Below are 144,179 nucleotides of genomic sequence, written 5' to 3' on the forward strand. Positions count from 1 at the left end.
TTGCCCCTGGTTGGGTATAAATTTCGGTGTCAGTGTCACGCGTTCATCTTGCTCTTGTTGCGTCACGCCTGCTGAATCCAAACACTGCTCTGCCAGTTCCATCCGCTGAAAAAGGCTTCAGCCACCAAGTCAGATTTTATTATTTATTACATGTGTTTTCAGTGTACATGCCTATCTGTATGCATGTTCCCATGTGTGTGAGGGGGTACACTTGTGGAGGCCAAAGGTCCACATCGAGTGTTATCTTCCATTGGTTCTGTCCTCCATCTTTTTGTTTTTTGAATCAAGATTTCTCATAAATTCAGCTAGACTGCTACCCAGGGGCTCCTCCTGTCTCTGTCTCCCCAGTTCTGGAATTGCAGGTGAATACCACCACACCTACAATTTTCGTGGACACAGGAAATTTGAACTCAGGTGCTCATGGTTGCACAGGAAGCACTTTGTAGACTGACCCATCTCCCTGGCCCCTCAACCATTATCTCTTCAAATATTGTACCTTCTCCATTGTCTTTCCCTGGGGCTTGAACTCAGCCCCTGCACATGAGAGGCAAGAGCTCCATGGACTATGCTCCATCCTCAATCCCTCCAACATCCTCATGATCATCCTGGGTACTCTGATTACATGTGTAATCACTTGTCCCATTTTTCTCTCTATTCTCACTTCTTTTTTCATATTGTGTTTACTCTGTCACTCAATGTTGTATGTAATTTTACATTGTTTCTCCACTTTTATTTTTTAACATTTATTTATTTTCAAGCAGGGAGAAATAGAGAGAAGAGAAACAGAGTGAATGGGTATGCCAGGACCTCAAGCTGCTGCACATAAACTCCAGATGCATGCGCCAGTTTGTGCATGTGGCTTCATGTGGGTGCTGGGAAATCAAACCCAGGTAATTAGGCTTTGCAGGCATTGCTTTAACTGCTGAGCCATCTCTCTAGCCCCACTTAGTTTTATTTGTTCTGATCCATGGCTCAAATATGTTCATCTCCTTAAAGTTTTCTATTCATTTCCAGATGTCTTTTTTCTAGAATCTCTTCTTTGCTCTTTTTGATATCTACACTATTTTTTTGTGTGATGGACACCATTTCTTATGTTTTCAGCACCTGTTTTCTTTATATTCATAAACTCATTTTAAATTAACACAATATATCCATCTCTTAGTGGCCTGCAGTAAGATATTTATCTTCTGTCTTATAGCTAATACACAGCACACTTAAAAACACAGTAGATTCTGGGTACAATGGTGCATACCTTTAATCCCAGCATAAAGGAAGTAGAGAATAAGGAGTTTAAGGTCATACTCAACTACATTGTGAATTAGAGACTAGCCAGGTATACATGAGACCATGTCTCAAAAACACAAAGCAGCAGTGAACCCTGAAAGCTTCACAACTGGCCACTTAGGCAAGATGCACTCACTGTGCAATAGTGGCATTTCTGTTATGGAATAACCAACTGCACTCTACTTGGATTTGAGGTCCGCACCGTGGGAGGTTCATGCCCAATACAGAAAGGATACTGAAAACCTAGTCAAAAGCCTAAGCCTGGGAAGGAAGTAAGCCTGAATGGAAAGTCGTTACTGTTGTTTTGCTATATGGATATATTATACCCACTAAATACTTCTTCTAAATACTCATCTACCAGTGCTGATCTCACATTTGGCAAGAGAAGCTTGTCTTTTCAGAGGACAGTGACTGTGGAGTGTTCAGCACTTAATGAGGCATTTCTATCATACCCTCTGATGGTTCAGGGGCTATTGTGGAAGATGTGGTAGAAAGAGTGTAAGGGCCAAGGGATGTGGAGAAGTGCTTTGGAATGCTGTGTTGCAAACATAAAGTGGCTATTATATCCATGACCTCTGAGTGGCTCTCCATACCTGCATAAGACCTGCATAATACTGGCCCACTAATAGAATGCCCTGGATGATGGAGAAGAGAAAAGCACACATCAATATAGAAAGGGAAATAGTAAGCAATAAGATGGGTTCAGTGGACAGGGAGTAGAGGATGGGGGATGATGAACAAAGAAAGGAGGAAGGAAGGGATTATGTAACTTTTTAATAAAGTTTTTTTAATTTTAATATACAAAAACAAAGTAAGCCCACAGTGAAGGTCCCCAGGGGATGACGTAAGAACACAGAGCAAAGGTACAGAAAGTCTTGCTTGCTTTCCTTCTGTGCATTTGCTCTTGTTTGGTGTTTGAGTTTCTATATTTATATTATCTCCAAGCCAGTTGCACTCTGCATTTAAAGACTCACGTTCTCTATTCCACGTGATCTTCTCTCTGGGTATCTATTTAGCCTTGTGTATTCCCAGTACTAGAAGTCTGGGAATAACTTTCCGAGTTTAATTAAAAATTCTACTTTATTGGTCGCAATTCACATTTATATGCTTTTAACATCTCCACTTCCTCCTTTCTTGATGTTGATCTTGGTGTTATTTGAGTGCTTTTAAAATTAAATGCTCAGTTGCTCTAATTGCATTCTTTTCAATTTAATAATGAAAGCTTTGATTTGACTTTAGGTAAAGGGTAACCTTTCCCTATTGGTTTTGATAAATATTTTTCTTATTTTTGCTATTTTCTAAAAAGCATATAATTAAAATTTTTATTTCTTCTTTCAATGAGCCCTTGTTTAATAGAATGCTATTTAATTTCCAAATGCTTTCCTCACTTTGTTTTGATTATTTTTTGTGATTAATTTCTATTTTTAATGCAGTATTGCCAGAGAATATGGCCTCTATGATCTCTGCCATATAATTAAATTTTGTAAACATCACACAAATGCTTACAAAAGTGTATTTTCGGTTAGATGTTAATGTGATTATATACGTATTTTATTAACCTTCCTCTACTACATATCATATCATCTGCTTTATTTTCTACTTCCTATTTTTCAACCTAAGAAGAAAAGTGTACTGAAGTGTTTCATAACAAGCATTTCTATATATTTCTTATTTCATGTCTAAGAGGTTTTATTCATATTTTTTTTCTTTTCAATTTTTTCTATTAACAACTTCCATGATTGTAAACAACATCCCATGGTAATGTCCTCCCTCCCCCTACATTCCCCTTTGAAACTCCATTCTCCATCATATCCCCTCCCCCTCTCAATCAGTCTGTTTTTTATTTTGATGTCATGATCTTTTCCTCCTCTTATGATGGTCTTGTGTAGGTAGTGTCAGGCAATGTGAGGTCATGGATATCCAGGCCATTTTGTTTCTGGGGGGAGCGCCTTGTAAGGAGTCCTACCCTTCCTTTGGCTCTTACATTCATATTTTTGTCTTGCATCTAGACCTTTAAGATATGTGATACTTTTAGTTGGGAGTTAAGACCTTTTCAATGAGAAAGGATCTCTTTGCATTTTCACTGTGTGTGTGTGTGTGTGTGTGTGTGTGTGTGTGTGTGTCCACATGAAATCCCAAGCAGGGAACTGCAAGGGGTGGGATCAGCAGTGGCTCTTCTGCCATTCTTTTTAAAATATTTTATTTATTTATTTATTTGCAAGAGAAAGGGGCAGATAAAGATGATAGAAAGAGAAAAAAAATGGCATACCAGGGCCTCCAACCACAGCAAACAAACTTCAGACAGATGTACAACCTTGTGCATCTAGCTTACATTGGTACTAGAGAATTGAATCCGTGTCCTTGGGCTTTTTAGGCAAGTGCCTGAACCCTAAAACAACCTCTCCAGCCCTCTTCCACTCTGGTCATTTGCACTGGAGTCTCACTGATCCAAGAGCTTGCTGGTTTTGTTTGTTTATTCATTCCAACAATTCTCAGGTCCTCTGCTCCCTTATGGGCCTCAGCTTATAAGTGTGTGTGGCTGTAATCAGCTGAATATAAGGGTCCTGAGGATCGAACACCCATGTTCTCTCAGGCCTCCTCAGGCTCTCGTGCTTGTACAGAAAGTATTTTTAACCACAAACCACCCTTCAGTCCTAGAAAGATCTTTTTGAATTCACTACCTTGAATTCACTCTTTTTTTGATATGATTATACATCTTGAAGCACTTTATTTAAATTTACTCAAATCTGACTCTTTTCTGAAAATGCTGTTTATATGATGTGCCACGGAGTTGTGTGATTATTGCCACAGTCAATATTAGTGCCATTATAAAGAAACTCTGTGCCCATCAGCCATCCCTCCTAGGATCCTGCATCACTGTCTACTCCCAGCCCTAGAAATGACATCTATCTTTGCACATTTGCTTATTGCAAACATTTCCCATAAGTTGAATCAGACCATATGTGGTATTTCGTGACTGGCTTCTTTCCCTTTTTGTGATATTTTCAAGATCTATCCTAGTTGTAGTAGAATGTATCAGCCTGTCATTCTTCTGTGCTGAAGAATAGTCTGTTATATGGTCATATCACATTTTATTTACCCATTCACTAGCAATGGGCATTTGAGTTTTTATGAAGAATGATACAGCAAACATTTGAGGGCAAACTTTTTTTCTGAGCAATAATTTCATTTCTCCTGTGCATATTTTAACTCTACTTTCAGTCCTTCAGGGGAACTGCCACGCTGTTTTGAAAAGAAGTGCCAGCTTGTGCAATCCTATCAGCAATGTGTGAAAGTTCTGAGCTTTTGTATCCCTGCCTTTGCCAGTTCCTAATCTATTCTTTTGAGTCCAACCGTCTTAATAGAGGTGAAGGCCCTGTTCAATTGTGGCTTTGGTTTTCAATTCCCTGATGGATAATGATGGAGATCTCTCTTCAAGAACCTTGTGATCATTTGTATAAACTCTCTAGAGAAATGTCTATCAGATCCTTTGCCCAATTTTTAATTGGATTGTTTGTTTATTCCTGAGTTCTGAGCATTCTTTATACATTGCAGATATAAATACACAACCATGTGCAATGGGCAAATATTTCCTCCTATCCCATGGGTGGTCAGTTTATTTTTCTTATGATACCTTTTATAGCGCATACATGCTCCATCTAGTTTAAGTCCATTTTTTTTCCTTTTGTTGCTTGCATTTTGGTCAGCTGCCTAACGAAAAAGTAGCAAGATTCATGTCTGCTTTTTCTCAGAGTCTTGTATGTTTATTTCATGAATTTTAGGTTTTTGATTTATTTCAAATCATTTTTACATATTTTTTGAGGCTTAGACCCAACTTTATAGACTCAATTCTCTTTTTGTTCTTATTTATGCGTGGTTATATCTGTATGGTATGTATGCATATATGTATGTACATTCGTGTGTGTGTGTGTGTGTGTGTGTGTGTGTGTGCGCATGTGTGCTCCAAGGCCAGAGGTCAATGACAAAGGTCTTTCTCAGTCACCTTGTTTTATCAGACAGGGCCTATGGCTGAACCTGGAACTTACCAATTTGGCTACACTAGCTACTCAGAGAGCCCGAGAGGTTCCCTGTATTCTCTCTGCCTGTGCTGAGGTGTCAGGTGGGCACATCACCATTTAGCATTTTGCATGAGCTTGTGCAATAAGCACTCTACCCACTGAGCAATATTCCCAGACCCTCTTTTTATTATTCATTGTTATTTTTGTCAATGCACTGCAGATGTCTCTGTTACATAGCAGAGACAAAAAAACATATCAGAGATTGCATTCATCATCTAATTACATTACTGATCAATTGATATGCTTAATTTATGTTGTTATTAATGCCACTTCAATATTTCCTTTGCATTATCTCCATTACTGTGTTGTCAGTCCTTTCTTATAAAAAATTATTATATTTATAGTCTACATACCTCCAAAGAGAGACATCTACAGAAAATTGCGGTTGAATTCCCTCTCTGCAATAAGAGTAATGATCATACATTGTTTCTGCTATATCACACCTCCCCAGTTTGAGTCATAGTTAATGGTAATATTCTTATCACAAAGTATTATTTAAATTAGTATGAATGTGTTTCATATAAATTATATATGCATATACATATAAACTTTAATCAGTACTATATGAAATCTCTCTCAAAATAAAACCAAAACATTTCTCTTAAAAGATGACCCCCATTGAAATTTTAGTTGACCTAGAAATTTTGGCTGACCTAGAATTCACTATGTAGTCTCAGGGTGGCCTCAAACTCATGGCAATCCTTCTCCCTCTGCCTCCCATGTGCTGGGATTAAAGGCATGTGCCACCATGCCAGGCTGAACTTTTAGTTCTTAATATTGCTGTCTTTCATCGCTTAAAAAAAATTTTTTTGGTTTATTTTTATTTATTTATTTGAGAGCAACAGACAGAGAAAGAGGCAGAGAGAGAGAGAGAGAGAATGGGCGCGCCAGGGCTTCCAGCCACTGCAGACGAATTCCAGATGCGTGTGCCCCCTTGTGCACCTGGCTAACGTGGGTACTGGAGAATCAAGCCTCGAACTGGGGTCCTTTGGCTTCACAGGCAAGCGCTTAACCACTAAGCCATCTCTCCAGCCCTTTCATCACTTTTTGTCTCTAAGTGACATCCCTTCTTTTCCCTTTTTCTGTTTTGCTTTTTCTCTCACACACTCCCTTACTCATTGCTTATTCCATGACAGACCCATAGGAATCCCTGCTGCCTTTGCAACATGTCCCACCACCACATTTCTACCTGAGAGGTTTTGTTTGTTTGTTTGCTCTGTCTGCTCAACTGCCTCAGATGCTCTCTGCCCATTCTATGGCTGTTGCCTCTTTCATTACTGCTGAGACACCATTTCCTCAAATGAAGCCAATTATGGTCACCTTATTTAGTACTTTCCCTTCCCATTGCCTTCTCCTTTCTCAGCTCCATTTCCCAGCTCCTCATGCCCTTATTGTTTTTTTTTTTTTTTTTTTAAATTGGCTGTGGTTGTTTTTCTTTTCTTTTTATAAGTGAAGAGTGTAGAAAGATTTTAAGAGGGTTGGTTGTGAAGAAAACCTGATGATTTTATCCTGTACTTTTAGGATTTATTCTAGAAATCTCACGTGCTCATATGCATGCATGTCAACAGCAGGGCAAGTATATATTTTATTCATCTCAATCCATGCTGGCTGATGATTTCAGGGGTGGGCTTGCTAGTCCACAGCCATGCCTCACTGTTCAGGAAGCTCCCATCACATGTGCCTAAGAGGACAGAAAATTAAAAAGAGAACTGACTTCAGAGCTGGGACCAGGGCCAGAACTGTCTTGTGATCTAGTCACATACTTGTTGCTATTTCTAATAAGCATTTTTACTTGTCATTTCAAAATATTTATTTATTTTTAACTTTTTATTTTAGCATAAAAATGACCTTTTTTTTTTTTAATCTCCCTTATTGATTTAGAGTTTCTCTACAGACTTCTCTTTGGATAGGAGGGATGAACGTTCTGATCAGTTCTCAGGCTTTCAGTGGGGCCTGTGTTTACAGCCTGTTGCTTTCACAAGTGTTTCATCGCACATGAGGGCCTCCCTTACGGGAGACAGGCAGACTAGGGAGAATGCTCTTCCCACAGGGCTGCAGGATGAAGCCTTGGTGAGGTCTCTGAAGAAAGCCACTGCCGTAGACAGGAATCTAGCGTTTCATGCACGGCACTCCCTCGCCTCCTCTCCAGAGCCAGCTACTCTTCCCAATGAGATTCTTGGAGGCAAATTCCACGAAAATTTCAGGATCCTCAGGACTCCGAAATCCAAGGCTTTGCTCCCAGGCTAGCTAGTCCACACTCACCCATCTGGCCATGTCAGTGTCCAGTCAAGGCTCCAAAGGCTTCTGTTCCCGATAACCACATCCTCCCGGGCCCCTGGACTTGCTAGTCTCTTCACATTGATTGCTTCACTTAGTGTTTGAGTTCTAATGGGTCTAAGAAAAGTTGATATGTAATGTGTCTAACGTCTTTGTTGTTGTTACAAAGATGGGTATGACCAACTCCCAAGAGCATTACACTTTGGAGCTGAAGCTGGAAGTCCATCTGACATTTTAACAAGGTGATATTTTACCGACTCAGATTTATCCTCATGCAACCTGCTCCTCTCCCTCCCATTCTACCACATACAGTAGAATGTTTGTCTCCCAAGAGCAGCTATGTCTGTTTCACGTGTGTGTCTTCTTTTCCCTCCTGTGTCACATGCAGTAGGATGCGCATCCTGTAAGAGCAGTTATCTGCTTCATGTCTCTGACCTCTCTCCCTCCCCTCATGCCTCTTACAGCAGAATGTGCATCTCACAAGAGCAGCTGTCTGCCTGGGTCACTGATAAAGTCCCAGGGTCTAGTGACACACAGCCATGTATCAGGGGTCCCATAGACATATGCCGCCATGTAGTTAACTGAATGTCACTGTCTTCTCTCTGAGAAAGAAAAGACCTTAGTGTCCAACCCTGCTCTGCCCCTTCAACTGTCTTACGAATACTCTGCCATGCATACTCACCACATTGATTTCATCACACTGCTTAGCACACTGCTGTCACAAGCATGCTCTTCCTCTCCTTCTTGTTGGTTACCATTTATTTAAACATTGACTTTCCTTGAATCACTTAACATGAGTTTTATGTCTCTTTGGATCCTTTCCCTCCATTTTTTTTTTCTTTTCAATGAGTATTTTCACAATACATTTTAAAGGTGAACACTCTTATGCCTTAAGCATCCAAACATACATTTTTATATTAGCTTTATGTTAGTTGAATAGAATGTAGATATAATTTAAACTTTACATCATCTAAGTTTTTGTCATGCACGTTCCTATGATATCATCTTATGTTCACATAGTTGTGAATGTGTGTTGTCTGCTAGCCTCTGGTACTAAAGTTACATGTCTGATATAAGTAACAGCAGCAAACACATGTCAGGATTTCCTCTGTGTGAGGAAGTGTTCTAAGTTCAGTGGGTACTAATTTGTTCATTGACCATAGATCTCTATGATGGTGAGTGTTACACTTGTTAGTTATTTTAATAAAAATGCAGTCACGGAGAACATAGGTGACTTGTCCAATGACAGGTTGCCGATAATTGATCCAGTTGACTGTACTTGTCCCAGACAAGCAGAGGTCAGAGGCTGACCACTGGATCTTCTGTGTTAAAAGCCTGTGTTTGCTCATTAGCACTTGACCTGCTCCTTCTGTCTGTAAGCACTTGCATTTTGCATCTTTTCCTCCATGTGTTTCAGTCTTCCTAAACATAATCTCATCAGGGGCATTTCTCTATCCTGTTTAATAGCCTATAAGCTTTATAAACTTTTCCAATATGTGTTATTCTCTTTTTTTAAAACCTTTGGAGTACTTTTAAATGTTTTGATGGCTAGTTTATATGTTAAAATAATGTTCAATAAGGTGCCCAGACATGCTATCCAGCATTACTTTAGGTGAGATTGTGAGATTCTTTTTGGGGCGAGATTAACATTTACATAGGTGTACTCAGTAAAACAGTTTCCTGATATGAGCCCCATTCATCAGTTGATGCTGTCTAGATCAGTCTGCGTAACACACTCATAATTTCTCTAAATATTTCCACTTCTGTGCTTCTTTCCATGTTTTGTCTGGCTGGTGTTCTAACTAATTCCTGTATCTGCATTGGCACCTTTTTCACAATTTGGGGGAAGTTTTCTTCTATGATTTTGTTGAAGACGCCTACTATGTCTTTGGAGTGAAATTTTTGTCCTTCTACTATGCCCTGAATTCTTATGTTTGATCTTTTCATAGTGTCCTGAATATCTTGAAATTTCCACTCATACTTTTCTATAAGTTTGTCTTTCTCTTTGTTGGACTGTATTAGATCTGCCACCTGGTCTTCTAGCTTAGATATTCTGTCCTCTCCTTCATCCATTCTACTGGTGAGATTTTCTACAGAGTTTTTTTTCTTTTTTATTTCATTAACTGTGTTCTTTAGTAATTCTAACAGTTTTTTTTTTATTATTTCTATTTACTTATTTATCTCTATTATTGACCTCTTTATTTCATTAAATTGGTGTCCTGTGTATTCTTTGCTTCCCTTGATTTCTTCTTTGAGTTCTTTGAACATATTTATAATCATTCTTTTGAAATCTTTCTCAGGCATTTCCTCTAATTCGTTCTCACTGGAGATCATTTCTGATGCATTAATACTTTTTGGTGGATTTATATTGTCTTCATTTTTGGTATTTTTTGTGTTACAATTTATATATTTTTGCATGTTGGATTATTTAATGATTGAATTTTCCAGTCAGCTGGGTATTGAGATGTATCAATCAATCTGATGTTATATATCTTCAGGGTAGGAGCTTAAGGTGCTAGATGTGGCTCTGAAGACTCTCAAAGTAACTATAAAAGTGACTCAGAATATCTACAAAAGTGGGTGTGCCTGCTGTGAGAATATTCAAGTAGGCTACGAGGAATGAAATATAGGCAGATTCTAAAATTTAACTAAACAATGTACACTGTCAATGAAAAACAGAACAGAGTATTTATCCAAGAGTAGGTATTATGACAACCAGATCCTCTGTCTGTCCCTTAGGCTGTGTGGTGCCTCACCCACTCCCTTGATCGTGACAACAAGGCGGTTAAGATTTCTGGTCTGTAGAGGGTTCCAAGTCAGCTTGTGACCAGGTGAGACCCTTCCCTAATGTATAACAGAAGAGTAAACAAAGCCACTATAATTCAAGAAGCAACAAACAACAAGCCCAAAATACAGCTTATTTAAGAATGGGAAATTTGGCCATCCATCTGATTTAATATATAATTTATCCTGATATGGAAGGTGCAATTATCACTTCTGGTTCAGGCATCTATATCAGGTTTATTAGGCGGGTACTGACCTGGTGTAATCCCAGTAACCTTTGGGGATGATTTTGGTCTCAGCTGTGCTCTTGATTGGGTCCCTCTGTCAGTTCAAGTAGGCGTGGCCGGGTCCCTGGACCACTGCTCTGTTTGCTGGAGCTGGGCACTGGTGGTGGGGAGGGGAGGGAGCCAATGCTGTTCAGTTTGCCTGCTGTTCCACGTGTTCTTCTACATTGTGATCTGCTCCTCTGTGGTTCACTGCCGTTCTCCCTTCGTGTTTCTTGAGTTTGTGGAGAGCTCCGGTGTGAGTGGAAAATCCCCTCGCCTGGCCTTTCCTGCAGCTCAAGCTGAGCCTGCCATGGTCTCGCAAGTGGACCTGCCCCACTGGAGCTGCTTCTGGCAGCCTGTGTGGGCTCTGATGCTCTGGATCTCTCCTACTTCTCCGCTGCTGTTTCAATTTCCTATATACCTCACCTTTTAGTAAAAGTGTGTATTTTGCTGTGGTTTTTTTTTTGGCTTTTTCCCCCCAGGCTGCTTTGGCATGGTACCTATACCGCCATCTTAACTGGAAGTCCTCCACTTCTGTGCTTCTTTATAAATCTCATTTTAATACTTCAATTATCCTTCACACATTAGTCCTTAGTTATTATATTAATGCTGTGTATCAAGTTCACCTCAAAATGGAGTGTTTCTCACTCAAGTGTCCACAGATGGGACAGGGCAGCTCTGCTTGAGGCTTAAATGAGAAAGGGATATGGTCGCTCTAGCGTGGTAGTGTTCTGAAGGACCAAAATGTGAACTCAAACAGGCCCAATGTAAACCTTGTTCAAGTCTTATTCGATAACTTCCCACTAGGCAAAGTCAAGTCAAGGGACAGGAAAGTGGCCTCTACTTTAGCCACCTTGATGCCCGGGGCAAGGCTGTGTGTGTCACTACCACAGGGAAGGAGAGCATAGGATGCTGTTTCCACCTGTTATGGCCAGTCTTCCTATTGACACATGTAATGTCTTCCCCACACCCGAGATTTCCTGAAGTGCCATCCAATTGACTCCAAGTACAAGGAATTGTGTTCTCTGTTGTTGGGATACAAAGATTACCCAGAAATAACCCTGCTTGATCATATCTTCTGAGCACAGAATCAGTTCAAATATTGTACAGGGAGCCAGAAATATTAGTCTTATTCTAAGCCCAACTTGGGGCAGGAGGATGGGATGTGGCTTCAATTTGAGTTATTACTTGAAAATTTGCACCTCTTTCTATGGGAGAGCCAGAACCTGCCCCCAGAGTTTACCTCATTCATTTTAAAATGCAGAAAGGAGCTAATTAAGAATAATGCTGCAAGCTGGAAGGTTGGAGGAGAGAGGCCAGGGCCGACCTAGCGTGAAGGAAGAATTTGGAAAGTGGGGCCAGCAAGCTGTGGTTCAGAAAGCCCTCCAGGTGTTTAGATGCATGCCAATGTGTGAGCAATGCTATTTGACCTCAGTGGTTCTCAATCCTGGTTGCACTTTCAAATCACCTAGGGAGCATTTCAAAGTATTTTCCAGGAACCTATGAGAAAATATTTGAATAAAGCCTGACATTGCTTGCCTTGCAGATGTTAAATCTCTCTGTTTTCCAAGCAGGCAACCAGTCTTATTGGTACATATCTCCAAGCACCCGAGAGTCCTTAGTGCTTTTAAGTCTATCTGGCAGGGATGGCACATGGGAGGGTGTTTTGTTTTAGTAACAAGTGATCTTGTTCCTAGCTCGAGTTCACTCTCCCAATGTCATGTGACCTTGAACAATATCCCCTAGCTGTTATAATTCTTCCACAAGAGTTGTCTACTTTCTCGGAAGTTGGAATAAAGTGTGAATGGATATAAGAAAAGGCTTTGCTCATTAAAAAGGTTTAGGTCTGAGTACACAGTTATTCTGTTTCATGCAGTGAACTTGACAAGTCAGCAGCTTCCATTCATGCCCAGGAGACTCAGTATGGATCATTACAGTCCCCCAAAGGAGCTGTCTTTGTGTTCCTCTCATTTGAAAGGAGTGTCAGAATAGCTCTTTCCACCCTTTCAAGATTCACCTTTCCCCTTATTACAGAATCCTCACAGGGCTCTTAATTACACCACCTCCCTTCATCCTCGCTAGCACCCTTGGCTGGTTATTTCTGCTCAGAGCTCAAGTCATGGAGTGATTCTGTGGACTCTTTAGGCTGTGTGGCCTCATGTGGAACTATTTGCTTTTCTTATCATAGAAGCAAGTATCAAGGAGGGATGGGATGTGGCATTCTCCAGAACTCTTCTGTCCCTCCTGTGACAGCAGGGACTTCCCACTGGCCCAGGGCTCAGAGTGTTTCAGGACAAGGTGAGTCCAGAGCTGTTAGCTGACTAGCAAAGTCAGCTCATGAATGGGCAGCTGGGAATGGGGTTCAAACATAAAGGAGGTCTAAAATCTTCACTTAATTTCTACTTCCAGACTTAGGTTTTGCTGTAGAGACTGGGGTAGACACATCCTCCTGCTGGAGGACCCTGACAGGGGAAGATCTAGGGTCCACAGCTCTCACTCCTGTGGGATGGGATGTTACTGCTCCTCACAGTACAAACCTCTAATGCCGTACCATGGTGACAGATGGCAAGTGCTTGACAATCAGCATCTGATTACAGAAGTGAGCTGATTACATGTTTTCTTTTTGAAAAAAAAAAACAATTTTTATTAATTTATTTGTAAACAGAGATAGAGAGAGAAGAGAGACAGACTGAGAAGATGGGTATGCTAGGGCCTCCAGCCACTGCAAATGAACTCCAGATGTATGTGCCTCTTTGCATCTGGTTTTACGTGCGTACTAGGGAATCAAAACTAGGTTGTTAGGCTTTGCAGGCCAGCACCTTATCCACTGAGCCATCTCTCCAGCCTGATCACCATCTTTTCATTCTGCATTAAGAGGAAAGTAAGATGGTGACAAAATACGTCAAGTCGTATCTGAGGGCCTCAATTCCAAAAGCTTGTCAGAAAGCGTAGCAAATTTCTTTATCTCTTTCCCTCCCTCTGCACTCTGGGAAATTGGTTCCAGTACCAAAACCTGAGGACGCAAAAAGTCACCAATGTGAAGTGGTGCTGCCCTTGACATAACATATTCATAGTAATGAGTTTCCAGAGTGGTAATTTTACCGAAGAGGGTGAACCCACCCTGAGGGTGGGTGCCATCATCCCAGGGGCTAGAGTTCCAGGATAAATAAAAGTGGGAAAGGGAAAGGTCAGCTGCATACCAGCATCCTGCTTTCTGACTGCAGGTGTATTGTTTCCACCACCTCATTTTCCACCATGACAGACTTCACCCCTCAAACCATGAACTAAAATAAATGTTTCCTCTCTCAAGAGTATTATCTAAAAATATTTTATTTATTCATGTATTTATGAAAGAGAGAGAGAGTTAGAGAGAGAAAGAATGAGCATACCAGGGCCTTTTGGCACTGCAAATAAACTCCAAGCACATGGCAAGTCATATCTGAGGGACTCAATTCCAAAAGATTGTCAGAAAACATAGCAAATCTCTCTCTCTTCTTCGGGCTCCTGGCTTTGTATGGGTACAGGGAAATTGAACTTGAACCTGGGCCAGTAGGCTTTGTATGCAAGTGCCTCTAACTTCTGAGCCATTTCCCCAGCCTCTTTAAATTTTTTTTTAATTTTAGTTTTCATTGGGTATTTTGTCACAGTAATTACAGAAGTGACTAATCCCTATTGCCATAACATGGGTAGTTGTCCCACCAAGATGTAGTCACTGCTGGAAGCTGAACACAGAAGATTAAAAGCCAGACTTACTGCAAGGGGTCTGTGCTGTCGACAGATCCACAAAATGGGAGCACTGAGACACTCAGCTCCACCAGGCATGGAGGATTGGGCATTTCCAGGAGTCTCTTTGCCAGTGGTCTTCTGTCTCTGTTCCCGTCCATCCAGTGCATGCCACTTCCTCCACATGACACGGGCAGTGCCATGACGGATTCTGAAGCCAGCTCTCACAGTTTGACATTCAGGTTCTCATTGTTTAATCTCAGGACCAATCAACTGGAAATAGACAAAAGATCAGAGATGTGGCATCAAGGTAGGGTGCCAATTTGTTAATCCACCTTGTCCTGAACTTGCTGGAGTCAGATATGTAAAATTTGTAAGGAGGCAACAGGATCCATTTGAATGCCATGATGGGCATCACAGTGAAGACATCTGGGGATAAGGGGTTCTTTCCCATTGGAAGAGAGTCCATGGGAGATGACATGACTCATGTCAATTTTACGCTCCCACAGACTCCTTCAAAAGCACTCATGTGTTTGGGGCAGGGATTAACAAGACCCTTTCCAGCTACTTGTAACTGGCATGTAAAGGTGAAGAAATGCCCCACCCCCCCCCACCTTGCTGGAAGACTCAGAGGCAGCTCACAGAAGGGCTTGTAATGGGCTTGTCCTTCTTTGAAGTCACATCTGAGTAGATTGTGAGGTACAGACAACCACCCATCCTTCAGATCAGAGGTTTGATTATGGAGGTATGATTACATAAGGGCGATATGAAATAAATCAGCTTCTAGGATCTGAATGCCATATTTGTAATCTTTTAGCTGCATATCCTAGAGTAAGGTCATTTACTATTCTGAGTTAAGGTTTACTTCTTGTAAACTGTAGGGGAATAATGTCTACCTTATGGATATACTAAAAAAAAAAACCCTGCATTTTGGAATTGAGAAGAGCAAGCATTTAATATCATCAGACTTCATCCCACAAGTTAGTGGGAGACAAGTGCATGAAAAAGAACTTCTGGTACTAGGGCCATTCACCCTTTCCAATATGGGACTGTTGAGGTCAGGTTCACATTGCTGGTAGAAATCACCCAACCAAGAGCAGCTTGTGGGGAAAAGAGGTTTATTTTGGTTTATAGACTTGAGAGGAAGCTCCACAATGGCAGGGGAAAATGATGGCATGAGCAGAGGGTGGACATAACCCTGACTCATATAAGGCAGACAATAGGAACAGGAGAGTGTGCCAAACACTGGCATGGGGAAACTGGCTATAACACCCATAAGCCCATCCCCAACCATACACTGCCTCCAGGAGGCGTTAATTCCCAAATCTCCATCAGCTGGGAACATAGCATTCAAAACGCCTAAGTTTATGGGGGAACACCTGAGTCAAACCACCACATTCCTCCCCTGTCTCCCATAAACTGGTATTCAGACATGATATAAAATACAATGCATTCAGTCCAACTTAAAAGTCCCCATAGTTTTTATCAATCCCAATGATGTTCAAACATCCCCATAATCCAAAATCTTTTAACTGAGCCATAATACCAAAAAAAAAAAAAAGCCCAAAACCCACAACGGCACCAAATAAACATTCACATTGCAAAAGATGGCATTGGACATAGCAAAGGAACGTTCAGCCAATTCAAGATTTAAAACAACCAGGGCAAACATCAAACACTGTAGCTTCAAGTCCAACAACTCTGGCCAGTGACAAATCTCCAAGTCCAATAATTCTACACAGCAACAAGTCTCTGGCAATTCCAAATCCACCCCTCCAGCTAGGATACTCACAGTCCTGGAGAACTTCATCAGAGGCTGACAGCTTTCCTTAGCAGCCATCTCGTGGTCCTGGCATCTCCACTGGGTCTCCGCTGTAATCCATGTTTCATCCTCACATCTCCATGGGGTCTCCATGCAGGCATCCAGCAAACCTGCTTCATACTACCCATGGCCATTTCTAAAACACAAGACCATATTGCAAACTCAATGACCAGCTCTTTCCTGCAGTTCTTATACTCTACAATACCAGGTAGGGTGCCAACTTGTTAATCCAGGGGGGAATAAAGCAAACTTTGAAGAACAGGACACTCCTTGAGCACTCAGGTGTCTTCAGAAGAGTCTACATTCCTCCTGTTGTCCCAGTGAAGGTCAGCTGGCCCAATCTCAAAGGTTGTAATCTCTCAGACAATTTGCAGGTGAATTGGCATCAGTTTACCCAAAGATTTTTCTTTCTGTGCCATATCTCTCTGCTCACACCAGTTCATTTCTACACAAAGCAACCCTGCACAACTTCTCAGGACACAGGCATAACAGCAAGCATCCCACACAAACTGCTAGCCCAGTCCAGGCAAAGCTCTTTCTCATCCTCATAAGCCAAACCTCATAGTCCATCGTTCTTACTGCATTCAGGCCTTTCAACTCGTATTGGAATAGTCCATCAGCACTGCAAGTCAGCTCTTAGGCCAAGGTTTCAAATCCTCCCACATTCCTCTTGAAAATCAGCTCCAAAAGGCTAAAGCCACATAATCAGGTGTCTAGCAGCAATCCCACTCTTCAGTACCACTTTACCATTGCAGTCAGGTTCACATTGCTTGTAGAAATCATCCAACCAAGAGCAGCTTGTGGGAAAAAGTTTTATTTTGGCTTATAGACTTGAGAGGAAGCTCCATGATGGCAGAGGAAAACGATGGCATAAGCAGAGGGTAGACATCACCCCCTGGCCCATATTAGGTGGAAAATAGGAACAGGAGAGTGTGCCAAACACTGGCAAGGGGAAACTGGCTATAACATTCATAAGCCCCCTGCCAACAATACACTGCCTCCAGGAGGCATTCATTCCCAAATCTCCATCAGCTACGAACCTAGCATTCAGAACACCTGAGTTTATGGGGGACACCTGAATCAAACCACCACAAGGATATTAACTCTTTGCACTATCTTTCTTATTTACTTATTTGTTTATTGATTTACTTATTTATGGCATGTATGCATGTGATATGTGAATATGTGTACTTGTGGCATATGCAGCTATATGTTCCACGTGTGCATATGTGTGGAGGCCAGGGATGCACATCAGGTGTCTCTATCACCCTCCCCACTTATTTCCCTGGCACCATCCCTCTCTGAATCTGAAGCTCGTCATGTTTTGGTTTAGACTGACTGACCAGCAAACCCCAGAGATCCGCCTGTTCCTGCCTGACTCTGCTCTGGAGTCACACATGAGCTTGGATGTGCCTGAATTTTTACATGGGTGTTGGGGGGACCTGAAATCAGGTCCTTGTGCTCAAACAGACACTGAGCCATCTTCCCACCCCCCTCTCATGCTTTGGAAGTCACCTGCATTGTGCTGATCCGGCGTGTTCTTGCACGCAGTGACGACGACTGACCTCCCAGAAGGCAGCTACCCGGAAAGACACAAAGGACCCCGCCTTGGTCCTCTCTCCTCTTCTCTCGCTTTAGACTCGTCATATAGGTTGAAAATGGAAACACTGACTTTTTAAAGCTGCCTAGCTCATTCTAGGCTGGTGTCTTTAACATCTTTACCCAGTGGCTCAGGACTGAGTGAGAACGCCTGGCATGCAGGGTTCCCGCCTCTCTGGATTAAGGGTAATCGCTGTGTAAAAACGACCTGCACTCTGACAACATCTGTGTATCAGAGACGTTTCCATGAAGGCTGTTTCAGCATCACACCAACGGTCTGCTGAAAGATGGGCCAACCGTTACCACAAACAGACGCCAAATGGTGAAAGGAGCGTGGAGTGCATAGGATGTATACGTTCACTTACCCTCATCAGCATTGTTATCACAACAAAACGAAGACAAACGCATAGAAATAACACCAAGAGAAACCTTTCTGAGGCCTCAAGGGGTGTCAGGTCATTAGAGAAGTTTCTCTAGAGGAACAGAACTGATAGATTGAATGTATGTTATAAAGGAGACTAGTTAGAATTGGCTTACGGAATATGGACTAGGCAGTCCAAAAATGACTTTCTCCAGGCTAGAGGGTCAGTAGCTGCTCAGTCCGCCAGGATGGATGTCTCAGCAGTCACAGTCTGGCACTGGGAGCCTGGAGGGTTCCTGGAGAGCTGCTGGTCTTCAGTCCATGTTGGAAGGCTGAAGATGTTGTGTTCTAATATCCACAAAGGCTGAAATCAACAAGGTATTGCAGCTCACCAGCAAGGAACATGGGCAGCCAGGCAATAAACACCACCTTCCCCTCTTCTATGTAGGCTGCCGCCAGACTGTGCTGCACACTCTGGGGGAGGGGTTCCTCATAGATCAGCCCAAGTCACATAGCTTGCTTGATTCCTAATCCAATCTAGTTACAGTAGAGATCAATATTTTATTTTATTTATTAGAGAGAGAAAGAGAATGGATGCACCAGGGCCTCTAGCCCTGCAAACGAACTCCAGATACATGTGCCACCTTGTACATCTGGCTTATGTGGGTCTTGGGGAATTGAACTTGCATTCTTGGCTTTATAATCAAGTGCATTTACTGCTAAACCATTTCTCCAGCCCTAAAAAGATTTTGCTTATTTATTTGTGACAGAGATGGAGAGAAAGTCATGCCAGGACCTTGTGCCACTGAGAATTCCAGAGATGTATGCCACTTTGTATATCTGGCTCAGTGTGGGTACTGGAGATTTAACCATGGTTTTCTGGCTTTGCAAGCAAGCGCCTTTAACTGCTAAGCTAGCTTTACAGCCCACAAACAATGATCTTTGGAACAAAATCTCTTAAAAACACAAGTATCTTGGCTAGTCATTTGTAAGAAAAGCCTTTTCAGTGTCTTTGGATTATGTTTTTCCGAGACTGCTTCTCAGGTCACCTTTAGTGGGCTCATGTCTAAGCAGGTCAGCTGATAGGGACATCTCTAAGACCCTGGCCTAACCCTTTATAAGTTCAGCAGAATCACCTGAACAATGAGCTCTGTAAGAATCATGAGTTAGAAAAATCATTAGTCAGACCACAGCTGGAATAGACGTAGACAGTGATGGGAAAGTAAACAGGGAGACACGTCTTCATTCCTATCCTCCAAATCCTCTGACCCTGCTGCCCAAAATAGAAGGCTGCTCTGCCTCTGTTTTCTTTGGAATGAAAGATAAGAGCCAAACATCCTGAGAGTGTGTGCAGCCATCTTAGAAGAACTATTACAAGAAGAAAATGCAGACTAAAAATATCATTAATTCTAATTAGGTAATAGAAAATCTATAGTAATTTAATATTAGCCTTGTGGGAAGGTCATCTCTCCCGAAATGGGAAATAGCATTTACCCTTTGGCACAGCCTGTAAGAGGGAAGTATTGACCAGGACCACCAGAAAGCCATCTTCTACATTCTCAGCAAGGGAGCGGGGGTGAAGATAAATAAAACTAGAACGTATTCCTCTTCACTTTTGTTCACATTTCTCCTGGGCAATGCAGGGCGAGGTGGGAAAGGTGCTAGCTTGAACGTTCCTAGAAGCGACTCTACTTCCCAGCATCCTTTACCCCTCTGTTACTTGGCAAACAGTTCACAGACTCTCCAAATCTCAGTGTCCTCATCAGTGCAATGATACTAACATCTTCTCTGAAAGGAAAACAGAAACAAAATTGACAGAGACACAAAAGCTACATGGTTGGGGAGGGAGAAATAGTATTTCATTCTGTTGCACATTTATGGAAGCTTGAATTGGATTTTGTTATTTGAAGTCTTGTGAAAAGAACATTATGATGCTAATATGCTTGTGCCTTCTCCGATTGGGCACCTACCGTTTAAGTGGTAGGATAGTAACATGATTTGACTTCAAGAGATAATTCTGTGTTTGCCCTTGGGCTCAGAGCGGCTCTGTTGAAAAAGTGTTTGCTGTGAAAGCATGAGGACCTGAGTTCTATCCCTGGCGTCCACAATAGTGCACGTCTTCCATCCCAGCTACGGGGTGGTAGAGCTGGGAGGCTCCATCAGGCTCACTGGCTAAGTAGTCTAGCCAAATAGGTGAGCTCCAGGTTCCATAAGTGAAACAATTTCAGAACTTAAGGGGGAGATCAATTGAGAAAGACACTTGATGTTGGCCTCTGGCCTCCACAAGTGTACACACACACACACACACACACACACACACACACACACCACTTGTGCACAAGTATTTTTTGTCTCTGCCTCACTGTCTCTGGGGAAGAGTTCTCTGTCTGAGACACACTCTGGACTATCACCATGGAAAGTGTAATTCTCTGAGAGTATTTAGGAAGGAAAATTATATCCACTTCTTTGTGCAGCTGGGCACCTTGGAGATTTCATGTTTTGCACTGTGGGCTGCACAGTGCTCATCACTGACTTGCTCTTCTTGGGATCCCCACCCTCTTTCTCTTTCTCTCTCTCACTCTCACTTTTCAACTCTCATCCAACTTTTCTCTTTTCACTTTCTCTTGTGTGTGAGTTGATAAAGCCAGGTCAGGGAAGGCTTCTGCTTGGGACAAATCCCACCCCGAGGGAGCCAGACAGGCACAGAGTGAGAGACCCAGAGAGTGGAGCCCTTGCCCAGGCCACTCAGACCGTGCTTGAGTCTGGGGCAGGAGAACCACCGATGAGCTAAACTTAGGAACTCAGTAGAGACCTGGAGGCTTCAGCAAGGAGATTTCCTGAATTCTCACCCTGCGAGAAACAGCTGCCAGGCACATCAGGCTCTGTCTGTCTTTGAAATGTCTGGGTGGGCAAAGAGCCAAGTAAAACCTGGTTGACACCAAAACCAAATGTGTTGCAGGTTCTTAAGCCTGGAAATAACTGGTGGTGGGGAGGCCGGAAATCAAGAAAATGTTTGAACTCAGAAAGTAGAACAACCCAGTCCTGCTTTTGGCATTTGCTCTCTCTACTTCTGCACTGCTTGTGTGAAGATGTGACTATGACTGTCTGCCCCTGTCATGTATTGCTGCCATGATGGAAACTTCCCCTCAAAACTGGAAGCCAAAGCTAACCTTTTCCTTCTTTAAGGGGCTTGTAGTTGGGCATTTTGTCCCAGGATTGAGAAAGTAACTGATACACAGTTAATATACGCAGACATTTTAGAATGACACCTGACACACAACATGTTCAGGAGTGGCTGGTGGCTCTTCCTGTCCTTATTCCTTACACACAACCTTGCAGTTCATGACTCTTCCATGCTCAGGTCTCCATGAAGCATCTCTTTAAGTACGTGCCTGAATTCAAAATTACTTCTTCTTTGCCTTTGGATCAGCCAAGAAGATCCTGTGGCCTTAAACAGAGTTCCCCAGAGGCTATGTTTGAGATTGGAAATTTTAAAAATTCTGGGGAAAAATCTATTTTGAAAAATCTACCAGTTAAAGAAAAGGTGTAAGAGTGAGGCAAAATATCCCCTTCAGTGACCTAAGAGAAACCTCTGGGAGTTTTCTGATCAATTTCCACACTGTCGCATGGTAACTCCAGGTTCATTTTGGACAGTAATGGCTGAAAAGCCTCTCTCACTCTTTCTCTCTCTCTCTCTGTCTTTCTTCCTTCCTTTCTTATTTTTGTTACCTGCCAGTTCTGACTGATTGTGAGGGGACTAAAATGGAATGGGTTTTGAAACATGACTGGCATGAGCCCAGCTGTAAATTCGACAATAATACACTTGTTAAACTGAGGGAGAGGTGCGAGCTGGCAGCCTCGAAGAGATTTCATTTTCACTCTTGTCTGCTGCCAGGAGCATCGCTCACCTGTCTTCTTGCTTGACCTCCCGGTGGGATCCAGTGCAAGTGGCAGTCACTCTCTCTGCTTTTGTCAAGACAGACACCGACTTAGCTTCCTGTTCTGGCGCTGACTCGGGCGAGAGCATCATGCTGAGGAGTGGGAATTTTCTGTCATTTTGGATATTGGAGACGTTGCGAGTGAGGACTGATTTCACTGACGTTTGGAGTCTGACCTGGGTTTGAACATTGGTCCCTGAGCGAGAACCATAGCTTCTCTTGCTTCTGCTTCTCATCTCTGTAATGTATCCCCAGTGCGCTGCACAGTGTAATGACTGGAACAACGGAAGCATTTAGATATCCACGCATTACTTGGAACTGAGGATGGCTTCTGTCGTAGCCTGTGCAAAACACTCACCTTTTTGCTACAGACACCCTTGCAGACTTGGTACAAATTCTAAGAAGGCACAGCCTTTGGTGGGTACCAACTATGCAGGCCACCCTAGAGATTGGAGAGATACCCCAACTAGCTATTAACACCCATGCTTTTTGGTGGCCAGGTGCCAATGTGCAGTACACAACTTCAACACTTGTGCAAGTGACCTTGAAGATTGGTATCTGCTTTGGTGCCTTGATTGGGCACACCGACTCAGAAAAACAGATTCAAATCCAGACTCATGTGATATTGGAGAGCTTTTAGGATGTGACCTACAGGTTAATTTTTCAATCACATCCTCCACTTTTTCCCTTTTGCAGTAATCTTTACTCAACAGAGAGAACTTTCATTACCATGAAGTTGCATTGTGATCTGGCCTTTGCATGTGTGTGCCCATTTTATTATATTTGTTTTGTCTTTCTGGGGCTACCAAGTCTTAGGTAGTCCAGGTTGGCCTCCTACTCACCATTAGCTGAGGATGACCCTGAATTCCTGACCTTGCTGCCTGAGATTACGGGTGTGGGCCGCCACAGCCCGCTCTGCATGTTTTCTTCAGTGCGGTGCTTGGTTGACCATCAGGGGTCAGTAGGGTAGTTCTTGACCACACATCCAGATTGCATGTACACCTTTCTAGACCCTGGTGCTTTTCACCTGTGATGTACTGATTAATCTCTTTGTGCCTCAGTTTCTCATCTGATTAATGGGGATAAACTGGTACCTATCTCATAGGGTTCTTTTAACACTTGAATTGTTGTACCATGCTTGACACTAAGAACAGTGCCGGGCACAGGGTGAGGGCTCAGCTATCATTAGCTGTTATTTACTATCTTCATCCATTGCTGCCTCATGAGATACCGTTTCTTTTCATTCGTTTTTTAAATTTTTGTTTGTTTATTTATTTATTTGAGAGCAACAGACAGAGCAAGAAAGAGGCAGAGAGGGAGAGAGAGAGAATGGGCACGCCAGGGCCTCCGGCCACTGCAAACAAACTCCAGATGCGTGCACCAACTTGTGCATCTGGCTAACTTGGGACCTGGGGAACTGAGCCTCGAACCGGGGTCCTTAGGCTTCACAGGCAAGCGCTTAACCACTAAGTCATCTCTCCAGCCCTCTTTTCATTCTTTATGAAACCTTCACACCTAGGTGAGCTCACCCAGACGTGTGCTCAACACTCGCTGTGCTCATGTGGGGAGCCTTCACAGAACCATCACCTCATTCAGTTATGGGGCTGTGTGTGTGTGTGTGTGTGTGTGTGTGTGTGTGTGTGTGTGTGTTTGTGTGTGTGCATGTGCATGTGGAGGCCAGAGGTCAGTGTTGGTGTCTTCCTCAGTTTCTTTCCACCTTAGTTGTTTTTTTTCTTTTTCTTCTCTTTCTTCTCCTTCTTCTTCTTCCTTTCCTCCTCCTGCTCCTTCTTCTTTTGGACAGTGCCTTACATATCCTATAGCTTACTGATTCACTTAGCGGAGCTAGCCAGCAAACCCTAGGGACCCTCCTGTCTCCATCAATCAACTCTGGGATTATAGGTATGTGTTGCCGCATGAAGCTTTATACGTGGATGCTGGGGATGCGAACTCAGGTTCTCATACTTGTGTCGCAAGGACTTTACTGAGTTGTCTCCTCAGACCCCATTGTATCACCTTGTGAGTGTCATGCCCTGCCCTATGCCCATAAAGATTGTTAGTCCATTTCAGCTTCATTAGCTGTATATGACAGAATCCCAGCATGCTCGCTGAAGGTTCGGAAACTTGCCGTGTGGATAAGAACATAGACGACTGGAGTGATGGACACAAATGCCAACAAATTCTTTTTCTTTCTCATGTTTGCTCTTGTCTTAAGGTCGCTGTCCCTTCCCTCACTGATTTGCTTTTTCCTGAGATAGGGACCGTTATCTTGAATAACTATGCAGATGTGAAATATGTCCTTATTCAAGATCAGACATAAAATTCTCAGGGAAGCATTTGTATTGGCCCAGCTTGAGCCAGTTTAAAAGTTATTATTTATTTATTTTAGAAGTAGAGACAGGGAGAATGGGTGCTCCAGGGCCTCTTGCCACTTTAAACAAACTCCAAATACACGGACCACTTTGTGCATCTGTCTTTACATGAGTACTGGGTAATTGAACCTAGTCCATTAGGCTTTGCAAGCAAGCACCTTTAACTGCTGAGCTATCTCTCTAGCCCCAGGTTTTTGGTTTTTTGCAAGGTAGGATCTCACTCTAGCCCTAGCTAACCTGGAATTCATTATGTACTCTCAGGGTGGCCTCAAACTCATGGTGATGCTCCTACCTGTGCGTCCTAGGTGCTAGGATTAAAGGCATATGCCACCACACCAGGCTTAGCCAAGTTTTAATTCATTAACCTGTCATCATGATTGTAGAAAGAAGGTTAACAACAGGTCACATTAGAATTATGTGATGTGCAGCTTTCATGATTGGAGAGGTGGTGGCCCCCATCTGAGTGGAGAATGCAGGATGATTGAGCTGGCATGGGTATCATGGCACAAGGAGCTCAATTTTGGATGCTCTGAGTTGGAAATGTAAGTAGCACAGCCAGGTGGGTGAGTCTCAGGGCAGTGGAACATGTGAACTCCAACCTCAGAGGAGAGCTCAGAACTAGAGGTAGAAATTTATGATTCAAGGGGATATTTTTTAAAAAAGTAGTCTTCAAATATCCAAGGACGAATTTTATTTCTAAGTACTATGTAGCAGTAAAGTTGTACCCAGTCAATATTCCTACTGCTTCCTCCACAGAAAATTAGTTAAATTGTAAAATTTAACATCTTAGACCAATGAGATTAGTGTAAACAGGAAGGAATAGATGAAAGAAAACTCCAGAGAGAGCAGTGACTTTATTGGGTGGGCCAGCAGCTACCAGACATTTATCCCCAGAGGGTCCTGCATTCTGGACGCAGGGGGAGAATCGGGCCTGCCACACTCAGATCGGCCTTCCTAGGCAAAGGAGAAGTCAGCAGATGGGGGAAGCTATGCAAGGCCTGAGCAATCACTTTGAAGCAAGCAATGCCTCAAAAGAAATCTCAGTTGTTCCTGTGGAGTAAACTATTAGAAATCTAAGAAACAGTCCTGATAATAGTTAACACAAACGTCTTGCTGGGATTCAACTAAAGTCTTACAACACAGAGAAGGCACTGTCTTTAAAAATATATATGTTTATTTATGTGGGGTGGGGACAGCACACACATGCATGCGTGTTATGCCAGGGTCTCTTGCTTCAACTAACAAATTCCATTCGTCATTATGTGAAAGGCTGGGGAATTGAACCCAGGTCAGCAGGCTTTGCAAGTAAGCACCTTTAACTGCCATCTCCCCAGCAACAAAGCACAATTTTTACTGTTTATAGCTCAGAAGAGAGGAAGGTAAATGAAAAGAGTATCCAGCTAAAGAAATTACTAGGGCTGGAGGAATGGCTTAGTGGTTAAAGCGTTTGCCTACAAAGCCAAAGTACCCTGGTTCTATTTCCCAGAACCCACATAAGTCAGGTGCACAAGGTGGAGCATGCTTCTGGAGTTTTCAGTGCTAGAGGCTCTGGCTTGCCCATTCTCTCTCTCTCTCTCTCTCTCTCTCTCTCTCTCTCTCTCTCTCTCTCACTCGCTTGCTCACACTCTCTACGACTCTCTCAAGTAAACTAAACTTAAAAAAATAAAAAAAGAAATTACTAAAAGATCATGCAAAAAGCCAAAGGAAGTAGAGTTAAGCATTTTAATTATTTATTTATGTTTGTTTATTTATTTATTCAGAGAGAGAGAGAGACAGAGAATGGATACACTAGGATCTCTAGCCACTGCAAATGAACTCCAGACATGTGTGCCAACTTGTGCATCTGGCTTTCCATGGGTACTGAGGAGTCAAACCCCAGCCCTTAGCTTTTGCAGGCAAGGCACCTTAACCATTGAGCATTCTCTCCAGCCCAAGGAGTGGAGTTAGATGGAAGAAAGGACATAATAAAGAACTGTACAGGAAGGGATGAGGTAGTAAGTAAATATACAATAAAGATGAAAAGTATTTTTTTAATATAACCAAATCTCTAAACATATGATGATTGTCAATTTCTGACAAGGTTACCCTGTTTCTCTCCCAAAGAAAAGGAGGGAAAAATAAATAATATCATAACAAAAGAGAGCCATACCTTAAAACTAAGCTTTCTTAGAAGAAAGTATCAGGGCTGGAGAGATGGCTTAGCGGTTAAGCACTTGCCTGTGAAGCCTAAGGACCCCGGTTCAAGGCTCGGTTCCCCAGGTCCCACGTTAGCCAGATGCACAAGGGGGCGCACACATCTGGAGTTCGTTTGCAGAGGCTGGAAGCCCTGGTGCGCCCATTCCCTCTCTCTCCCTCTATCTGTCTTTCTCTCTGTGTCTGTCGCTCTCAAATAAATAAATTTAAAAAAAAAAAAAAAGAATGAAAGTATCAGGGCTGAAGAGATTGCTCAGCAGTTAAGGTGTTTGCCAGAAAAACCTAAAGACTTAGGTTCATTTCCCAAGTACCCATGTAACACTAGCTGCATAGTGGTGCACACAGCTGGAGTTCATTTGTAGCATCTGGAGGCCCTAGTCCATTCTCTCTGTCTGTCTCTCTATCTCTCTCTGCTTGCAAATAAATAAATAAAACGTTAAAAAAAGAAAGTGTCGTAAATAACTTCTGTAAATATATTTTAAAACTTTAGTGAAAATTCACAAATTCCCAGAAAACTATATGCTACAAACAATTGGGTGATAAGAAGAAGAAAAATAATTCTATTACCATGCTAAACCAAAAAGTATGAGTTAAAATATACCCAGAGCTCAGATCACCTTTCAGGTGAATTCTATAAAATACTAAGACACCAATTATTTTGTTTTTCAAAAGAGCTTTTAGGGGAACATTGATGCAGGCTGAGACTGGATTTATTCTCTTTGTCTATCTTTCCTAGTAATCGTTACAAACTCTGTACACAAATGATATATATTAACCAATAACTTGGGAACCTGAAAGGTGATCAGTCACAGGGCACTTGACGTGGAAGCTGTACACTTAAGGTGATACTGAGGTAATATTTGTATATTGTATGTCTGATCAATGACAAATGCATAATAGAGAGAGGGAGAGATATTGGTGGAGAGAAAACTTGTAATGCTCAGTAATAAGAAAACAGTCACCCAACTAGTAAATAAGCAAAATACCTAAGGAGACAAGTTGCCAAAGGAGATACACAGATTTCAGTGCCAGAAACCCAACTCCAGTGGCCAGTCAGTGAGGAACTACCAGTGACCTGCTCCTGAAACTCGGATGCGAAGGTAAGAAAATCAAATATGCATTTAGAAAAATAGATTTTACGTTTGAAGTAAATATGTTCAGTAAAATAAAATTGTGAAAGTTTTCACCATGCATTTTTAGGCTGTTCATGACCTAGACACAAACACTGTGCATAGACAACAACACTATTATATTTCAGAGTACCCTAATGCCTGAATAAATTTACCTTCTAAATCTATCAATACAGAAAATAGGAATATGACAGGACCACATTTATTCTCTGTAACAATTACCAGTTAATTCAACATCAGAAATTGTGGGAGCCTAAGGATGTAGTTTAGTTGGGAGAGATCTACCTAGCATGCATAAAGCCTAGATCTGATTCCCAGCACCATATAAAACTGGGCATGGTGGTACACACCTGTAATGCCAACACTCAGGAGGTGAAGGCAGGAGGAAAGAAGTTCAACTACGTGGCAATTTTAAGGCCAGTCTTTTTGGCTTCATAAGACTTTGACACCAGGGCTGGAGAGATGACTTAGCGGTTAAGGCACTTGCCTGCAAAGCCAAATGATCCAGGTTCAATTCCCTAGGACCCACGTAAGCCAGATGCACAAGGTAGTGCATATGTCTGGAGTTTGTTTGCAGTGGCTGGATGTCCTGGTGAGCCCACTCTTTTTTCTTTCTTTCTTTCTTTCTCTCTCTCTTTCTTTCTTTCTTTCTTCCTTTCTCTCTTTCTTTCTTCCTTTGTCTCTCTCTCTCTCTTTCTCCCTCAAGTAAAAATATTTTTATAAAAGTAATTTGTCTCAAAAAACAAGATAAATTTTATTATTAAAAGTGATACAATCAAAATAAGTAAGAAAGTATTAATAAATAATGATAGCTTAACCTCAACATATGCAAGATTGAATTTATCAGCATTCAAGGTGGGGATAATGTTCACTTATGCTATAATTAAAGCTCACCAGACTTGGAATGGAAATTATATTTCCACATATACATAAGATCCCTGTGGCAAATATCATACTCCATCATAAAATATTTAATATGTTTCCTTTACAGTCAGGAAAAGATGAGAACAATAGCTGCCCCTGGATATTTTCTGCATTTTATTGGGCATTTCTAGCCAGCAAAATTAAATAATAAGAAGAAATAAAAGATAATGTATTGAAAATCAAGAATCAAAATGTCATTATTTGAAGATGAGATTTTTCTACACCTAAAATTTTCAAGGATCTCCAGAAATTTATTCTCAGGCTTGAGTGGATAGTAAATTGGCCAGATGAAAGATCAATGTGGAAAAAAAAATTCAATTATATTTCCATACCTGAGGAAGTATCAAGGGAAAAATGCAAAAGTCTTACCAAAAATTAAAATCATCAAGCTGCATCTGATAAATTGTTAAGAAATTTATGGTGAGAAGAAGTATAACATGTTCTATGAAAGTCATTAAGAGAACTCCAAATGCTAGGAGAGAAACAACTGCAAAAGGCAGGAAACCTCAATGTCTCAAACATGTCAATACCTTCCAAATTGATACCTAACCCCGCCAAAATGCCAATCAATCTCCCCAGATGAATTGTCATAGACCCTATCATCTGGGCTCTATTCATCATAAAGGGGAGCCAAAGGCCAGTGGATAGCCAAGGCATGGTCACCTCCTCTCACCAGATAGGAAGGCTCACCCTAAAACTCTGGGAATTAAAGCCGGGCGTGGTGGTGCACACCTTTCATCCCAGCACTCGGGAGGCAGAGGTAGGAGGATCGCCATGAGTTCTACACAGTAAATTCCAGGTCAGCCTGGGCTAGAATGAGACCCTACCTCCAAAAACCAAAACCCAAACCAAACCAAAACAAACCAACCAAACAAACAAAAACTCTGGGAATGAGTAATCTGTGGTATTGGTACAAAGGAGATACATACTTCAGGAGAACATAATAAGGTGTCTCTTACACTTGCCCTTATTTATATGTAGTCATATGATGGAGTAGCTATTTCTTTTTTATTACGAAGTTTATTTTTACTTCTTTATTTGAGAGAAATGAGGAGAGGGAGAGAGAGCATGAGCAATACCAGGGCCTCCAGCCCCTGTGAACAAACTCCAGATGCACATGCCACTTTGTACATCTGGGTTATGTGGGTTCTGGGGAGTCAAACCTGGGTCCTTTGGTTTTAAGGCAAGCTCATTAACTGCTAAGCCATCTCTCCAGCCCTGAAGTGGATATCTCTAATCAATGGAAATAATAACCAGTTATAAAATATATGTTCACAATTGGCAAACCAATAAAGAAAAATGGTAATAGATATTGAGCACACATCACACGCAAAATAATTTCCAGATGAATCTAAGTTTTAAATGTGAATGGAGAGCTTAAGAATGGTTAGAAGGTAATGTCATAGAGTGCTTTTTCTGACTTTCAAGTAGGGTGGGCTTCTTCTAGCAAGATAAGGAGTGTACAAATCAGGAAGGAAGAATTTCATCATTTTGACTGCATCGAATTTAAAATTTTCTGTTTGTCCAAAGAGATCACAAAAATAAGCCACAAAAATCATGCTTTTGGCAGAACAGGAAAGATGATGGGCCAATGAACACATGATAAATTTATCAACTTCTTTAATGAGTAGGGAAATGTCTAATAGAGACTTGATACCAAAGTTTTAAAGCCAAAGATAAGAAATAATAGGTATTATCATGACATTAAAATGGAAGAGACAATGGGGGGGTTTGCAGAAGGAGAAGGGGGAGGAGAAAACAAAAGAAAGTATGAAAAATACCATAGTGAAGCTTAATTATCTATACGTCTGTATGCTCAGAATATAAACCATACACAAATACACACACACACACACACACACACACAATAGGACTTTTAAATGAATTTCCCACTTTAATTAAGCAACCTTGTACTACTTAGTAAAGTTACCCAAGAGCCTACCCTCGTGTCAAGAGCCTCACAACTTGGTGTGCATTCCTGTAGAATGACAGCTACCGGCATCAGTGTGAATAAATCTCAAAAACACATGGTTGAAGGGAAAAGGGAGATGCAGAAGAATATTTAGTCTGAAGTCATTTATCCAGCTTGCAAAAACTAAATAATACATAGTTTAAGAACATATGCATTGCTCATCACATGCCCAAGACCCACAATCAAATGGATTTGGTGGGGGAGGGAGCATGATGAAACGTGCCAATGTTTATGGCTTTTTTTTTTTTTTTTTTAGAAAAATTCTACTTTTCAATCAGAGGCATTACTTCCCTTAGGTTTGTTTCATTTTCATTTCCTTTTCAATTTAGCATACATCGGTTCTTTACTTAACCCATACTGTTATATGTTTGCTTTACTTTTATTCCTGAAACTTTAAGTACGCACGTCAACATCTCCGACACATTTCCCAGTGACAAGAGCTTTTGGTTCACATGGATGGGGGATGGGATTATATGCATGTGCCCTTGCAGCACCCCATGCCGTGGGGTGCTCTTGTCTGCAGAACCAGCAGCATAATGCCCAATGTCCCACTCCATCACTCTTTCACCCATTCCTGTTTGATCTGGAGTCACTTACTAGTTCCAGCATTGGACCTTTTCTCCCATAAGCTCTGGTGATTCGGTCTCCATGCCCCTGAGAGACTGGGATTACAGATGCACATGGCCAGCTGTTTATGCAGGTCCTAAGCATGGGACTCAAGCAGTATCTCAGGCCTCCTCAGTCCATGTTTGCACCTGAAGTGGATTTAACCCCGACACATCCCTCCAGATAAATCATTAGGGTTTGAAGGTAGTTGATGGGGAGATTGTTCGTGACTGACAGCTGAGGTGTGAGGTTCCTCCTGAGAGTATGAAAATATCCCAAGGTTTATTGCAGTTATGTTTGTACAACATGCGAACATGCCATTGAACTGTAGACTTTCAATGGATCATGTATGTCATGTGAACTATATATCAATAATGCTGCTTTTCACAAAAGAATTAGTCTAGTTGGAAAATAGATAAACATACATAATGGAAGAATTTTGAGTGAAAAGTGAAAGCTTGGCTTTCAGGTAATGCAAAATCAAAACAAACTTTCCTTTTTAAAATAAAATTAGGTGATGTCTTCCTATGCAGCCCAGAGTGGCCTTGAACTTTCCAAACAAAACCCTCCTGCTTCAGATTGCCTAGTAATGGATTATAGGCACGCACTGCCATACCCAGCAGAAGCAGTGGGTTTGGTGTGTGTGTGTGCATGCATGTGCACATTATATATGTGTGTTTACATGTGTATAAGTATGTGCACACATGTTACCACAGTGCATGTATGGAGGCCAGAGGACAACTTTTGGGTCAGTCCTCGCCCTCCACCTCATTTGAGGCAGGCTCTGTCATTGTTAACTACTCAATCTGGGAAGCTGGCTGGCCCATGAGCTTCCAGGAAATTCTCCTGTCTCCCACTATTATCTCACGGCAGCATTACTCGAATTACAGGTGCCTGCCACAGTTTCTGGCTTTTCAATGTGGTATGGGGATCCCTACTCAGGTACTTGTGCTTGCATGGCAAATTCTTGATCTACAGAAGCTCCTCACCAGTTAGAAAGCTAGTAATTTTTTATTTAAAGGGAGAAAGAGAGAGAGAGAGAGAGAGAAAGAGAAAGAGAACATGGGCATGCCAGGGCCTGCAGTCACTGCAAACAAACTCCAGTTACATTGCTGCTTTGTGCATCTGTGCTTTACATGGGTACAGTGGCATCAAACCCAGGTTGTTAGGCTTTGCTAGCAATAACCTTAACTACATTTCTCCACCCCTGAAAACCGTTTTATATAATGGATGAATATATTTCTTGAGGAGAAATTAGGATTAGCAAGTTTTATAATAAAAAAGCAAGATTTGAACACAGTTCTTTCTATCCAAAGTCCCGGGCACTTTCTGCTTTATAGGATTTCATTATCATTATTACAAGTTTAAAGGGCAAAATGACCTCCAAGTCAGTGCTAAGCTCTCTACCAATGATAAACATGATCCTCTGTCTAGGACAAAACTTCAAAAACTTAAGATCCTGGTAGTGGTATCACTCTTTTCTGAGAATATGAACTCTAACCCTGATGGAGCCCATTCACACTTCAGTGGGATAGGTCTCTTTTGGCTGTCATGATGGGGTGGGCTTGAGGCTGGGTAAAGAGAGTTGCCAAGCACCATCAAAACAGATTACTTCCATCTTGATTTTCACCATGATAAACTGAGATTAGCACAGTCCAGAGCTAATCAATGCATTATAATTCTCTGGCTACCAGAACTGGTTCAGAGGTGGCCCATTCATCACAAAATTCAAGATGCCTTTTGATTATTATAAAATGACATTTATTTTAAAGTATTTCTCCCACTGGACACATACTGTCTTTTGGGCTGGCTCCGCTAAGTGTTCCAGGTTTTCCTAGGCAAATGCTTCAGTCCCTAGCATCTTCAAGACTTTAGCATCTTCACTGTAACTTCATTTCTGAATTTCCCTGGATGCTCAGAGCCTCTCGTCAGGGTCTTCCCTGCAACATATCACTTGGCCTCATCAAGTTCTTTTTCTGGTCTCAATGACTTTATCACTGACATATCTTGCATGCCTGCAAGGCCAGTTCAACATGGATGATGCCAAGTTCTGGTGTGAGAGCAAGATGTTGTTTGTCCCCTTTTACCATTGCTGAATTGTGATCTCTTAGTGACTTGTGAGTTACATCTTGGAAAACACTTCTCTAGGCAATCCTGTAGGAGCAGGACTCTCAGAAAAGAACTTGTGACACTCTCTTTTCATATAAAAGTAGTTGGGCTGGAGAGATGGCTTAGCAGTTAAGCACTTGCCTGTGAAGCCTAAGGACCCCTGTTCGAGGCTCAATTCCCCAGCACTCACATTAGCCAGATGCACAATGGGGTGCATACATCTGGAGTTCGTTTGCAGTGGCTGTGAGGCCCTGGCGTGTCCATTCTCTCTCTCTGTCTCTCTCTCTCTTTTTCTCTCTCTTTGCCTCTTTCTCCCTCTGTCTGTTGCTCTCAAATACATAAACAAAATTTAAAAAAAGAAAGTCATTCTAATAGTTTTTTAGTATTACATTATATGTACCACCTTGTCTGTCACTTTAAACACTCTCATGTTCTCTTTTGAAAAATCAAACTGAATGATTTTTATCTTTTCTTAAACATACTTCTGTTCCACTTTCAGCTTTGGTTACAGCCATACATAACATAAATAATAACCTTCTCATGGCTGGAAGGTTCTGCTATGTGGTAGTTTAGATGCCAAATGTCCCCCATAGACTTATGTGTTTGAGTTCTTGGTCCCCATTGGGCAGGGTTGTTTGGGAAGGTGGTATGGCCTTGAGGAGATGCAGCCTTGCTGGAGGAAGTTTGCCGCTAGGGGCTGGCCTTGAGCTTTCTTAGTACAGCCTTGTTTGGCATTTTCTCCCTCTTACTTCTACTCTGCTGATATGAAGACATGATGCCTGGTATCTGCTCCTGCCATGCTTTCCCTGTGATGATAGATACTTCCCCCTCAAAACTGTGAACCAAAGTAAACCCTTTCCTTCCTGAAGCTGTTCTGACCATGTGTTTTTTCTCAGCAACAAGAAAGTAACTGATACATGCCATCTTGAACTTTCCTCCATCACATAAAGGAGTCTATTACTTTTGAACTTAGCCTTCCTCAAATTTTTAGGACATGGATAGAATGTCACCAGACTGCATGGCAGCCCAGCATGTGGCCCAGTTGTCAGTAGAACCCTGGTTTGCTTCTGGGTCCTAATGAGCACCCTTTACTCTCCATAATTCAGCAACATTCTGTTCTGTTCCTCCCAAATTCCTCAGAATAGCCATTGTACCCTGTTTACAGGGCTCTGGGCTTCTCTTTCCCACATTTCCAAACTCTTCCTCATTTTACCCACACACCAGTGCTCCAGTCCTAACAAGCCACATGGTCAGGTCTATCACAGCAATGCACTATACAAAAAACACACTAATTGGTACAAGTTTCTGTTGACCTGACAAAAAAACTCACCAGAAAGCCTTAGTGGGCAAGAGGCTCACTTTGGCATGCAGTTTCAGTCCATCGCAGACAGTTCGGAACACACGGGGGCTTAAGCAGCTACGTCCAAGGTAGTAGAAGCTCGTAGCATAGCTTGATGGCATCTTATTGATTCCATCCTGACTTTGAATGGAAATTCAAAGTCCTGTCTCATATTTTTATTAATGAATTGCAGGTGCTTCCATTTTTTTTTTCACTGCATTCCATTTTATTCACCCGACTCTGGTGTTGGCTTCCGTTGCAGTTACCTTCTTGTAGCTGGGACAAAATGTCCAATTCAAAGTAGCTGATGGACAAAAAATTATTATTATTTTTTTTTTTTGGCTTGCAGCCTTTAGGGGAGGTTTCATGATGGCAGGGGAAAGCATGTCACAAGCCAAAGCTAAACATCACTACTGTTACAGCAGGTTTAAAAAAAAAAAAAAAAGATAGCAGCAAGAAAGTGAGCTGGCCTGGCAAGCTAGGAGCTAATAAATATCAAAGTTTACCCCCAGCAACTCACCTCCTCCAAGAAGTCCCCACCTCTCACCTTCAGCTGGAGACCAACCCCTCAAAACTCCCAAGTTTACAGGGGCATATGACTGCAATTAGCGCAGCTTCCTCGCTTGGTGGAATCTGCCCCACGAATGTGTGGTATCTTAGGTCCATGCGTGATGAATCTATGCAGGAAACTCTGCCTACTACACGCATAGGCGCTCACACCCAAGGCGGCTCATCCGAGCAGCATTTGTGTGGGCTGGCTCTGCTGAAGCACATACGTGTGGGAAGGTGGTTGGGCAGAGTTGATATCTCAGGCACAGAGCTTCAAACTGCATGTCTGCCAGCTTCATTCCAAAGCGTGCCATCAGATAGGAGGAATTCATTCTATAGCACAGTAGGGTAAGTATAGGGCTATAATGATTTATTATATATTTCAAAATAGCTGGAAGGACCTGAACGTTCTCAGCACACAGAAATCATAAATGCTTCACGAGGTGGAAATGCTAATTACCCTGATTAGACCATTATAGATTGTATGAATGTACTAAATTATCATACTATGCCCCATAAATATATACAAATATTATGTGTTGATTAAAATATTGGGGAAAATAGATTTTTAATCTAAACACCACCAGGGCCTTGGTTCACCACCCACCTAACACAGCGTGTGAAGCTCCTCTCCCCTCCTCCCTCCTTTCTCTGTGCTTTTACTCTTGAGACATCTTTCCCATCTCCCCCTTGCCAGGATCAAAGGAATTTCTCTGTCCTTTTATGCTCTTATGTTTCATCTTCCCAGCACAGCTTATTTTTCTTTTGTTGCCAGATCCCCTGCTAATACCCATGCTCTCAGAGTTCCACCATCTACTCCAAGAAATTTAGTAAGCTATTTTTTTAAAGGATCATTTTCTCCATAAAGAAAAATCTGGTGCCACCTACTAGGGTCAGTGAGGAATACCCACTCCCTCCCTATCCAAGCCTTCTTCTTTCCAGGGACTCTTTGGATCCAGTGGCTCTGACTTAGACTTGATCCCAAATGACCCCAGGGTTCCTTGTTTCTGTCCCTGAGCTGGGCTGAATGTCCAAGCTCATTTTCCTGCTGCAGCAAGCCCTGAAGGCTTGTGCCTTTAGAAAGTAGAGCTATGCTGTTTGGGTGCCTCTGGAATGTCAGGGATCAGAGATCCTGTAGGTCCTCAGCATGGCGCATCCGGCTGGGGCAGAGGAGAACTTGGCTGATGTAAACTAGGCTGCATCATTTTGCTTTCCCCATCCTAACGCAGCCAGGCAACCCTGGAAAGCACGAAGTCCTTGGCAGTCATTTGTGTTTCCCTTCCCGTGTTTGTGCCTTTTGCCCCATGGCCAGCCCCTTACCATAGATGCTTTCATTGGATGCTGAGAGTTTGTGAGAAGAAACAGTGGTATTTTTTTTTTTTTATTTTTGCACATGCTTGGCAACTACATTTCCAGTTTTCTATGATTCCCCACCTCCTCTGAAAGGCATCGGTTAGTCTTCCAAAGTGTACTTACTTCTTACCAAAAGCCTGTAGCCACTCTCTTTCCATTTCTGGGACAAAAATACTCAACCAGAAGCAGCTTATGGTAAGAAAGGAGTTATTCTGGCTTTCAGTTTTGAGGGAAAGTTTCACTGTGGTCAGGAATCTTCAGCAGAAGTAGGAGACAACTGGCTGGGTATGACACCTCCACAGCATCAGAGAAGAAGGAGAGAGAGTAAGCTCTCTAGCACTGACAGTAGGGTGGGGAAGGGCTGAGCTATAAAATCCTAAGCTCAAACCCAGCAAGGCTCCACCAGATGGGGACCAAGTACTGGCCTTAATCACAAACACATGAAGCTATGGGGGATATTTTGCATTGAAACCACCACAAATCATGACATTGATTTAACATCTGATGTAAAGGACAATATACTACATATCCTTGGAGAGGTCAGCTGTGAGTTTAACACCGATTGAAGATTTTCAGTGTATGGACTGATTCACATATTAATGAAATTCTACTCAAGTCTCTGGTGTACCATGCTAAGCACTCATAATTTAGCAATAAACAAGGCAGATTATTAGATTTTGAAGTCTTGAGGAAAATGCAGATATTGAACAAATATATCCAAGTGGCAAGAATCCCATAACAGAAAGCCATAATGTAACAATAATGGGCAACTATAGTGTTCTGATGATACATCAGGGATTGTTCAGTGTAAGTTATAGATCAGAATATTTAATTCTCACATGACTATCTCAGTTTAATATTGGAAAGAGACACTGAAGTGCAGGGAGGTGAAGTAACTTGCCCACAGTCCATGGCTCTGGGTAAAAATCCACACCAGTGGATTCTAGCATCCTCAACTACTCCACTAGTATGAAGGTTGGGGAAATTTCTGGTGTGTAGGCTAGAGTGACTTAGTAAAGAGGCTAGGGAAGCAGAGAGTGTGAGAGTCTCTGAGACCAGATACCTCTAAGGAAGTCGTGGAATTGGAGAGGGGGTACCCATCTTCCTGCTTTTCCTGACACTGCCTTTGAGGACCTTGAAGAATCTGATGCCAGTGTTTTTTTTAGAGTAGTGGGGACTTTATGTTATATTTGATAAGAAGGCTAACACTCCATCCAGCCCCGGGCTTGAAAGCACGGGTAAAACCCTTCTGTGGAAGAGAGTTCTGGGTCCCCACACACTTGAGTTAGTAAGGTGAGGCTTGGTACCAAGGGAGTCTGTTCAAGATGGTATAATTACAGAGATGACAGATCAAGTCTTCTTTTTGAAAGAGCCATCCCCAGAGATTTTCCAAGCCTGTGACTTGAAGTATGCAGAACCTCTTGTTCTTTCCACTTCAGTGGATATTTGATAGTTTTGCAGGCCTGTGGGAGGAAGCTCGAGTGTTCTGAGGTGCAGAGAGAGGAAAAGAGGTCTCTGATTTGTTTATTTCTGAATTGGAGGAAAAATTATGTTTAGCCAAAGAGAGATGAGCAGAACAAGAAACTCTATCAATCTCCCCCGCCTCCTTTCTTCTACTCTCACCCTAATTCCTCTGTTTTCTTCGTTATCCAACTTGTGCTTTGGAGACTAAAGAATGCATACGCTTGTTTCTCAGACTCTGAGCACCTGCATCATGCAGTTTGGGGCTGGGGAAATCTCATTGAATAAAACTCTTACTATGTAAACATGAATACCCGAGTTTTAATCCCCAGTACCCACCTAAATGCCAGGTGGGTGTGGTAGCCCACTCTGTAATTCCAATTCTCAATTAGCAAAGAGAGGGTTTCCCTGGAAAATCTGGGAGCTAGACTAACTGAATTAGGAAGCTCTGTGTTCACGCAAGAGGCCCTTGCTCAGTACACAGAGAATGTTGTAGTTGCCTCCTCATTGCTGGGAGAGAACACTTGACCAAAAGCAGTTTATGGGAGGAAAGAGTTTATTTCAGGGAAATCTCATCACTGCAGAAAAAGCACGGCAGAGCAGAGGCTGGCTCACGTATAGTCACACACCTGGGCGGAAGTAGTCTAAGTGCTGGGCTTGGAGCTGGGCTTACAAACGTGAAGCCCCATCCTACCGTGACACACCTCTTCCAGTACAACTCCACTTCACAACGGCTGCACCAGCTGGGAATCGAGTATGAGGCTTAATCACAAATGCGCAGGGTGAGTGGGGACATATCTTACTGAAACCACCACAGAGAGTAATTGAGTAAGTCAGAAAGACATGTAACGTTGACCTCTGGCCTCCACATACACATACACAGACACACATGTGCATGTGCACCCACACACACACGTACATGCATACACACAGAGAGACACAGCATATACACATATATGTTTAATAACGGCACAAAGGAAAAAAAAAAAAAACTTCCAGGCTGGAGAGATGGCTCAGTTGTTAAGGTGCTTACCTACAAAACCTAATGACCCAGGTTCAATTACCCAGTACCCACATAAATCAGACATGGAAAGCGGCGCGTGTGACTGGAGTTTGTTTGTAGTGGCTAGAGGCCCTGGTGCACCCCATTCACTTTCTATCTTCTCTCTCTCTCTTTGGTTGCAAATAAACTGAAGTAAACGTTGCTATGCATCTATATAACATTGCTAGGCACAAGATGCTGTATCATTCAGCTTCCCTGTGTTCTGCTTATTCTTCTCTCCGTGCAAACACTTGCGCATCTGTCCCTGCTTTCAGCTGCACTTCGCTTGTGGAGGTCCTCAGTCAAAGCCTGGCTGGGTACAGCTTTTAAACTGTTTGACTTTTTTTTTTTCCTACCTCAATTTGGAAAATGGGAAAAATAAATATGACCGCCAAGGATCTGGGGGAGAATTAAATGACAGTGTTCAGTACCTGATGGCCACAATTAATGGCATAGTTATTATGACTAAGTGCTGGGTCGAAAATCATGAATTGAACACATAGTCATTAAGCAACTACTTTTGGCCAGTGGTGTGCGGGGCTAGATTTCTTAAAGATGAGAAAAGATTATCTCTACCCTTTAGCAACCCCTGTATAATGAGAGACATAAATTACCATGTGGCAAGGTATCAAGAGAAGGAAGTACTGAGGAAAACATGCTCGAAATGAGGAGATGCTATAAGCTAAGGGAGGAGCACAAGAATTAGATGGGACATTCGGGAAGGTCACTGTTGCAGTCACCTTTTCATTGCTGGGATGTGGGGAAAACAGCCAGAAGCAGCTTGTGGGAGGAAAGGGTTTATTTCCAACTTACAGTTTTGAGGGAAATCTTCATCCTGATGGAGGAAGCTGCCTCATCCCATCACACAGCCACAGCGGAGTGAGAACAGCCAAAGCTGGACTCTGAACACACAGTGGGCTGTACTCAAGATCCTCCCTCAGGGACACGCCTCCTCTGGCAGAGCTCTGCCTACTGGAGACTACGCAGGAATCTTAACCAAAAATACCCGAGGTAGGGCTGGAGAGATGGCTTAGCGGTTAAGTGCTTGCCTGTGAAGCCTAAGGACCCCAGTTCGAGGCTCGGTTCCCCAGGTCCCACGTTAGCCAGATACACAAGGGGGGCGCACGCATCTGGAGTTCGTTTGCAGAGGCTGGAAGCCCTGGCGCGCCCATTCTCTCTCTCTCCCTCTATCTGTCTTTCTCTCCATGTCTGTTGCTCTCAAATAAATAAAAATTTAAAAAAAAATACCTGAGGTAGGCTGGAGAGATGGCTTAGTAGTTAAGGCGCTTGCCTGCATCTCCTGAATTTGAGCCCCTATTACCCACATAAAGCCAGATGCACAGAGTGGTGCATATATCTAGAGTTTGTTTGCAATGGCTAGAGGTCCTGGCATGCGCTCTCTCTATCTTTCTCCTCTCTCTCTCTCTGATTGCAAATAAATAAAAAATACAATGTCCTTATCTTGTTTTTAAAAAGTACCTTAGGCTTTGGGGGTCATTTACTTTCAAACCACTAGTCATAGTTCTTTATGGAAGGGTGTAAAACTTCCTGGGTGGAATGAGGTAAACATTCAGAGGATGGTGCATGTATACTGACAAATCAGAACTAGTCTGGTGCATGGGTCTAACCTTTTAGGATGGCTTGTTTTCTCTTCATGGTACAGAAAAGGACAGACAAGGTGGAAAGAAGGAAGATCGGCAAATCCTAAAAGGAAGCAGACTGAATCCTGCCCAAGGCTTTGCTTGACATTTGCCTCAGTTACTTTTGTCGCTGTGATCAAGGCATATGATAAAGACAGCTTAAAAAAGGAAAGAGTTTGTCTGGAGAGATGGCTTAGCAGTTGAGGTGCTTGCCTACAAAGCTGAAGGATCCAGGTTTGATTCCCCAGAACCCATGTAAAGCCAGATGCACAATGTGGCACATGTGTCTGGAGTTTATTTGCACCAGTTGGAGACCCTGGCATGCCTATTTTCTCTCCCCCCACCCTGTCAAACAAATAAATGAAAAAAAATATTTTAAAATGAAAGAGTTATTTTTTGACTCAGTCCCAGAGGGTATGGGACATGATGGAGCAGGTCCCATCATGGCAGAAAGAGAGGAGGGACTAGTGACCCTCAGCCGGCTTTCTCCTTTCCCTTATATTCCATCCAGACCCCCAACCTGTGGGGTGGTCTCACCCACATTCTATCCATCCCTCCTCAGTTAATCCTCTCTGGAAACACTTCATCAAAACATCCGGAAGTATGCCTCACCCGGCTCCTGGGAAATTCCAAACCAAGTCAATTTGACAATGGAGATTAACCATCACAGTGTTTTAGTCCATTTGCTGTTGCTGTAACCAAACACCTAAGATTAAGAGATTTAATACAAAGAATAGAGGTTTGTTTTAGTTCATATTCTGGAGACAGGAAAGTCTGAGATATGGAGGAGACATCTTGTAAGGGTCTTACAACATGACAAAAGTCAAGCACCAAAGGAAAAAAAAAAAGGTCTATTTTCTCTGCTAGTCTAACTTTTTCCCAAGAGAAAAGCATTAATCCTTCCTCTCTCATGACCCAAACATGTTCCACGAAGCTCCACCCACCAACACTATCTCATGGAAGAACTCCAGTTGCAGTACATGAACCTTTACAGTACATCCACACCATAGCATCTGGCTTCTTATCAGGAGATTATGTCACCCAGAGGCAGAGCCTTAGCGCCTTAGCTGCTGTGAAGATAGAGCAGGACCATCTTCAGCAGCACCAGTTCTAGGCTTGGATTAAAAAAAAAAAAACAAAAAACTGAAGAATTGTTTTGGGCCAAGGTCATGATGGATCATGACCCAGGCAGGCTGACCTCAGGAGGTTTTGGCTTCTGTGTGTGTGTGTTTGTGTGCATACAGAAGAACATGGGGGTAGGTAAGAGAAGTCTTTCATGGTACCCTTTAGGAATCATTTTATATGCTTGGAGCCATGTGTGCATTTGTCTCTTCACATAGTAGGTCAAGGGTTAAACTTCAAAACAGTACACATGGATGGGGTCATTCATTTCATTTGTAGATCATTAATAGATGAAGGCTGAGCTAGATAAAATGCACATACTCTTCTCTTTCTCTTCGTATACCTTTGGTGTGATGATACTGTCAAGATGTAACGATACCCCATAGTGCAATGGACGCTGTGATTGAGGTATGAAAAAGCAGACTGGATGACTCATTTGGCCACTAAAAGAGCAGGAATTTGGAATTAATTCAAAGGCGAGGAGGTAAAAAATTGATTGAGGCCTTAAGGAAAATTTGCTTTCCAAATTTGATCTTTCGGGCAGTAGAAACATCAGTCATGAGAATATGACAGTGTAAGGAGTAAAACACACACGGAAAAACTCAAAACACTCCTGCAATGATGGAACCAGCAATGTTTTGAAAGAAACAGAGAGGTAAGATGGCAGAGTCAGTCAATCTGGGAGACCCTGTGGCCTAGTCTAAGAAACTTTATAATTACTCATGGAAGGGCTGTAATTGAGAATGCAAAGACAGCAGTTGAGGTCCTGGTTCTGGAAAAGACCCCATTGGAGTAGGAAACAGGAACATGGATGTTATGTAAGGGAATAATGGGGCCAGAGTGATCCACACTCCATGGGCTTTTGGACCAAATCATTCAATATCTGGGAATATATTTAGTAGTACTAATCTTTATATATCCTATGCCACATACTCAGTTTTGGTTAAGCCACTGCCTCCTCTGCTTCATCTCCCTATCCCTCTGACCCCCAGCATTGCCCCATTAACTTCCACATCTGAAGACCTGCTACCTTCCCTATCCTACCACTCCTTTTTTACCCCTCTGTGGCTTCCTTTCTAGTTTGCTGGTATCTACACACCCGCTCTCCCATAATGACAGGCATATATAAATGTTCTAAGTTAAGAGATACATATGAGAGTGAGCATGCAATTTTAGTCTATCTGAACCTGGGTTACCCCATTTAATACAGCATTTTAAAAGCTCCATTCATTTTCTAGAAAATTCCATGACCTCCTTTTACTTTGAATACAATTCTATTGTTTATATGTACCACATTTTAACTGTCCATTCCACAATGTTTAGATCTAAAATAAAACATAATGAGAGCTATGGAAAATGGCTTAATTGACAAAGACCTGATTTTAGTATTCAGAGCTTATTTATTTATACATATATATATGCTGGACCTGGTGGTGCATTCTTGAAATCCAAACATGAAGATGCAAAGACAGGTGGATCCCTGGGGTTCACTGGCTAGCCAGGGTAGCCTAATTGGTGAGGTCTGGGCCTATAAGAGACCCTGTCTCGAAAAAAAAAGAAAGAAAAAGGATGGACTATGTTCCTGAGGAATGCGCATATGCACCTGATGCGCACCAATGTATATTGAGCAAATGAGCTTAGTCCTGTGACTCCCAATGAGTCTCCTGTTTGCCTTTAAGTTAAGATGTGAAGAGCATCAGAATTTGAGTGGACTGCAGGAGAAAGAGAAAGCCAGCTAGATTCCAAAATGCTCCTGGCTCTGTCCAGGGAGGACAGGCAAGTGCAGAAGAGGCAGTGGCTTAGGAGCCCTTTGACCACTGGACTAGTTTGCAGCCAGCGTCCTGAACATTATCCAGTCAGGTAAGCAGCCGTCTGCCTTCAGAAGGACAGAGCCAAGGCAAGAAAGGGGTGGTCAGCACAGAGGGAGGTTAAGCAATACAGTTTTCCCCTACAAAAGAAGCAATCAGAAGACATTGGTTTAGGGCTTAACAAAGACCTTTGTTCCCAAGGAGGCATTATAGCAAGAAGAATGTAAACAAGTATCTTCCAGTCAAGGTCCAGTTAAGAGCAAAGAGCAGCCAGCACCTAACTTTAGTAACTAGAGTGAAGCAAGCCCTCTCCTTCCTCCCTCTACTCAGCATCTCTCAGTGCCTCTGACTGGAGGAATACATGAGCCATTCTGATAAGGCCTAGTGTCAGTATTGGAGGCAGAGTAAAAAATGATAGGTTTGGAGCTAGGCACAGCGGTTCCACCCCTGGCTTCCAGACTGGGTCATGTGTACAAATATCTCCACAGGGCAAAGCCCAGGGGTTCTCTCCTTGATATGCGTTATCATGGAGCCTAATGGGAAGATTTACCAAAACATACTCCCTAGATGTGGTTCTCCTGAAGTGAAAGGCTTGGTACTGGTGGATCCCTGAGACAGGTTCAGCTGGTGTGAAATTATGAGACTAAATCACACTGAGCAATGTGAGGTGAGTCCTTTCCCAGTTCCCATATTTCTGGCCATGGTAAGCAGGAGGCTCAGTGTGGAGTCAGCATTGCTTTAGCAACATTGCCGTGCTTGCTGGAATACATCTTAATCAAGAGAGGGCAAGCCTTGGGCTCAGACCTTGCAGCAGGCAGCCCTTTTAAGGTCAATGGAGAGGTCTGTCTGTGTGCTTTTATGTATCACTTCTGGATTGTGGAATGTGGTTCTGGTTATTCATTTCTAGAGATTCCTGGGATAAGCAAATTTACTTAAAATGTGAGCAGATTTAAACCTACATAGTAAGTAAATAATAGTAGAGTATATAGATATGGCTAAAATGAGGAGAAATAATTATAAATATAAATTATAGAAATAATTTATACTGGGGCTGGAGAGATTGCTCAGCAGTTGAAGTGTTTGCCTACAAAGCCAAATGATCAGGTTTTGATTCCCCAGTACCCATATAAAGCCAGATACCCAAAGTAGCACAGGCATCTGGAGTTTGTTTTGAGTGGCTAGAGGCCCTGGTATGCCCATTCTCCTCTCTCTATCTTTCTCTCTCTCTCTTTCCCTCTCCCTCTCCCAAACACAAATTTTGCTTGCAAATAAATAAGTAATATATTTTAAAATGTTTTTAAAGAATAAATAATTTCTACTTAGAAAACTGCCCTAAGGCAATCTAGAGACAGTTATTGATTGTATATTACAAATGGATCCCATTAAAGAGTGGGCAGTGGTGAATTGTGAGCATTGGAAAGTAGTTTGGGAAGGAATTTTGAGTAGCTGATCTCTTGCCACAGCCCAGGGAGCGTGACTGATCTGGACCGCTGGAACACACCTGGCCATTTGCCAACTCTCTTCTCCCAGAACAAAAGCATCCCTGGACAAATGGGCACAATCTTGTGGGAGATCTGACACAGAGATTTGATTTTGCACTCGGATCTTACATATTTTCAAAAGTAAATCAGTTCTCCAAGTCAGGTACTTTGGTTTTCTTAGAGCCAACCTTTTAGTGAAGAAATAATAAGTGTATTTTCTATTACCTTCACAGTCCTGTTATCCCATTAAAATAGAAACCTACAAAAGCCAGCACTGGTTGTCCTGGTCACTGTTATATTTCAAGCATCTGGGATGGTATGTGGCACAAATCAGGACACTGAATATGAATAGGAATGAATCAGTGAAAGCATTTAAGCATTTTTAAAGTTTGTAAATCTGGGACTGCTTCTGAATCCAAGTGGACCTCCTCTGGACATTGCGGAGAGACAGGTAACCAACTCTTTCTTACATATTTTTTGCCACTCCTCATTGCATCAGAACTGTACTGATTTAAGAAATACACTTTGAAAATCAGGTCTCGACCATAGTTAAAACATCTCTACGAGGTGCTTAATTAAAGGGAATTAGATTTAGTCTCATGTTGGAGTTTAAGACTGAAATTCTAGGACATTAAATGACAACCAAAAGACAGGGCACGCAGGGCCAAAGCGTGGGTCTTCATTATAAAGCTGAGATTACATCCCGGGTACAGAGTTCATGGCGACTCTGGAGACTGTAGGCGCCATTCTCTCACTCTCCAATTACCAGCGCATTTCATTCATGTCAGCTCAGAGAACAATCAGTCAAGCTGGATGTTTGGGTCAAACACATGAACAACTTTTTGGCTGAATAGGATTTTCTTTTCATTTGTTTAGCTGATGTTTGTGACACTTTAATTTCCACATTTTTTTTTTTTTTTTTTTGCTCATGAGAGCCATTAATTCAATGGTTTTTAAAGGCGGTGGACGCCCTTGAAGTGAGACAATGTCAGGAGCGCTTCCTTCCCACCAGCAAGCCTGTATTTGAGAATTGTCTTTTTCCCTCCAGGTTAAATGTTACCTGGCTACATGAACTCCCCAGTAATTGTGATGTCTTTAAATGTGTCTCCTTAATCCTGCCAGAAAACTTTAAAATAAGACATGACCTATGGGCTAGAGTGATAGCTCAGGGGTTAAGAGCACTTCCTGTGAAAGTATGAGGATCCATGCCAGCCCAGCAGATGACTCAAGTTGGAGCCCTGAAACCCACATAAACATCTGGGTGTGCCTGGCCCATCTGTAATCCTAGTCCCCCGGGTAGCAGAGACTGAAGAACCTATGGGGCTCGTGGGGACAAATAAATCAATAAGCTCTTAGATCAGCCAGAGACTCCAGGCAAGTAAGAATGTGTAGGAGGTGTGGAGAGATTGTTTGGCAGTTAAGGCGCTTGCCTGCAAAGCCATAGAAACCACATTCGACTTCCTAGAACCCACATAAGCCAGATGCGCAAGGTGGCACATGCATCTAAAGCTAGTTTGTAGAGGCTGGAGGCACTGGCATGTCCATTCTCTCCCTCTCTCTCCCTCTGTCTCTCTTAAATAAATAAATGGGTGGAAGAATGATAGATGAGGATACCCAACAGTTCTCTTTGACTACTTCAGGTGAGCTCACTCTGTTGCTGGAAAGGGCACAGGGTGGCACATGGGCACAGACATGTGCAGACACCACACCACACACATGCAAAAATAAGAAGTAACTTTGGGAGAATCTTAGGATCATTAAGTTTAAATGATATCTAGTCCAATTTCCTATCTCACCACTTAAAAATGGCCATTTACAGGGGCTGCTGAATGTGTCTCAGTATTTCTAACAATGGCAGAGGGTGGCACGGTTGAAAAGCTTGGCACTCTGTGGAGAAATCTGTCCTATTGCTTATAAATCTTTAATGTTGGAAAGTTCTTTCTTTTTTTAAGGTAGGGTCTCACTCTAGCTCAGGCTGACCTGGAATTCACTATGTAGTCTCAGGGTGACCTCAAACTCATGGTGATCCTCCTACCTCTGCCTCCCGAGTGCTGGGATTAAAGGCGTGCACCCCCACATCCAGCGGAAAGTTCTTTTAATATGGAATAGAAATATTCATTCCTGTGTTCCTGTGATTTCTATTCACTGAAAACCATATTGACAATGTTAGAGAAAGGAGAGCTCCACTCTTTGAATGTGTGTACATGCTCTATATACTTTTATATGTGTGATATGTGCACGTGTGTGGGCAGATATGTGCACCTTGTGCACACGTGTGCAGAGTCAGACAAGAGGAGAATACTAGGTGTCTTCTTCTAATTACTCTTCCGTGTTGTTTACTTGAGACAGCCTCTCACTAAACCTGAAGCTGTCATGCTTTTTCCATCAGATTGGACGACCAAAACAAGCCCAAGTAATTCAGCCTCCTGTCCCGGCAACAATGGGGCTCCAGGAATATGTGCCCACACCCAGATTTTTATGTGGATGCTAAGGGTTGAATTTGGGCCTTCTCAGGCTCTCTCATGTTCTGATGCTTGCACAGCAAATGCTCACCTCCGCAGCCCCAGCATCAACCTTCTTTGATCATTTACTAGGTAGGTGTGACTCACTGAGGCTATAATCTTAACTTCAATCTCTCACTCCTCCATGAGGTAATTATTATGAGTCCAGTTTCACAAATGGAAAAATTGAGGTTAAGACAACACAAAGCATTTTTCATCTAGTTGAAGAAGTGACTAGGTTCACAATGGCTCTCGTCTTGAATGCCCCTGTTGTGAACTTGCAGTTGCCTTAACTGTAGTTGCCAGGGCCTCAGAAATACTGTTACCAGACTTCAACATTCCCTTCTTGTGCAAACTCTTCTTTTTTTTTTCCCAAAAATTCTCTTTTATATATTTATTTTTTGCAGTATTCAAGAGAGTATTCTTTTTAACCTTTTTTTTTTTTTAAAAAAATATATATATTTATTTACTTGAGAGAGTGAGAGAGAGAAAGAAGCACATAGAGAGAGAGTGAGAGAGGAAGAATGGGCATGCCAGGGCCTCTAGCCACCGCAAATGAACCCCAGACACATGCGTCCCCTTGTGCATCTGGCTTACGTGGGCCCTGGGGAATCAAACCTGAGTTCTTAGGCTTCACAGGCAAATGATTTAACTGCTAAGCCATCTCTCCAACCCTCAAGAGACTATTCTAACTGTTGAATTCTCATTATTACTATTATTAACAACATACTTCATATGGATACAACACGTGTTGGTACCTTCTTTTCCCTCATCCATGTCCTCACTCTGTTGGGAACACTCCTCAGTGGGGTTACAAATCAATTCTTTTTTTTTATTTTTAAGATTATTTATTTATTTACTTGACAGAGAAGTAGAGGGAGAGAGAGAATGAATGGGCATGCCAGGACCTCCAGCCACTGCAAACAAACTCCAGACGCATGCACCCCCTTGTGCATACAAATCAATTCTTGTTGGACTTCTCTGTGCTTCTTGGTGATTGAGGCTTGGCGGGTGGAGATTAGTTATCCTCTTCCTGCCTTACTCTGAGAAAACACCTGTCAGAATCTCCAAGAGGCTTAAAGCCACTCTGAATGTATCAAAAACCCATGCAAGGGCTGGAGAGATGGCTTAGCAGTTAAGCGCTTGCCTGTGAAGCCTAAGGACCCTGATTCGAGGCTGGATTCTCCAGGACCCATGTTAGCCAGATGCACAAGGGGGTGCATGCATGTGGAGCTCGTTTGCAGTGGCTGGAGGCCCTGGTGCACCCATTCTCTCTCTCTCTCTCTTTTTCTCTCTTTGCCACTTTCTCTCTGTCTGTTGCTCTCAAATAAATAAATAAAAATAAAAACAAAAAAATATTTAAAAATACATGCAATGTCTTCTGGCATTTTTCTACCTTTTCATTAAGCACATCTGATCATTGAAACTCCATGTTTTTTTGGTTTCTGTCTTTTTAAATTTTTTTCAATTTATTTTTATTGACAACTTCCAAAATTATAGACAATGACCCATGGTATTTCCCTACCTCCCCCTACATTCCTTTGAAACTCTATCCTCCATCATGCCCCTTCACTCTCTCAATGATGTCATGATCTTTTCCTCCTATTATGATGATCTTGTGTAGGTAGTGTGAGGCCATTGATATCCAGGCCATTTTGTGTCTGGAGGAACACATCGTAAGAAGTCCTACCCTTCCTTTGGTTCTTACATTCTTTCTGCCACCTCTTCTGCAATGAATGAACTCTGAGCCTTGGAAGTTGTGATAGAGATATTGCTGTGCTGAGCACTCCTCTGTCACTTCTTTTCAGCACCATGGTGCCTTCTAAGTCAACACAAAGTCACCACCATCTGAAAACAGAAGTGTCTCTAACCAAAAGTGAGTAGCATTAATAAGTAAGTGTGAACATTAAGAGAAGTACTTACTAGGAAGTTTGGTGAGCACAGTATATACATTGAGCCAGACATGAGTAGCTGTTACACCCCTAGGGCTCATGACTACCATGGAGTGTGCCTCCAGCCCAAATAGAGAGCAGTTTTTGTTGGTTTTTTTTTTTTGGTTTTTTTTTTTTTCCCCCACAACAGACATGCTTTTGCACCTGTTGGCTCATTTGGCCTAGTTGGCCAAATTTAAGGCTCACAGTGTCCACTGTTGAGTATCTCCACTGGTGATTTCTCCCATTCAGTTGCATGTGTTCTAGCTTTTTCCAGCTTTCTATCAGCTGGTCTACATGGACGGGGTTTTCAGCTCAGCTCCAGCAGGACTTCTCAATGACCTTGCAGCCCAAGTATGTGGACTCTTCAGTAACAGGGTCTTACCATCTATTCCTGTGGGAAACCAAGACTGTTGGCAATTGCTGTGAGGTTTTGGGGGTATCAGGGACCTCTCTGGCCATCAACTTACTGGGAGGTATCCTATCCCTAGCACTGAAAGTTTCTAGTAACAATCTATGGCTTCTGGGTGTTTCATTGTCCAGAAAAGTAGGTTTTCATATGACTTATTTATATCCTCTTAGATGTTGATTAGCCCTCCCTCTACCTTTCCTTTACTCAGTCTCTTCCTCTGGCCTTATTTAGGCCTTTCCACCCCTATTAATGTTTTCTTATACTTATATAAGAAATGCCAAGTCTATAGTGCCATCCTACAAAGATCCCCTTCCCTTTCTATTCCCTTTATGTCCCCTTTCTAGCTTATTGGTCTCTGTTACTGAGTTTTATTTCAGCTCACATAGAAGTCTAATCATTTGTGGCTAGGATCCACATATGAGAGAGAACATGTGACATTTGGATTTCTGGACCTGGGTTACCTCACTAAGTATAATCCTTTCCAGATCCATCCATTTTCCTGCAAATTTCATAATTTCATTTTTTGTTGCAACTGAATAGAACTCTATTGTCATAATAAATGTGCCACATGTTCATTATCCACTCATCAGTTGAGGGACATCTAGGCTTGTTACATTTCCTAGCTATTGTGAATAAAGCAGCAATAAACATGGTTGAGCAAGTATCTCTAAGGCAGTGAAACGAGTCCCTAGGATATATGCCTAGGAGTGCTATAGCTGGGTCTATGGTAAATCTAGTTTTAGCTGTCTCAGGAACCTCCACACTGATTTCCACAATGACTAGACCAGATTGCACTCCTACCAACAGTATAGAAGATTTCCTCTTTTTCAGCATCCTCGCCGGCATTTATTATCATTTTGTTTCCATGATGTTAGCCAATCTGACAAGAGTGAGATGGAATCTCAAAGTAGATTTAATTGGCATTTCCCTGATGGCTAGGGACACAGATAATTTTTTGTAAATTTTTATTTATTTGAGAGCGACAGACACAGAGAGAAAGACAGATAGAGGGAGAGAGAGAGAATGGGCGCGCCAGGGCTTCCAGCCTCTGCAAACGAACTCCAGATGCGTGCGCCCCCTTGTGCATCTGGCTAACGTGGGACCTGGGGAACCGAGCCTCAAACCGGGGTCTTTAGGCTTCACAGGCAAGCGCTTAACCACTAAGCCATATCTCCAGCCCCACAGATAATTTTTTTAGATGTTTATATGCCATCTGTATTTCTTCTTTTGAGAACTCTCTATTTAGTTCCTTTGGTGGTTTGATTCAGGTGTCCCCCATAAACTTAGGTGTTCTGAATGCTAGGTTCCCAGCTGATGGAGATTTGGGAATTAATGCCTCCTGGAGGGAGTGTATTGTTGGGGGCGGGCTTATGGGCTTTATAGCCAGTTTCCCCTTGCCAGTGTTTGGTACACCCTCCTGTTGCTGTGTCTTACCTTATGTTAGCCAGGGGGTGATGTCCACCCTTTGCTCATGCCATCGTTTTCCCCTGCCATCGTGGAACTTCCCCTCGAGCCTGTAAGCCAAAATAAACCTCTTTTTCCCAAAAGCTGCTCTTGGTTCGGTGATTTCTACCAGCAATGTGAACCGGACTGCAACAGTAAAGTGGTACCGAGGAGTAGGATTGCTGCTAGACACCTGACTGTGTGGCTTCAGCCTTTTGGAGCTGATTTTCAAGAGGAATGTGGGAGGATTTGAAACCTTGGCCTAAGAGATGCCTTGCAGTGCTGTAAGTACAGCTTGGTGGACTATTATGGTCTGAGCTGCAAGACCTGAATGCAATAAGCACTATGGACTGTGAGGATTGGCTTATGAGGGTAAGAAAGAGCTTTGCTTGAACTGGGCTAGCAGTTTGTGTGAGAAGCTTGCTCTTATGCCCATGTCCTGAGAAGTTGTGCAGGGTTGCTTTGCGTAGAAATGAACTGGTATGTGCAGAGGGATATGGCACAGAAAGAAAAATCTTTGGGTGAATTGTTGCCTGTTCAGCTGCAACTGAGAGATTACAACTTTTGAGACTGGGCTAGCTGACCTGCACTGGGGCAACAAGAAGAATTAGACTTTTTTAAAGGGGTCTGGGTGCTCAAGGAGTGTCCTGTTCTTCAAAGTCTGCTTTATTCCCCCCTGGATTAACAAATTGGCACCCTACCTGGTATCGTGGAGTATAAGAAATGCTGGAAAGAGGGTCATTGAGTTTGCAACACCGTCTTGTGTTTTGGAAATGGCCATGGGCAGTGTGAAGCAGGTTTGCTGGTTGCCTGCATAGAGACCCCATGGGGCCATGAGGATGAACCATGGCTTGCAGTGGAGACCCAGTGGAGATGCCGGGACCATGAGATGGCTGATAAGGGAAGCTGCCAGACCGATGAAGTTTTCCATGACTGTGAGTAGCCTAGCTGGGGGGGTGGAATTGGAATTCCAGAGACTTGTTGCTGGTTAGAATTATCGGACTGGGAGATTTGTCACTGGCTAGAGTTGTTGGACTTGAAGCTACAAATGTTTGCCCTGGTTGTTTTAAATCTTGTATTGGTTGAATGTTTTTATGCTATGCCCAATGCCATCTACTGCAGTGTGAATATTTATTCTGTGCCATTATGGGTTTTTTGAGGTTATTTTTCTGGTATTATGGCTCAGTTAAAAGGTCTTGGATGATGGGGATGTATGAACATCATTGGGATTGATAACAAACTATGGGGACTTTTAAAGTCAGACTGAATGCATTATATTTTACATCATGTATGATGATCAGTTTATGGGGGCCAGGGGCGGAATGTGGTGGTTTGATTCAGGTGTCCCCCATAAACTTAGGTGTTCTGAATGCTAGGTTCCCAGCTGATGGAGATTTGGGAATTAATGCCTCCTGGAGGGAGTGTATTGTTGGGGGTGGGCTTATGGGCTTTATAGCCAGTTTCCCCATGCCAATGTTTGGCACACCCTCCTGTTGCTGTGTCTTACCTTATGTTAGCCAGGGGGTGATGTCCACCCTCTGCTCATGCCATCGTTTTCCCCTGCCATCGTGGAACTTCCCCTCGAGACTGTAAGCCAAAATAAACCTCTTTTTCCTAGGAGCTGCTCTTGGTTGGGTGATTTCTACCAGCAATGCGAACCGGACTGCAACAGTTCCATAGTCCATTTTTAAATTGGGTTGTTTGATTTCTTATTATTTAGTTTTTTTTTGAGTTCTTTGTATATCCTAGATATTAATTCTCTGTCAGATGTATAGCTGCCAAAGATTTTTCTCCCATTCTGTAGGTGTCTTTTTGCTCTATTCACAGTGTTGTTTGTTGTAATTTCATGAGATTCCAGTGGTTGATCAGTGGTTTTATTTCCTGAGCAACTGGGTCTATATTAAGAAAGTAATTGCCAATACCAATATGTTGAATGGTTTCTCCTACTTTGTCCTCTAGCAGTTTCAGATTTTCAGGTCTAATATTAAGGTCTTTGATCCATTTGAATAGAGATTATTGTGTATAGAGAGATATAAGGATCTATTTTCATCCTTCTATAGATACATATCCAGTTTTCCAAGCATATTTGCTAAAAAGGCTGTCTTTTCTCCAGTGAGTATTTTTTGGAATTTTTGTCAAAGATCAGGTGGCTGTAGCTACCTGGACTTAGATCTGGAACCTCTATTCTGATGTCTGATTTTGTGCCAGTACCATGCTGTTTTTGTTACTATTGCTTTGTAATATAGGTTAAAATCAGGTATGGTGATACCACTAACCTCATTTTTGTTGCTCAAAATTGTTTTAGATATTCGAGGGATTTTTGGCTTCCAAATGAATTTTAGAATTTTTTTCTATTTCTATGATAAATGCCATAGGAATTTTGATAGGGATTGCATTAAATGCATAGATTACTTTTGGTAAAATTGCCATTTTCACAATATTAATTCTTTCAATCCAAGGACAAGTGATGTCTTTCCATTTTACTAGTGTCTTCTGCAATTTCTTGCTTTTGTATTTTAAAGTTTCATTATAGAGGTCCTTCACTTCCTTGGTTAGGTTTATTCCAAGGTACTTGATCTTTTTTTTTTTTTTTTTTTTTTTTGATGCAGTTGTGAATGGGAGTGATTCTCTGCTTTCATCCTCTGTGTGTTTGTTGCTAGCATATAGGAAGGCTACTGATTTCTGTGTGTTTATTTTGTATCCTGCTGCATTGCTATAAGTGTTTATCGGCTCTAACAGTTTGCTGGTAGAATCCTTAGGGTCCTTTATGTATAGCATCATGTCATCTGCAAATAACAATAACTTGATGAAACTTCATGTTTTATCAATAAAAAACCAGCTGCCTAGATGGGAAGTTTTCAAAACAAAAATAATGTCTATAGATGGATGTTACTGAAGGTGAGAATATGCCAGGGGAGAGTTTGAGTGTATCTGAAGGGCAGCTAAATTAATTCAAAGTCAACTTCAAACTAGAGACTTTTCAGGTCAGATAGAAACACACTTTGGGACTATAAAAGCAACTTGTAACAGGATCCAAAGTCTGTAACCAAGGTGAATCATCCCAGCCAGTGCAGCCTCAGTACCACTTACCTCATGAAAGGATGTGGAACAGACATGCCAACTGCTTGTCATCTTGGAAGAAAATACTTTTCACAATTTTCAAAATCAGTTTTAACAAGTTCATGTCTGGATATATCACAACGAAACCATTAATTGAGTTTTTTTTAAATTTATTTATTTGAAAGCAACAGACACAGAGAGAAAGACAGACAGAGGGAGAGAGAGAGAATGGGCGTGCCAGGGCTTCCAGCCTCTGCAAGCGAACTCCAGATGCGTGCGCCCCCTTGTGCATCTGGCTAACGTGGGACCTGGGGAACCGAGCCTCGAACCGGGGTCCTTAGGCTTCACAGGCAAGTGCTTAACCACTAAGCCATCTCTCCAGCCCCATTAATTGAGTTTTGAAGACAAATTTAACATCAGTTCTTATTTTAGATTTTTTTTTAAAAAAAAAAACCTCTATAAACTATTTGACAAAAAAGTTCCTTATAGGTTCTAACTTGTTAGGCTTCTACTGTTTCTTAGTATAGAGAGAAAGGTTGCTGTGAATGGATACAGAATGGAGAGGACAGGAAGTTATCACGCCTCTTGTGCATGACACAGGCATGATTGGGTTGTTTTCATGGTGACCTTTGGACTTTCTTATTATGGTTTTCATGTTCTAGATAAGGAAACTGAGGATCATGGAGCTTTGTGACATGACTAAAAAGTTAGAATGATACTGAAGTTCAAAACCCACAATTGAATTTTAATAAGTAGTTGGAATCTTCTTGATTAACATTCCAGAAACCCCAATAGCATCTACAGAAATAATCTGTGTCTAAAATAGAGCTTTTAAGGCTATAATTTAATTGCTAAGATATTACCACAATAACTTATGTTACACAACTTTGTCCCTGAGTAATGTTCAAAATAATCTATCTACACATAACGCCTACAAATCTATGAAATTGTTTTATCGAGGTACACTCTGAGGGAGGCAATTATGATTTAGAGATGAGGAAGCTGAGGCAGGAAATGCTTACAGCCATTCTTTAAGTCCTGCACCTGGTCAGTAGAGAGAGCAGGATTCATCTCCAAGCAGTCTTGTTCCATGATCTTAACTACTCATCTCTACTGTCATTACGGTGGGTGAAAGATCTTGTGTGAGTGGAACCAAGCTGTGTGCATTGGGCCTAAAACATACGTATCTATTGATGAAGAGTGGGGAGCACTCTGTGCCATGAAAACTGCAGGCAACTAGTAATAAACCATCAAGGAGCCCTGAATAACCTTAATGGTGAAGATGACCTCAACATACTCTTAGGTGACAACTTCCTGGCAGACAGTTTCATGGGTAACCTCCGTCAAAGCAGAGGTGGACTCCCCTTGCCCATTTCTATCCTCTGCCTATTGCTGAGCCCAAGTTCCTCATGCCCACAGCCTTTGTTGTGTGGTTTCTACACTTTTCCATTTCCTCGTCAGCTTACATGACTTAGCTCCTACGTGCCACTCTAGCAAACTTGGGTTCCTTGAATAAGCAGCTGCCTGTGTGTGTGTGTGTGTGTGTGTGTGTGTGTGTGTGTGTGTGTGTGTGCAGGTGCATGTACACATAAGTTCAGGAGCATGTCAGATGACAACCTTGGCTATGACCCTCAGGCATACCACCTACTTCCTTAGAAGCAGAATCTGTCCTTGGCCCAGAACTCACTAATTAGGCAAGACTAGGTAGCCAGCAATCTCTAAGAACTTGCTGGTCTCAGCCTCTCGGGTGCTGATAGCATAGGTATGGGCCATCACATAGCATTTGCATAGGTATAGATTAGTGAATTCAGCTTCTGGTGTTTGCAAGGGAAGCACTTGGCCTACTGGGCCATCTCCCCAGCCCCGCTCGATTTCTTGAATGGGCAATGTGGTCTGTGCTGCTGTAGCTTTGTGGGTGCTGTTCCCTGTCTGGGGTGATCTTTCTGACTACCTCTACCTAACAAATTGTACTCCCCCCCCCACCATGACTCAGGTCAAACAGTCATCAATTCTCAAGTCTCTGATTCCTCCATCAAGTGGGGTTAGCCAGTCTCTGGTGTCCCTGAGGGTCTCACAGCTTGGACTGTTGCACTGATTCCTTGTTTCACATGCATTTGGTTGCACACTTATCTCTGCTTATTTGTTAGCTCCCAAAGTGAAGAGGCAACTATTGTTCAGGTCTTGCTTTATCTGATACACAATGAAACGAAATATTGAACAAACAGCCAAGTAAGGATAAGATTGTATATTATCACCACTTAACAGAAGATTTATTAAAAAAAAAAAATTGGCACCAAGATTACATTTCAGCTTCTTGTCACCTGGGCAGGTTAAGGCATTCCCTTGAATTATATCACCTCTAGGTACTGAGACAAAACTGCCAAGCCAATTCTGCTGGGCCTAAACTCTAGAAAAAAAGTGATTCTGGCACGGGCCTGGTGTGCCCAAGCAGCCAGCCAGCCTCCTGGTTGGACATTTCTTTTCTATAAATATGAAGGGGCTCTTCCCAGAGGGGCAACAGAGCACTAACTGTCATGTGTAATAGCACTAAATTGCAATTCTTAGATGCTTTTAGAGGAGAGTATTGCTGCCAGTAAATAGATTTGGAATCAATAAGCATTTATTGAGCAGCTGGGTTACGTGCTGAGTCCTCCTCATATACATTCTCTGATTCATATTAGCCTGATATGATCTGATTTCATCCAACCTGATTTTCACAACAACCAGTGAAGCATGGACAATTATGTTCATTTCTGAGTCAAAGAATATGAGGCTTAGAATCCTGCAGAGATGTCTTCACTGTGATCAAAGAAGTGGACAAGCCAGTGTTGTAGTCAAGACACTCCAACTCCAAGCCCAGGCAGTGTTCTTTCTGCTATCAAAGGACAAAGGGTTTAGGCAATAAAAGAGAAAATTTTACCAATTTATCATGGTTAAGATGAGGTGATCTCCCCCCCAGCATCAGAATGTATTATTTTTTAAAATCAAAAAGTAGTCATCATAGTTAAGACAAGACATAAGAGGCTAGAGAGATTGCTCAGTGGTTAAAGACACTTGTTTGCAAAACTTGATGGCCTGGGTTTGATTCCCCAGTACCCACATGAAGTCAGATTCAAAACAAGGCATGTGTGTCTGTAGTTTGTATGCAGTGACAAAAGGCCGTGTCATGCCCATTCCCTCCCTCCCTCCCTCTCTCTCTCTCTCTCTCTCTCTCTCTCTCTCTCTCTCTCTCTCTCTCTCCCTCTCTCTCTCTCTCAAGTAAGTAGACAAAATATTTTTTTAAGCTAGACATGGTGCCTGCCTTTAAGGTCAGAACTTGGGAGGTGGAGGTAGGTGGATTTCCTTAAGTTCAAGGCCACCCTGAGACAACATAGTGAATTCCAGGTCATCCTGGGATAGAGCAAGACCCAACCTCAAAAAAAGAAACAAACAAAAAATTAGAGATATAAAGTTAAGTGTCTGCATAGAGGACATGCATGGGGCCTGGCCCCATTCCACTTCTCCCAGTGATCCCTCATAATCTGAAAATCTGGACTTTATTCCCTCCACTATTAGAAGAGAACATTATTTTTCTCTCTTATTTTTATCTTTTTAAAATTTTATTTATTTATTTTTAAGAAGAGAGAGAGAGAGAATGGGCACACTAGGGCCTGTAGCCATTGCAAACTATCTCCAGACGCATGTGCCCCTTGTGCATCTTGCTTAAGTGGGTCCTGTGAAATCAAACCTGGGTCCTTTGGCTTAGGAGGCAAATACCTTAGCCACTAAACCATCTTTCCATCCCTCTCCTATTTTTATTGCAAAGACGGGAGACCATTTTTCCTTCCCTCCTCCTCTGGGGAGGAATAGATTTTGACTCTTTGCATAGAAAGCCAGCTTGTTGAATCCTTTCTGTCCCTTCTTTCAGTCCTGTCTATTGGTTCATGCTTTAAGCTGACTTAGACACATTCTATTCTGAAAACCAAGAGAACATTTGGAGGAAAGCAGTGAGGCCACTTCAAAGGAGAGGGGAAAGGTACAAACCCATGTGGCTATATATCCAAGCCTTTGTTTTTTTTTTTTTTTTTGACTTTCTAGTTGACTTTTGTTTTTGTTTCTGTTGTTTATGTCTACAGATTGGATAGGTAAAGATGCTACTAACGGACTCTCCTAAACAGACCACATCCAACTGCATTCACCTATGACTTCCGTATAGATTCTGTTCAGTCTCTCTCATGTGTTAACTCAACAGAATTTCATAGTAATAACCATGTACTAGCATCTTGAGAAGTCTCTGTCCTGTGTCCTTCCTATCTTGGTCATTCTTCTCTTGACATCTTTGATCTCGTCTACCTCCTTGCCATCCCTTTAAATCTTCGCTTCTTGGTTTCACAGACAACTCTGTTTCCAGTCTGTAAGTTATCCTTGAGCAGTCTACACATGCTCCAGAGCTTTGACCCCACTTCTAGTCTGATGAAGCTTCCCTTCCATCTCTTCAGGCTTGGAGACTTGTGAATGAACGTAGATACTTCTGAGGACAACTCATACTGATGATCCCATGAACACCACTACAATTTTTTTTCACCCTGAAATTCAGATCTATTCGTTTTTTTATTTTTATTTTTCTATTAGTTTTCTATTCTCCAAGTACAGGCAGTTTGGTACCATTATTAGACTCATCCATGACCTACCCCCTCCCCATTGGCTCCTCCTTGTTGAGGTATATGGGTCGTGCATTGTGGAGTTGGCCCACAGTTATTGGTACGATAAATGTCTCTGTATATCATGACCCAACATGTGGCTCTGACATTCTTTACGCCCCCTCTTCTGCAAAATTTCCCCGAGCCATGTTGGGTTCATTTTTGGTCTGCTTCAGTGATGAGGTGTTGGGGTCCTCTGGTGCTCTGGCTCTCTGATTTGGTAGGCGTTGATTTTTCTCTGTGTTGGTCTCCTTCCCCCTTGTGCTGGTATCCGGTTCATCAGGAAAACAGCACCCTTGCTTGTTTCGCCAATTTTCCTTAGTTTCAGCCGAGGCCCTTTTGAGGTATGTTAGGGTGGCTCTCTCCTTAGGATCTGCATCTATCTGAAAAAGAGAAGCAGATTCTCCAATGGAGAGTAAGTTAGCACCAAGACAAATGAGATAGCCCTTACTTTTTTTATAGAGAGTTTAATAGGTGTAGGCCCTCTTGTAGCCCACGATTGATGGTAGCTTGATATTGAAGAGTGGGTTTATGTTTGGATATGGTTCTGACTTGTTTCCCAGCTCCAGCTATGGGTCTCGTACCACTGAAGGGATCAGTTAGCTGAATCAAGAGCAGTTGGTTCCCCACCATGGCTGTGTGCCACTATTGCACTTGTGTGGGCATCACACCAGGTTATTTGCTGCTAAGTAGGTTGGAGCATGAGTTGCTTGGACAGATATTGATCGTTTCCCCCAGTCGCCCATGTAGCACCTTCTGGCACTAGACACGCTGACTGTCTGGGGACTGACTCTCTCCTGGCTTCCAGCCATGCTGTTCCATTTTACGTGTCAGCTGCATGTGGCGTCTTCAGCAATAGGGTCTTACCACTAACCTTTGGTGGGTCATCAAGTACCCTGACAGAAATCTGTCATTCTTTTAGAAAACCTTGTAGGTTTCTCTGATCAAAAGCTCATTGTGGGTGATAGCCCCATGCTGGTATTGGGAGTTACAGGTCAGTGTCCCCTAAGAAAATGAGGAAAAAAGGTAACTAATATATGGGAGTTAGAGAGGAGAGAGAAAGAGAGGGAGAGGGAGAGGGAGGGAGGAAGATATAGAGGATTTAGGTTAGACTTGATCCTACCCTCTCCAGTGTCTTGTGGTTCAGGTGTTTCCTGTAAGGGGCTGGTGAAGGTTCAGCCACTTGGTCTGCCTTTTAGGAAGTAGAATTTTATGGTACCATTGCCGTTTGGGTCTAGATTAGTGTTTCCCACCCCTTCGATGTCCTCCTCTCCCTCCCCATCCCTCCTAGTGTCTAGTCCATGAGATGCTTGCTGGGTGTGTAAGGTATCTCAGGTAGATTCAGGTTAGGCAGCACCACAATTTTAAGCAGGTTTCAAACTAAACCAAACACCTCCTCTGCTAAACGAGCCTTGTCTACCTCATTCAATAGCACTCTGACCCAAGGATCTGAAGATAAGTGGGGCTTATTCTTATTTCTGTCTTTTTCCTCCAGTAGGCATTAAATTCAGCGACCCATTTGGCCCGTTTAACCTTACAAATATATCTTAATTGATTTCTTTTATCCCTATAGTGATCTGTCTTTATTCAAAACTTTATCATCTTGCATCTGAATTATTGCCCTATCTTTCCATCCCCTATGCCCAGGCTCATATTTAATAGATTGTTCATGTGAACACTATAAGATCTTTCTGAAATAAGAATAACACAACGGTATGCCATTTAAGACCCTCTGGCTCCCTAACACCAGAATAAGGTTCAGATCTTAGCACAACCAACCGTCCTTGACATGTAGCCTGATAATCACATTCCAAACATACACTTCTCCCTTTTTAACTCTCCACAAATTATGCTAGTTCACTTATTTCTTTCCTAAAAAAAATGGCCTTTCAATATTGCCAACCACTTTTGGAGTGCCCCCCCCCCGGACTGGGCAGTACCCAACTCTTCTCTTCCTCCAAGGCTTCCTCAGTCACAGCACTTGTCACACTGTACTGTGCTGACTCCTGGGGTTGACAAGAACAATGTTACCTTCACAGCTCCCGACCCTAGCATAGGGCCTGGATGTAGAAGGCATGTCGAATCTCAATAGAGCAGCTTTGAGCAATATGAGGTACTTGCAGCATAAGACTGAAGTGGTTCAGGCTAGGTCTGGTGACAAGGCCAGCTGTCCCAAGTACTTGGGAAGCTGAGGCAGCAGGGCCACAACTTCAAGGCCACCTGGGAGATTTCTGATTCCTTCAACATGAAAAGTGAAACAAAAGGGGACTATGAACATATGTCAGTGATAGAGCACTTGTCTAGCATATGCAATCCAGGTCCTAGGCTCAAGGCTTAGACACACACACACGCACACACACACACACACACACACAAATTCTTTTAATTGAACCAGTGAATTAATTGGCCAAACGTTGAGCCTCTTTTTATTCAGTATTGGCACACAACCCATCAGATAAAACTAAACCCAAGATTCTGATATAAAAGTCTCTCTTTCTCTCTCTCTCTCTCTCTCTCTTTCTCTCTCTCTCTCCTTCCTAGCTGAAAGAGTGTCTTGGCAGATTCAGAATGTCCAGGGCTCCTTAAGACTTGAGTAATGAAACATTCATAATAGGCTCTGGCTGTCTGGATGATCTTCATGCTATTGGTTTCTTTAGTGCTTGATTGAGTTTTCCCCAAATGGATTGAGGTGGAGCCTTATGGACCAGAACGGTGGAGGAAGATGTAGAGAAGCAGATGGCTGGTTGGGTTGAGGAGGATTTGCCAAGTCTTTCAGGAGTCCAATTCTCCTGGAACCAATGAATAGCCCCCAACTTCCCCTTCTCTGTAACTGACAACCCACAGAGTTCTGTCTTACTAATCTTCCCACCTCAGGCCTTGATGCTTCCCTGTAGGCTCCTAGAGCAGATCTCTCCTCCTGGCTGCTGGCATTTTGCCCTTTCTGTTGGTCCTAACAACCTGGCATTTTCCTTTACGCTTGCACATAATTCTGTGAATGTTGAAGTACTTCTGTATACTACAGTACTCTGAATTCTCCCTGTAGTCCTGTGAGTCAGTCCTAGATCATATGTCTGGTTACCAAGAGATGCCCAATGTTGAGTTCAGAACTCATTATTCCAAAGACTGTCTGGCATTTGCTGTGAATTTAAGAAAGTATCTCACTCTCATGTCTCAGTCACTTATGAACAGTGGAGAATAATGAACACCAGCATTTACTATTCCTGTGTTATTAGATGCTTCTGTGTTGTTGTAGGGACTTTTACCTTATAAAGTAATTTCCAGGCAGTTTTTCCATCAGGCCCTAGAAAGGATAAATGTGGACACTTGTTCCTTTCCTATCAACAACACCCAACATACCTTCTTTCCCTGGGTCCTTCTTTTCATAAAAGCATTGTATTCTTGCCAAAGGAATGTTTATGGAAATGAACATATGGCCAATTCCAGACCAATCAGAATTCTCCATGGGGCTTTCTGCTATAATTTTCTGAAAAACAAATTCTCTTTGGAAATAAATTGTGAATCTAGGGTTTATGTGAGATGACAGAGTTTCTGCCATCTTTTCTCTCACATGGGAAGACCATCTTTGGGATCTATAGAGAGCAAATCACCCCAGCATATGACCTTGCCTGGCTTTTGCACTTTTGTTAAGTTTGAATTTACGTGAGTCAATAAATTATTTTTTTTTCCCCTTAGATGAAGTTGGGTTTCTTATGTTTTCCTCCAAAGTATCTTAATTTGTATTTAACAGAAATGTAATTGAAGTATGTAAATCTTAAAAGCTTTCATAGTTTTAAACTGATATAAATAATGTTAAAGAAAACATTTTTCCAAGTAAGAAAACACAGTCATATATATTATGAAAACCAGCTTAGGCCAGTGAGCTTTGACAAATATATTATCCGTAACCTTTTTAAATTCAAGTCAGTGACCTTGAAACTGAGTAGCTCTCATCCAGTCCCTCTATCCTCCTTGGCCCATGATCAACATTGATTCATTTCTCTAGTGTGTCCTTTCTCAAGCTGATTCCTTTTCTGATTGGTTCCAGATTGGGCTCTGCACTGATTTTGGCAGCAAGGTCCTTGGTGTTTGTAACTGGTCCTTCCTGGACTTTCAAGAACCTGTTGATCACTTTAGGTCAGATGAGCTACTCATATTTCTTTGATATCTCTGCTGTCTCAAGATCTGTTTCTCAAGGACTATACAGGGATAGAAGTGGAAGAGCTTTGAGGCAATTTGTGTCAGGGATGTCTATGGCCTGATAAGAATAAGTTTGAAACTATGTTGGACACACTCAGTTCCAATTCAGGTTCAGGGATATTCATATGCAGATGACTGACCTGAAATTCTTTTGGAAAACAAACATTTAGGTTTAAGTATTTTTTTTAAAAAATGGTTCAGGAGCATTCCTCCAAAGTCTTTGTTTTACTTGATAGTTTAGAAACATTATGGTACCCCTTCCATTATACCAAGTTGGGGATACCATCCAAAAATGTACCCTGACAGTTGATCTGTTTGTAGCTTTAGCATTGAATTGCTTGCCACAACTCACTGGTTATCCTTGGACCTCCTTATGATAATCCCGTGTTGTCAAGACAGCTGTCACTCTGCCACCAGCGACTGTCTCATCCATTAGTTTCTCATTCTATTCATCGTTCATCCTAAGGGAGCACAAATGCATCTGATGCACAGAAACTGAATGTGACGACTGAGCTGAAATCCTTGACTGTGGCTTTGTGGCTTATCTTCAACCTGCTGGCCACGTTCAGTCCAGTGCTTCACATTCCAGGATCTGCTGCCTTCCTCATTCTCAGGAAAGCTCTGCAGCTTCTTCTGCAATAGGAATCTGATTATGGAGTTGAGCCTGGAGTTAGAGTTATGGCTCTGGTCTTGTTTGCTATGTCCCTGACCAGTCGATTCCAGTCTCAGCACCCGGATCTGCCCACGTTCCTGTGAGCCCTGTTCCTACTTCCATCTACCAGTCTATATCTGACTCTTCCTAGGAGGGAAAATTCATGAATATTGACCTGAAGAACAGCAACAGTGGCAAGGATAAATCAAAGTTGATATTTCCTTCCATAAAATACAATGAGATCTTGCTGTCTCTATATAGAAAGAGACAGCAAAAGATCCAAGTTCTCACACTATAGCTGGCCTCAAACTCACTATGTACCCCAACCTAGCTGTGAACCTATATTGAACCCCCTCCTCAGCCTGTCAGAGGGGTTACCAGCATAAGTCGTCACATCCAGTGCATTCCTTGATCATACATAAGGGAACTCACAGAGCACAGCTGCAAGCTCCGTGATTTCATTGTCTTCTGTGCATTGTCCTGTCCCAGACAGTGCAGATACAAATAGAAAGACTGTAGGGGTAGAGAGATGGCTTAGCAGTTTAAGACACTTACCTGCGAAGTCTAAGGACCCATCTTTGACTCTACAGATCCCATGTAAGCCGAACACACAAGGTGATACAAGTGTGCAAGGTCACACCTGCACACAGGGTGGCACACGTGCCTAGAGTTCCATTGCAGTGGCTGGAGGCCCTGGCATGACAATTCTCTCTCTCTCTATCTCTCAGTCTGGCTCTCTCATGTGGAAAAAAAAAAGGCCAGTCTGATTGGCTTGCCTAAATAAGTAAATAAAAGACAGTAGATACCAGGTGGCCTAACAGAGACATAGGAGTTGAAGAATAAACCTGTTGGTTGGGCTGGAGCTCATGGAACTAGAAATGGAGAACTGTGAGCTTCATATTGAGAAAGCATTAGGGAAGAATGAGGAAGAGTTGGTAAATCAAAGGAGACAAGGAGTCTGGGAGAATGCAGCCCAATCCTCACAGGTGTTTATGAAGGAAGACTAAACTGAGTGTTTCAGTGTTTGGGGGGAAGGTTTCAAAAAGTTTATCTAAAGAAAACCTGTGTGCTGACTAATAATAACTTAAACTTCAATAAAAATAAAAAAAACAAGTTCAGGCTTATTCATGATATACAGATACAAACAAAAAGAAAGTTTTAGGGTCATGTAAGTTTAGATTCTGAGTGGAGAACAGCTAGAGGTAAATTGGATCTTCTAAAGCCCAGGCTGGCCTCAAGGGCGCCATGTAGGGGAGGATAGCCTTGAATTTCAGACTTTCCTGCATCTACCTCCCAATTACTGGGGTTGCTGGGTGCAGTACCACACCCACTTTATGTGCTCCTGGGGATCAAACCCAGGGTTTTAGGCATGCTAGGCAAGCTCACTACCACTTGAGCCACATTCTCCGCCCCTTCCCTGAGGTTCTTCTCACCTTAACTGTCGCAGGATGTCTCGACTTGCCCGTCTTCCACAGCCAGCCTTGCTGCTACCCCATCAGCAGCAAGCATTCTCAGACATGGGTAAAAGTACAGGCTGGAGTGTGACAAACCTGGGTTTAAATTTTACTTCATTCGAGGAGACTGGTGACTTTGAACCTGTCACTCAGCCTCTGTCATTGCAAAGCGCTTCAGGCCTGCCTCTGGCATGCATGAGGATAAGGCTTCTCTTCCCTCATCAAGGCCATCCCTCTCTTCCCTACTGAGCTTCCTGCAGGGTGTTAATGCAGAGAAAACATCCAATCATCTGCTCATAGGGTATGGATTGGTTAGAGCTAAAGACATGATTTGGGCCAAGTTTGTGAGGAGATACAGTTACTTTTTCTTAAAAGCTCAGCCTCCTGCTTAGACGCCTACTTGTGCTTTCTGCTCAGATGTCAGTGGGGCCTGGACTGTCTTTTTCATATAGACATGCAGTGGGTTCCTAACACCCATGATGCCAGGAGGAGGTGGGAGAGCAGAATGGTGGAAGTGGGGGTGGGAAGTATTGTGTGCACATTGAGTCTGACCTCATGCTGAAGCTACTTAAAGCCCTTTACACATGGTGAATCAGTAATGAGAATGCTGTTCTTTTTTTAAATTTTTTTTAATGTTTATTTATTTATTTGAAAGTGACAGACAGAGAAAGAGACAGAGAGAGAGAGAGAGAGAGAGAGAGAGAGAGAGAGAGAGAGAATGGGCGTGCCAGGGCCTCCAGCCACTGCAAACGAACTCCAGACATGTGCGCCCTCTTGTGCATCTGGCTAACGTGGGTCCTGGGGAATCGAGCCTCAAACCAGGCCCTTAGGCTTCACAAGCAAGCGCTTAACCACTAAGCCATCTCTCCAGCCAGAGAATGCTGTTCTAAGGTGCACTTTACTATTATGTATCTTGTTATTATACTTTGCATTTTATTCCTCTCTCACATCTTTTTTTCCTTCTTAATGGATCAGAAGGTGTCTGGCATTCTCATTTTAGATTATAAAGACACAATTTTAATTTTATCATACCTAAGAGGTCTTTTCTGATTGCTGCAACAATTTTAACTGCCTCTTTATAAGTTGTACATACTATACAGATGCAGGATTGTGCTACCTAACGATGCTTTCTAAATTTGGTTTTATGTCTATTCATCCTGTTCCATGGTGAGTTCTGCTGAACTGGCGGGATTGATCACAAGGGAAATGTTTTCCATCAGACAAGGAAACATCATCATCTATGTGCATTCAATAGACTAGATGGAGATACACCAGTGGACACAGAAAGAAGTTTTTTGATGAAATGTCAGAAAGCAGAAAAAAAATAACTACTGTAAGCTTCCACACTTGTGATCACAGAAGTGAGATCAGTACATATCTGGGATTTTCCAGAATGAAATGATAAATCCATGGGCTGGGCATCACCTCATGATACCAATATTGAAATAAGGAGCTCATACATATGTTAATGAAATAAACTATATCTTGAGGCACACATCCAGAGTTCTTATGGCACTCCACCTCGGAAACAGGTATAAGGAGAATTCAGTAAAGATTTGTGCAACGAAGAAGCTCAGGAGGAAAGGAGCTTGAGTCACGTGTAAAGTGAATGACACAGAACCCGTATTTTCAGGATCTTCTTGTTCAAAGTGCTGACTCTAGTTGTGACTAGTATTAATAATGAAATATATCTTTGATCATCTTCATTTCCCAGGTGTACTATCCAGCAGCTTGATGAGGGGCGGAACATGGGCTTGGTAGATCGTCGTCTCTTCACTGTCAATATGAACTGCTGGACCAGAGTCACTGTTGTGGCTTGGAATTTGCTTTCTCTCCCAGCTTCCTGCTTCTAGCCAGGAGTATCCAGACCTCTCAGAAGAAACAGGGGATAAGACAAAATTTTTAGTCAACACATCTGTCTAACTTCGCTCGAAGGTTAGAATGCAAACTTAGTAAAAACCAAAAAATAGGAGACATAAAGGGAAGAGAAAGGAAGGGTGGAGGGTACTTAATAGGTTGATATTGTATATATGTAAGTACAATGATTGAGATGGGGAGGCAATATGATGGAGAATGGAATTTCAAAGGGGATAGTGTGGGGGGGGGAGGGAATTACCATGGGATTTTTTTTTATAATCATGGAAAATGCTAATAAAAATTAAAAAAAAATTTAAAAAAACGAAAAATATGACTAAATGGATGATCATACTATCAGAAAGGCTAAAGCCCCAAATTGAGGCCTAACTAAGAAAAGTATCTACTTTTTACAGAACTATGCTTTCTACTTGTCAGAAACACAGCGAGGTGTTTGATGCCTTCCAACTTGTTTATCCTCATTGAAGAGTACGAGGAGTGATTTGTACAAGATGACACTATGATTTCCATTTCAGGGAGGAGAAAACTTGGGGTCTGAGAAGTTATGCTACTTGTTCACAACCAGAAAAATAGCTGTGGTAGTATGAACATTCAACTTCAAAAATTTGTGTGCTTTCAGCATCATTTTATATCAGTGTTTAAGGATTATATTATCACAGTAATAACACCACATGGGATCATACGAGCTCAGGGCTAAGGCTTAACGTGACAGTAAGCAGAAATCCACACGCAGCTCCCATTCTGGTTTGAATCTGTCTTACCTACCACATGGAAAGCTGACCAGAAACCATCAGCCAAGAGCAAGCCAATCCCAAGACCCCTTGAACTCTACATAGAAAGTTGAGATTTCTTTCCTCCAATATGTGTGCAAACATGAGCAAAAATAACAATGGGAAGAAAACTGGCCATCGTGGTATTAAGCCATGGTATTCTTAGTGGGTAAAAGGGTGGGTCTTGAGATCTAGAAGGTATGGATTCAAGGAATGCCCCAGCTGTTTCCCCTCACTGTGGGCTTGGATGGGTAAATTCACTTCTCTGAGCTCATGTCTCTGTTTAGTGGACACAGAAATATATACCTGACCATCTGCTGCACAGATTCAGCTCTGAAAAATACACATAGAATATAGTAATAGGTACTACAGACCCTAATACACATTCAATTCAGGTCATTTTTATTATGTTATATTCAACACATGGATATGTTGATATCCGTGGCAGATCAAGAAAGGAAATGCTTATAAAATGTTAATTAAGATTCAAAATGGCAAAGTATACAATGATCAAAACTTTTATTTAAAAAAAATCTACATAGTAAAAGATTAGAGGGCCAGATGTGGCATATGTCTCTAATCCAACACTCAGGGTGCCAAAGTTGAGTTTAAGGCCAGCCTGAGTTACATGGTAAGATCCTGTCTAACAGAAAGATCTAGAGAAAAATGCATGAAAATTATTAAAGTGACTGCTTTACAGTGTTTCTCTTTATTCTTCTGTATTTTTTGCATCTTCTGTGATGGAGAAAAAAATATTTTATCAATGGACATTTTAATTTTGTGTCATTTGCTTTGCTCCACACTTCATTTTACCCTGCTGCTTGATCCCTGGTAACCTGACATAAATAAAAAGTTTGAAAAAGTTTTTGGTCAGCAGGGTGACAGTTTGAATGTCAGCAAATTTGCCCTGCAAATAGTTCACTGAGTTTTACAAGTTACAAAGGTCACCTGTAAGGGAAGTGGATGTGGAAGACTGAATGTGAAGCCTCAAGACAGCATTTCCCAACAGCCCTAGAAGGCCAGCAAATGTAAATTCATCTCTGTGCTTAATCCCCTGTGATTGAACTGAGATCTCCCCAGACTTTGATGGGGCTGGCCCAGTGCCACATCCTTCTCCTCACATGGCTGCATTGAGGCAGCTGAGCCTCCGAAGCAGGAGCAGTCCTGCTTTATCAGCACCCGTGGCTGGAGCAGCCATTAATTAAACAGAGATTAGTTTAAGTACAGTAGTTAGTTAATTGCAAGTTTGACACAGAGCTCCCCGTGCCACAGCATGCCACTGAGAAGCTCGGCCAGAACAGCGGGACGCTTTCCAGGCACATTGCACATGCATCAAGTGGAAATTAATATACAGCAACAGCTTGGGGGATGAGAACAGTCCCTCCTGGTTTTGGAGTCCCAGTTTAGCTGGGCTTACATCCAAAAATGGCTCCTGTGACGAGTTTGGGTTGTTTGCACAGGAAGGCTTGGTAGAGATGGAAATGCCAGACATGAACTCTGAAGACTGAGTAACAGAGAAATGATTTAGAAGACCTTTTGAGATCATGTGGGTCAGTGGGAGATTCAGATGTAGAAGTATTTGGGAAATGAAAAATTGTTATTAATGGGAAAATTTAATTTTATATCATTCATAGGTAGGTCAGGGAGATCAGTGTATATAATACGGCAGTAGTTGAGAGGCACAAGAGAATGCAAAAGAACCAAGTAGACATAAAAGACTAAGGAGAGTAAAGGAGAAGTGCAGTCAGCTACATAGTGAGGGAGGAGCTAGGTCTCTGCAGGAAGGGGAGAACAGAGAAATGCAGACTTCACAGGGGACACGGGAGTCCACCTAAGGATGAGCATATAATTCATTCACCCATTGTTTTGCTCACTGTTCTACCATTAAAAATTAAGCATCCACCTCATGCCTCATATCTTATGGGCACAAAAGAGAAATAGGCAGGTTAAAACCTAGGCTACCAGGCTGGAGGAATGGCTTAGCAGTTAAGCGCTTGCCAGTGAAGCCTAAGGACCCCAGTTCGAGGCTTGACTCCCCAGGACCCACGTTAGCCAGATGCACAAGGGGGCGCACGCATCTGGAGTTCATTTGCAGTGGTTGGAGGCCCTGGCGTGCCCATTCTCTCTTTCTCTCTCTCCCCCTCTCCCTCTCTGTCTGTCTCTCTCAAATTAAAAAAAAAAAAAATTTAAAAATAACCTAGGCTTCAACTGAAAAACAATTCACATGTATATTATAAGGGAAATCCTCTTATTTTTTTCAGAATCAAGAAGCCTAGAATTAACTGAAAGAAAGGTCCCGATTATAATAAAACATACATGTCATCTGAAAGAAACAAGACTATTTCAATACATTGTGATGGAACGATTGCAAGAGCCTGTGTAAGTGGGTGCGGTGGTTTGATTCAGAGGCTCCAGCTCCCACAACACCCCTTAACTCATGCCTTCTGAGTGTTGGGTCCCCAGCTATTGGCAGTTTGGGGATCAGAGCCTCCTGGAGGAAGGGTGTCATTGGGGTTGGGCTTATGGGTGTTATAACCAGCTTCCCCTTGTCAGTGTTTGGCACATTCTCCTGTTGCTCTCGTCCACCTGATGTCAGCCAGAAGGCGATGTCCATGCTCTGCTCATGCCAGATTTTCCCCTGCCATCATGAAGTTTCCCTCTGAGTCTGTAAGAGAAAAGAAAGCCTTTCCTCGCATCAGCTGCTTTTGATGGCGGGGGGCGGGGGGGCGGGTGTGCCAGTAAGGAGGAACTAACTACAACAGTTGGTATGGAGACAAGAAGAAAAGAGGGAGTAACTATGTAGTACTTAATAGAGGCTTCAATTCTGTAAACCAGTAGTCCCCTGCTCTTCAGATCATGTGCACAGCCAGTTACTCAGATCTCGACTGTGAGTACTCACTTGTTCATTTATTTGACAGAACATCGCTGAACGTTTGTCACATGCACATTGTTCCCCATGTCCACAGACCAGATTAGAGTCCCGTAGACATTATGTAGAGTCTCTGACAACGCTTTCACATACTCAAAGTACACACATGTACGGGGGAGCATTTCTGGGACATCTCTCTTGTTCTGTCAGTCAGTGTGTTTGCTTTTATGCTAGTACCATGTTGTTTTAGTACAATAGCTTCAGAACGTATTCCAATATGATGGAATGGGATTCCTCCAGCTTCCTTCTCTTCATTTAGATTCAAAGTCTACGTAAAGTCTTTTCTGATCCCTTGTAAATTCTAGGATTTTTTTTTTCCTTTGATCATAAAATCTTTGGAATTTAGGTAAGGATTGCATTGAATCTGTAGATCACTTTGGGTAGTATGGAAATTTCCACATTAATGTTAATCCTTCCCAATCCATGAACATGAGATAGATTTTCACTTGTTTGTGTGTCTGTAATTTCTTTCTTCATGTTTTATAATTTTCAACATATGGATTCTTTAACTCCTTACTTAAATGTATTCACACATATTTTTCATATTAAAGATATTTTTTGAAATACAGTCTGTTCACACAAGATATTTTTATTACATTATATCCAAAACTTAAAGACATATATGAGAAGATATGTTAGGCACATTACTCACCAATGTATGGTTTTTAAAGAAAAAACTTCTTTTCTAAATTTCTGGCCTTTACTGCCTCTTGTGCCTACTTACGTACAGATCTGAAAGTTTAAAGCTACAATCTGCATATGAGAAGGACTCAGGGAATATCCTGGGAGATGAAATGAAGATTATTAACTTATTATTCAATATGGTGTAGTCTAAGAATGTTATTGCTTTTTCTATTAATTTTATAATCTATAACTCTACCGAATTTATTAGCTCTAATAGTTTCAATAACATCTGTATATTTCAAAATTGCTAAAAGAATATATTCTTACCATTCTCATGGCAAACAAAAGAGTGGGTGATGCAATGGATATGTTAATTAGGTTAGCTAAATTTTTCTACAATGCACACATAGATAAAAACCACATTGTATTACATATAAAGTATGTAATAATTATGTGTAAACTAAAAATAAATACAAAATGAGTAAGTGTACATGCATATGACACACACATACACATATACGAACATGATAAAAAAATGACTTCAAAGACCTTCCTTTTGTGGATTACAAATATAATTGTTGAGACTTTGCTACTCCAATATAGGTTAGAAACTGCTTCACATTTCAATTCCTCCTGAGCAAATCACCTTTACCTGTTTTTAATCCATCTGACCTGTGTTCCTCACTGATGTTTGATTTGATCACCTGTGATGGAAGGAACTTTGTGTATCTTTGTGAGGGCTTTGGGACTTTTTTTAAAGATTAAGAAACTGCCATGATTACCAAATCCCTATTTAAACCATGTTTTATTCTGAGGGCATTGCATTTTCAGACACTGCTAATCTCCACAGCAACCTCCATGAGGAAGGTTATACATCTCAGGTGGGAAAGCTGAGACACAGTCAGATTAAGTTATTGCCCAAGTGGCTTACTACACAACTGTCCCTGCCGGAGCCAGCTTCTGAGCTAGTCAAGTTTGGCAAACCCTTAGCTAATAAACCTTGCATCATGTACCTCAGAGTTTATAGCAAGTGTGTGAAGTAAACATTCCTAACACCCCAGGGATAGAAGCACTCTTATCAAACATTTCACAGATAAAGAAATTAAGGACTTCAGGGAGCTAACTGGTTTTGTGAAGGCCATATAGCAGGTGAATGGTTGATTAGCTCTCAGGTAACTCATCCCAAAGTCTATGCACATAGGTCTCAGGCCATCTAGTTTCCAACACCTGAGGAAGACACTTCCTTTTAACTGACAAACTGCCATGATGTTTGGAGTTGGATTATAAGATAACTGCTTCATTATCATCAGTTAGTATTTGCATAAAATTATCTCACTGAATCACCCAGACAACCTTCCTGAAGAGCTATGCATATCAGCAGGCCTGGTGGCTCACTTCCATAATCCCACCACTTGGAGACTGAGGCAGGAAGATTGCTGTGAGTTAAAGGCCATTGTGGGGATTCCACAGTGAGTTTCAGGGCAGCCTTGGATATAGAATGAGACCATGTATCAGAAACGGAGAAAGAGAAAGAGTTTTCTCAGATTTAGATGGGTTTCCCTAACCCAAAATCCCATTGTTCTGTGGAGCTTCTAGAAACATGCCTGGGCTTGCTCCTCTCCTTCGCCTCCAGGAAAGAGGACACAGCTATTCCTGTTACATACACACAGCTGTTTCTTGAGCTGCCTGGGCTCGCAGAGATGTGCTCATCAATAACAGTCACAGTCCAGGTGACAGTGTCCCTCCTCTTCTGCTTGCCAGAAACAACTTCACAGAAGGAAGGCATTGCTTCCTGGAGGAGGACTTATGGCTTCAACTTTATCAATCTGGTTCCAAGACACAGTACCCTCACTCAGCTCCCTCTTCCCCCAGTGCCCTCACCCAGCTCCCTCTTCCCCCATTTGTCTTTCCTAGGCTCAGAGAAGCTTGTAAATCAACAAAGGTTATGATTAAGCTCAAGGAGCCAGTCCTTCCCCATTTTCTCTCTCTCTTTCTCTCTCTCCCCTCTCTCCTAAATAGGGGTTTGCTCAGCACAGTGAGTAATAGTCAGAGATATGCACTCCATAAAAAGACTGCTTGGTTCAAATACTATATTTCAAATTTTCCATGTGATGTTGTGCTTCCATGGTCTTCAAAAATTATTTTGAGGATAAAATGATTACCAATAAATGATTTAAAACTACATTTGTGGAATATAAATGTTCAATCAGTGTTAGACATTGATATCACTGTCATCACCACTACCATCATCATCATCACTGATACTACTATGTTTTTCTCCTCAGAAGGTCTACTTCTCAAGAGGATTATCCTTCAGCTAGAGGCCAAGGACATTGTCTTTCAAGATTACCTTGAGCCTACTGGTGAGCCTTACTTCTGTCAGGCATCTCTCCCCTCCAAACTATCATTTACATTTAGTATGGCTTATTTTATTTTTTAACTACATGCAGAAAATTTCCCAGGAAGTCACACAATTATCTCACGTTCTTCCAATGGAAGAGACATTATTTTTACTTTTTAGTTAAGAAAATTGCATATTGGGCTAGAGAGATGGCTTAGCAGTTAAGGTGTTTGCCTGCAAAGCCAAAGGACCCAGGTTTGATTCCCCAGGACCCACATAAGCCAGATGCACAAGGTGACCCATGCATCAGGAGTTTGTTTGCTGGAAGCCCTGGTGGGTCCATTCTCTATCTCTCTGCCTATGTGTCTATCTGTCTCTCTCCCCTCCCCCCCCGCCTCACTTTGCTGCTTTCCCTCTCTCAAATAAATAAATAAAAATAAAATATTAAAAAAGAATATTGCTTAGTGTACAACCTGAGCCTGATGTCCTTAGAAGATGTGAGCATTTTAATGGTAACTGAGGTTAATTTTCAGAGACACCACAAGTGAAGCACTCAGCATAGTGCATGGGACATGCTAAATATTTGCTAAGTAATAGTAGTTTGATAATTATTGTAGAGGGAGTAATTACTTTGTGTGTCAAAACCATTCTGACTTAAGCAGAAATGGGTTCAAAACTCATGTCTTCTGTATTTTCATATGAATAACAGCCATGCATAGAGGAAGAAAACGGGAGGCTCCTCATAAAACTTGCTAAAGCTCCTCTCTCTCTCTCTCTCTCTCTCTCTCTCTCTCTCTCTCTCTCTCAGAAGGAGCATTAAATAGTCTGCAGTTGGCATTTTCCATCTGGGTACATAAGAATTTTCTTGAGTTTGTTGACTCCATCTTAAAAGTCTTAGACAATAGCTCCTCTCCAATAGGCCTCCCATGATAACTCCATTACACCAAACACGTTGCAGTTGGTCTATTGTTGGAATAGTCCTATCAAGCATGTGTGCCACTAGAAAACTTGAAAATAGATAAGCATTACTGGCTTCGGCAAAAGTGCATATTCCTGAGGATGGCCTCAGGGTACAGAATTGTAAGAACTTCCCAGCCAGACCCTCTGTTGATGTTTTCATCTGCTTCTCTGTGGGTAATCCGAGGATCCAGCATAAGCAAAGATGCGTGAGTCCTGCTCACCTTCAGTTAGTCGTTCAAGAAACACGTACAGAATACGTAATCCATGGCCAGTGCAAAGAGAAGCAATGAAGCTAGAAACATGGACTAGGCAGTCTTCTGTACCCTCGAGGAACTAGGGTCTGAGTGGGGTTAGTATATAACAGAGCTTGAAGCACCATGTCCTGAGCAATTAAAGGCATCTGAGGAGCACCGTTTGGAAAATGCCATTCACAGAAGGTTTGGCTATTTCTCGTGTGACACTCTGACGAGCAGTCCTAAGCTTTGTGAAGCAGGTCTGGATGTACATCAAGAAGGTTCGTGTCTGACACGGTACCCTCTATGAGGTTCACATTGTTCCCTCATCTACTCCAGTTGCCTGTGCAGTAGAAGCTCCTTCTGCTGACTCCCTTTCAGCTTCTGTTTGGGAATGGGGCAAGGAGACACATTTAAATCATGGGAGATGGAGAAGAAAACACACCTTTGGAAACACACACACTTCAAGTAACATCAGAGATGCTCTGTGTTTGGAGAGCTGTAATTTTTTTTTTAAACCAGGTGATGTAAGGTTAAAGACAAAACAAACTACACCTACGCTGTATTTCCATGGGGCATACTTACCATTCTCTTACAATATGTGTGTGATTGTTGAACAACAAGCAAGAAGACTGTGGTTAGTGCGAGCCAAGTCTCTCACCGTGAGAGAGAACAAGTTTCAGATGAGGAAAAGGCTCAAATGAGGTTAGTGGAATTGGAGTTATCAGTATGAATTCTGCTTTTAAAAATGACACAAATTGATGCAGGAATAAAAGCCATGCACATGTACATATGTATACATCTCCTAGCTCCAGCCACGGAAATAACCAGTGATGTCACCCAAATGGCAGTGAGCATTTACTTTCCAAATGAACTTTTTAAATAAAAAGAACAAGGACTCCTTGGAAAAAGTGGCTTATTTTAGGGATTGAGCATTTTTAAAAAATGAGCCTGAAATTTCTTTTGGGGGGAGCAAGGATGCCATAACTTAAGAACATTTTTTTTTGAAAAGGATAGGCATGTTGAAAATATATTTGAGCTAAATGTTTGCACTTCCTAATGGCCAGAGTTAGGACGATTTAAGCAATGAAATAATTAATGATGGTATTGGTTCATTACTTATAAAGTAAAATTAATGTCTCTGAGTCCATAGAAAGTACAAATCAATACTTAAATAAATAAAGGGGGGAGATAGAATAATTCTTTCTACCAAAGTATTCAATTAATAAAAGAGAAGATATAAGAAAAATATAATACTTTAAGCAAACACTACAGTAATAATTATGGCAAACAAGATCTATTGACCAGTGCCAAAAGTATCGGGTGAAAGTGTGAGAAGAAGCGGTACATTGCTTGTTCTCACACCACCTCATCATAGCTATTAATTACATGCAAATAAAACCATTAGCTGTATAATGTCACACACAGAAGATGCCACTTTAACCAAGGTATCAAGATTAATTTCCCAACAAGATATTTTGGTATCAGTATCTCTTGTAGAAGGCATCAAGAAGTATCAAAATAATTATGAGAAAACACTAGAAAAATCCCATCTGAGGGATAGTCCATTAAAAAACTGGTAAATAATAATCAAAAAAGTCATGGCAATGTACTGAGAGCAGATTTTAAGTATTCTGACCATGAGAATAGGTGTTGAGGTGGTAAGTATGTTAGTGAGCATGGTTTAGGCATTCCACAGAAGGTGCATACTGCCAAAGATCATGCTGTACCCATAACTATATGAACCTTAATCTAACAAAAAATTAAGAAAGGAATAGAAAGACATATATCATCCTCTTGCATGCACACATGCTCATTACAACAGTCATATCTAACAGACCTAAAATACTACAGAAACTGTGACTGTTGGTCATTGTATATAGTCAATATTGTGGGAATTTTTAGTAAACTGTCATGAAACATAAAAGTAAGTGAACTGGTCATATTAAAAAGTAAGAGTAACAAAGGGCAAAAGCCTGAGAAAGATTTCCAGATTCAGGGAGATCAGGAAAACAGCAGATAATGAGAAATGTGATTCCTAGTTACACTCTGGAAAGGATATTAAGGGGAAAATGGTCAGAATTGAATAGTTTTACTGTTAATTTCCTGATTTTGATCATTGAGTTAGTGTTGAGTTATTAATATTAGAGCTAACCACTTTGTTCTACTTTTTATAAGGTTTCCATAAGTTTTTTTGAGGAGATGGATATATTTAAGCTGATTCAAACATTGCCCAGTGTGTATATACCAGAACATCACATGACACACTGAAATATGAACAAATTTTATGTTGCATGTATCTTTTTGAAAATTAATTTAATAATTTAAGTATTGAGAAAGGAAAAATACAAATATTTAATCCGGTTACTTCCTCCACTGCACCCAGAATAGAATAGTAATTTAATCCACTATCACTATATTCTTGATGAATTCACTTCCCTTCTTGTACCCATTTTTCTATTGCTTTCTCACTTTGGCTTTTTGTACAGCATGAGCTATTCAGTGATGGGGTGAAATGCTGCTCAGAGAATGAAAGGCTAGGGAGGAATTGGTAGATGTGGGCAATAAGAGGCCACAGTAGTGTCTCTCAGGTGCTTTGCAAGTCTTGCTGGAGCCTAGAAAGGAAGAGCCCGTTCAGGGATCTTGCAGTCGCAAGCATAGCTTTGCCTTCCCAGGTAGGGGGCAGCAGACAACGAAGAATGATGCTCACCAACCAAGGGCTTGTAAACTGGGCAGCTGAGCAAGTCAAGTGCGCTGTCCGTGGTCCTGAAACATCACCAGTTGATATTAGTTACACTCTATGGTTGTTGGTTGTAATTTAATACAGCCCTCAGAGTAACCAGAAAATGTGTGTGTGTGTGTGTGTGTGTGTGTGTGTGTGTGTGTGTGTGTAAAGCCATGTTTCAAATAGCTGCGGTAACATAGACCAGGGATAGTCAGCCCTCTCTCCACACGGGTTTCACGTGTCATTCCAAGTGTACCTATATCACAGCTTCCCAGGGCTTGTTATAAATACAATTTCTAAACCCTGCCTAACCATACCTATTAAATTAGAATCTTAAGGCAAAGGCTGAGAAATAGAGTGGGAGACTGTAAAAATATATGCATTTTAAAAAAATTTTATCTTGGTGATTCATATTCACCCTGAAGTTTCCAAAGTAATTTTATTTCCAATCCAAAGTGGAGTAGATAGCAATGTGTTTGGAGCAGGCAAGAGAACTTATTATTTATGTTTATTTATATCTCTTTCCTTAAGATCTCTACTTTCCATTATAATATGTTCTATATGTGCATGAAAGGTGTCAATAGAAAGGTCCAAAAAATGCAAAATATTTTACTATATGATTATACATTAGTTTGATAACATGAATTTTATTCATAAATAATTGTTCATATACTTATTCACATGTCTGTCATTTCATGCCACAGAACCCATGAGCACTCACTATGCTCCAGGTACTTACTAGCCCTTCTTCAGCTGTCTTGAATAAGACAAAATGCGAGCCCCATGACTCTTTTTTTTAGTTTGCTCACAAAGGTGCAGGAGAGAAGCTTGGGAGAAGGCTGAGCCAGGAAAGCACTTGCCTTGCAAACCTGAGAAGTTCAGATCCCCTCATTCACCTAAAGTCCTGTGTGGTAGGGCACGCCTGTCATCCCAGTGCCCAGGGGGTGGAGAAAGGCAGATCCCTGGGGGCAAGCTGGCTAGCTAGCCTAGCTGAATGGGGAGCTCTGAGTTCAATGAAAGACTGTCTCAAGGTGAAAGCAACTGGGGAAGACTCCTGACCTCACTCTGGCCTCCACATACACATGGACACACAAGCATGCTCACTTGCACACACACACACACACACACACACACCTACCACATACCACATGGCACATGCATCAAACAAGAGGTAAGAAGGAGCCAGGGATATTGTTATATTTGCTCCAAGTGTTTTTGACATAAAGATTAAATAACTGTTAAAGCTTAGGAGCCATTCATTTCTACGTATCTTAAGCAGGTCTATCCTAATCTCTGCAAAGCCCACACATGCCTCTGCAGTTGAACTGTCCACGTGTCTACCCTCTCTGGATGGTGCTGTGTCCCAGAACCCTGCTGGCCCCAAGAGATTTGCCCCACGTCTGCTTCCCAACCTTCCTCCAATACTGTTCATACTCAGAAACTCTCTTGTGGCGTCCTTAGAGAAACAGTGAAGAGCCCCGCTGTTCTGCCACCGTGGCGGTAAATGAGTGTGTGTTTTTCCAGTGCCACAGTCTTCTGTGGCAGAGCTCAAAAAATGTAAAGTGCTTTCATTCCCCCCTCCCAACCCGCATACTTCTTTTTCATCAAAATGCTGTTTTATGCCCATCTGGCGCTCTCTTCCCAAGAAGAATTTATTATTAGATTGGCAACTCCCCCAAATACTGAATAAGAAAACAAAGAACCGTGTGTGCTACATGGTGGATTGGAGGCCTCTTGGCATAATGTGTGAGCTTCTGCATATCACCATATTTTACAGTAACACTGATGTTTTCACCCCACACTTTGGAGTCGGGCAAACAGAACCCATATTTCAACAGAAACTCCATTTGTACAGCACAAATGATTACATCACATCCTTCAGAGCTGCCTCCCTCCTATGATCCCCACATGCAGACTAAACCCTCCTGTCCACCATGCGAAATGATGGTCCATAATCAAAGCAAATAGGTCCTAAAGGCCACCGAGTTGTCACCTATTATGGACTCCACAGGCAGAGTGCTGTTACATGCAAGTCCCATCTGACAGAGCAGATGGTTTATGGTTGTTGCAACTTGGGCAGCCAACACATTTCCTAAGTGAGAAGAGGGCAGAGGGTTCAACAATTTGGCTTGAGAATGATCTATGTTGCTATGGAGCAGTGAGGCTGTAGTTTTAGGGTAAGAAGGTCACGTACGTGCTCAGAGACAAACCACTGGGAGGAAATCATATATCCACCCACAAAAAAAGGATTTAATCAGCTTCTGCTCAATACCAGTCACTGGGCCTAAAGCAATGGGAAACAAAACATGGATTCGAAGTGGGGACTGCATGGCCCTGCTGCGAAGGGCTTGAGGACATCACACCTGACCTTGTCCTGTCTTTGAGGGCTGCTATAACAGAATCCTACCAAGTAGGTATTCATATGTAAATGAGAGAACTCCATGTCACATACTTCTAGAGGCTGCAGAGTCCAAAAATCAAGGTGCCCAGAGATTCGATACCTGACGAGGGCATATTTCTTGAGATGATGTCCACATGCTGTGTTTTCCTATAGTAGATGGGAGCTTGCTGGAGCATTAGTTCCATTCATGAGGGCTCTGACCTCATGACCCCCTCAGCTCTTCAAGGATCTACCTTCCAACACTGCCACTTTAGGCCTCAGGTTTCTATATAAGGATATTGTGGAGGGGGGGAGGGAGGGAGAAGGGAGCATAAATATTCAATTCACAGCACACCTCATTTGCAGGTCTCAGCAAAGCTTCCTGAAAGTAAATGAGCTAGAAAATGAGCCACTGCAATGAGAAACAGTAGCAGAAAGGAAATGGGTAGTGTGGTACTCCCCCGCAACCCCCAGAGAATCATTCAAGGGACACAGAAATGTGTGACAGAGGTGAGGAGGAAAGGTCCCGGTGGGTGTTAGGTACATAGGTCAAGAGACCAGAACTTACAGAGGATTTCATGCTGAGGCCGCTGAGAGGTCTCATGGAGAGGAGTACCACAGCAAGATCTGCAGTCTGCAAATATGGTTAGAGCTGACTTCAAGGGGAATCAAGACACAAACCAGGCAGTATGGAGGCCGGGAGGTCAGTTCTGGTGACGGGTGATGAAGGCCTGCATTAGGGCTCTGGTAGGGCTCATAGCTAGAAGGGGGAAACAAGTGTTCTGAGCATAACTCTAGGTTCTTATGTCTAATTAAATGTGCAATGGGGAGAAAAGAGAAGACGAAAATGAGTGACATTGTAAGTTCAAAGGATTGTGGCTCTCCAGCTGGTGTGCTAGGCTCTCCTAGTACACAGACAGACACACGCATGTATAGACATATATACATGTCCCTATACACACTATGCACATATCATATATACAAATACACAAAGTCATATATAAATACGTGTGTGTGTGTCTGTGTGTGTGTGTGTGTGTGTGTGTGGCTAGGCCCCAAGTATCTTTACATCTTTATTCTTGAAAATTCCCTAGTGATTTTACATCCACGGATGGGATATGAGGCAAATCTGTGGCTGTAAACTCTGGTTCACAGGACAAGTATGTCCTGCCATCTGTGTGTTTCTCATTGAAAAATGAGAGAATGATAGATTCACATGAAATCGTTCAAAACATAAGTGAATTCCTTGTCCAGGCTGTCGTCTCCCTCGGTGGTAATGCCCTGTGAGCCAGGAGTGTGATGGTGCAGCCCTGCTTCTAAGTGGTGGAACTCAGGAACGCGCTTGTTTGCTTCCTCTACTCAACAGCCTCTCACCGGCTGCAGGATGGGTGTTGGCGCCTTATTCCATTCCTGACTCCTTTTGTCTTTGTCAGTCTTGCAAATTAAGAATTCTATTGACTTTTTCAAAGAAAGTTCTCAGTTCATTGATAATTGATTGCTTTCGTATTATTTATTTATTTTAGCGTCACTGAAATCTGCTGCTGTCTTCTTTCTTTTGTTTTGTTTTGAATTTATTTTGCTCTTCTTTATCTGGTTTTGTAATCTTTATGTAGGAACACAAATTATTGATTCCCTTCCTCATTTCTAATGAGATCATTTCTGCCATTTCTTGCCCTCTCACTTGGCTTTGGCTAAGCCTCACATGTATTCGGCTCTGTAAATTTTTAAAGAAAATTATTTGAGGATTTCCTCTTCTTTTTGGCCCATGGATGAGACACAGGCACTTTGTTTAATTTTTTTTAGTGTATCAGGATTTTCCCATTGTTTTGGTGCTACTGATTTCTATATGCTGTTATGGTCAGTGAATATGTTTTATTATAATTTGAGTTATTAAAATATTGAGTTTTATGTATTTTAAGGATTAAGCATGGCATCTTGCTGAATGTTTTACAACTTTAACTGAAATAATACTGTATACCCTGTTTGTGTGAAACGCTCCATGTATATCACTAGATTCTCTTGCTGTCTGTGAATTTCAGAGCTCCTGCAATCTCATCTCTTCAAACTAAACTTTCTACCTGCAGTGAGAAAGAGTGTTGGTGTCCCCAAGTACAAATGTTGTGTGGGCTTGTTTGCCTATCAGTGCTATCAATTTTTGCTTCACATTTATTTCTCCACACTTTTCAACCTTTACAAATATGAATCATCACCAGGAATCTTTGCCAAGTTACTGACAGGTGATATTCTTAGATTTTCGCTATGTCTTAATGAACATTTTCACAAACATCTTTCCACTAAATACTCAATATTATTGGCCTGTGTCAGCTCCCCATTTTGCAGAACAGAAACCTGAAGTACAGTGAAGTTCATTACATTTATTAAAGGTTCCCTGTAAGCAACACACCTAGGATTTTAATCCAGATGTGTATAACACCTATTGTGTGAGGTAACTATCTCTCATAGGGCATTTGACATGGAATGGAGTAAGGAGACTTCCAGTATGAGTCCATTTCATCCCATTAACAAGTGAACTGATGTTGCAGTCCGGTTCGCATTGCTGGTAGAAATCACCCAACCAAGAGCAGCTTCTGGGAAAAAGAGGTTTATTTGGCTTACAGGCTCGAGGGGAAGCTTCACGATGGCAGAGGAAAACGATGGCATGAGCAGAGGGTGGACATCACCCCCTGGCCAACGTAAGATGGACCACAGCAACAGAAGGGTGTGCCAACCACTGGCATGGGGAAACTGGCTAGAAAGCCCATAAGCCCGCCCCCAACAATACACTCCCTCCAGGAGGCATTAATTCCCAAATATCCATCAGCTGGGGAGCTAACATTCACAACACCTAAGTTTATGGGGGACACCTGAATCAAACCACCACAACTGATATTCAGAAGAAAGGAGGAAACTCTGCCTCAAGATTTGAGTCTCTGTGGCTATTACTGCTTCTCCCTTCTTCTGGGAGTTTTTGGACTGATTTGCCATTCCATTGGAAAAGTAACACATGCATAAGCACACAGTCTTATGACAAAAAAGTAGAGATTACTAACCTTCTATTTTCTATCTCCTGCTTTTCTACTAAAGAGGATTTGAAGAGAGGGTTCATTTTGTTCAAGTTAAGGAAGGAAGCATTTTCCTACAGGCTAACATCACATGGTTTCCAATCTGAGGAGGTAACTCTTTATCCAGAGATTATCAACCCATGCTCCCAACTAATCCCCAGTCCTGGGGGGCCAGGGAATGTGGCGTTACATTTATTTATAGATAGGGTTGTGCAGAGGCAGGGAGCATGTGCACGACCCATTTTCAATAATAAGGAGGGTCTAATGGGAAGGGGTAGATCACAGATGAGCCTAAATAATGGTACCAAACTGCCTGTATTTACTGAAAAGAAAACTAATAAATTAAATTAAAAAAAAAAAAAGATTAAAAAAAAAAAAAACTTACTTTTTATTTGTGATCCCTTCAGGATCCTGTCTTCTATCTATATTGGCTTCAGTTTATTGGTGCCATTTGGAAACAGTGGTGCTTAGGTCTAAACAGTGCTGTGGATGTGGTCTGAGCATCGCAGAGGGACCAGGATGCTCACCTCCTTTATAATGAATGAGTACCTCAATTAAATCCATGCCAGCCCGTTCCAGCTCTCCACAGATACATCCCACTGCCACTAGGCTGACTCATGGCACAGTCCAGTCATTATGTCATTAAAGAAGTTCACAGTCTTTCCCAGCTCTCCCTCATCCAGTATTTGAGCAGGTAATTTTTAAGACCAAGGGGACAAGTACATATTTAGTCACAAGAAATAGAACTCATTTTCCTTACCAAGGTCCCATGCAATCCATTCCCTGCTCACTTCTCATTTCACAACACTCTCTCCTCTCATCTTCCACCTCAGTATCTCTGGTCTGTAATCCTTGCAACTTGCTAAGGGCATTCCCAGCTCAGAAATGTGACATAAGATATTTCCTTATCTAGGGAAGCTGCAGGCTCCTATAACCCCCCGCCCCCACCTACCAAGTCCATCTCTATACAGTGTATATTTTTTCCCAGAACCACAAGAATTGATTCCCATCCACCTCAATTGCATTTTTATCCCATTTCATAAACTATAGTTGCCCGTTATCTCACTGATGTACTTTGCTCTGATTAGGCCTCCTGAGCTCCACAGAGCAAGACAAGATAGGCAAGTACAATGCCTGGCCTAGTTAGATATCTAGTTGCTAGTTTCTCAGGGGAAGAATTACATAAGCATGTGCTAGTGTATAGTGCTTATCGTCCGCTTGGGTTGGGCCACTTGGAAGGAGGTTCAACACTACCTGTTTATCAAATCGCACTTACTCGTCTACCTCTCTTGGTGCTGAACCATCTACACGTGTGCTTGGTGTGTTATCTTCAGGCAAGTTTACACAAGAAAACTTCCAATGGTGGTAGGACCAAAGATGAGCGCACAGAGAGACACTGAAGAATGATACAGGGCTCAAGGGAGACTGATGTAGGATAAGCAAGCAGCCCAGTGAAAATTCTGTCCCATCAAAAAAAAAAAAAAAAGGAAACCAGTATATCTTCCTCTATTGTATTTTGGGTTTCATGGGTATAAGCTCAAAACCTGACAGTGAACAATGACAGCAGCAATAGTAATAAAATATTAATAGTGGAAATTATTTTCCCATCTGTCAAGTAGGAATTGTATTGGACTGGGGAGTACAATGATGGCAGTCACATATGGCTCAAGCCAATAACGGTGCAGGCCTTCCAGGCATTGTGAAGATGAAGGAACAGCGATCACAGGAGGTGCCTCGCGTCAGGTCCAGCGCACGCTCCACGCTCGGCAATGCTCGTGATTTCCTGCTGCTACGGTGTTTGCCATTACCGCAATGACGGCAGACTCGCCGCGGGCCAGACACGGGGGTGAGAGTTTGACATGGACCATTTCGCCCCATCTCTGTGGGGACGAGCCATCTCTCTCCTGCTCTTGCTGTTTCCGCCCAAGCACAGGGGTGCACGTTACTGTGTCACTCCTGGCTGCTCACATCCCCTGCCCATTTCTGCCTCATTCACTGGTGAGGGAGTCTGTGTATGCGCATCCTAGTCTTTCTCTTTCTCTGCTTTGTGAAAAGAGGAGCTTGTTGGCCACCTGTCGGCTCTCAGTACTTTCTCCAGGTGGCATCCTCAGGGTAGGCTCTGTTTTCTACCTCTCTCTGGCCACCGTTGTTCAGAGCATTCTCTCTTACCCCAGCGCCATTTCCTCATTTATTTTATGTGGCCCCACAGAACTCATCATATGACATGACATTGTGGGGTGTTTTTTTTGTGATTCTCTAGTGGGCATCCACATCAGTATATTATGTTCTATTAAACAGTGTTCACAATCCCTAGAGCCTAGACAGGAACCTGGAAAGCCATGGGGAGCTCATAAATCCATGACGTATAAACACAGTGCTTGTGATTTGTCATTTACCTCACCTCAAGTGAAGAAACGAGCAACAAAGCCAGCAGTGTAAGCTGGGAGGGGAAGAGCCTTGCCCGCTCTGTGGCATCCTGCTTCGAATACGCCCTGGTCTGTGAAGCCACCCAACTATGGGCAGCTTCTGAGCTCAGCCCAGGGAAACTGCTGCCAGATGTAACAGACTCACTGCTGACACTGACAGGAAGTGGCATTTGGATCTTCAAACACATGGCATATGCACACTGATTTTGCCCAAGGATGCATGTGTACTACAGTCAGAGAGCAATATATGCTGATGGAATTGTCACTGGCATTTGTAGTCAGACACACACACACACACACACACAGACACAGACTTCAATGACAAATAGCAAACAATTCTTAAGTGCAATTATATTTCCGCACATCTTGCTTTTATATTTTTAAGAAAATTTGGCATTGTTTACAATGTTGACAAGACTTATTTTTACTTGCATCAAATTGGTTTCGTGCTAATAAGTTCGCTCACTCCCAGCGCGTAGACCCTCCAGCCAAGGCACTTTTTCTAGGGTTTTGTAGTGAGGGAGTTCTACAAGTTTGGAACCTGGGGCAGAAGGTCCAGGAGCCCTCAATTTAGTAGAAGCCTAATCTCTGTGGCTATACATGTTGAATAATTATGTGTGAATAAATTGGCTCTGGTTGAAATTACTGATGCATGGTAACATTTTGAGGTAAGCTCTCCATTTCCCTTTAATTTCCATTTGGAGAAGTCTCATTTATTTCCAACTAGAGCAGGAGTGAGAATGTTTCTAGCTTGGGGAATAAATTTTATCATTCACTTTGCATCTTGCCTCTGATTTGTGGAACTCTCAACTTTCCTCAAATAGCAGCAACCATCTATGTCTTATAGTTAAGTATCTCTAGCATGTCTCACTGACCCATGGGCATTTTCCATGGATGCAGATACTGAATTACTACCGTGAAGATGTGGAGACAGAGTTTCAGAGACTGACTTAGACCAGGTCACCCGTCTTGAAAGTGGTAGGATGGCTTCTCACACGCACAAGCTTCCTGCTGCCAAGCCACAAGCTCTTTCCAGAGACTCCCCGCCCTATCTCCCCATTACCCTCCCTTCTTCTGCTTCTTTCTAGCAGAAGCTCCTGGGTAAGAAGCTCCTCTCTCCTACCGTTTCTAACTTGACTGCTAGGAACAAATCCTTGGCTTTCTCAAATACTGTGGAAGCTTCCACCCACCAGGTCTGAGGATGGAGTCAGAGGAACCATTTTGCTGGCTTAACTAGAAGCTATCATCATAACACACCATTGCTAATTTGCCTCCAGAGTCCCCTCACAGCCAGTTTTATTTGAACATAGGGAATGCCTCCTTTTTTTATCTTTTTAATTTTCACAAAGCAAAATACATAAACAAAAAGAGAGGACCAAACTTAGATCTGCATTTGAAATGCCTCCCCATCCTCTCAGGCTTGTTCTCATCCCTGACAATTGCCAGCTAAGACTTGCTGTCTTGCTAGCAAGAGCCAATTACAATTATGTGATACCTTCCCAAAGATATAATGTTCAAACCCAGGGCCACAAGGCTGAAGCCATGGCACAATTCCTTTTTAGAAATGAGTTTGGGGTCCAAGAATGACCATACAATCCAAGTACATTGGCAAGGCCATGTTTACTTCTATAGAAGAGGCTCAGCCACAGGGTTCAGAGAGGCCAGAGCACACAACAGATTTCCTGCTGGGTTCTTACTCCTAACATGAAGAGCTTCTTGAGCGTTACAATGAACTTGACCTTGCACTCTTACATGACTGGTTAAGATATAAAAATGATATAGTTTCTAGGGGAAACCTACAGGAATCAAAGCTCTTTTTTAAACATTTTTTTTCCTTTGAAATGATTGTTTTTTAAAATACTTTTATTTATTTATTTACTTGGGACACAGAAGCAGAGAGAGACACACACACACAAGAGAGAATGGGCACTCCAGGGCTTCCAGCCACTGCAGACCAACTCCAGACACATGCATCAATTTGTGCATCTGGCTTACTTGAGTCCTGGGGAACTGAACCTGGCTCCTTTGGCTTTACAGATAAATGCCTTAACCTCTAAGTCATCTCCACAGCCCAGGAATAGAAATTTTATGGACCTATTACCAAATGTAGATATAGAAGCTTGGGTTGCAAGGATTGTTGACTCTTTAGGCCTAAAGGAAAGCTGATTCAGGACAGGGGTGGGTGTCCTTCCAGAATTGGAGTTATCTTTTTAACTCTTTAACAGAAAAGTTTCTCTCTTGACCCCTCATCCTCACACTCTGGACCCTACCATCAAGGCCCTCAGAAATGATTTGGCACCAGACCTTGGCTCTCAAATCCAACCAGACCACACCCCCATGTCACTCTAGAGATGTCCCTGCTCTTGATTCTAGCCCCTCATGGCTCACCCACCATCCCACTTCCTATTCTTTCTCTCATTCTCCCACTTCTTTTATTTTATGATAGCTATTTTCAGATCCACAATTCCTTCTTTCCATCACTGTCCATTGAGAAGCAGTTTATGTTCCCTCCCACTGAATCTGGGCTGTCCTATGACTTTCTGTACTGATGGACCATGGTAAGAGTGCCCTAGCATTGGTTTTGAAGCCAAGCGAGAGAGGCTTTGTGTGTTCTGCCTATTCTTTTGGAAGCCCACTGTCAGCTATGTCAATAGCTCCGGGCTGTTCAGTTAGATGACCACAAATATGTCAGCCCTCCAACCCTGGCATATGAGCTGAAGCAGGCAATCTCCAAAACAGAGCTACTAACTGATGAATTAATTGGCAGTTCAAGCAGATTTAGGAATGTGCCAGTACTAGAAAGACCAAGCAAGCAAGCCAGTCCCCTTGTCAACCTGCAGACTGCATGCTAACTGAATAGTGTTATCCCAAGATACTAAGTCTACATGCCGTTCCTTAAAAAGCAACAGCTAAACTGCTGTGGCTCCCTTTTTTAAGTTCCCAAGTCTTCCACAAAAGCCAAGCATCCCTGATGCAAATTTGTCTAGCTTTCTTCCTCTGCGGTGCCCCTGGAGACCATGACCATGACAGCCAGGACTGTTGCTTCCCCTCATACTCCTTCTCTAAGTACACGGTCCAAAGGAGAGCTGCCATCCTCCCAGCCCAGCCTAGAGGGGAGCATATGCCCCACTCGGGGCAAAAATCAGTGTATATATGAATCAAGCCAGAGTAATCAGAGTGCAAGGACATCAGCTTGATGCTTCCACAGCCCCACTTCTTGTTAAAGGGGGAACATGATGTCAAAGAACAAAGCTGCCGGACAGAAAGGCTTAACAAGAAGAGGGTGGACTGGTCCCCAATGTCAGAAAAGCAGGAGTTTCCTGTAAATTGGATATGGGAACCAATACTGTCTTTTATTCCTCTAGGCTGGTCTGAGTTGGGCCTGTGTGACTTACAGCCAGAGTTCTGAGCTTTACACCTCAGTGAACAATCCGTGAGCCTTGAGGCCTATGGGAAAGTCTGGCCTGTTGGGTTACCTGTAGTCTTTGGCGAACTTAACTTTGAGTGGAGCTGGAACTGGCAGTCCTTATTGACATATAAGTGTCCTTCCATGCTTTGTCTTTTTATTTGTTCATAACACGTCAGCTCTGGCAGGCAGGAGCTGGAATGGAGACCTGAGTTGTTCAGACAAACCGCACAGACTGTACCCTTGGCAAGTTCATGGTCAAGTAATATGAGAAGCAAAGTTGCCTGTTCTCTCTCCCCTAGGTACTCCAGTAAAGGTACCATGATGGTCACATAGGGAAGATTATGGGATCTACTTGTGAGAACAGGACAAAGAGACTATCTGGATGTTGGGTAGATCAGCTAATGGTTAGGGCCAGGTTAGAGCAGAAGGTAAGGTTTACAATCTTTCTCAAGAAAGGGTCTGGTGTGGAGAAATGTTAGGGACATAAGGGGTGGAAGATGAACAGAGAAGGTCACTGCAGAGGTTTGTGGGAGCTGAGGCAAAAGGGACTTTGGAACATGCTAACAAAATGTTGCTTTGTGTTTGTCCCAAGAGCAGTGGGGAGTTGAGGAAAAGTCTCAGTCATGGACCAACAGATCATATGTGTGTTTTAGGAAGATGGGTTTAACATGGGTGCAAAGAACAGATAAGGTGAGAGTGGAGAGTCTGGGAAGCAAGATGGTCAAGTAACCTAGGAGATGGATAAGGGAGATCTGAACCATTCAAGGCATTGATATTAGGTTTTGGAGACAGAGAAAAGCTGAGGATTAGAAAGATATATTAAAGAGGCAAGAAGCAATAGGAATTGAACATGAATAGAATGGGGAAAGGAATTGCATCAAGATACTCTCCTCCATGACACACGGGCCCTGAGCATTTGAGCCACAAGCAGGCAGCGTTGAAACCTCCAGTCCAAAGTCAACAAAGCCCTTACACATGAAATTTTGGGCAAGACTGGCAGACGACCTGGGCCTGGCAAGTCCTGGCTGACTTTGTAACTATGAGCTTCAGCATCCGTTCTCACAAGTCCCTTAGAGCTGCTAAGAAAATTACCCTATTGCTTTTCTATGGCAAACAATCCCACAGGTTCTTGGGGAGAAAAGCTGCCAAGATTGCTGGACTCCCCTTGCACATCTCTCTTCTTTCCACATCCAGGCTGACTTGGGTGCCCTCCAGTGCCCTCAAATAGTTGCTTTGTAGCCATTGTTGCCATGGATGAATCAGCTTCCACGGCTGCTCTTGGCAGGAGGGTTCATCTGACACAGGCTGCTCCAGCTTGGATGAAATTGGGAGTTGTCGTTTCAATCACATCTAATTCAATGACATTTACTGTCTGCTTTAGTGCCATCAATGCCCGCACAGAGGATGTGAGTGAAAACCATGACAGGCGCACCTGGTGTTGCCAGGAAGTGAGAGGGATGCTTTGTATAAAATATGAGTGTTATTCTACAGTAGTTAAGTGAAATGGCTCATGAGACAGCCTGGGATTAAATTTGGAATCTAGTTCTTAAGCTTGGGCAAGTTTAGCTATCTCTTCCTTGAGATAGATAACCCGCATAACCTCACTTATCAAATGAAAGCAGGGGATGGGGGGAAGGCTCAGTGGTTAAAGCTGCTTGCTTGAAAAGCTTGCCGAGTCTTTCATCCTGAGTTCAATTCCTAGCACTCAAAACTCAAAAAGTGTGCGTTTGTCTGCCATCTATTTGTAGTAGCAGTTGACATGGGTATGTGCAAACACACGCACGCACACACACACACACACACACACACACACACACACACACATTCTCTCCCCCTCTCTCTCTCAAATTATTTTTTTTGGGTGTAGGTGTTGAGGTGGTGTCTTGCTCTAGCCCAGGTTGACCTGGAACTCAAGTCTCAGAGTGGCCTCACACTCATGGTGATCCTTCTACCTCTGCCTCCCAAGTGCTGGAATTAAAGGCATGCACCACCACACCTGGATTCAAATTAATTATTTTTTAAAAATAGTTCTTTTTTAAAAGAAAGCAAAAGATACCTTTATTCTGGAATTATTGTAAGCAACAGAAGACATAAATCTGTAAGCCTTAAGGGGCAGTTCTTACCTGTTATTATTGCCTCATCAATGATGGGATGTATCATTATTTCATTACTCAAATTGAGATACTGAGGTTAGGAAGAGAAAGAGAGAAGGGGAAATGTGAATACGTACTTGAGTATAATGATATATATGTGTGAGTGCGGGGTATGAGGCGAGCTGAAAAATAACCATGTTCATGCTATTCTGAACATATCCAGGGAAAGGAAGAGAAGGAAGGGAACTACATTAGTTATATATCATCAGGATGTAGAGAATGGGTGTAAGGTCCTCACATGGGTTAACAGTACCACGGCTAGGGAAGAATCAGTGAATGAGATGATGTAGGAACAACTAACTTCACTGTTGAATTTGTCAAGGTAACTTTGAAAGTTCACATCTGGACACTGGAAAGATGTTGATGACTACCAGGTTCCTCTTTGTAAAGGTAAAGGAGGGCTTGTCCCTGACCTAACTATATTTATTTCACTATGAATCCATCTTACATTTTGTTTGTTTTTTGTTTATTTGTTTCTGAGTTTTCCTGAGTCATTTTTTCCAACAATTAACTGGGATTCTAGGAACAGAGGCCTGATTGATGAACAATTGATAACAAAGGGCCAAACCACGAGAGCCTAGAGTGCTAATCATGATTGCCCTCAACCCTTGGTGTGGTTCTTTTCTCCTGTGTAACTCTGAGAGTGCTATCAGCACCTTGAAGCCAGCTCCTGGGATACCATTCCTCCCAGGACCAAGTTTCTGTCCTTTCCTTACCAGTGATCATCTCCCTGACTGGCTTTCTCACTGAGAATCCCTGGATCCAGAGCTTTCACCCTGAGTTAGGTAACAGAGGCAGAACTGAGAGACAAGAGAATAGAGACAGACATAAATTTTGGTAAAAGGCAGACACTCATCATAGATGCAACATCAAGTAACAGGCGAGGAAAACAGGCCCAGTTGACATAGCATAGTGGGAGGTTCCCCAGCATCTGAAGGGATAAGAACATATAAATTCTATGGGAGAGATGAGCTGGCAAGGAAAAGGCGTTGATGCCATAAAGAAACACATTCAGATGAGATCAGGTGCATTCAGGATGGTCTGGCCATAGACCATATTGGATTGTATATATGTAAGTACAATGATGAGATGGGGAGGGGATATGATGGAGAATGGAATTTCAAAGGGGAAAGTGGGGGGAGGGAGGTTATTATCATGGGATTTTTTTTAAATTTTTTTGTTCATTTTTTATTTATTTATTTGAGAGCGACAGACATAGAGAGAAAGACAGATAGAGGGAGAGAGAAAGAATGGGCGCGCCAGGGCTTCCAGCCACTGCAAATGAATTCCAGACGCGTGCGCCCCCTTGTGCATCTGGCTAACGTGGGACCTGGGGAACCGAGCCTCGAACCGGGGTCCTTAGGCTTCACAGGCAAGCGCTTAACCGCTAAGCCCTCTCTCCAGCCCTCATGGGATATTTTTTATAATCATGGAAAATGTTAATAAAAACTGAGAACAAAAAAGAAACGCACTCAATTTTGATACTATTTAGCATCTCTGAAGACACTGGCAAATCACATCTCAAGAAAGACTGGATGGAGAAAGTTTCTCAGTCCCTTCATCTATCTACACACCCATCCACTCATCCATCAACCCACTTATTTATACATTTACTCATCCATCTGCCATCCACTCATCTGTCCATTCCTCCATCCATCGGTCAATTTATTTCTCACCCAATTCCCAGGACATGCTGGGTATTAGAGTATGGGGACAAAAAGCAAGCATCTCGCCTTTAGAAACTCTTATTCAAATAGGAAGACAATTATATGATTTAAAATTTAGTCACAATACAGAATCCTACAACATACAGAAGTATTACAGCCTCATATATGCGTACTTTCTGCTAGAGCTTAAAGGAATTTACTAAGGATTTTGGTCTCCATTCTCATAATGTCTTGCTAGCTGACCTTGTGAAAATTCCTCCCACTATATATTGAAAGATCAGAGGGAAAAAAAATCTCGTTTTGCTTAGACTCATCTTCCACATCTGTAAGTGGATGAATTTGGATTAGATAACCTTGCCAGTCTCTTTCAGTCATTTGACTCCTATTTCTTTGTCAGATACCCAGTAGTCACAGGACCTGATTCTGTTTTGCCCACACTTTTTCCCCTTCTTGGGTACCCACTGATAACATCATGAAAGGAAGCCTTTCAAAGGAACAGGGCCTTGAATATATCTCAGAAAGTGACTGCTGTGTGAGCACAGACATACCCTGCAGTGGACCCCAGGTAGAGGCTCTTGGGAAGCCCAGACCTTGTACACTTGGAGATTTATTAGAGTGTGTGTTCGGGGGGGGGGGGGGAGCTAAACTCTGCTTACTCACTTAATTTCTGTGGTTTAACAAATCTCCTGGCTTTTCTTAAATACTATAGAGAGAAGCAAGAAATGGAGACATTTTACCAGAGAAGAGGAGGGGCTGTTGCCCCTGTGTTCCCCCATGGATCTCAATTTGTTCTTATTTTCCTTTTCTTTCTAGATGCTTTAGGGAAGGGGTCCCGGTGCATCCAGGCGAGGTCTCCTTTCCCTCTGCAGACCACTTCTTGCCCTGTGTGGAGTGTCTGTGCTGGGCGTGGCCTCATTTCTCCTTCTTTCTTGCTGCCTGTGCTTCTGGTGACATATCCAAGAAGCTGTCATTGCCAAGATCAGTATCAGGAAGCTTTTCCCAATATCTTCCTGGAGTTTCACAGTTTTAGGTGTTATGTTTAAATTTTTAGTTCATTTTGATTTGATTTTCTCTTTTTCTTTTTTTCCTTTCTTTTCCTTTTCTTTTTTTTTTTTTTTTTACTATTTTGAATGTATTATTTTTGTTATTTTATATGTGTATACAATATGTTTTGATCACATTCACTCCCTCTCTTATCACCTTTCTTCTTCCTAACTAGCCTCCCTCTCTACTTTCATGTCATTTTTTGTGACTCATTGAGTTCAATTAAGATTGCTTGCATGAGCATGGGTGGAGGTTACATATTGTAACATGGGTGATTTACCAGTGGATACACCATTGAAGAAAATGACTCCCTCTCCTTGAACAACCATCCTTTCTAATTGTTTGTTTGTTTTGTTTTGTTTTGAGGCAGGGTTTCACTTCCTAGCTCAGGCTGGCCTGGAATTCACTATGTAGTCTCTCAGTGGCCTTGAACTCTTTGTAATCATCCTACCTCTGCCTCCCAAGTGCCGGGATTAAAGGCTTGCACTACCACACTTGGCTTCCATTATTTTATTTATATATATATATATATATATATATATATTGTATAAGATAAGGGTCTAAGGTTGGGATCCAGAAAGAAAGCTGGTTCCTAGATAGTTAGCCTGTCTAGCGCTGTAACACACTACATGAGCTACTGGGGAAAAGTGGCCAACAATGATCTGAGCAAGCAGAGGTCTAAGCTACTCAGAATCAACCAGCATGACAAGAAGTTCACACCAGCGCATTGGTGACACACAGCCCTGGTGGGTAACCAATGGCTTTCTGATTGGCTAAGAGATCTGCTCAGAGGTAAGGATCCCGTATCTGGGACTGTGCACAACCCCATTAGGAATACTGGAAACCCCACTGATGAGGGCCCCCAGAAGAATGGGGACAGAAAGGAGGGAAAACATGGTACCAACATATGCTGTATCCATACAAAGTACGTTCTTAATTTAACAAGAAAAGAAAGTATAAAATATAAGGATCTAAATTCATGTTTTTGAATGTGGACATCCAGTTTTTCCAGTGCCATTTGTTGAAGAGACAATAATCCTTTACCCATCATGCACCCTTGGCACATTTACCAAAGCTTATTTGATTGCATAGATGTGGGTGAACTTCTAGGCTCCCTGGTTTTGTTCCATTGTTCTGTATGCCTGTTTTCATGCTAGTATCACATTATTTTAATTGATATGATATTGTAACACATTTTGAAATAATTAAGTATAATGCTACCTTTATATCCATTCTCGGTATTATTTTGACTATTCTGAGGTCTCTTGTGGTTCCATATGAATTTTAGAGTTGTTTTTATTTCTGTAAAAACTGTTGCTAGGATTTTGACAGGGATTGCATTGACTTTGTAGATCACAAAATAGGAGAAAATGTTTGGAAATCATATATTCAATAAGTGCTTAAAATCCAAAGCATATCAGAGACTCCTGAAACTCAAGAGGAAGGAAGCTCAAATAATGCCGTTAAAAAATGAGAAAAGAAGGCATTTTTTCAAAAAAGAAATGCAAATGGCCAGAAGGAATGTTAAAAATGCCCAACATCATTAATTATCAGGGAAATGTGAAAATGACAGTGAGATGTCACCTCATAACTGTCAGGATGGTAGTTACATTAAAAGAAAAACAAATGGTAACTAGTGTTGGTGGGAATTGTAAAATGGTGCAGCCTGTATGAAAAGTCAGTGTGAGGCCTATACAAAAAAAAATTCAGGGTAAAACATCATATGATTTGGTAATACCACTTCTGGGTATATATACTAAAAATAATTAAAATTAGGATTTCAAGGAGATATTTGTTGCAGCTTTACTCATAATAGCTAAGATGTTGAAATACTCAATGTCTATCAGTGATTGATTTCATAAAAATGTGTCATATAAATATAGTATTCAATATTACTTAGCCTTAAAAAAACGAGATATTGCCATTTTCAAAAGTATGGAAATGTGAAGGACATTTTTGTTAGATGAGCAAAACCAGTTACAGACATGCAAATGTGACATGGCTTCACTTATCTGAGGTACCTAAATGAATCAAATTAAGCAACAAACAGTAGAATGATGGTGGCCAGGACTTGAAGGGGAAAAGAAGATGAGAATATGGAGAATAAATTTCAGTTATAAAGATTAGTAAGTTCTCAAGTTCTTGAACACAGTTTTTTTTGCCGGAGGGTAGCTTTATGCTGCATGTTACACACACACACACACACACACCCCTGGGAGTTTTCTTAGAGACCACACTCCATGGGTTTACACCTCAGTTCTACCACTTGCTAATAATATGACACTACAAACCAGTTCTACTATGAACATCTTAATTTTCTCACCTATGAAACAGAAACAATAAAGCACCTGTCATCCAAGTTCTAAGATTATATGTAATACTTTCCTGAAACTGTTTCTCACAGAGCTCAGTCAGTACTCACGTTGCTTCCCTGGGCCCTTCTGACGAGCTCACACTCACATTTGATCCTAGCTTCCCGAGGCCCTCATTGGCTTCTCGTGGCTCTTTGGAGAAAGACACCATCCGTATGAAGACTAGAAAATCAGATTGGCGGTGCTCCAGGTGCTTTGCTAGTCTCCATTCATGGCTTATTCTCCAGCTAACTAGCTTTCTTTGAGTTCCTCAGCTCAACCCATCTCCTCCCACTACAGACTGCTGGTCATCTGCTTCCCCTTCCTGGAATACCCCATCCGTAGCTCCTTCCCACCCTTCAGCCTGATGAAGGGCTATTACTTCAGGGAAGCACCCTATTCAGTTCTTAGGATCACCACATAAAACTACTATAAAATGGGTGGATTCACAAAACAGAATTTTCTTCTCTCACAGTTCTGTAGGCAAAAAAATCCAAAATCCAAGTTTCAGTAGTGTTGTTGACCTGGAGGAGGCTCTGTGGAAAAGTCTAGTCTGTGCTTTTTTTATGGGTTGCTGCTAACCCATGGTGTTCCTTGGCTTGAAGCTTCCTAACTCTAATTTTTGCTTCCACCTTTATGAGCCTTCGTTCTCTATGACTCTGGGATTGAAACATCTCCGTCTTTTCTCTTATAATGATCAGTCACTAGATGTGGGGCAAACTCCAAATCTAGGAGGTCCTTAACTTAATGTGATCTGCAAATATCTTGCTTCTAAATAATGCCACCTTCAGAAGTGTGATCTTAGGCCTTAGGTATTTTCTTTCTTGGACTTTCTCAGCCGACCATACTGTTCATGGCACTAACCACTTTGCCTTCCAGTGTGCAGCTCTCTTATCCCCTCTCTGAATGTTCTCTCTTGGAGCCACAAGGTCAGCTTTTGTGAAAGTCATTCTTTATAAGTATTTGTGTGACCAGGTGGCAATCACTCCTACTTGATAAGACAAGAAGCATCTCTGCTGCTGTACTGCCATCAGATATACAAAGACAAACCAGCCGTAGAGCACCTCCACAGAAGCTTAATCTAAATAGCTATTGATGCAAATGATTTAAACATATTCAGCAAAATATTCACTACCAATGGACTGTTAAATGGAAAAACACAACTCATACCTTTTACAGAGATGGAGATAACAGACAGAAAGAGAGATGGAGACAGAGAGAAAGAGAGCAGCATAGCAACTCTTGAGTGAAAGAATGGAAAATATAGCAAAATACTAGCAATTGTCATAGCAGCAGAATTAAAGGTCATTTTAATATCCTTCTTCATGCCTTCTGCTTTTTCTGTATTTTATATGATACATTTGTTTGACATACCATATAGCTTATTTTCTACTATAAACATGTGGTACTGATAGCACTTAAAAACTCCCAGGAGATTGACTTTAGAAATATCACCACATTGCATTTGTGGTATATAATATGCAAGTGTATGGAACAAATTGTATTTACTTCTGTTTCTAAAGTGTGGATAGTCATTCTCAAATAACCCTTTTGTGATTATTAGAAAAATCATGGTTGTTTACCTTAATATATCATAGTGAACCAGAATTAAGTTAGTCATGATCTTTTTTAAAATTTTTAAATTTATGTTTATTTCTTTGAGAGCGACAGACAGAGAGAGAAAGAGGCAGAGAGAGAGAGAGAGAGACGATGGATGCTCCAGGGCTTCCAGCCACTGCAAATGAACTCCAGAGTTGAGCACCCCCTTGTTCATTTGGCTAACATGGGTCCTGGGAAATCGAGCCTTGAACCGGGGTCCTTAGGCTTCACAGGCAAGAGCTTAACCACTAAGCAATCTCTTCAGCCCCCCCACCCTTTTTTTTCATGATACATCATCACTGTCATTGGTCCATGTGTGATTTAATTTCTTTTTCTTTTTCTTTTTTTTTTTTTTTTTTTGTGCTGGCCTAGCTATCCACAGACTTCCAGGGGAACACAGTTCTAACTAATATATATCTGTGATATTTCTACCTATTCTTCACGCACAGTATCTAGAGTCTAAGCCCTCAAAGTGATCTTACTTTTCAGTACTTGGACTGAGCATTTGAAACCGGATTATACTGTTCAGAGTGAGCAAGGTGGAACAGAGAGGCTTAGCAGACACCTTCCTAAGAGAGATATTGTCCTGCCTGGATGGACTCTATTTCCTGAAAGTGACAGCTGGATCATGGAGGGTCCCTACCAATCACTAGTGAGTTAGTGAATAGTCATTCACTTCACATTCAGGTTGGCAATGGCAGAGTCATATATACGGCCTTATCCCTCCTTAGTAGGAGGCCTTGGTTGAATCATGAAACCAAGAAATCTCAGATCCAGGATACACTGGCAAGACTGCTGATTGATTATAGCAGTGGTTGCTAAACTTGGCTGAGTCTCCTCAAAAAATTAAAACCCAGTGTGGTGGTGCGTGCCTTGGGAAGCAGAGGTAGGAGGATCTTGATGAGTTTGAGGCCACCCTGCGATGACATAGTAAATTCCAGATCAGCATGGAATAGAGCAAAACCCTACTTTGAAAAAATACAGATAAAATAAAATATCATAGAATGCCAATTAGTGGGCCCCACTTCTGAGTCATGGACCCCTTCTCCCTTCCAGTGGTCCTGGTGTACTGTGGAGTATGGTAGTGTGCTGGGTTAGAATGAAGCAGAAAGAGCCCATGGTGTAGACGAAGCTCATTGTGTATCATAAATTTTTCATAGAAAAAACAAATCATTATTTTGTAGCCACATAGGCCTCATATAGGGTAACTCTCTTCAGCAATGTACACCACCATTCCCATGTGGAACTGGCCTGGAAAACACCCCCTGAGCTAAGAGAGGAAGCCTGAGGACTTTTTCAGGAAGGAGTGCCCAGGCGTGGCTCAAAGAGGAAACCAGGGAACTAGTGAGACAGCAGTCAGTACAGTCAGCTATGGGGCTGAGATGGATGAACACCACAGCTAACCTGAGTGAGGAGACTGACTCCCAGCTTTAAAGAGAAGATTGGAATAAGGGAACCGCAGACAAGTCAGATGGAACAGTATAGACTGATGCCTACACCGAAATGGGCTTCTTCTGTCACTGATCAAACTTAAGCCAACTTGGTTTGGTGTGAGTGTGCGCGTTTATGTGTGTGTGTGTGTGTGTGTGTGTGTGTGTGTTTTCTTTTGATGTGACTAACACAGAGATAAATATTAGGAAGAAAAATCAATGTTAATTAAAGTGAACTAAACAGCATAGAAAAAGCCTAGCTGGAAACCTTCTTAGCTACTTCCTTTATGAGTATGGTCTTAGCAAGCCTCGAAGGTGCAAGGTAGTTCAGTGAGGTGTGACTGTGCTGCTCTCTCATATTTAAGAGGGGGCTAGGCAGTTGATCTGATCTCTATAGAAGGAAAGAGTAGATGCCTTCAGATTTCAGAGCCAAACCGAATCCTGGTGCTGACATTTACCTGTTATTTATTTTTCTGGCAAATTTCTTAATGTCCTGAACCTCAGTTTCCTCCTTGCCAAGCACCAGTCATCCCAGATTGTCCTTTAATACGTCTTCTTTGTGAAGGTATGAGAAACTGGTAGGGAGGCACCCAGAGCACAATTTTCACAAATCATCTTGCTCAAGGCATTTGGTGGAAGAAGCACAACTAGTGCACAAGCCGTGTGGAGGAGTGTGGGAGAGGATGAGTCACCATCTTAGAGGCTTTTTATTCACTTATTTGAGGGAAGAGAAAGAGAGAGAGACAGAGTCAGAGCTACAAACACAGACACAAAGAGAGTATGGACACACTAGGGCATCCTGCAGCTGCAAACAAATTCCAGAGGCATGTGGCACTCTGTGCATCTGGCTTTATATGGGTACTGGAGAATTGAACTTGGGCCATCAGGCTTTGAAAACAAGTACTTTTGGCCATTGGGCCATCCTCCAGCTCCAAGAGTCAAACTCTGCATCCAGACCCTAGAGGAAGATATGGGGTAAACAGATGCTGAAGAAAGTGTCCACTGTTGCCATTAAAATCAACTGAAGGGCTGGAGAGATGGCTTAACACTTAAAGCACTTGCCTTCAAAGCCAAAGGACCCAGGTTCAATTCCCCAGTACCCATGTAAGCCAGATGCACAAGGTGGCACCTGCATCTGAAGTTTGTTTACAGTGGCTATAGGCCCTGGTTCACACATTCTCTCTCTCTCTCTCCCTTTCTCTCTCTCAAATTAATTAATTAATTATTTAATAAATAAATAAAATCGACTGAAGACATGGGTGCCCAGAAAGTCTCCCCTCCCTGTTTTGTGGTAAGTCTGGCCAAGCAAGGTGCCTGGTTGGTTGCAGGGAGCTTTTGTTCAGGATATTTCATGGCATCTGGCCTTTGTGAGCTCCTAAGAAAGATGAGCTGCTTTTAGAACTCTGAGGGCTTCAGGGTATCAATCCCACGGAGACTGTATCAGTGCCCAACAGAAAGGTCCTTGGTGAAGGCCATCATGTGGGTTAAAGTAAATGCATGCAGCTATGTAATACGACACTGTCCTGGCTTGTAGGTTCTTGGGAGAACAAGGCAGAAGAGTGTGGTGGGTGAGAATTTTCAGCCCAGGACTAGATGAGGGGAAAAAATCCTGTACTACACAACAGAGATGATCCCAATTGTTCCTTAGATATCATATCAAACACATTGAGGGTAACAGCCTTTTATTCAATGTAGGGTTTCTTTTCCCAGACACCATTGGTATTAGAAACAGATCATTTTGGGTGAAGGAGTAGCCTTTCCCTTGCATTGCAGAAAGTTCAGCAGTATCCCTGGTTTCTACACATTAGATACTAATTACAGCCCCCAGTTAGGAGAAAAAAAAATCAAAATGTCTCCACATGTTTCCAAATGTCTCTTTGGAGGAAAGCAAAACCATTGTCTCAACTAAAACTCACTGACTTAAAGGGTTATGTGTAAATTTAAGGTATAGAGAATATGCTAAGTCGCCAACCCACTGCCTGGCATATGAAGTGGGCTCAACAAGTATTAGTTTCCTATCCCTTCCTGCCACCAGCTGCTTGGCTCTGTTTAGTGAGAAGATTCACATCTGCTCCCAGTGACATGTGTGAAGCAGATCTCTAGTGAGGGACGCTGAAGTCCTCAGATGCTGCCATATCATTGTTTTGCGACCTTGGGTGACCATTCTCCTAGCCCGAACATCCCCACAAATGAGATACTTAGATAATAATTTTTAGGAGTCACTTCAGACTTGGCATTTTATTTTTATTTAATTATGACAGAGAGAGAGAGAGAATGGGTGCACCAGGGTCTCCAGCCACTGCCAACAAACTCCAGATACATGTGCCACCATGGGCACCTGGCTTACATGGGTTCTGGGGAATTGAACCTAGGTCCTTAGGCTTTCAGCAAGTGATTTAACCATTAAGCCATCTCTCCAGCCCCAGACTTGGCATTTTCCTGTCCTTAGAGTTCAGTGTCCTTGGGTTGGAAGAGGGAAAGCTGTCCAGAGAAACTTATGAGAAAAAAACATCAAAGGAGATGGTTTTGGAAGATGAAGCAACAAACAGTCCCAGAGGATGCATTCATCATTGCCAAATATTTGAAATAGATGAAGGGGGAGTCAGTCCCCAGCCCAGTAATTAGAGAATGGAATCAAGCCAGGACCTAAAATCAAAGTAGGGATGGAGAAATTTTCGTTAAGTAAGGTCTTGGGGGAAACTTTGGAGGATTGAGATACTCGTGTAAACAGATGCCACCTGCCAGAGGGTTAGTGGGAAGACTTTTAAGATGGCCTCATGGCTCTTGGCTGTGGTGTGCACATACATTCCCCTGGTGCACAGTGTACTCTGAAAGCATATATAGTAGGGAGATATTTTTCAGATATAACTAATTTTCCAAATCAGCTGACCTTGAAAAATTATCTTGGTGGGACTGATCTACTTACGAGAGCTCTTCAAATCTGGGCCTGGAGTCCAGAGTTCAGAAATATGAGTCCTATTTGATAGGAGGCAGATGGAGGAGCCCATCATGCATGAAGTGTGGGTGGACTGGAGAAGATGAGAGCAGCCCTTGGCGGACAGCCAACAAGGAAATGTGGACATCCTTCCTGCAGCTGCGAGGAACTGAATTCCAAATTGCAAATGAGCGCCCAGACAAGAAGTCAGCTTGGCTGGTTTATGACTGACGCCTTGGAGGGTAAGCAGAGAACCGAGTCGCCGTGTTGGGGTTTCTGATCTACAGGCTGTAGTATCCGTAGTAGATGGGTGTCGTCGTCCAACTGCTAAGTAATTTAACCGCTGGGAATGACCTTCGGTGCACCCGCAGCCCCTTGAGCTATGCCGTCCCTACGTGCTGTGCACAGGAGTCACATTCCCACACTGCTGGCTCAGGTACTCTTGTTTGAAGCAGAGTTTGTTTCCAACAATGACTGGTCCATGTTAGCTGAGAATTTATGAAATCAACGGTGGAGGAAAGAAAGGAGCTAACTCCCTATGACATTGACTTCTAGGGAATTGGCAAGAAAACTCCTTGTCAGGGTGTTAGATGAGTAAATTTGTAATATATATTTTGTCAGTGTTTATAAATACCCCCTAATTTGAGACCGGAGTAATTTCTCTCTTTCCTTAGAAGAATTACAGAGTAAACAGTGCTTGGAGCTGGAGGGAGTATAATAGGCATTATGATACTCCTCAAAGTAAGCTGTTAAACAAGACAGGGATAGCCCTATAAAGTAATGTGGGGCTAAATGTAAGGCCTGCTCTCTCTCCCTCTCTCCCTCTCCTCTTTCTCTCTCTCCGTGTGTGTACGTGTGTAAATAAGGTATGAATCTTTGTGCAGAAAAATGTATGCATGTTCTGTGGGTACCAGAGTACACAACACAGATGTTGTGTTGGAATTACACGGAATTATATTGCATGGGTGTAGGGAATCATGTGTGGGCAGATTCACGTCAAAGTGTGTGTGACGGATAGATTGAATACGTGTGAGAAGGAAATCATTGTAGTAAGCCGCTGAGCCATAGGAAGCTGACATTCCCTGTGAATGACCTCTGGTGTGTCCCCTTGACTCTCCCCTCTGCCACCAGCTTGAGATATCCCACCACTACTAACAGCCTTGCACAGTTCATAGTATATGGGGGTGTTGCTGTGACTCTGGCGTGTTGGTGTACGTATATGAATGTGTGGGTATGTAGTTGAGTGGTGGCATGGCATGCTAATGAGGAGTTATGTGCGTTGCTTTGTGTGTGTAGGGAAGTATGTGGTGGATAGCTGCTGTCGGCCTTCAGTGGCAGTGCCATGTAACCATGCCCGTGTGCGGGTATGTGGGGCTGTTTGTGGTAGAGGAGTTGGGGTGCAATGTAAACGACTGGCGGGAAAGGCATGCTGGTGGGTCCTCCTCAATGGTTCCCTCTGACATTCTTCTTCGTGCATTTTGCTTTGTGCCTATTATTCTCTAACTTCATCTTGTTCAGTTGAGCTTACGTGTTCGCCATCCGCCCACTGGCTGTAAGTTCCATGCAAGGCCAACGTAAGGAGCCATGTCTGTGCTATGCAAGTGTCCTGGTAGACCTTCAGTTTTGAGAATAGCATATGGCTCGTGAATAAGTAAGTAATGTTGGGCTGATGGACTGGGACATCTGTGCATATGTGGGATGTAAGGTGCTACTGGGAAAACTTACTCTCATAGTACACATGAGATTAATGAGTCAATAACGAGGTGATGTGAAGGTGGGTAGAAGTGGTAGCCTTGATACGTGTGATATGTGTTGTGGACCTTGTGTGTGTGTGTGTGTGTGTGTGTGTGTGTGTGTGTGTGTGTGTGAATATGTGCTGTTAGTGTGAATATGTGTCTGAAGCATATGTGGTATGTAGTGATGAGTGAAGGAGGGAGAAAGAAGGAAGGACGCATCCATGTTGGAAAGTGTGTCACTTGTGTGCACATTGTCAGACCCGAACTTTCCCAGGTTCACGGGGCCTGGAACAATGTCGTCTTTCTAGTGAGAAATCCTGTCTCTCCAGCTGGATTTCAGGAGCCAAAACTTGACAATAAGGTACAGGTGGGGTTACAGGAGAATATGACTCTGTCTTCTAAATGGCCTCTCAAATGAGAAGCAGGGCTTCTTCGCCATCTGTAAAGCAGGAGAACCTGGAGCCCAGGGCTGGGAGGACGTGTTTGTTTCCAGCAGCCCCATGCCACGGCTAAGGGCTTTTTGCTTTCCTGTGCAGCTTCAGCTCTCGGGTACTTAAGACCTGGACAGTTGCACTCTGGAGGCTTAGCTGTCCCTGAAACTTCGGGTCCTTGTTTCTCCTGCTGGAGAGGTTCATCTTCTCACTAATTACTTCTAGATAATTATTCTCCTGCTTGTCTTTCAAGTTTCGCTGATAGTAGAACTGAGTGGCTGCAGGTCCCCTTGACAAGTTCTGGAATTATGGCGTTTTCTGGCATCTTCTTCCTTATTTGGATGACCTCAGAGCCCTTCATCTTCATTTATCTTGAGTTGTATCTGTGTTCACTATTTTTAAGAGGAAGTGCTCTGGACACTATAGTCCTTAGGCTTACCATCCATCTTCCTTCCTTCCTCCTGTGTCTCCGAGATAGCTGGAGGGTGGTTAATTAGTTACAGTGAGTTATTGCATTTCAAAATGGTAGAATGCTGAGATAGCCTACCTTGGTAATGCACAGAGCCTGCTTCTCTGGCAACATTTAATTAGATGGTTTCACCTCTAATTTACTGAGTCCAGACACTGTACAAGACACTTGCCCTCTCTGTTGTTTTTAACCTACACTATAAAGGTCTTGTCCTAGAACCTGAGTGTGGGATGGGAGGTATTGTGCAGAAGTCTCATGGAGAAATGAGCCATATTTCCCAATCTAGGGAATGGGATTTTGAAGGGGCAGCTCCCCAAAGTTAAAAATGTACCATCACCACCATCTCTTTCATCTTTCTCAATAGCCAAGAGAAGGTTGCAGACAAAGATTCATCTGCCAGTGTTCATTTGACTTTAAATCCATCGAAAAAGATCACTGGCACATCCTACATATGACCTAAAAATGTAGGCGTCATAGAACATAGATTGAATGGGTCACTCCTCTGCCTAAGGTCATTCAATCTTTCTGTCAGTATTTCAAGCTCATTCAAAGGCTTCTGATGTTCAGTCAGAACTCACTGGTCCCCAGTTTCACTTGGTACAGATACTGTATCCAGTTTGAACTCATCATATAGTGTTTATCACAATGTGCCAGGCTCTTACATAGGGATATGATGCGGGGGAGAGAAACAACCCACCTGATCCCAAGTTGCTTAGAGTCTGGAAGGATAAACAAGATGTCAGCAAGATAACCAAATCTGAGTTTGGTGAAAGGCAGTCTGTGAGAAGAGATGGGACTGGAGCTGAATCTTGGAGGATGACTCCTTTTCCCAAGAAAATGAGTGGCTGTAGGATAGGGTTGGGATCTCACCCAGCCAGGATCTCTAACCTGGACCCTTCACACATTATAACCTCGGTCCCTTTATGAAGCTTACTTATTAGAGATGTCTGCCTCCTCTTCCTGTGCTTATTTGAGCCCTGCCTACCCTTAAGAGGACCCCAACCTCTGATTTGCCAGATGAACCTCTTTCCCTCATTGTACCCCTAAAGTCTGTTCCCAGACATTATGCCCAAAGGAACCTTGTTGGTGAAAGTTGTTTTTGTCTGTTTGTTTTGTTTTGTTTTTGTCAACTAAGGAAGAAAACTTCAAGTACAGGACTTCCAGTTCTTCCTCTTAGGACCCCAATCTGATAAAGGCAGGCAGTGTATCACCCCATCAATGTATTGCTTACAAATCCTTATTGAAAGCAGACTGTGAATGCCTGATGAGGACTGAATGGGTGTCTGACAGGAATTCATGTAAATGTCCTGTGGCTTATCTTGCTCACCTGTAATATTAGGATGAATGATTAGATTTGTGGTCAACACTGAATAAGTTTGTGAAGTACAAATCTATTAGAACAATGTTAGTGGCATGGACAGCATTAAGTTTTTGCTTGCTCTTATCTCCCAATTCTCTGTGCCATTTTATAGATCAAGAGCCAGAGAGCAGAGACATAACCATTTTAAGCCCACACAGTGGTTGACAGTCAAAACTGGGACTACATCAATGATATCTTATGTGCTCAATCCTCCTCCTAGAACTTTCTTGACAACATTACACCTGGTTTGGTCTCCCTGGTCCAACCCATAGCTCTAATTGTTTGTCATGTGACTGAGGGTTGACTGACAGCTCCAGGGGTCCTGGCTGTTGTGGAAGGAGAACAGTAAAGCCTATCCGCAGCCCAGGGGTCTCTCCAAGCCGGCAATCACGAACTCATCTTTAAGAGAAGCTGTCGCCCTTGGGCTAGAAGGAAGCAAACTTCAGGTTGTTTAAAACTGATGTCCTTGGATAGAACTTCCCACCTTCCTCTCCCTTTATCACGTGCTACAACCCAGAGGTAACTTGGCTTTTTTATTTGTTTATTTTTTCAGCTTAAGAAGCAGCTCCATTTAAAAACCATTAGGTTTTTAATTGCAGAGAGATTGCTCTCCCGCCGTCTGGCTGCAGGCTCTCAGTACCAGCTACCTGGGATCCCATGTGCCAGGCATCCAGCCAGCTTTGCCCCACCGAGCAGAGCTAGCCTGCTGGCCTCCCTGCCCCCGCAGTGATCTCTTTCCTACACGCCACTTCTGCGTCGGCCTCACTTTCACGGATGGAAAGCTGGGGAGGCAGAAGTGGTCCTTCAACCTGTGCCCTCTTCTTCCACAGCTCGCTGAGAGATCTCAGGCTGCATTCACAACAGGTAAGCACTGTTTCCAGAACATCTTTTTTTAATTTTTTTGTGGTGCTGAGGCTCAAGCCCGGGGCCTTATGCATGCAAAGCAAACTTACTACCAACTGAGTTATATCCCCAGCCCAGCTGAATACCTTTAATACACCAGGTCCATCCAAATCCACCTCGCCATACAATTGAAAAGGATTTATTATCTGATACATTCTAGGAAGAAGGCAGAGAGAGGCAAGTGACTTGTCCAAGGCCACACAGCTGATAGATGGAGGTGCCTGGACTTAAAGCCCAGGGACAGAAGGAGTAGTTCGAAACACTCTGGCATCAAAACAGGTCCAGCCAGTACTAGTGGGGTATTCTGGAGCAGGTCCTTCTGCTGAGTGCAACCGTTATATGAAAAATAACATGATATTCACTACTTTGTAGTACTATGCCCCTGAAACATGCATTTCTGTGATGTTCCCTGGCAGGAGAAGACAACAGGAAGTGACATACTTAGGCGAACTATGCAGAGTAAGCCCTCGTCCAAAAAAGAGAGCGAGAGCAGAGAAGGTGATAATTTCTGCATGATGCTAAGTTGATGCAAGCTGGGAACTGGTGAGCATCAGAATTGGGTGTAATGAGCTCATGAAAGTGCTTGGGTAAACCTTTTCATCCTCACCTGATTGCACAAATTGAGGATAAAAACAAAAGCCAGAGGCCCACAAGTTTGATTCTTGGAAGTGGTAATAGTCCCTCTTTCATTCATGCTTCATCTAGTCATTCCAGAGGTGCTCTCTGAGCCCTAACTATGTATTTGATTATGTGCTGGGAACTATAAAAATGAAGGTGAATCATGGACAAGCCCCTGAAATTAAGGCATTCACTCAAAAGGAAAAGTCAGGCAGGCAGACATGTATATGGGTAGCAAAAATAAGCAGCTCCAAATGCCAGTTGGAAACAGGAGAAGACAGGGGTAATTTTTTCTGGATGGAGAATAGGTATGTTTAAAATCCCAAAGACAAAAAGCAACTGGGAAGGTTCACACATCTGTGAGATTTGTATGGCTGAAGTGAGAGAATTTAAAAGTTGAATCATAGGTGAGGGGTAGGGTGAGAAACCAAGGAAATAAGTGGAGAATCTCAGAGTTGCCATCCTTTCCCAGCACATTGCTTTTTTTTTTAGTCCTGACATTGTGATTGGAAATGTGTTGATTTGGGATAATCTTGGGGTTGGACTTCTAAGTACTGTGTGTATTTGGCCAAATTCCCTGGCTTCCCTGGACTTCTGTAGCCTGTATAATAATGATCATTGTTAAAAGAAAGATTGTCATCCAATTAATTGAATGGGCTTCCATTCTGTCCTTCACCCTTCTCAGCTCCCTGACACTTGCGATTCCTCTGCTGGGGTAATTCTTTTCCTAACTCAACAGTTGACTTCGCTTTCCTTCATACCTCACTTCACATGTCACCTCGTAGATAGACGTCCTGGTGTCACCAAGCCACAGATAATGTAATCAGATGATGCTGTCCATCTGGTTCATTGGTTGGTGATGCCTGTGACATCTTGGATTGATCTTTATTTATCTTTTTGGTTGATAGTAGTCCTCAGACCTCTAACCTGCACCTTGATGGCAAAGATCTTACCCCTTTTGCTAGCTTCAGGGTACAGTCCTGTAACCCAACTCAGTACAACCATCTCAACCAGTATTTACTGAAGGGATATACACATTAAAGAATGTGCCAATCTACTAGTTTTTAAAGGATATATCAATGCCCTCTCAAAACTTAGTCTTAGTGCTCTGTGTGGTGCCTTTACTACCTCGTCTAGCATCAAGAGATGCACACACTTCCCCCCCACCACCCTGAGGACAAAAAGTATAAAAATACCCTACAGTACTCCAATAGCTTCCTCTAAAGGTCCCTTCTTTCCTGATATTTCCAATGCTGTATTTGACAGAATGGAGGTAAATGAATTTTCTGCAGACCCTATTTTACTGGGTCTCCCTTCATGACCCAAGTAGAATATGGCTTTAGGATGTGTGTGTGGGGGGGGGGGGGAAGACCACTGATCCAGGTCATTGAGGCCTCTGTTGAAATTCTAGATGGCAGGAGGACGTACTGTTGGCAATCAGTCTCACTTATTCACAGTTGTTGACCAAGGTCTGCCTCCCAGGCATTCTATCTGAGAACTGACAGCTCCAATCAGCACATACTCCTGCTTCTGAGCTGATTAGAGGGTTCTGCAGACACATCAGCTGCCTGTTAGAAGGTTTTCACAGGCTTGGCCTTTGAGAAAGATGGATTACGAGAACAGTATATGATCACTGCTCTGAGGGAGACCTTCAAAGTCAGTTTTCAGCTACGAAAAGTTGCTACAAAATAGACTGAGATTGACAAACAGACCAACCAATCATAGGATGTGATCATTCAACATGGCAGCTGTTGACAGAGTTTGACAAAGTTCAAATTTTGTGTCTGTTTTTTTAAACGATACCACATGAAGCCTAACATGCATACCCTGTGAGGAGGAGTGAAAGGCACTGTATAAATTTCTAGAGTAACTGGCCTTTCCACCAGTAAATTTAGCACCTTAGGCCATAGATTTTGGAGGTCAAACACAAGCAGTATTGAATGCTCACTTCTTCCCTTACTAACTCGGTATTGTTCATCAAATTTTCTTCTTCCACAATGCCCACTTCATAGGATTTATATGACTATTAAGCAGGGAAGATGACTTAATGTTGTACCTTAGAAAGTAAATACTTGAGAATTATCAGCCATTATTGACCAGGTAGTTATTTCTTTGCTAGCTACTGTAATAGTTTGAATGGATGTCCCTCAATAAATTCAGAGGCTTATTAAAGATTGTGACAGCCTTGCTGGAGGAGTTGTCACTGTTGGCAGATCCTAGGGTCCAGCCCTAATGTATGTTTGGGGCGAATCTGGAATTTCTCCTTAAAGTTATTCTGAGTGCTTGAGCTCTGCCTGGCATTCCCAGAGTCTGCTTGCTCTTGGTGCTGGTGATGGCATTTCTCTGTGCATGAACCTGTGAAAGGTATCCAGCCTCTTCTGCCATTATGGAACTTCCCCTGCATCTGTAAGTTTCAATAAATCTTGTTCCTCACATAAAACTGTGCCTGGTTTGGAAGTACATCCCAGCAATGTGAAGCTGTCTGTGACAGTTACCTTCTTGTTGCTGGGACAAAATACGTGACATAAAGGAGTTTAAGGGAAAAGTGTTTATTTTGATTCTTACTTCAAGGTTACTAACCATCATGACCAGGAAGGTATGGTAGCAAGTACGTGAAGCAGATGGTCACATAGCATCCAGAGTCAGGAAACAGAAAGCTAAGAATGCTAGTACTTAGCCAGCTCTCTCTGTTTTATACAGTTCAGGACCCCAGTCCATTGAATAGTGCCACACACAGTTAAGATGGGTCTTCCCATGTCAGCCTAAACCAGATGATACCTCCATAGCATGCCCAGAGGCTAATCTAATAATCTAGATAGTCACTCCCAGGTGATATACTAGGTCCTGTAAAGCTGGAATTCAATACAAACCATCACAATTGCTGATATGGTAATTATGAACTCAGGGTTCATTACATGGGTCCCATTTCTGTTATTTACCACCTATGTGGCTTTTAGTATAATATAAATCTTGTCTAACCTTGGAAAGTGTAGTAGTTTGAATGTAGGTCTCCCACAGACTCAGGTGTTTTGTTAAACCTTATGACTTGGGTCTCTAGCTGCCTGGTCAGATGAGGTGTTGCTGAGAGACATTTAAGGTCTGTATGTGGGGGAGGGAGCAGTCCTGCTTGCTGATTGCTTATGCTTGCTGCTTTTTGGTGTTTTCTGGGTAGTGTGGGTGGGTGGCTCTCTCTCTCTGGATTTAGGAATGGGAGCCACCTTCTTCCACTACTGATGGAACTTCTGGATTTATAAGCTTGAAATGAATACCTCCCTGGCATAAAACTGTGTTTAGTTGGATGCTCACCCCAGTATTGTGGAGCTGCCTACTAATAGAAGGTATCAACCTGTGTTGCTTTTCCTTAAAGAAATGGCTAATCACCCCAGAGGGAGAGGGTACAATGGGACAAAGAATGGATTTCATTAGAGCCTAATGAGAGAGCCACCGAATTTAATGAGGCAAGTTTTTGAAATCATAGGAGAGCCATAGGCAGCTATGTCAGCAGAAGATCCCCTGAGAAGCTTGCAAGCACTGCAACAGTTTTTTGTTTTCCCTTAGCTAATGGCTCTTTGATTCTCAAGAAAAGAATGGATGCCTTGAAACCTTTTGAGTCCTGTGAGCACCGTGAGTCCCAAGAACCTCCCATCTCCTCTAAGAGGGAAAGTTAGCAGCCCTGACTTTCCAGGGATCTCACGCAGGTCACCACACGTGTTCTGCTTCAACACAGCAATGACCATGTCCAACTCAGAGGACACAGCTACACTTTAATCTGAATCAATGCACACACAGAGTAACATCTAGAACACAGAAAACTCATGCCAGTGGTTAGTTGATCACTCTTATTGAAGCCTTCGTTAGGGTCTTTTCTCTTAGGAATTCCAGTCTCTCCTACTGCATAAGGAATGCTTCACTTCTTCCCTTCACTCCACAGCCCTTTCATGAGGGTGGATCAGAGACATGCATGTCTATATATTAAGATATGTGATTATCAGGAAGAAAGTTAGAAGTGGTGTCAGACTAATTATATCCAAAAAAGAAAAAAAAAAAAGACTTTTGGCATCATTGACCAAGGAAACATTAGCCCTCCAACTGCCAGTTAAAATTGTCTTTAAAGTTATATATATATATATATACACACATGTTGCAAACATGTCAGGAGTGCTCAAACATGTCAGGAGTACTCAAATATGTCAGGAGTGCCCAAACATGTCACGAGTGCCCAAACATGTCAGGAGTACTCAAGCATGTCACGAGTGCCCAAACATGTGAGGAGTACTCAAACATGTCAGGAGTGCCCAAACATGTCAGGAGTACTCAAACATGACAGTAGTACTCAAACATGTCAGGAGTGCTCAAACATGTCAGGAGTACTCAAACATGTCAGGAGTTCCCAAACATGTCAGGAGTACTCAAAAATGACAGGAGTACTCAAACATGTCAGGACTGCTCAAACATATCAGGAGTGCCCAAACATGTCAGGAGTGCCCAAACATGTCAGGAGTTCCCAAACATGTCAGGAGTACTCAAACATGTCAGGAGTGCTCAAACATGTCAGGAGTACTCAAACATGTCAGGAGTGCTCAAACATGTCAGGAGTGCCCAAACATGTCAGGAGTTCCCAAACATGACAGGAGTGCTCAAACATGTCAGGAGTACTCAAACATGTCAGGAGTGCCCAAACATGTCATGAGTGCCCAAACATGTCACGAGTGCCCAAAAATGTCACGAGTGCCCAAACATGTCAGTAGTACTCAAACATGTCACGAGTGCCCATACATGTCACGAGTGCCAAAACATGTCATGAGTGCCCAAACATGTCAGGAGTACTCAAACATGTCAGGAGTACTCAAACATGTCAGGTGTGCTCAAACATATCAAGAGTGCCCAAACATGTCAGGAGTACTCCAACACGACAGGAGTACTCAAACATGAGAGGAGTACTCAAACATGTCAGGAGTGCTCAAACATGTCAGGAGTGCTCAAACATGTCAGGAGTACTCAAACATGTCACGAGTGCCCAAACATGTCAGAAGTGCCCAAACATGTCAGGAGTGCTAAAACATGTCAGGTGTGCCCAAACATGTCAAGAGTGCCCAAACATGTCAGGAGTGCCCAAACATGTCAGAAGTGCCCAAACATGTCAGGAGTACTCAAACATGTCAGGAGTGCTCAAACATGTCAGGAGTGCCCAAACATGTCAGGAGTGCTCAAACATGTCAGGAGTGCTCAAACATGTCAGGAGTTCCTAAACATGTCAGGAGTGCTCAAACATATCAGGAGTGCCCAAACATGTCAGGAGTGCTCAAACATGTCAGGAGTACTCAAAAATGACAGGAGTACTCAAACATGACAGGAGTGCTCAAATATGTCAGGAGTGCTCAAATATATCAGGAGTGCTCAAACATGTCAGGAGTACTCAAACATGTCAGGAGTGCTCAAACATGTCAGGAGTGCTCAAACATGTCAGGAGTGCTCAAACATGTCAGGAGTTCCCAAACATGTCAGGAGTGCCCAAATATGTCAGGAGTGCTCAAATATGTCAGGAGTACTCAAACATGTCAGGAGTGCTCAAACATGTCAAGAGTGCCCAAACATGTCAGGAGTGCCCAAACATGTCAGGAGTACTCAAACATGTCAGGAGTGCTCAAACATGTCAGGAGTACTCAAACATGTCAGGAGTGCTCAAACATGTCAGGAGTTCCCAAACATGTCAGGAGTGCCCAAACATGTCAGGAGTGCCCAAACATGTCAAGAGTGCCCAAACATGTCAGGAGTACTCAAACATGTCAGGAGTGCTGAAACATGTCAGGAGTTCCCAAACATGTCTGGAGTACTCAAATATATCAGGAGTACTCAAACATGTCAGGAGTACTCAAACATGTCAGGAGTGCTGAAACATGTCAGGAGTTCCCAAACATGTCTGGAGTACTCAAATATATCAGGAGTGCCCAAACATGTCAGGAGTACTCAAACATGTCAGGAGTGCTCAAACATGTCAGGAGTGCTCAAACATGTCAGGAGTTCCCAAACATGTCAGGAGTGCCCAAACATGTCAGGAGTGCCCAAACATGTCAAGAGTGCCCAAACATGTCAGGAGTACTCAAACATGTCAGGAGTGCTGAAACATGTCAGGAGTACTCAAACATGTCAGGAGTGCCCAAACATGTCAGGAGTGCTCAAACATGTCAGGAGTACTCAAACATGTCAGGAGTGCTCAAACATGTCGGGAGTACTCAAACATGGCAAGACTACTTAACATGAAAGGGATGCTCAAAAAAACATACAATGTAATAAATGTGAATCTACTCTTTTAAATGGTATTAAGGAAAAGTAATAAAAGACTTCGGGAGAGCACCTCCACTTTCTACACACACTGGAGCTGTCCTACCTCATGGCTGGAATTATTGGCCTCTAGGAAAAGGCTTCAATCCATCCCCAAATCCTGTCTGATCCTCCTCCAAAGATTCAGGGATACCAACTACAGCCTCCTGCCATTAGGATGAGGTACTGTAAGGAGACCATTCTGTATGGCCCTATGATTGCAGGCTACCTTTTAATGACCATGACCCCAATGGGTAGAGCTTTGCAGGACATAAAGACATGGTGCACACCTCCAGGTACATGATGGTACTGCCTCATCTATTTTTCTCCTTCCTTTTGGGATGCCTTCTATTTTTTCAAGGAGAAACTTGGCCCATGGACATTGCCTTTCAAAGTATAATATCTATGGGCAGACTAAGAAAGCTTGGCTTTTGGAGACGGTGCACTCTCACTCATTGGACAGGAGTAAACAGGCAGGCTGGACTGCCAGCTTCTTGACAAGGGTCTTTATTTAGCTCACAGAGTGGCTCAGTACTACAAGTTGTTTACTTTCTGCTGTGAGTTTCCTGCTGTATTTCTTTTGTCATCACTGTGACAAATGTGCCCATGCAAAGCAACTGAGGGAAGGAAAGATTTATTTTAGCTCACAGTTTGAGGGTGAAGTAACCATGTCAAGGATTCCTGGCACAGGAGCCTGAGGCAGCTGGTCACATCGCATCACATTCACAAAGCAGAGGTTGGTGAAAGTTGGTGCTCATCTCACTTTCTCCTTTGTATTCAATCCGGGACCCTAACCCATGAGATGGTGTTGCCCATAGTCAGGGAAAGACTTCTCAGTTAGATATTTCTGGAAGCACCCTCATAAAAACAGGTGTGCTTCCATGGGGATTCTAAATCCAGCCAAATTTGAAAATCAAGAGGAATCATGACACCTACCTTGTTCTCTCATTCTTTGTGTGAACTGTTCTAAGTCTTGAAGGAAGAAAAATAGGACTGATTCAATCTAGGGTTTATATATTCTCAGGTTTATATCAATCACTAAAATACTGTATATCAAATTGCTGTACACTACACACACTTCACAGATGTGATTATCTAGTGCGGAGCTTGAAAGAAGTGGCTAATCTCTAAAACTTAAGGTCAAAGGAAGGACATTGTCTTTACACAAGAAAACCACACGAATAATTATATATTACATCACTTGAGCATATGTCATTTGAACTGAGCAGAAATTAGCCAAAGGAGTTTGTATCAGACAGAAATAGCAGCTCAGGCAAAGGCACCAAGGCAAGAATGACTTGAACAGGCTCAAGGGCCTTCAAGAAGAGCACAGGGTTTAGAACATCATGAGCAATAGAGAGGAGATGCATAGAAATGACTGCAGAGACAGCCTCGTCCTGCTACTCTTGAAGGCTAGAAAGTATTTCACGCTTCATCCTAAGTGCAGGGGAATTGCTGCAACACCTTATGCAGAGGAGTATAATTTATTTTAAATCTATTCTTGCTACTTTTAGATGATGAGTTGAAAAGCTATGACAATCATCTGAGTGTGAAATGATAGCAGCTTGTACTGAGAACAGAGCCCAAACACCGCCATCCTTCATTCTCCGCAGAGCCGGGCCAGGCTCAAGGTGGAAGGTCCATAAGGGATCCATAGGCATGACTTCAGGCTCATTAGATCAGGTGACTGCCTTTGGATCAAGCCAGCTAGAATAAAAAGGCTTTTTAATCCCCTATCATTTCAGAATCAAACTTATGATCCATCATATAATAGAGTTAGTTGCCAAGTCATCTTTCTGCGTGTGATATATATGGTCGCTGAAATGTGTGCTCTCGGGATGTCCCCAGAGAACCTTGTTTCTTGGTACTCATGATGCTGCGTGATGGCCTCTCAAGAGAATGTTCTGGACTTAGGATTCCTCCTCTCATAAATTCAATGTACAGACTAGAATAGACATTACTTCAGATGCTAGATCCTATAAAGACTGTGGCTTGCTCACTCCGAGGTAAGTCGGCTTCCTTGCTGTGAGCCACTCTCAGAAAAGATCTATGGTAGTATGGATGTAAAACATCCCCCATAGGGCTGGAGGGATGACCAAAATTAGGGAGAGGCAAGAAAAAACTGCCATAGGGTGAAGAATTTTAGAAGATACAAAAAAAAAAAAAAATCCTCAGGAATCGAATAAAATAGCATTTTCATGTAGCATTTTTAAAAATAATATTTTTATGTATTTATCCATTTGAAAGAGAAACAGGGGGCTGGAGGGATAGCTTATCAGTTAAGGCATTTGCCTGCAAAGCTAAAGGACCATGGTTTGATTTCCCCAGGACCCATGTTAGCCAGATGCACAAGTGGGGCACACATGTCTGGAGCTTGTTTGCAGGGGCTGGAGGCCCTGGAGCCCATTTTCTTTCTCTCTCTCTCTATCCCTCCCTCTTTCCCTGATAAATACATAAATAAATAATAAATAAATAAAATGTCCCCAGAGCCTAATGTGTTTGTGTGATTAAGGCTCATATCCAGTCCCCAGCTGGTGGAGCCCTTGGGAGGAGGCGTGTCACTAGGGTGGGGATGACATTTAGTAGTCCAGCCCACTGCATGCTCACTATCCCACTCACTCTTGCAGTTCCCTCCCCACTGCTGGTGTAGGGGGATGTGAGCCAGCCTCCTGCTCAGAGCAGGCTCTCTCTGCCATGGTGAAGCCTGCCCTCCAGGCTGTAAGGGAAAATGAAACCTTTTCTTCCATCAGCTGCTGCATTCAGATGTTTTGCCCTAGCAACAAGAAGGGAAGTGCAATAAGGTCTCATAGCATAACACTCATCTCCATTCAGTAGCCACAGGGACCAGAAAGCCACCAACAGCCACATGATGCACTGGAGAACAGGGCCTTCCCTGGTCAAGTCTTGACGTGGCCAACACCTTCCTGGTAACCTTGACAGAGATCCTGAGCAAGGCATGCAGGTACTCCATGCCCAGAGTCCTTTCCCACAGGATTTATGAAATAATAAATGCTTGTTTCTTTTAAAAAATATTTTTATTAGTAATGGACATACTTAGTACATAAACAACACATGTTGGTACCATCTTTTCCCTCATCCCTGCCCCGTTTCCAAAGGGGCCTTCCTCATTGGGGATGCAGGCCGACATCATGGGGATTGTGGCTCATGCATTGTGGGGACAGCAGTTATGGTTGAAAGGCAATGCCTCTGTGCATAATGTCCCAACTTCTGGTTCTAACAATCTTTCTTCCCCCTCTTCCACAAAATTCCCTGAGCCATATTGGGAGCATTTTAAGTCTACTTCAGTGATGGGCTCTTAGGAGCCTCTGAATCTGTTTTGGAAGGTGTTAAGTGTCCCCAGTGACTGTCTCCATCACCCTTGTGCTGCTACCAGGTTCAGCAAGAAAGCAGCACTCTTGCTCATTTCCCCAATTCCTCTGTGGTTTCAGTTGGTGCTGGGGTAAAGTGCGCTGGGTCGTTTACCTCCTCAGGTCCCACTCCCACCTGAAAGAGAGAAGCAGATTCTCCAATGGAGAGAATGAAGTCAGCACAGGTTAAATGGGATAAGAAATGCTTGTTTCTTTAAACTGATGGGTTTGGAGGAAATTTATTGTATTGCACAAGTACTAGGTATCACAGTGTTCCGTGATGTCTCATACACTTATGCACTGTCTCTGAAGGACGCCTTGATGTTTGCCTCCACAGCTGTGTGGTGGGGCCTTTCCTATGGAGGCATCAGTCATCAGACATGAAGGCAACACACTGCTGGAAATTGTGGTTACAGATCTATAGGAGTGCCTGAGGACAATGTCCAACACACCCAAAGCGACGCGGAAGATCAGAGAGGAGACCTGTGATATTTCAAATCTTTTATTTAGTACAAGGAAGATATTTCTGGTCTTCACATGTCTGAAAGAATCAGTACTTCAGTTGTATTATTTAGCTTTTGCATCAATCACTGTGACAAACATACCCGACAGAAGCAACTTAAGGGAGGAAGGATTTATTCTGTGTCACAGCCCACAATGGCAGGAAAAGCACTGCAGAGTGGCCTCTCGATGATGGGACTATGTGGCCCAGACCAGAAAGCAGAGAATGTAGGCCACAGCCAGTGGTGAATATAGATTTTAGAGCCCCAGTCCTGGTGACCTACTTCTGCCACACAGTTCCCATGTCCTAAAGGTAACACATCCTTCAAAAATTACCACAAACTAGGAACTGTTCACCATCTGAGCTGGTACTAGACATTTTAGAACCAAAACATAACCGCTCACCTCCAAGGGCTCATGGCCATCTTACAATGCACAGTGCATCCAGTCCAATTTCAAAAGTTCCTATAGCATTCGGAACTCCCACATGGTTGCCCAAAGTCTCTTGTGAGGCTGAAGGAAACCTCAATTATCAGCCCCTCTGTAATCAAATAGTGAGTTATATATTTCCAGTTGACAATGGAACAGAATAAACATTCCATCCCCAAATGGGAAAAAAAAAAAAAAATGGAAGGAGAGCAACAGAAAGACTAGATTAAAGCAAGACCTAAAATACCACAAAAAGCAATCATTAAATCCTTAAATTCCATGTCCAGCACCTGGGCCCTGTGGCGTCATGATATGCATTCTAACAGGTTTGGGAAGCCCTGCTCCTGTCCTCCTGCTATTTGTAACACATGTGGGCTCTCCCTTGGGCCAGTTACACCCTGTGCCTTCGGCTTTGCTCAGTAAACACTCCATGGCTGGGGCATCTCCAACATCCTGGGCTCTTCGTCTCAGTACAAGTTTCACCTTCACTTCACGCCCCGCCCTTTAGAGGTTTTCTCAGGAGAATCTAAGTTACATACTGCCTCATAGGCTTCATTCTGAAACTTTGGTGCAAGCCCCAAGGACTCTGTAACTCTTCCACTCTGCATGCCTGCAAAATCAGTATTGCAGGGAGTGTGCCAGGTTCTGTTATCAGCTCAAGATGTGTCCTTCAAAGGGGTGGGGTCTTGGGAGCAAGGCATCTTTTCCAATGTCAAGGCTCAAGCTTCTCCATCATTGCACTAACCTCTTTATCAACTACCACTGTTTCATCAGTAGCAATTTCGTTGCCTACAACTTTGACCACACTCATATGTCTTTATTTGCCAAGCTGCCAACAGTTTAAAAACCCCTCTGCTCTGTGCAACCCTCACTGTAAACCTGGTAGAAGGCCACCAGTAATAACTTTGTTACAGCCTGAATGCTATGCTGTCTTGAAATTTCCTTTGCCAAGTTATTTAGTCCATTATGTTTGAATTTAGCTTCACTCACATTTTTAGGACATGAGCAGAACGTAGCCAGGCTCTCTGCCATAATTAGATATGACTGGTCCATACTCCAGTCCCTGATAGGACCCTTTTGCTTTATTCCCCACTGAATTCTTCTGAATTCTCACCAGACTTTCCCATTCCAGCTCTTTTGGTAGCACTCTAGGGCTGTTTCCTAGCCTGCACCAACAAATACTTTCATACTCTTCCTACACACCTGGCCATGTTATCATAGTAGTGACCCCACTGTTAACAACAATTTTCTGTATGATCCTCTTTTCTTGTCACTCTGACAAAATACCTGATGGGAGAAATATAAGGGAAGATAGGTTTGTGTTGGTTGGCATTTTCAGGAGTGTTTCTTTTGGTTGTAGAGGGCAAGGCATGGCAGAGGGAGACACCTGTTTCTTCACATTGCACTGGGCAGACAGTTGGAGGCCAGAACCAGAAACAGGTAGAACCTTCCAGGGCCTGTCCCTAGTGACCCATTTCTGCCAGAAAGTTCCTGCTTCCTAAAGGCTTCATGGCCTCAAAATAGCACTGCAAGCTGGGAGCTGAGCATGAAAAACTTGAGCCTTTGGAGAAACATTTCAGATTCAAAACAAAACACTCAGCATTCTCGCTTATAGGGAAATGAGCCAGAATCTCTGATCAGAAACTTCCAGATGATATTCAGCATTTTGCCACTGAATTAGTTTCCTATTGCTCCTGTAACAAATACCATAAACTTGGTACTTTAAAATACTATACATTTTCAATAACATAGCATTTTAGAGTGCTGGAGGTCAGAAGCCTGTAATGACCCACACTGAGCTAAAGTGAAGGTAGTAGCAGGGACAAATTTCTGCCTGGGAGTTCCAGGGAAACATCAGTTTCCCACTTCTTAAGACCACATGCATTTCTGGGTTCTTGATCTCTTTCTCTATTGTTAAAGCCAGAAGTGGCTGATGGGATCTTTCCCATAGCGCAATATTCTCACGGTTTCTTACTCTTATTTTTACAGTGAACTCACCTAGATAACCCAGAAATATTAGCCCACCTCAGGTTCAGCTAACCAGTAACCTTCATCTACTTAGAATCTTAGTTGCTCTTGCTTTGCAAGTAAACATATTACCAGCTTCCTGCTATTAGGGAGTAGAAACCATTGGCAGAGGAACAGGGATGATTGTTCTGTGTACCATAGGCATCTTACTTCTACCTCCCTTGGCATTTTTTGAAATGTTATTGCAATGTCCTTTGAGACAATGCTTATGTCCTTCCTCTATGCTGTTAGGGGACCATCTTCCACATATCCCCTCGGGGTCCTTTAGCTTGTGAATTAGCCACCAACTGTGAGGTTTCCACTGCAGAGACTCCCAACTCAGCAATCAATGGATGCTGACTGATGCCATGAGATTTTGTAATTAAACAATCAATTTTGACAATTTCATACATGTATATAATGTATTTGTTCATATTCACCCCCCATCAACCTCTCTTGTCTCCTCCCACTCCTTTTGCTATACTAGTTTCCCTTCTAACGTCATGACTTTTCTTGGCGATCTAACCAGCGGAGACACTCACATGAACACGGGTACCTGTTGGGGAGTTATTTATCAGAGTATGGGAGGCAGCTCTGGTGTTAGTCAGCTTCTCATTGCTGGGATAAAATAACTGACAAAAACCAGCTCAAGGGGAAAAAACGTTTCTTTCAGCCTGCAGCTCCAGGTTAAAATCCACCGTAGAGGGGAACACGTGACATGACAGCAGGACCTTAAAGCAGAGCTGGCCACATTCATCCTGCAGTGAGGAAGCTGAGAGCAATGAGTGCCGATGCTCAGCCAGCTCTCTCCTATTCATACGGCCCAGGGCCCCAGCGTAGATAGAATGGTGCCACTCACAGTTATAAGGTGGTTCTTTGTACTTTAGTTATCCAATAAGGATAATTCCTGATTCTAGGTGTTGTGAAGTTGACCATCACCATAAACCCCTGACCACTGAGGAAAATGTTTCACAATGGGATATCATGGAGGCCAGAACAGTGCCTAGAGATTCAAATGCATGTCAGCGTATGCTTATATTCAGCCTTTCAACTAGGACCATCTGGTACAAGGATGGCTACATGCTACGTCATCCCAAGACTGTATCTTACCTTCATTTTCCATGGGGGTCTTTGCTAGTGACTGGAGCTCATTGGACTTGTGAGATGAAGTGTAAAATAGAAAAGGGTTGAACAAAAAATGTCGTTGGTTCAGGTGCATAATTCATGAATCCTGAATATTAATATTAATGATCCTTCTCTCCAAAGTCAGGCAAATGAAATATGCAGAGGAAGATAAACTTGGAAGCCTGGAAACTTCAGGTATTTTAGACTTGTTCCCCTGAGGGCATAGCTATAAAAGTATAGCCAGATTTGTACAGCAAATTAGAACGTGGTAAGAGCTTTTATATTTATTAACTTGCATTATGCTCTCCATGAAGATAGGGAGACAGGAGAGAGCTCCCACTTTATGAATGAGGAAAATGAGTTCCCAACAACATTACAAAACTTGCTGGAGGCTGAGCTGCAGCAAGAAATCAGGGGACCTGATTCCAAACCTCCACAGCTTTTTACAGGGCTATGCTAGTTTTTAGGTAGTATAATTAAGATGACATGAACAGAGTCCTCTTAATGCTATAATAAGCAAAAGTGCCCAGTAAGTGCCATTGCGCTAAGAGTAGTTGATAACCTTTGAACTGAAAGAGTTTAATGACTTTAAAATAGGATATAAGTAGGGTTTATTACATGTGTTCATTGAGTGATAACATACAATGATAAGTAAACACAGTGCCTTTTTGGAAGATATGATTCTACATAAACAGAATTAATCTAGTCCAATATTTGAACATAAGGCTACTCTGGTATTATTTACATAAATCAGAATTAATTTCAGTCTTGTGTCTAGCAAGGCAATACTAATCATATAAATATGCATCTCTCTGCGCATCGTCATCTCCCTCTGTCTCCTTGTGTTAACTAGCTTTCCATTAATGTAACAAGATACCCTTAAAGGATGAAAGGTTTATTTTGGCTCATGAGTGTGGAGCTATCAGCCCATGTTCCTGATTCTGCTGTTTTAGACCTGTGGAGGCACAGTAGGGAAACATAGCAGAATAGGCCCGTTCTGCTAATGATAGAGAAAGCACTTTCAGTCAATGAAGGCTCCAAGGAAGTGAGGGAGAAAGAGAAATGGAGATATCTTCCTTCAAGGGCCTGCTCTCAGGGATCTAACCTCCTCCCACTAGTGCGTTACAATTCTAAAATTTCTTTTACTTCCCACAGACTCCTTAGTACAGGCTTGTAACCAAACCTGGTAAACACATTTACACCATAGTATTTCTCCTTCATCTTCCCTGTTTTCTTCATTTTCCCCTAGTTTCTTCTTAAAAAAAAAAAAAAAAAAAAAAAAAAAAAAAAAAAAAAAAGCTCTATCAGCTGGGACTCCACGGCAAGCATGCCATTTTGAACAATAGGAGCTGTAGAATAAAGAGAGAAATACAAGTCTAGTTCTAGTATTTTCTGTTACGGAAATATGCGCATTTCCTTGAAGTGTTGCTTCTGGAAACATTTTGAGATGGATTCGTTTCTGCCAATTGCCTGGAACTGGGCCAACAGACTAAAACCATTGTCAACTAAATTCCTAGTGAGATGTTTAACAGAGTGGATGTGGATTGTGACTGCAGTCTGCTTATTGGCTGGTCTCTGTATGTAACTTCTTGTGCGCAGCTTCCCCTCTATTCATGCCAAAGTATCTTAGGTGGGAAAAATTTCTTTTTCAGTCACCCAGGAGATGAGCATTTGACACTTTCCAATAAACAATAAACTGCTAGTGTAAATTTAGGGTCTGCTTTTATTGGGAGATCCTATGCTAGATAATTCCCTACCTTGCATGAAATCTGGGTTTTGTTACCAGTCATTGACCCCATGAGACTACAAACACTGACTCTTAAGTTTCAAAAAGATCAGAATCAATGCCCTTCAGACACAAGGCAACTTCAGTGCTATCTGTGGTCACACATCTAGGTCTCTGTCCTGGTATCACTTTCATCCTTGCCAGCTCAAAGTAACATCCAAAAAGATTCAATAAAATGTTTAATCCAGCATTGAGACGTGTTTTCAGTGAGGGTTCAGGAGAGGGAAGTTTGTGATGGGAGATAATTTACCACATTTGCCAGAAGCATAGGTCGCTCACTTTGTAAAGAATTTGAATGCAAATGAGAAGTCGCCTGCCTCCAAGGCCCCTCTCCTATTCAAATCATATAATTTCTGAGTCATTGCACCTGACACCAAGGTAGCAGTAGTGCTACTCTATCCCAATTTAGCCCAACAACAACAACAAAGAAGCTGGATGCTACATTTTGTACCAAGCGCTTGTATGGACTCTGTATGACTTAGCTAGAGCATTGAATGCTGCTCCTCCTCACTCTAAAGCAGACAGCCGCTGAGCCCCACAGCAGGTACATGGCAGAGAGCAGGGTAGCGGGGTGTGGGGGGGGGTGAGGGGGTGGGAAGCACGCCTTGCTTCCCGGAGTGTTGTTGTGCTCCATAGGCGAAGGTGATTAACCAGGCTGTCTTTCTGCTCCATTCACCTTCACCGCCCGCCTCCCTTTTCTCCTCCCCAGTCAATGTGAGCAGAATTGCACTCAGAATCTGAGAGGCAAGTCAAGATTAATGGACTGTCACATATTTCCAGGAAATCTGGTTCTCCTTTGCCTCTTCAGTGAGATACTCAAATGCATGACAATGTAATATGAAAGCCACAAAAGGTAAACCTTTTACTTGCTTTTCCTCAGCCTATCTAAGGAGGACAACAACTTTCCCTTGATGTCTCCTAAGAGTCTTACCCGGAAGAAAGTGAACACAGCAGAAAGTTGTTCCAGCTGCCTCTTTGTATGAGAGAATTTTGCATGTACCTGGGAGGAAAAAGCATGCTTTAGTTGCAATCTGTCCATTCACCTCTACGTCCACCAATTTAGTCAAGTTTCCATTAATCAATCACACATAAAATTACTCTTCCCTCTACTGATTTATCTCCCCATCCCTTGATACACTCATCAAGCCATAACTTTGTCGATCTACCTATCTCTCCATCCACCCATCTCTCTAACTCATCTGCTCATTTCTATTTTTAACTTATATTTACTCATTATCCATGTATTTATTAATGCATTCTTTCATCTATCTATAAACATATTAAGAATATTTTTGGCACCCAGTATGTGCAGAATGCCAAATTGGTCTGCACTACAAAGACATCTGTCACTGCAATGTAAGGCAAATGCAGCGAGAAATTTTATATGAATAAAGCACTCAGAGAAACTTGAAGATGGAGCTGTTAGTGTTTCATTGAAAGAGAACAAATAAAATGCAGATGGATGATACTCAATTTGGCACATTATGTGCCAATTTTAAGACAAATTCAGTGTTCAGAGTTAAGGGCTCTACAGAACATAGAGTTCGACTCTTCTGGTTCCCTGGAAGATCCTGTGCTTTCCCAAGCTACGTGAGCCAAAATTTCCAAGTTTGCTGAAGCTGGTTTGAGCTACCTTTCTATCACATGGACTAACAGCATCTGCCTCAACACAGCCCAGATTCCCCTATCTCATGAGTGAAAATGGCCCCTGCATCTAAGATGCTTACATCCCAAGTCAGCTAGAGCTGTGTTAAGGATAATAATTCCATCAAAGGGTAGCCAGATATCATTTTAAAATATTGGAAACTTAGAAGGCTCCCATTATAGGCTCTTAGAATTTATGTGCTTTTAGTTTTTCTGTAAGATCTTTAGTCATATGGCCTTTGAATAAACTGTGCATCTGTAACCCTAGCCACTGTTGTACCCACTCACAAACTTCTTGAGTCATTCAAAAAAACATGTAATGTGCCACTGGCATGTTATGCCAAGTGCTTGATTGACAAGTACATAATTTCATATATGATATGTATTACTGTCAACCCTATCAGAGAAGTATGGTTCTCCATATGTTTTTCTTTCTAGGGAAAAAAAGAAATAGGGCCTCAAGGAATCCCTAACATCAAAGACTAGAAAGAAGTGCTCTTCAAATCCACATATATTTCATAACAAAGATATAATGCCTTCTAGGCACTTAATGTGCCTAACATCATCAATCACCTGTAACGTTTTCCTATCTACACGTCTACCCAGCCTTCAGTCCATTTACGAAGCTATAACTCCATCTATGTAGCACAGACATTACTATCTCTGCATTAGTAAAGATAAAGCCAGGGGTTGGATGTTTAATAGAACTTATCTGAGGACATGCAGCTGCTAAATAGGAAATTATCACATGAGCTCAAGTCTTTGCCTCCCAAGTCCAAGGGAGGTAAGAAGCATACGTTAGCATCATAGTATAATGCACTAAATTGACTGGGTGACAATGGACAGGTACAGAGAGAGAGCCTAGGTCTTGTTGATCAGCATGGAGTGACATTAAAGCTGGGCTTTAGAAGTGGTATTTGTGAGATCCAATAGGAGCATAATGTGAGGCAGGGATATACTTTTGAACTTTTGGGCAGACATACTGCAGGTGAAATTAATTTTACAAAATATGATATTTAACATATTATATCCAAAATATCACTTGAATCCACACAAAACATTTTGAGTGTGATATTTCATATTCTGATATTAAGCCCTTGAAATTGGGTGTATTTTTCACTTACAGTGTGCCTCAATTCAGTTGTCTCAAAGGCTCAGCAGCTGCCTGTGGCTAGTGTCTACTGAAGTGACCATCACAGTTCCGAGCTCTGCTTTTGTCAGAAACATCAAGGGCGAGGCAGTGTGAGCTTCTCCTGTACCCTGGTCAGCATGTGTACACTGATATCATGTCTCTGTCCCTTGTCCATGGAGAAGGAGGACTTACTCTTCATCTGTCCAGTCAGGCTCCATAGCAGAGCTGCAGGTTGGAGAAGTTGGGCCATTTTCAGATGTGTCACTGTCACATCTGCAGGTGGCCTGAGTGCAGGCTCCACATCTACCCATCGCGCTTTGAGCATCAGCTTAGAGTCTTTCTGCAGCACGTTCTACTCAAGGCTCCCAACCCCCTCCCCGCTCACTCCTCCCCAGTGTAAGAAGAAACAAGAGAAAGGAAGGCCCTTGTTATTTCAAATGGGCCTTGACCAGCTCCACAAAGACCATAAAATAAAACCATTTTCACAGGCAATCACACCCAGGAAGTTTAAACAAACCGAGAACTCAATTACATCCCATTACTGTCGAAGCTAATGCTCTCCTCTCACCACATCCCTTGGCTTTTGGAAAAGGGGGTGTGAAGGGGCAAAGGACACTCCCTTCTGTAGCCTGCTAATAGGCTGTGGCCACGGAAAAGACTCCAGGTTCCTTCACCAACCCAAGTGAGAAGGACAAGTGAAGAATGCTCCTGATAATAGTTACTCAGCTGCAAAGTGAGGGATGTTGTTGAGAGTCCTAAATAAAGAACATTTTCACATCTGGTTAGCAACAAAGGCCAGAACAGTCTTCCTCACCCAGCGTATATACAGATCTCACATATCATAGACTGATACTCTGGTACTTGGACTCATAGGAAAGTGAAGAGCTAATATAATGTGAGGATCCTGAACATGTCAAATTGGTCCTTCTTCTCTGTGTGAAAAGAATGACAGACACTATGGTGTAGGGTTGTTACAAAGACCAAATATAATAAGACTTATATAAGTTTCCTTCTGGTTATTTATCTATCCACTTACCTTTTCTTAAGTTTACAAATGAAGGGTTTTATGAGTTACACAGTCCCGGTTAATGGAATCATCCAACAAACCGTGAAGATTCCTCGTGGTTAAACTGGGAGCATAAGCATACTCAGGACTGTGGTAGTTTGAGTGGATGTCCCCCAATACATTCAGTACTTCATTAAGGCTTGTATCTTAGATACCCAGCAGCCTGGCTGGAGTTGGTGCTGCTGTGGGTGGATCCTCGGGTCTAGCTCTAATATGTGCTTGGGGAATTCTAGTCTAAGAGTATGCAAAGTGCTTGAGCTTTGCCTGGGGTTCCTGAAGTGTGATTTCTGATATTGCTGGTGGTTGTTTTATTCTCTTCTTGAACCTGTAAAAGGGGACTGGCTTCTTCCACCATTAGGGAACTTCCCCTGTATCTGTAAGCTTCCAATAATTCCCTTCCTCCATAGCTGTGCCTGGTTTGGAAGGTCATCCCAGTAACTGAGGCAGCCTACTACAAGGACTTTTGTTTTATTCCCCAAAACATAAAAATTTCAGATAAGTATATTCTACATAATAAGAACATGGCTCTGTTCAAAGAATAAAAAAAGTAGATAATGAAGAACCTAGAATGATAAGCCTCAACTGTCCCAATCTCAGGGGCTGGGAACCCTGTTCCCAGGGTGAAATGACAACAAAGTGGATGTCCTCTGTCCTGACAAGAGCTGTAACTTTGTGTACCACATAACATCCTAGATGGGTCTGGATGGCTTATGAATTGAACTTTATACCCAGGACTTCTTCCCTAGTAATGTTGTCATAACTCTTTTGGCAAGATGAAAGCAGTGGGAAGTGAGTTCCTTGTGAGTCCCACAAGTGGACCCAGGGTTGAATAAAATGGTCAAGAAAGGGGTTACTTGCAAGGCCAGGCTGGTGAACTTTCTAGCTTGAACATACCTCCTCTATCTCTGTATCACTCCCATGAGCTTTAACACTGAAGAAGTAAGTATAACAGTCAGTCACTTAACTTTTATGGTGGCCAGATACTGTGCTCGGGAAAGACAGTCAGAAACAACCCAATATTTCTACTGCATAATACAAATAACACAGAAAAGCATGTATAATTAACCCCATATTTGAGACCCTCAACATCCCTATAAGGAAGGGTCATTCTTAATAGCAAACAAATGAAATCAATACAATTCTCTTTCATATCATACAAATCTTTTGTCTTTTACAAATGAAGGGAACTGGGGCCCTCTGAAATGAAGTAGCCTTTTCTTTGCAAATAAAAACATTTAGACAGCCCCAACACGCATCAACATAGGATGAGAAAGTTTCCTTCTTTACATAATTATTGTCATAGGGCAGATGGAGGTGTAACTTAAGGAGAAGCAAGATGGCAAAAGCATACATGGCTTTAATGAAGAAGGGATGGGTCAAAAGAGAGGGAGCGAGAGAAAAACGGACAGGGCTGTGGACAGAGCTGCACTCTTTGATGGAAGGTAAACATCCCTCTGATCAAAGAGGATGTCTTATTCATCACCAAAAGGACCTATTATAGAATCTAATTTATAGCAGCACTCAGTAAATATCTGTTTAATAAATAAACTATAAAGTATAATACATTAGGGTTTCCCCCCGATGGCTTCATTCATCAATCATCACACTTGGAAAAAGTAATGATAGCAACTTAATTGAGTTCTTTTATTCATGCATCCACCCACCCACCCTTCCATCTAACCAGTCATTCACCTCCCTTTCAGAATTCCATAAGCTTGTATTGCTAGCTGACTCTACACCAGCCGTTATCCTTCAGGCTGTTATCCTTTCAAGCTGTGGCTATAGATACGAATAGCATAGACCTTGCCCTTCATGGATATGAGAAGAGTGAGTGGAGGCTAGAAGGAGAGCCAGGGTCTAGGCAGTGCTGATCTCAGAGAAGTGCGGTAGGAGCTCAGTCAGCTGTGGACATGTCCTAGACTGGCTAAGTACAGAAGAGCCCTTATGAGGTGATTGAATGAAATGTCTCCTGTCATGTCTTTTAAATACCTGGTTCCCCGCTGGTGGTAACTTGGGAAAGTTATGGAGTCTTTTAGATGTGAAATCTTGCTGGAGGAGGTGTATTGCTAAGGGCTGGGCATTGGGGTAACATAACCCAGCTCCCAATCAGGTGCTTAAACTACTTCCTTCTTGCTCCTGTGGAGATGTGAGGCCCAGCTGGCTCTCTGCTCATACCATGCTTTCCCTGTGTGATGAAACTCCCCCTTGAAACTACAACCTGAAATGAACCCTTTCTTTCCATAAGCTGATTCTGGTTGGATATTTCGTCCTGAAAATGAGAAGGCAACTGCTAGTCCCCTGTTGAAGCAGTGACAACAGGTGAAATTCAGGGAAGCCTTATGCCTCAATAGCCTAAAGGATAAGGACATGTTATGAAGAAAAGTGAGTCATGACATGCCCCAAATCTAGGCACATTCAAGAAGAGAAATGTAGCAAGTAAATATTAAGGAGGAACTGGGAGAAATTTATAGGTATTTAACTGTGGTCTCCTCATTACTGGGTATTAGTTATATGGATAAGAGGTCTCCCTGTCTGTCTGTCTGGTTTAAAGGCAAGGCTCATGGTTGATGATCATTGTGGTCACAGACCTGGAGTACCTACTACCATCAACTTCCCTGGTAGGCATACAGTCCTACATATATGTCCACACACTGGTCCTTGGAGCCTATGAATATTTCATGTTGCATGACAAAAGGAATCTTACAGCTGCAATTATGTTTACAGGTCTCCAAGTATGGTGATGCATGTACATTATCACATGGGGCCCATCTAGACACATTTCTTTTAAGCTGAAGAAAATGCTGGATTAAGAAATGTGAGCAAAGAGAAGACTTTGGGAAGAAAGGAAGCCTGAACCTTTTAAACTCAACCTAGTGTTTCTGAAGGAAGGACAGGTGGGAAGCACAGGAAGAAATGCAGGCAGCTTCTTGAGGCAAAGACCGTCCCCACATGACAGCCAGTGTGTTAGTTACTTTCTTGTTGCTGTGAACAAACACCTGGAAGTAATTAGAAAAGGGTTTATTTCAGCTTATATTTGGGGGTTGGCTGTTCGTGGTCAGAAAGCAGGGGGTGAGCAGAACATAGAGACAAGATATCAAACCCTCAAGATCCACCCAAGAGACCCACTCTTCCCATCAAGGCTCCACCTCCCGAAGGCCCCACAACCTTCCCAAACAGTGTCACCATGGGCATGCTACTGAGTGCAGTGAGTTGACCATATTTTCCTTCTATCAGACCCCTGTGATATGAACCCCATCTTTGTTCGGGCTTGAGTTGGTACTGCCCTTAGATATGGATTCCTGAGCTGGTTTTTCTGCCTTTCTTTTTTGTTTGCATGTTTTCATGGATGTGAGTATGTGTATGTGTGTGCATGTGTCTGGAGGCATAAGGACAACCTCATGTGTGTTTCCTCGAGAACTCTGTCCTTTCTTTTGCCCAAATCATCTTATATTTATATAAAAGGGCATATTTAGCAAAAGATACACCTAGAAAAAGAGTTGCTGGAGAAAGAGTCAGAGAGAGAGAGAATTAATGCCCCAGGGCCTCCAGACACTGCAAACAAAACTCCATACACATGTGCCCCTCTGTGAACATTGCTACATGCATTTTTGCATCTCTGTACATCTGGCTTATGTGGGACCTGGAGAATCAACCATGAGTCCTTAGGCTCCAAGGGAAGTTTCTTAACCACTAATACATCTCTCCAGCCCATGCCAACCTTTTAGATTTTTTTTTAATTTTTATTAACATTTTCCATGATTATAAAATATATCCCATGGTAATTCCCTCCCTCCCCACCCCCACACTTTCCCGTTTGAAATTCCATTCTCAATCATATTACCTCCCCATTACAATCATTGTAATTACATATATACAATATCAACCTATTAAGTATCCTCCTCCCTTCCTTTCTCCACCCTTCCTGTCTCCTTTTCAACTTACTGGCCTCTGCTACTAAGTATTTTCATTCTCACACAGAAGCCCAGTCATCTGTAGCTAGGATCCCCATATGAGGGAGAACATGTGGTGCTTGGCTTTCTGGGCCTGGGTTACCTGACTTAGTATAATACTTTCCAGGTCCATCCATTTTTCTGCAAATTTCATAACTTCATTTTTCTTTACTGCTGAGTAGAACTCCATTGTATAAATGTACCACATCTTCATTATCCACTCATCTGTTGAGGGACATCTAGGCTGGTTCCATTTCCCAGCTATTATAAATTGAGCAGCAATAAACATGGTTGAGCATGTACTTCTAAGGAAATGAGATGAGTCCTTTGGATATATGCCTAGGAGTGCTATAGCTGGGTCATATGGTAGATCAATCTCTAGCTGCTTTAGGAACCTCCACACTGTTTTCCACAATGGCTGGACCAGATTGCATTCCCACCAGCAGTGCAGAAGGGTTCCTTTTTTTCCACATCCCCGCCAACATTTATGATCATTTGTTTTCATGATGGTGGCCAATCTGACAGGAGTGAGATGGAATCTCAATGTAGTTTTAATCTGCATTTCCCTGATGACTAGTGACGTAGACCATTTTTTTAGGTGCTTATATGCCATTCGTATTTCTTCCTTTGAGAACTCTCTATTTAGCTCCTTAGCCCATTTTTTGATTGGCTTGTTTGATTCCTTATTAGTTAACTTTTTGAGTTCTTTGTATATCCTAGATATTAATCCTCTATCAGATATATAGCTGGCAAAGATTTTTTCCCATTCTGTAGGTTGCCTCTTTGCTTTTTTCACTGTGTCCTTTGCGGTGCAAAATCTTTGTAATTTCATTAGGTCCCAGTGGTTAATCTGTGGTTTTATTGCCTGAGCAATTGGGGTTGTATTCAGAAAGTCTTTGCCAAGACCAATATGTTGAAGGGTTTCCCCTACTTTTTCCTCTAGCAGTTTCAAAGTTTCCGGTCTGATGTTAAGGTCTTTAATCCATTTGGACTTAATTCTTGTGCATGGCGAGAGAGAAGAATCTATTTTCATCCTTCCTCAGATATTTATCCAGTTTTCAAAACACCATTTGCTGAGGAGGCTGTCTCTTCTCCAATGAGTATTTTTGGCATTTTTATCGAATATCAGGTGGCTATAGCTACTTGGGCTTACATCTGGGTCCTCTATTCTGTTCCACTGATCTACATGTCTGTTTTTGTGCCAGTACCATGCTGTTTTTGTTACTATGGCTCTGTAGTATAGGTTAAAATCAGGTATGGTGATACCACCAGCCTCTTTTTTGTTGCTCAGTATTATTTTAGATATTCGAGGTTTTTTATGATTCCAAATGAATTTTTGGATTGTTTTTTCTATTTCCATGAAGAAAGCCTTTGGAATTTTGATAGGGATTGCATTAAATGTGTAGATTGCATTAGGTAAGATTGCCATTTTCACGATATTGATTCTTCCAAGCCAGGAACAAGGGATGTTTCTCCACTTTCTAGTGTCTTCTGCAATTTCTCGCTTGAGTGTTTTAAAGTTCTCATTGTATAGATTCTTTACTTCCTTAGTTAGGTTTATTCCAAGGTATTTTATTTTTTTTGATGCAATTGTGAATGGGAGTGATTCTCTGATTTCATCCTCTGTGTGTTTGTTGTTAGCATATACGAAGGCTACTGATTTCTGTGTATTTATTTTGTATCCTGCTACATTGCTGTAGGTTTTGATCAGCCCTAACAGCTTGCTAGTAGAGTCTTTAGGGTCCTTTATGTATAGAATCATGTCATCTGCAAATAATGATAACTTGATTTCTTCCTTTCCAATTTGTATCCCTTTTATGTGTGTCTCTTGCCTTATTGCTATGGCTAAGACTTCCAAAACTATATTAAATAGAAGTGGAGACAGTGGGCACCCTTGTCTTGTTCCTGATTTTAGTGGAAAAGCTTCCAGTTTTTCCCCATTTAGTAATATGTTGGCTGTAGGCTTGTCATAAATAGCCTTTATTATATTGAGATATGTTCCTTCTATTCCCAGTCTCTGTAGGACTTTTATCATGAAGGGATGTTGGATTTTGTCAAATGCTTTCTCTGCATCTAATGAGATGATCATGTGATTTTTGTCCTTCAACCCGTTTATGTAATGTATTACATTTATAGATTTGCGTATGTTGAACCATCCCTGCATCTCTGGGATAAAGCCTACTTGGTCAGGGTGAATGATCTTTTTGATATACTCTTGTATTCTGTTTGCCAATATTTTGTTGAGAATTTTTGCATCTATGTTCATGAGGGAGATTGGTCTGTAATTTTCTTTTTTTGTTCTATCTTTGCCTGGTTTTGGTATCAGGGTGATGCTGGCCTCATAGAAGGAGTTTGGTAGGATTCCTTCTTTTTCTATTTCCTGGAAAAGCTTAAGAAGCAATGGTGTTAGCTCTTCCTTAAAAGTCTGGTAAAATTCAGCAGTGAATCCATCCGGGCCTGGGCTTTTTTTAGTTGGGAGATTATTGATAACTGCTCGGATCTCCATGTTTGTTATAGGTCTATTTAAGTGATTAATCTCATTTTGATTTAATTTAGGTAGGTCATATAGATCAAGGAAATCATCCATTTCTTTCAGATTTTCATACTTTGTGGAGTCTATGCTTTTATAGTATGTCCCTATAATTTTTTGAATTTCTCTGGAATCTGTTGTGATGTTACCTTGTTCATCTCTGATTTTATTAATTTGTGTCTCTTCTCTCTTTCTTTTGGTCAGATTTGCTAAGGGTTTATCAATCTTGTTTATCCTTTCAAAGAACCAACTCTTTGTTTCATTAATTCTTTGGATTGTTCTTTTTGTTTCTATTTCATTAATTTCTGCCCTAATCTTTATTATTTCTTCCCGTCTACTACTTTTTGGTTTGCCTTGTTCTTCTTTTTCCAATTCTTTAAGGCGAAGCATTAGGTCGTTTACTTGCGACCTTTCTAATTTCTTAATATAGGCACTTAAGGCTATAAATTTACCTCTTAGAACTGCCTTCATTGTGTCCCAGAGATTTTGGTATGTTGTGTTCTCATTATCATTTGACTCTATAAATTTTTTGATTTCCTTTTTGATTTCTTCATTGACCCACTCATCATTTAGTAGTGTATTGTTTAGTTTCCATGATTTTGTGTATGCTCTATAGCCTTTCTTGCTACTGATTTGTAGTTTAATTCCATTGTGGTCAGATAGAATGCAAGGAATTATTTCAATTTTCCTGAATTTGTTAAGATTTGCTTTGTGTCCTAATATATGGTCTATTTTAGAGAATGTTCCATGTGCTGCTGAAAAGAATGTATATTCTGCAGCCTTTGGATGAAATGTCCTGTATATATCTGTTAGGTCCATTCCTTCTATGACCTCATTTAGTCCAGATGCCTCTCTGTTTATTCTTTCCCTGGATGACCTGTCAATTGATGAGAGTGGGGTGTTAAAGTCACCCACCACCACTGTGTTTGGTGTTATCTGTGACCTTAGTTCTAATAGTGTTTGTTTGACGAATTTGGGAGCCCCCATGTTAGGTGCATATATGTTTAGGATTGTAATGTCCTCCTGTTGTAGTGTGCCCTTAATCAATATAAAGTGACCTTCCTTATCTTTTTTGACTAACTTCGGACTAAAGTCCACCCTGTCTGATATTAGGATAGCAACCCCTGCTTGTTTTCTAGGCCCATTTGCTTGAAACACCGTCTTCCAACCTTTCACCCTAAGATAATGTCTATCCTTTGTAGAAAGGTGAGTTTCTTGGAGACAACAAATTGTAGGATCCTGCTTTTTAACCCAGTCTGCAAATCTATGTCTTTTCGTTGGGGCATTGAGACCGTTGATATTAAGAGATATTATTGAAAGGTGTGTATTTATGTTTGCCATTTGTGTGTGTGTGTGTGTGTGTTACTTGTTCTACCTGTGCTCTTTTCTGTTAACTGGTATTTGAGTATGGCTGGTTTTTTCTAGGTTCCTTATATGTGTGCTTTTCCTTTTGTTCAGCATGGAGGATTCTATCAAGTATTTTCTGTACAGCTGGTTTTGTCTTCAGATACTCCTTTAACCTGCTTTTGTCATGGAATGTCTTTATTTCTCCATCTATTTGGATGGATAACTTTGCAGGATAAAGTAACCTTGGTTGACAGTTGTTATCTTTCAGAACTTGGAATATATCACTCCAAGCCCTTCTGGCTTTAAAAGTTTGTGTTGAATAATCTGCTGTAATCCTGATGGGCTTGCTTTTGTAGGTAACTTGATTTTTCTCTCTAACTGCTTTCAATATTTTTTCTTTGGTTTGTGTGTTTGGGAGTTTGAGTATAATGTGGCGAGGAGAGTTTCTTTCTGGGTTTTGTCTGGCTGGGGTTTTAAAGGCTTCCTGTATCTGTATTGGCACCTCTTTCCCAATTTGGGGAAAATTTTCCTCTATGATTTTGTTGAAGATGCCTACTATGCCTCTGGAGTGGAGTTCTTCTCCTTCTACTATGCCCTGAATTCTTTTATTGGATCTTTTCATAGTGTCCCGAATATCTTGAAATTCCCACTCATACTTTTCTATAAGTTTGTCTTTGTCTTTGTTGGACTGCATTAGGTCTGCCACCTGATCTTCTAGCTTAGATATTCTGTCCTCTCCCTCATCCATCCTACTGGTGAGATTTTCTACAGAGTTTTTTATTTCATTAACTGTGTTCTTCATTGCTAGTAATTCTGACTGGTTTTTCTTTATTATTTCTATTTCTCTATTTATGTCTTGTATTGCCTTCTTTATTTCATTAAATTGGTGTCCTGCCTCTTCTTTGATTCCTTTGATTTCCTCTTTGATTTCCTCTTTGATTTCTTCTTTGATTGTTTTCATGTGTTCTTTGACCTCTTTGAACATATTTATAATTATTCTTTTGAACTCTTTCTCAGGCATTTCCTCTAACTCTTTCTCACTGGAGGACATTTCTGATGCATTAATACATCGTCTTGCTTTTTAGTGTTTCTTGTGTTATAATGTATATATTTTTGCATCTTGGATTAAGTTAATGCTTGGATTTTCTAGCTAGCTGTGTATTCTTAGCTGTATCAATTGATTTGATGTAATATATTTTCAGGGTAGGACCTTAAGGTATTAGGTGTGGCTCTTAAGACTCTCAGAGTATCTACAAAGATGTTCTTAGGGGTTGAGTTTCCCTGCTATAGGAGTATTCAAGCAGGCTGAGTGGAATAAAATACTGGTAGATTCTAAAATTTAACTAAACACTGTACACATTCCATCAAAAACAGCCCCGAGTATGTATGCAAGAGTAGTTATTATAATGACCAGATCCTCTATCAACAAAGAGGTTTAGATTTCTGGTCTGTTGAGGTATCCAAGTCAGCTTGTGACCAAGTGAGACCCTTCCCTGGTGCAATCCCAGTTACCTTGGGTGATTGTGGTCTCAGTCAAGTTGCTGCCTGGGTCGTCGGGCTGCTGTTCTGATTTCTGGAGCTGGGCACTTGCTTTTCCTACGGGGCAAACTGAGCCACTGCTGCCGCCTCTGCTGCTGTTGTAGCTGCCACCCCCGGAGCCACCACCGCTGCTGAAGCTGCCGTTGCCGTGTCCACCGCCACTGTTCACCCCGAAGCTGCTGCTGCGGGATCTGCCACCACTGCCGCTCCTGGGTCCGCTGCTGCTGGGGCCACTGGTACCAGTGCTGGAACCGCTGAAGTTGCTGCCGAATTCTGCTCCTGCTTGGGTCCTGCCGTCAGCCCAAGTTGGCGTGGCCGGTCCCGGGCCGCTGCTGTGTTCGCTGGAGCTGGGTTCAGGCGGCGGGGGAGGGGAGGGAGCTGCGGCTGCTCTGGTTGTATCGCTTCTCCATGTGTGCTTTTACCTCGCGGTCTGCTCCTCCCTCCGTTGCTCGCTGCCGCTCTCCCCTCACGTTTCCCGAGTTGCGGAGAGCACGGTGTGAGGGGAAAATCCCGCACCTGGCGTGTCCTGCGGCTCGAGCCGAGAGTCCGGCGGTTTTCTGCCACTCCGCGGCTGCGGCGGGTGGCCGAGCCGTCCCGGAGCCGCTGTTCCCGCCTGTGCAGGCTCTGGATGCTCTATAACTCTTCCACTTCTCCGCTGCCGCCTCAATTTCCTATACACCTCACTTTTTAGTAAAAGTGTGTATTTTGCTGAGTTTTTTTTGGTCTTTTTCCCTCCTAGGCTGCTTTGGCGTGGTACCTACGCCGCCATCTTAACCGGAAGTCTCCCTTTTTAGATTTTAAAAAATAATTTATTTATTTTTATTTGAGAGAGAGAGAGAGAATGGGCATGCCAGGGCTTCTAGCCACTACATTTGAACTACAGGTGCATACACTGCCTTGTGCATCTGGCTTACATGGGTACTAGGGAAACAAACCTGGATCCATGGGCTTACAGACAAGTGCATTGACCACTAAGTCATCTACCCAGCCCATATGTTTTCTGAGACAAGGTTTCTTATTGGTCTGAATCTTACCATTATTCTAGACTGGCTGCCAGTGTGACCCAGGGATCTACGAGTGTACATCTCCACAGAACTAGAATGATGAGAGCATGCCACTTTTCTCGTTAAAGATTTTTATTTTTGCAATCAGAGAGAGAGAGGAGAGAGGGAAAGAAAAAGGAAAATGGATATGCTAGGGTCTCCAGCCACTGAAAACAAACTCCAGATGCATGTGCCACTTTGTGCATCTGGCTTCACATGGGTACTGGGTAATTGAATCTGGGTCATTAGGCTTTACAAGCAAGTGCCTTAACCTCTGAGCCATCTCTCTAGCCACATTTTAAATGTGGTTTCTAGGAACTGAACTCTGGTCCTCATGCTTGCAAGGCAAGCACTTTACCAATTGAACTACCTCCCCAGCCCACCTTAGAGAGCTTTTGCTAGTCCTTGTCTCAATTCCTGTTGCCCTCAAAATTCTTCCTCCAGGTAGGAACAGTTAATCAGCGGGGAGCTCACCTATCCTGAAGGGGGAGTGGGGACAAAGCTCATGCATGACCTGATGGTACCAGCTCCTGAGGCACACTGTGTGATAATCTTCTGACACCAGAGTCCTTCATCTCAGAACCAAAAGCTCCCTCCTCATATAAAACAGTGTAGTCCCATGATCTGGAGACCTTCCTTTGGTCAGACAGGTCAGAGCATGTCCAAGTCCAGGCTTATCATGGTTTCTAGCTCCAGGCACCTCCAAAGCAATCTTGGATAATAAGTGTAGTCTGTTAATTTATTTCCTCTACATTTCTGGGCAGAGAAGCTATAATACTGAAGGCATTATCCTACCACTTCATGCAGGCGAATGCTGAAGAAGGTTTTTATGTTCACGCATATGCATCATTCTGCTATTTATTGAAGCAACAGAACAGCAAATAAACAATTTAAATTGGCAACTAAGGAATCACAGTTAATAATGTGAGTAGATAGAATTCTGTCATCAAAATCATGTTTTCAAGTAATATTTAATGGCCTGGAAAAATAGCTCCAAATATATTATTAAGCCAAAAGAATAGAAAATAAAAATAGTGAGTGCTTTCATTGAATTTTATCACTAATTCTCAGTATAATAATGCTAATGGAAAAAAATGCTAGAATAAATTATGTCAAGTGTTCTTAATGATTATTTTAAAGATTGTATAATTGTATATTTTGCCTTATCTCCTTTACATGTTATAGTATTTTTCCATTTTGTGCAAACAGTGGGAAACACTTTACTATCAAGAAAAGCATTATGAAGGATTGTAAAAATATCTTCTTAAAAAGATTTTTATTTTTTATTTGACAATAGAATACATTGTGGGTCTCACGGCTAATGCTAATAGACTGCAGGGGTTAAGAATATGTGTGCAAAGATGGAAGAAGGTCTTAGCAGTTAAGGCACTTGCCTGTAAAGCTTAAGGACCCTGGCTCACTTCCCTAGTACCCATATTAGCCAGATGTCCAAGGTGGAGTTCATTTGCATGTCTTAAGGCCAAGCCATGCCCATTCTCTCTCTCTCAAATAAGTGAATAAATAAAAATAAAATACAAATATGTGTGCAGCTTCTTTCTTTGTCCATCTAAGCCTGCATGGTATGCCTGAGATGTTTTGCATTTGGTTGACTGCCAAGCAGTAGTTGACGACACTTGATGACAACACATGCAAATGGTTTCTGCTTACTGAGTACTGGGATATTCTGTGTGCCATTGCTCATCAGCTTTTCCTTTTAATTTCCTCTTATTTTAGAGAGAGAGAGAGAGAAAGAATTGGTACACTAGGGCCTCCACCACTGCAATGGAACTCCAGACACTTGTGCCAACTGATGGGCATGTGCGTCCTTGCCTCACATTTGTGCATCTGGCTTAAGTGGGATCTGGAGAGTCAAACACTGGGTCCTTAGGCTTCGCAGACAAGTGCCTTAACTGCTGAGCCATTTCCCCAGCCCCAGCTTGCTTTCTCAAAGAACATCAGAACAGTACAACCATTCTAAAAAGTCTTCACAAGTGTATGGTACTGGCTCAGCTCTTGAGAATGGAGGACTTAACATGTTTCTTTTGAAGATCATGTTATATTATACGATGTGATGTCACTATATTTCAAAAAGAGAACTGCAGTCGCACTGGGTGTAGCCATTGCTTCTCATTGCTGGACAAGATACCCAAATGGAAGAAACTTAGGAAAAGAAAGAGTTTATTTTGGGTTACAAGTATGAGGGGAGGGGAAGTGTGACTGTGGTGTGGAAAGCCTGATGGAGCCGACGCTCAGGGCATCACATCTTTCACATCGTTTGGAAAGAGCAGCGAGATTGAGGGGGAACAGATTATAAAATCCCAAGGTACAACCCAATGACCCATTTACTCCAGCAAGGCTCTACCAGCTGAGAATCAAGTATGAGGCTTTAATCACAAACACATGAAACTGTAGGGACATCCCACATTCAAACCACAACACAGGTTGGAATCTCTGTATCTAGCGTTTCCAATAAACACCCCATGGCAAAGTGATTTGGGGCAGGATTTTTGGCATCTATTTTATTAACTCATATCAATTATATATATATTACTGGGATTCACCATGATATTTCTGTATGTGGAAACAGTGTCCAGTGATCATATCCATCATCCTTCTTCCACTCTCACCCCTTTCTCTCCCTCCCCCCACCCCCAGCACCCTTACTAGTTCCTAATAATCACTGTTTTACATTCAGGTTAACAGAATTGTTTGCTTATTGGTTTCAAGTCTGAGAGGGAATATGTAATATTTGTCTTTCTTTTTTCTAGATGATTTGGCTTAACGTAAAGTTCTCCAGTTTCATTTATTATCCTGAAAATGATAGGATTTCATTCTCCTTTGTGGTGGAGATATATACATATATCTTTATTCATTCATTTGTTGATGGCCACCCATGCTGAGTCCATATCATGGCTATTGTAAATAATGCCACAATAGACATTGACATAGACATACCTGTTTTGTGTGCTGACTTCGCTTACTTTGGGTGTGTACCTGAAATTGGTCTTCTACCAGCACTGTAAAGAAGAGTCCACCCTCGTGATTATGTCATCAGTTGTACTCACATGGTGGAAGGCCTTTGATAATCTCAGTTCTTTTATTCTTTATGGCTACGTCACATATTTTGTCCTTGTTTCACAGTGATATTTATTTTGAAGTATCTTCATTTCTATTTTTTTCACTGTATTTGACAAGCTACAAATGTACTTCACAGAGAAAAGTATTTTAAAACTTCTTTGTCTTTATAGTGTCTAGATCAGAGCTAAACACATGGGATATATGGTAAATGAAATGAAAAATAATTATTATGCCACTCAATAGGATGTTTCTGTCTACTCAGTTCATCAAGCTTTTGGGAAGTAACGTCTACTGATGCTGAATTGCCAAATTATCTAGTCTTATTTATTCTTTATAGTGCCATTGGGTTTATTTATCTAATACTTTTCATTTTATTGCAAAAACTAAGCTAAAAATTTCTTAATACAAAATTCAAGTTCCCTTATAATTGAGTTAAGATTACACTTCCAGGCAAATACACACCACTTTCACAAATCTTCCCGACATATCATTACAATATCTTAGTTTCGCTTATTGTGATGCTTACTACTGATTGTCAATTTAATTGGTTTGAAAAATACCTAGAAACTTAGAAAATCACACCTCTGGGTATATCTGTGAGGGTTTTTACAGAGACGAATTGTGAAAGCTCTTACCTAATCAGTGAATAACCCACTGAAGAATTCAAAATTTGAATACACTGTGGAGTGGTGGTGGATCTATGGAAGGTGGGACCTGGCTGGATTATGTAGTTCTCTAAATGTGCCTTTGAAAGGTGTGTCTTGCCTTAGACCGCCTTTCTGTTTTTGCTTCTGACTGCCAAGGGCTGGATAGATCAGCTGTACCCTATTCTTTCGCCATGATAAAATCCTCCAAAACCATTAGCCAAAATAAAGCTATCCTCTCTTTTACTTATATTGCTTAAGTATTTTGTCACAGCAGCAATAAGGTAATTATCAAACATTATTTTTGCCTTGAGCTGCATCTCTCATTGCTCTCAATCTACTTATCTTTTGCTTATGAAAGCAATTGAATAAACTTAACTAAGGAAGCAGAGGACTCCTACAATGCTACAATGGAAGATATAAAACACTGAAAAAATAAATTGAAGAAGATACTACGAGGTTCAAAGAAAGACCACCCATATTCATGAATTAGAAGAGTCAGCAATGTGAAAAAATGTCCATATTGTCTAAACTGATCAACCAATTTATTGTACTATTCATTAAAATACTGAGGATATTCTTTTCAGAACTAGAAAAATAGTCTAACATACACAGGGAAATGTAACAGATCCCAGAGTGTAAAAGCCATCTAGAACAAAAAGGCAAAATTAAGCTGGATGTGATGACACACACCTTTAAGTCCCAGCACTTGGGAGGCAGAGATAGGAGGATCAGTGAGAATTTGAGGCCACTTTGAGACTACACAGTGAATTCCAGGTCATCCTGGGCTAAAGTGAGACCCTACCACTTTGAAAAACCAAAATAAATAAATAAAAAATAGGAAAATTGTAGCCATTTCAATACCTGATTTTAACACATACTATACAGTCAGTATCCAAACCAGCATGGCACTGGTATAAAAACAAACCAATAGACTGCCTATAGTCCACCTCTGGAGTTAGATCCAACATTAGCCCTTCCATAAGCTTCCCATTTGATGGTGATGAATGTCAAGGTCACCTGCTCCCATTCATCCTTCAGGATCAAGTTCATATCTCACCTTTGAAGTATATAATCCATGGAGTCTCAAGCTTGGGTTCCTTGCTGTTGTCATGTTCTGTAATCACTACTCCTCTGGACAAGTGAGGTCATCTCTTATGATATTTCTATGCCTAGTGATGAGCACAGAGCCTGGTCTATAGGGAGCAACTTATATATCAAGATTACAACAGAGATTTAGTTCTATCTTAAGGGTAGGGGTCATGTAGCTAGTGTGTAATTTTTGCAAGCTTTTCACTTCCTTTCAGTTGGACTGACCTCACTCACCCCATTATCTACCACCCATCACTGAATATTTACAAAGCACAAATGTGCTAGGGGTGTACATCAGTTATTTTTCTCATTTCCTGGACAAAATTCTTGAACACAAGCACCTTAGAGAAGGAAATAGTTTAATTTTGGACTACAGTTTAGAGGGGAAATATCTGTTACAGCAGAGAATGCACAGCAGGCCTGAGCGAGCATGAAGATGGGTCACATCTTCACATAGGAAAGGAGGAAAGAAGTAGAATGAACCAGACTGGGCTGTGACACCTCACGACCCATCCCCCACTGACACACTTTGTCTAGCAAGGCTCTGTCTCCTAAAAGTTCCACAACCTTCCCAAACGGCACTGCCAACTAGAGATCAAGTATTCAAAGATGAGCCTTTCACCCTCAAACCATCGCAGAGTGGGACTATGTATCTAGAATCTAGAACCTTAGAACATGACCTTATTTGACTTTGTAGGTCTTTGTAGAAATAGACAAGTTAAAATAAAGTCATCAGATGGGGCCCCGATTCACCATGAAAAGGAGAAGTTTGGATACAAACAGAAACAAAGAGGAAAGACAATGTGAATGGACTCAGCCATCTACAAACTACATAAAGAAACTTGAAATAGATCCCTCCTGAACAGCCTTCAGGAAATAATTACCCAGCAGTCACCTTGATTTTGAACTTATGCTCCCAAAAGTGTAAGACCACACCTTTCTCTTAAGATACTCAGTTGGTGGTGCTTTTTACATAGGTAGTGCTCTCACAGCAACTCCATGTACACTTCCACCAACATATGCATGTCTTCTAGCTTCTCAGGTTCCCAGCCTTCCATGTAGCTGCCTCTGTATGTTTAACAGCAAAAAAAAAAAAAAGAGGACAAATAGCTATCACTGAGATGTCACAATCTTCCCTGATTTGTTTCATGTAAGCTTCTTTACTGAGGAGTGAGTCCTCTTGAAGAATAAGGCCTGATGCAGGCTTAGCATCCAGTCAGCATCTACGGTATGGACGCACTCATATATGCCTGCAGTTACTTGTTTCTAGCATAATAAAACCAATCTTTCCTATTCCGTTTGACTCTCTTAGGTCAGTGCCTGGATTATTTTATCTTTCTCCATAACCCCCTTTGAAGTTGTTATTTCTTCCTTACCAGGTGCTCTGATTCATTATTGCTTACCATTAAAGCTCTGGTAGAAAGTATGCTTTTATTTGAAACCCTCAAGCACGGTGGTTTTTGTTGTTGTTGTTTTTTTTTTTTTTTTTTTGGTTAGTTTCTCCTGTTCTGAAATAATTACTTTTCTTGTGGTGCTGAGCTTTCTCATGTCTGTCTCTCCTCCCTCACAGCCCCATCTTTGATCCCA

Source organism: Jaculus jaculus, chromosome 6, assembly GCF_020740685.1.
Source record: "Jaculus jaculus isolate mJacJac1 chromosome 6, mJacJac1.mat.Y.cur, whole genome shotgun sequence".
NCBI lineage: Eukaryota > Metazoa > Chordata > Mammalia > Rodentia > Dipodidae > Jaculus > Jaculus jaculus.